Genomic DNA, 144179 nt, shown 5'->3' with positions numbered 1-144179 from the left:
CGATGTGTTGGTTAATTATAGTATATGCATAAGTGAAATGAATGGCAGCAATGTCACGAGAGACAGGAGGGAGGAATTGGGCTACCCTACTCTAAGTTACCTGCACTACACATGAAACAGAATAGTATTATTTGAATATGGACTTAAATTAGTCAAAAATGTATATTGAAAATTTTAAACCCTCTAATCATATTTTAAAGTATAATTGAGTATATAAAGCTAAGAGATCAAATGGAATCATATGAAATACTCATTTGAAACCAAAGAAGGCAGAAAAAGATTTTGACAGTGAATAGAAAACAGTAAAAACATGCTTGATATTAATCCAAATTTGTCAATAGTCACTTTAAGTGTGGGTGCTCTAAATGCACCAATTAAAAGGTTAAGTTGGTTAGAGTTGTCTAGAAGAAACCCACTTTCAATATAAAGATGCAGATAGGTTAAAAGCAAAGGGATGGAGAAAAATATGCTAACACTTTTCAGAAGAAAACTGGAGTAGTTATATCAATTACAAACAAAGCATATTTCAGAAGAAAGAAAAGTATCAGGGAAAAAGAGGGGGACAAGAAAATGATTAAAAGATCAATTATAAAAATTAAAAAACATAATTCTAAGCTTGTGCACAAAACAAAAGAATATCAAATTATGTGAGACAAACAATGCTGGAATGGAAAAGAGAAACAGACAAGACCACTGTTATGTTTGGAGGCTTTATCACCTTCCTGTCACTAACTGATACATCAAACATACAGAAAATCAATAAGGATATATTGAACCTACAAAGCCCCAATCAATCAACTTGGTCTAATTGAAATGTATAAACTACTCCACCCAACAGGAGCAGAATACCCTTTTTTCTCAAGCTCACATAGATCATTCATCAAGATAGACCACACTCTGGTCCATAAAGCACAAATTAACACACTTAAACATATAGAAATTGTACAAACTATGTCCTCAGACCTCGATTGAACTAAGCTATCAATAACAGAAAGATGGCTGGAAAACCAAAAAATACTTGGAAATTAAACAATGCACTTCTAAATAATTCATGGGTCAAACGAGAAGTCTCAAGAGCAATTTAAAATATTTTGAACTAAATAAAGATACAAGGTTTCAAAATCAGTGGGAAACATAGATAGCAGTCAACAGCATTAAAAGTAAGAAAAGAAAAATTTTAAAAAAGGAACTGGAAATCAATGAAATTGAAAACAGGTGAATAATAGAGAAAATCAATGAAGCCAAAAGCTGGTTCTTTGAAAAGATCAATAAAATTGATAAACCTCAAGTGATGTCATTAACATGGCGACATAAGGCATTCCCTGAATAAACCTCCCCAGAAACTCAGCAAATAAAAGGAAAAATCCCACTTGGTTAGAACTCTGGAGAATGGTAGACAAGGACTCCACAAATGCTGAACTGAAGAAAATAAAATTATCACATAGGAAATTTCCATCCCAGACCCACCAGTCCACTCCTTTCCCCCTCAGTCAGTCCTGCACAGCTTGGGAGTTGCTCAAAGGCAGCGATCCAGCTTCCTCCCACTGAGGACATAAACTAAAAAGCCACTCACAGAGGCAAGTTAGAACCCCATGCATATCCAGGCACAGGAAACCAAATCCAGAGACTCAGGACAGAACACAAGCTGCTCAGGAGTGCAGCATACAAAGGGGCTCCAAGTGTGTGTGTGGGGGAGGGAAAGACTACAATAGAACTACAGCTGGCAAGTGGTGCACTCACTCAATCCAGGTACTCACCTAGACAACTTAAATGCAAAAGGCATTTCCTGGGTGACCCACCTTTCTGGATTGACCCATATGGCTCCCTGCAGAAGGATTCCCTAATGGGGAAGAAACCAGAGGCAGAAAAGTTTCACAGAGAGAGAGTAAAAAAGGGAGAAGGGAGTGGATATAGCTCAAGTGGTTGAGTGCCTGCTTCCCACATGCAACGTCCTGGATTCAATCCCCAAGTACCTCCTAAAAAATAAATAAATAAATAAATAAAAGAAACAGCAAACAAACAAACAAAAAAACCAACTCAAGGGAGCTGATGTAGTTCAGTGGTTGAGCACCAGCTTCCCACATAAGAGGTCCTGAGTTTAATCCCTGGCCCTGGTACCTAAAAGAATTTTTTTAATTAACAAAGGGAGGGGGGGCTAAACTGAACTGCTGTAAGACAGGAGGGTCCCAGATCTGTCCCAGAACTGAACATTTTAAGGAAAATGGGGCATTAAATTCGGGAGAGAATTTAAACAAATCATAGAAACTGGGGAGAATATTCTCCACAAAAGCAAACAGAACAGCTCAAGATTCCAAGAGAAAGAAGAGAGAAAAGGAAGCATTTTCCTGGAGGTGAAACAATTGCACAAAATATGTATCCTAAAAATTGTACCACATATCCAGGGCAAGAATCAAATGAAGAATAGCTGAAAAAACCTTATCAGTTAAACATGGGCTATACTAAAGGACTAGAATAAGTTGGACCCAGCACAACAAAGAGCCTCAACACAAACCTATCAACATTAAAACCCTAGGCAAAAGGAAGAAACTGACCTTCAGAGTTAATTCATCAAGGTAATAGTTGCCTAGACATCAGCCACACACACACAAAATTTACAGTCCATACTAAGAAACAGGAAGATATGGCTCAGTCAAGAGAACAAATTAAAACTTGAGTGGAAATACAGAATTGGGAACAACTAGCCAAAGATTGTTCAAACAAATCTACTAAATAAATTCAGGGAGATTAAGGACAATATGGCTAAAAAGAAAACGGATATTAAGAAGACAATGAGTATACAAAAAGAAGAAACTAAAAGTATAAAAGAAACATAACAGAAATTAAATTATGGGAATTAAAGGCACAATGGTAGAGATTAAAAATACACTAAAGGCATACAACAGCATAATTGTAGAAGTTTGATATGATTGATGAATAACAAAAAAAAATATTGGATTATGCTTCTAATCTGATATGTGCCTGTGCATGACTAAGTTATATGATTAGGGCATTGAGTCCCCACCCCTTGGTGGGTGGGGTCTCACAGATAAAAGGTATGGCAAAGGACAGAGTTGTGGGCTTTTAATTTTGGAGTTTTGATTTTGGAGTTTGATGCTGAAGACTTAAACTGGAGCCCTGGGAAGTCAGCACACAAAGGAAAGAGAAGCCAGCCCCAGGAAGGGAGGAATCTTGAAGCAAGAGTAAAGCAAGCCCAGGAATGTAGGAAATCAGGAAGCCTGAACCCTCACAGACATCGGCAGCCATCTTGCTCCAAATAGACTTTGGCAAGGGAAGTAACTTTTGCTTTATGGCCTGGTATCTGTAAGCTCCTACCCCAAATAAATACTCTTTATAAAAACCAACCAATTCCTGGTAGTTTGCATCAGCACCCCTTTGGCTGACTAATACAATATTTGAGCAGGCAGAAGAAAGAATCTGTGAACTAGAAGACAGGACAATCAAAATCATAGAGTCAGAAGAACAGATAGAGAGAAAAATGGAAAAACTTGAGCAGTGTCTCAGGTATTTGAGTGATGGCACTAAGTGCACAAACATACTTGTCAAGGGTATCCCAGAGGTAGAAGAGAAAATGGGCAAAAAGAATATTTGAAGAAATAATGGCCAAAATTTTTCCAACTCTTATGAAAGACATTAGTATACATGTTTAAGAGGTGGAACGCATTCCAAAAAGAATAAATCCTAAAAGACCTATTCCAAGAAAATACGCATTAGGATGTTAAATGCCAAAGATAAAGAATTTGGAAAGCAGTAAGAAAAAAACAGTTCCTCTCATACAAGAGATCCTCAAATTTATCTGGAAGGACAAGATGTCCCAAAAGCTGAACACATTTAGAAAAAGAAGAACAAAGTTGGAGGACTCACACTTCCTAACTTTAAAGCATATTACAAAGCTACAATGGTCAAAATAGCATGATACTGGTCCAATGACAGATATATAGACCAATGGAACCAAATTGAGAGTTCAGAAATAGATCCTCACACCTATGGCCAATTGATTTTTGACAAGTCTTCCAGGTCCACTCAATTCAGAAAAAATAGTCTCTTCAATAATTACTGGTAAGAAAATTGGAGATCCATATGCAAAGGAATGAAAGAGGACCCCTATCTCACACTGGATACAAAAATTAAAACTCAAGATAAAAACAGATCAAAGACATAAATATAAGAACCAGGATTAGGAGAAAATATAGAGAAGTATCTTAGGATCTTGTGTTAGGCAATATTTCTTAGACTTCACACCCAAATCACAAGCAATGAAAAGAAAAATAGATATATGGGACTGCCTCAAAGTTAAAAACTTTGGGGCGTCAAAGGACTTTGCTACAAAAGTAAAAAGACAGCCTACTCAATGGGAGAAAATATTTGGAAACCACATATCTAATAAGGGTTTAATATCCAGAACATATAAAGAAATCCTACACTTCAACAATAAAAAGACTACCCAATTTAAAAATGGCAAAAGGCTTGAATAGACTGTTTTCAAAGAGGATATACAAATAGGTAAGAAGCACATGGAAAGATGCTCAATATCATTACCTATTTGGGAAATGCAAATCAAAACCATAATGAGATATCATTTCACACCTACTAGAATGGCTACTATTAAAACAACAGAAATCTATAAGTGTTGGAGAGGATGTGGAGAAACAGGAACACCCATTCACTGATGGTGGGAATAAAGAAAGGTGCAGCCATTGTGGAAGACAGCCTGGCAGTTCCTCAGGAAGCTAAATATAGAATTACCATATGACCTAGTAACCCCACTACTAGGTATATTACCCGGAAGAACTGAAAGCAAGGACTAGAAGAGATATTTGCCCAAAGATAGAAGCAATCCAAGTGTTCATCAACTGATGAATGGGTAACAAAATGTGGTGCATACAAACCATGGAATATTATTCAGCTATAAAAAGGAAAGACATCCTTAAAGATGTGCCAACATGGGTGAACATTGAGGACATTACGTTGAGTGAAATAAGCCAGACACAAAAGGACAAATATTTATAATCTTACTGATATGAACTAACAGCAATAAGCAAAACTCATAGGGTTAGATTCTGGACTACAGTTTACCAGGAAATAGACTGGGGCTAAAGAATGGTGAGTGGATGGTTAATGCATATAGAATTTCTATTTAGATTTATTGTAAAAGATTGGAAGTAGATGGTAGTGATGGGAGCACATTATTGTGAGTGTAATTAACAGAACTGAATTATATAGGCAAATGTCATCAAAAAGGGAAATTTTAGGTCATATATATTATACTAGAATAAAAATGAAAAGATAAAACATAGTACTATATAACACAGTGAACCCTAAATTTGGAATTATTTCAAAATAAATTATATGGAGAAAAACAAAATTTTTAAGCTAGATGGTATCTCATTAAAAAATTAATAAACCCCTAACCACATTACCCAAGGAAGAAAAAATAATTTTATACATACTAGTTTATTGAATCCCCACAATAATCTTATAAAATGAATTCTACTATTATTTTCACTTCACTGATCAGGAAAGAGATACTGAAAGGTTAAGTAATTTGTCCAAAGTCACAGGACTTGGAAGTGGCAGAAGCTGGGATGGTACAAAAAATGACTAGAATACTCAAAGCCAGATTGAGAATTAATCCCAGACCAAGAGCAAAATATTTGGCAATATTCCAAGCTCTTTTTGGCCCATAAATGAGGTTGTTCTAGAATCCAAACTCTCTGGATCACTGACTTCATTCTGCAGTACCCCTAAATTGTCTTTTCAGTTCCCTCTGTCCTCTGCAGAATGCCACAGCAGGCCTTAATTATACAAACCAACATGAACCTAAGAAATTACTTCACTGTGGCAATTTTATAGCCGTTGAGTTGACTCGAGATACTCTGGATAGTGGACAACCATCTCTGGGTCTTTGTAGAAGCTTTGGTGATGTTGCCCACAGCCAACACTTTTCTTCAACTCCTAAAACCTCTGTCCTGGAGGATGCACATTTGCTTCTGCGCTCTTCCTTGGTAGTTCTCCTGTTTAAGCCTGGAAGTGGACATGCCAGGCAGAGGCCACTGCTGGGTACAAAAGGAACCCTGGGAAATGGCACAACTCAGTCCCCAGAAGCACACGGCCAGGCGTCTTCCTGTTTGGCCTTGGTAGACCCTGCTGGGAGGTGAGGCAGTCTTTGGGGAAAAGTGGGAGGAGGGGAGAATTGCTGGGCCCCATCCTCAGAAACAACACCAGAGAAAACTAAACTGTACACCCCAGTTAAGATGTTCTTAATTGCACCCTACCGCCCTGCAGTGGGAACCCATTGTTAGTAGGACCTTCTGAAATGTTATTTTTAACTCAGGTATGGGGAACTGAGACTGAGTGGATTATGGAAGGCCTTGTAAGTAGACCACAGGAGAAGCAGGGAGTCAGCCCAAACCTAGAAGGAGAGGACAAAAGCTAGGGAATCCCAAGGATGGCCTGCAGCCGGCCCAAGAAGAACACGCCTTTAGGGAGAAAGCATGAACCTGCTGACGCCTAGATTTTGAATTCCTCCTAGCCTCAAAACCACATGCCAATCGATTCCCATTGTTTAAGCCAACCCATGGTGTGTTATTGGTTACAGCAGTTTTGGAAAACTAAGACACCAACTGTGCTTCCAGCTGCCATCACGTGGGATGTGAGGGCCCACAAACCAGGGATATCTCTGCCAGGATCTGGATGCTCTGGGATCCATGGCAACTGCCCTTAGTCCCTGCAAGGATCAAAGAGAAACTTGCCCCGGGTTCATCTGCAAAGCATCAGGAAGTGGGAAAACTGGGGTGCAGGTATTGTCCATGGCCATACCGAGGAAGGGGTTCTGAGAAAGGAAGTGGGAGGCAGTGCCAAGGTGGCGGAAAAGCAGTGGGTTCCCCAGGGTCAGGGCAGGGGCCAGAGAGGAGGGCATGGGAGCCAATCTCCAGGAGAGGGGCTGAGCAAAGGCAGGCCCCTGGGTTCCCCATGCCCTTGAGGGTCCTGGGCATGCTGTCCTATTCCCTCCTGAAATCCCACTTTAAGTTAACACTCAGTGGGGGGCAATAAGGATAAACCTTCCATGACAAAAGAGACTGGAGAGGAGCTGATAGGAGTCAAATTTTGGATGCTGCAAAGCAGCTGGATGAGTGGTAAGGATGGAGCAACTCTGAGAAAACTGTGATCTAAGCAGGGAGATACCTGGAAGGAGACAGATTATCCCCCAGAGCCCCAGGAAGGGACAGGAACTGAAAGCACCAGGTACTTCTCTAGAGCTGACAGCAGAAGGGAGGCTTGGTTAACATTCAGTTTGTGTAAGAATAATTTGGCCCCTGTGGCAGTTTGATATTATTTATGAGTTCCAAAAAGAGATACTGATTGTTTGTAAATGGGTCTGTTTCTCTGGGGGTGATACCCCTTTGATTGTATTAAACTCAGAGGTTTCATTTTCACTTTATTAAATCAAGATGAGGGCTTCAATTCAACTACATCATTCGAGTGCAACTCAGCCTTGAGTCCCAGCCCCCTTGGTGGGCTGATAAAACACTCTCACACAGAAATAGATACATGGAGAAGAATAGAGAGGAATGAATTTGATCCTGTGGCCCTGGGGAGAGAGATGAGCATTCGCCTGATAGTTTACAGCTGACCTTGTGAAGCGACCAGAAAAAGCTGATCCCAGAAAGAAATAAGCCCCAGGAAGAGAGACAAGCCCTGTGCCAGCCTACAGCTGAGATGGGGAAAAGCGGGACCCACGGAGCCTCAAGAGGAAGAGGAGGGCTGAACCCTAGCAGATATCAGCAGCCATCTTGCTTCAACATGTGGCAACAGGCTTGGGTGAGAAAGTACCTCTTACAGTGCCTTGAGTTGGACTCTTTAGAGCCTTGTGGCTGTAAGTTTCTACCCCAAATAAATACCCTTATAAAAGCCTACAGATTTCTGGTACTTGGCATCAGCACCCCATTTGGTGGGCCACTGCAGTCCCTAAGCCCTTGCCCGAACCTGTACAGGTGAGAAGCTGCCTCTTGTCACCCTGTCAGGAGATGGGGCTCTATTCCCTGGCAAGATGGAACCAGAGGGATTATGAACACAGATGCAGGTGAGGGCACCAGGCTGAAAATGGGGTGTTAGTGAAAGCATACTGAATGCTGGACCCCAGCCCCTGACCTCCCTCACCCTGAGAACCAGGGACCAAGCTTATCATACTTAGGTAGGAGTCTGGGTGATTCTTCTTCTCTGGGGATATTGACCAGCCCGATGGAATCTATACAGACACTGAAAGTTGGGAGTCTCCCAATAAAATGGTCCAGCAGTCATCGTACAGTGTTTTAGTGTGCTAACGGCTGCCAAGCCAATATATCAGAAATGGGTTGGCTTTTCCAATGGGGGTTTCTTAATGTATAAGCTTACAGTTCCTAGGCTGAGAAAAATGCCCCAAACAGGCATCAGGAAAAGCTCTCTTTCTGAAGAAATATATCTTTCTGAAAACTCCTGTCACATGTCAGGGCACAACAGCAGGTCTGCCACTCAATGCCTTCTCCCCTGGGCTCCATTGCTTTCAGCTTCTGGCTGCTTCTCCTGTAGCTTTCTCTCTCCCGGATTCCATTGATTTCAGCTTCTTTCTCTTTTGGCTTCTGCGGGTTTCTGCCTGCGCTCCTTGGTCTTTTCTCTCTGCTCTGTCTCTCCATATCCATTCCATTTATAAAGGACTCCAGTAAGAAGATTCATATCCAGCTTGGGTCATGCCTTACAGAAGTAATCTAATCAAAGGCATGTACCTGAAGTGATTCAATCAAAAGTTCCCACCTACAGTAGGTTCACACCCACAGGAATGGATTAGCTCTGAGGACATGATCTCCTGGAATCCACCCAGCTTTAAACTGTCACATACAACAGATCTTGCTGTTGACAAACCACCCCTTCAACACACACACAGAGCTAAATATTTGTGTTTCAAAGACTTACTCTTCACTCAAAAGTTGGAAATGAAAATTACCAAAAATTTAGGAAACTCAAAGAGACCTGGAGGAAACACAGACAATACAAGGAGCAGAAAGAAATGGAAAAAAAAAAAAAAGAGTAATATTTCCAGGAAATAGAGATCACATCCATGACATGAGTTCTGGTTGCTTAAAAAATAATAGAATAAAGTTTTAAAAGATATAGAGAGAATTTCTGAATTACTCTTGGAAATTAAAATGGCAATAAAAAACAACAGTAATAAAATAAAACTCAACAGAAAGGCTGAGCGAAATCTTCCAAAAGTTAGGACACCAATGAAGAGATAAACTGTAGAATGGAAGAGCTATAAATATATCCTGCCATAACCCACTGGATGGACTGGGGGAGAGTGTGAACTACAATGTACACTATGGTCCATGTGGTGCGGCAGGGCTCCAAAATGTATTCACCAAATACAATGAATGTGATGAAAGGGGATGTTGATGTGGGAGGAGTGGGAGGTGGGAAGTGAGGTATATGGGAACCTCTTATGTTTTGTAATGTAACATTTTGTGTGATCTATTTATCTTTTAAAAAAAGACAATATTAAAAAATAAATTAATTTAGGAAGAAAAGCTATGAAACTGTAAAGAGCCTTTCCAGGAAGTTTGCATTAGTTCCTCTTGCTGCTGTAACATATTACCGAAACTTAGTGGTTTAAAACAATGCAAATTTATTTTCATTCAGTTCTGAGAATCAGAAGTCCAAAATTAGTTTCACTGTGCAAAAGTCAAGATGTTGGTTGGACTGGCTCCTTCTAGGGCTCTGTGGGGAGAATTCATACCCTTGCCTTTTTCAGCTTGTAGTGGCTGCCTGCAATCCTTGGCCTTTGGGCCTTTCTCTATCATCAGGACACATAACTTCAATCTCTGCTTCCATCATCACATTGTCTTCTCTTCTGACTCCTAAGATCCCTCTTATAAACACTGTTATGATTTCACTGGGCCCACATAGATGACTCAGCATTATTTTGCCATCTCAATATCCTTAACTTAATCACATCTGCAAAGTCCCTTTTACCACTTAAGTTAACATTCCCAGGTTCCAGAATTAAAATATGTGGACATATTTGGGGAACTATCATTTGCCTGTGATAAGGTTCATTATAGAATACCAGAATTTTTTAAAAGAACATAGAAAATATAGGAGAAAAAAGTATTCATGAAAATAGTGAAAGAAAATGTCATCAGACTTAACAACAGCTCTGTTCAAAGTCTGGGGGGGGGTCAAGAATCTCCAGCTAAACTGTCAATAAAATTTGAGGATGAAATAGCTACTTTTTACATATACAAACTCTCACAACAGTTTCCTACAAAGACCCTTTCTCAGAAAAATACTGGAGGAGGTGTTCCAATAAAACAAGGGAGAAAACTAAGAAAGAATCCTTGGAGTCAGCAATCAGAAAACCAAGACAGAAAAGACAAAGGGTTCTCCCAGAACCCTGAGCTTCAGATGGGCAGCATTATAGAGAGAGCCATCCCAGCACAGGGAGGTTTCAGGAGGAAAGTCAATGGGAAGGGCAAGGCCGAGTGATCAGAGTTTGCATCTGCATATACTGCAGGGAGAGCTCTCTTCTGGTCCCAAGTTTGGGAATGGTTTGTGATGGGAACATAAAATAGTAAACAAATGAAAAATGTGGCAACTATATAGTCTAAGTAAAACAAAAAGCTTTACAGAATAGGAAATGTATACCACAGGGTTTAGCTGTGTATAATGGAAACATAGTTATAACTATGCACATACTGAATACTGATTTAGCCAAAAGTTACAATATAATTTTCACGAAGGGAGCTGAGGGGGCCATAGATAACATACACATGCACACAGTGAGGGTGGTTTAAATGAGTTAAATCCTCATCTTCCATAGTAGGAATTCATTAAGAAATATTTACACTGGAAAATCAAGAATTGGCATTATAAGCATGTTATTTCAAAGCAAGGAGGAAAGCACCAGAATAAACAGCAAGAAGAATTTAAAGTGGTTGCCCCTGGGAAGTGGGACTCAGAAGCAGGAAGGGGAATACTGTTTTTCATTATAAGTCTTGCAGAACCATCTAACTTTTAAAACTGTGTACACATATGACTTTGATAAACATAAATGTAAAAAAAAAAAAACTCCCAAGTAATAACAAGAAAAAGATTAAATGGGCAAAGTCAGCACATTTCAAACCCTGTAACCAAAATATCTCCAATGAGTGAATAAGTCATTTGGGGCATTTCGGGAATAGACCAAAAAGTGGCAGCAATCCAGAAATATCTTTGAAATCTTGTTTATTGTCTTTAAAATTCATGCAGAAGCTTTGGTTCTTCCTCATCATACATCCCTGTTTGTTTTTACAGTATGAGGCAAAAGGTTTTGTGTTGTTTTATTTTTGCCTCTCCTCTTCCTCCACCCTTGGGCGCTGGCCTGGTCCCACTAAGCAGGAGCTGGGGGATGGGAAGGAGGGCAGGGCCCCTTTTGGGGAAGGGAAAGGAGAGTGGAGCTCCAGGAGGAATAGACAGCTCAGTCTCAGCACACGGGAGACCAAAGCTGCTCTGCACTGGGGGAAACCGGGGACAGCGGACAGAGAGGAGCGGCCCACGCCAAATCTCCAGCATGTCTCGTGGATGCTGAAATTCAGGCTATGGAGCAACTCCGAGCAGTCAGATCATTTGGGTCTCCCTTCACCCAAAGGGGTTTGGAATGAACAATGTTTTCACTTAGTGACCTTCATTGGTAAATGATAGGACAGTATTTGTCCTGCAGCTCAGTAAACCCTCGAATTCTCCCAAAGACGGCAGTTCCTCTGTTCAAGAAGCATGGAGATCATAACCAGGCAAGCGATTAAAGAGTGAGACAGACAAACGGATGTTTGTTGAGATGTGCTTTTGTGTTTGTTCTCCCTGTTTCCACCCCCTCGCCCTACGTATGAGGACAGCCCTTGAGCTGCCACCCTTCTGAGATGGTGATGGAGGATGGCAGAAAACTGACTGCCCCAGAGAGCCCTCATTCATTCCAGGCTTTTGATCTTCAGAATCCTGAAGGCGTGATGACAGGGAGAAAGGATTCAGCTGCAGGAGGCGAGCACTTCAAGTTCTTGCCCCTGCACTGCCGCTCTCCCTCTCCAGCCCTCACGCCCTTCCATGGTAACTGAGGAAAACAGTCTCATTTGTAACTGAGCATCATTCGGGGTGGTTGAGGGTGAGCCCCTTTTTCCAGGCTTTATGCCTCACAGGGGGGAGGGACACCCCTGCCCCCTGCCCCACACTGTGGGTGCTGGTGACAGCTTTGGGGGCAGCTGGCCATTGGGGAGGACTGAGGCATGGATGGGGGCCCCCACGACAGACTCACTCCCGCGCTGCCCTCCCTCCCTGCCCTGGGCAGGTCTCTCTGCCTTGGCCACCCAAACCTTCCCTGAGCTGGCCGTCCCCAGGTGTGACCGGGGCAGAGTGGGTGGGTGCAGAGAAGACACACCCTGTGCTGACCGCCACGCTAACGCCTGCTCCCCGCGGGCTGGAACCCCGTCCTCCACTCACCTGCCGCCTGCGTCCCATTCCTCTGGGATCTGAGTGGGGAGGGGACGTGTGGGGGTTATCTGAGTCCCTTGACGCCTCTGCCACCCATTTGTCAGGCTGGCTACTTGGAGCTTTCTAAAGGCACCATGACTCTCCACCCCACAACGTGCGGGGTTACGGGGATGGGCCCGTGGGCTTGCACCCTGGTCTCGGTGGTTCCCAGCCCTGCCCTCTCCTCTGGGCTGCTGTTGACCGAAGCGTGCTCCCCTCCTAGGGTGCCGTGAGGAAGCACCAAGCCAGCATGCCATCGAAGGCTGTGTCACCTGGAGAGCGAGGAGAGGTCCCGGTGCGCTGTGTCCTGAGGTCAGCGGGGTCCCAGCGGGGCCTGCTGGGCCTGTCTGAGCGCGGGCAACCGCAGCCGGTCCCTGCTGGGCTGCACCTCACGTCCTTCCCGGCTGATTTCACCCACCGCCTGCTTTCCATTACCGTCGCTGTGCTCAGATCGATGTCCCTGGCCAGACTTGTGCGCGGAGCGCAGACGCTCACCTCCCACGGCCGTGTCACATCTGCTCTTGGCTGCCCCCGAGCCTCCAAACTTCAGCACGTTCGAAGCAACCTCGGTGCCTTCTTTCCCAAGACATGCTCCTCCAGAACCTTGCAGCTCCATTGGCATTGCGGAGGTCAAGCCAGGTGCCCGAGCCGGACATGTGCCATGGGCCAAGCCCACACCTGGCTGGGAGGCCCCAGCCACCCACCCACCAGCACCCGGGGATCCACCTGTGTGCAAGTCCATGTGGTTTCTTGCCTGGGTTACTGGGGCAGCCCCTCTCTTGACCCATCCACTTCGTTCTGCGTACTGGCCTGTGTAAGCATTTTTAAGGCTAATCTGATCATGGCCCTCCTTTGCTGAAAACCCTTCCACATCTTTCTGAAGCTTTGGGGAGAATTCCAGATGTCCCCCCTGGGCCCACAGGCACAGCCCCCTCCTCAGAGCCCCTGGAACAATCTCTCCCTTGCACTTGAGCTCTGGCCCGGGAGTCTTCCTGTGGTCCCTCGAGCCGCCTGCTCCTTCTCCCTCTGAGTTTCACATGTGGCCCTTCTTCCTCTCCACCTTCAGCTCTCACCTCAGTGTCCCTTCTTGGGAAGACCCTCACCCCTTGCTTCTATGGAAAATGAGATGCCTGAGAAAACTTTTCTTGCAATGACATTTTTTACTTCTTACTTGTGCTTGTCTCCAAAATGACCATCTTCCCTGGGGGCCTCTAGTGTCGTGCAGACAGCACCCTCTGCCCAGTGCCTTGCATAGGTCTAGCATTTAGCTGGTGGAAATACTGATGGAATGATTATTTGGACGTGGCTATTAAAGTAAGATACAGAATGAATTCATTTTTTAAGATAAGCAAAAAGCTGTTTCAATAAGTTTTTAATGTACATAAGGTATATTCCAGAACTTTCTTCTAACTCTACAGTCATGCTTGAGTAGGTGCCTGAATTATTACGGTACTCCAGAGAAACAGAACTGTGTATTATATATATGTAAATACATATGCATATTTGTAAATATTGTGAGTCATTATATGATTTGGCTCACATGACCGTGGGAAATTTGGCATTCCATGAAGCGGACAGCAAGTTAGGAATGCCAAGGAAGGTTTCTATGAATTCCCCAGGAAAAGCTGGCTAAATGATGTAGAAAGAAATTCTTTCTGGAAATCCTCAGTTCTCCTTGAAGGCCGTCAGCTGATTGTCGGGGACGTCTCTCATTGCTGAAGGCCATCTCCTTTGTTGATTGTAGATGTCATGAGCCAAAGACGCAGTTCGCTGAAAACAGATGCAAATCCATCTAAGAAACACCCTCACAGCAGCAATCAGGCCAGTGCGTGCTTGACCAAACAACCAGACAGCATCCCCTGGCCAAGTGGACACAGGCACTTCCCCACCAGGGAGTTAGAGTGCTGTCTCTTAGTGGCCTGACTGGGCTGCTGAGCACATGTTACCCAGCCCAGGACACACAGCGTAGCTGCCAAACCACAGCCCCTCGCACATCGCACCAGGGCGCAGGGGAATGGCTCGGAATAAAAAGGTAAAAAAACCTTTGGAGAGAGATTCCATGTAGCAGGCGGTGGCTCCCTAAGAGGAGAGGGTTCCTCGTCTCAGTCGCCCTAACAAGGGGCCGAGGCCAGGGCAGGAAATGAGGCCAGTGACGGGGCAAGCAGGCACGGGGCTTGCTCGGGGCATTGCTGGGGAGGGGGAACCACCCTGCAGGCGATGGGCCACCTCTTCCTCCAGACTCCAGGGAGCTTCCCATCCCAGATGTGCAGCTCCGAGGCTGCACGGCCAAGCGCCTTTAATGCAGAGAGTGGAAAGTGGGCACCGTGTTTCGGACAAGGCCGTTTGTTCTGCGCTTTTGTCCTTTGACATGGTGACTGACCTCGGGCAGCCCATGGATTTTCACTGACCAGTGCCCATGATGGAGACCCTGCAGGAAGCCTAGCATCCTAAGGCAGCTCTCCTTTCCACTGTGACTGCCCCTCTTCATCTCCCTGACCCCTACTGACCTTCCAGCAATTTGGGGGATCCAGCTAAGAAGTTAAGTAGGGAATATGTGGTTTGAACAGTAGTGCAGATTCCTGGCTATCTTAGCTCCCAGGTGATTCCTTTCCATCACTCCAATCCTTCCAGCAACAAGGCTTGCAGGGGTGTAGCTCATGGAATGCAGCTCCCCAGCAGTCCCAGTTCATGTCTCATTGGGGGAGGACTTCTCTGGTCCCGAGTTCCTTTCTTAGCCGCTGCCCAGGGTTTTTATGGAGGAACGAAGCTGGCGGGTCCTGCATGAGGTTTCTGCTTTGGACAGATACTGGGGCCTTTGCATCCAGCCAGCTGGTGCCCAGGAACTTGTAAATCTGATTTGGGGTTTGCTGGCCACACAGTGAAGGTGTGGGCTGCATTGCTGCACGTGGCCTTCAGGACCGTGTGTCCATTCTTCAGGACAAAGTTATCTCCAGGACTGGGGAGTGGAGGCCCCCCTCCCCGAGTGCTGATGCTCCTAAAGGCAGCAAGGCACCATGAAAACCAGGCTTCTGGGAGAAACCAGCGACCTCAGTGAGCATACACCGGAATGAGTGCTTCTCATTCAAGGTCGGCCAAAGTCAAAGTGGGAAATAAGCAAAGTTCCAAAGTAGGGGGAAATGTTGTAAATTGTATTTTAAAGTACTGGGAACAATTTGACTATAAGCCAATAATTGAAATGGATGAAATTCTTCTACAAAACTACATGGTCACATTGCAGATTAATTAGAAATAGCCTTCAAAGAAATCTTTTAAATGTTATTTTACAGTTAAACTTATTTTGTAAAAGAATGACAGTTAAAGAAAACAAAAAACAAGAAATAACAGTAGTTTGGAAAGATAAGCCACCATGTTTCCATAAAGCAAGTGAGAAGGTACAGGCTTCCAGTTTGGGCAAAACTATATTTTTTCAGATTTAGATTTTTTTAATTAAAGAATTAAAAGAAAATTCAGATAAAATGAATGGAATATAAGACAAAAGTCATGAAGATCAACAATGGAATTAACAGAAGTTATTAATCAAGTAAAAATTTTTTTATTGACTTTGTAATAATATTACATTAAAAATATATATGTGAGGTCCCATTCAACCCCACCCCCCACCCCCCTTCTCCCCCCCCCAACAACACTCGTTCCCATCATCATGACACATCCATTGGATTTGGTAAGTACATCTTTGGGCACCTCTGCACCTCATAGACAATGGTCCACATCATGGCCCATACTCTCCTCCATTCCATCCAGTGGGCCCTGTGAGGATTTACAATGTCTGGTGATTACCTCTGAAGCACCATCCAGGGCAGCTCCATGTCCCAAAGACACCTCTACCTCTCATCTCTTCCTGCCTTTCCCCATACCCATCGTCCACCATGTCCACTTTTCCCAATCCAATGCCACCTCTTCTATGTGGACATTGGATTGGTTGTGTCCATTGCACCTCTATGTCAAGAGGAGGCTCAGATTCCACATGGATGCTGGATGCAATCCTCCCATTTTCAGTTGTAATCACTCTAGGCTCCATGGTGTGGTGGTTGTCCTTCTTCAACTCCATCTTAGCTGAGTGTGGTAAGTCCAATAGATCAGATTGTAGGTGCTGGGGTCTGTTGAGGCTCAGGACCTGGCTATCACATTATCAGTCCAGAGATTCAAATCCCCTAAATATATCTTAAACCCCAACATTAACTGCACCTCCAGCACATTAGCATGAAAGTCTTATGAAGGGAGATCCCATTTGAGTCCAGATTCATCACACATAAACACCATTTCCAAAGAGGGACCATCTGCCCTGGTGGTTAACCCCATCAGCCATGACCATAACTCCCATGGGTCTCTTTAGCCCTCAAAGGAACCAATATCTGGGGGTTGTATCTGCTTTATCTGTCTCTCTGACTCTGCTCAGTTGTGCATGAGGGCAATCCTTCTGCCAGCCTCCAGACTCTTTTTTAGAAACTCATAGCCATATAAACTCATTTCTCCTTTCCATTTCCCCCTTACTTTAGGTCAAACAGCATTTTAAAGTCATGGTATTTTATGTAGACATGGATATTCTGCTGATCCGCATTGAACCTTCCATATAAGGTCATTTTCCAGTTGCATCATCAGTTGGTAGTTGATAGTGGTCCCTCGTTGCCATGGAGGCTCATCCCCAGGTGTCATGTCCCACGCTGGGGGGAAGGCATTGCATTTACATGCTGAGTTTGGCTTTGAGACTGGCCACATTTGAGTAACATGAAGGCTGACAGGAGGAAATTCCCAGGCACAATGTTGCTCTAGGCCTTGTTCTTATTTTAGGTTTATCAGCTCACAAGCATAGTCATTAGCATCAGGGGCTCACTGTTGAACCCTCACTCCCTCCCGGTCCCCGCCACTGTACCTGGGAGACTGTCGCTGCTCCCCTAGGGACCACGACAGAGCACCACTGGCCAGGAACCCAGTACCCCCCCTGCTGTGGTTTTTAATTGTTGCCACTATGAGTATATCCAAACATTACCATGCACCCTGGACATATGTTCTGTACAGCTCCCTGTCAGCCATATATCACCTGTCATTGGTATCCCATACCAGTATCCCTCCATTGCCATTGTTGAAACACTCTGTGATCCAGAACTCCCCGAAATTTGAAGCCCAATATAATGTCATGGTCCCTTACTAGAGAATGGCATATAGCGATGGGTTTAAAGGATAGATAAAGAACTTGGATAAAGTTAGATAAAGAGCTTAAAGAATGTTGACTTGAAAAAATTCCACATCCTATCTTTTTCTTTTCCCCCCCCCCCCTAATTATTCAGCTTTTCTTCACAGGAGTCCTAGACCACAGCAATGTATATATATAATATACAGCACTCCCACACATCCACCAGAAAACCTTTTCCCTTCCACAGTGATACTCTTACACCCTATTCATATCATATTTACTTAAAGTGATGTACAGAGTCTGAGACATTAGCTTTCTAACAAGGTGACATCTATGCTTACATTATGGTGCATACTTTAGGATACACAGTTCTTTACATTTTTAGTTATCCTATGTTTTACATTATGGTTTACATTATCAGTCTGTCATCTCCTATATGTTATGGTGTAATATTGCATGTTTTATATCCATCCTTGTGTACTCTCAAGAAACTCCTCTCTTACCCCCCATTTACTTTGGTTCCACACATTTAACGTCCATTTTCCCTTCCACCTTGGTGCCCACAGTGACAGCCAACCTCCATTTCCTGAGGAGCCACTTCCAGAGATAGATGGAATAGTGTTCAGGGCCTAACTTGCTCAACTGCCCCAATGCCCTGGGAGCCACCCTTTCTCTCGAGGGATACAGTTCCCTCTATTTGATGGTATTAGTCCTCCCCAGGATGTGGGTCCACCCCCACTCTCCCTACTTGGGTTTCTACCCCATGGTGTCACCCACTCTGGCAGAATGAGCATTTAGACATTCCCCAGGAGCCCGTCCTGCATCAGACCCTCCCCTCCGAGCATTCTAAACAGGTAACCCTCTTTATTATATTTTGATATGATTCTCTCGGCATTTTACTCTCCACCAACACCTGACCCTCTCCTGTGTTCGTATGCTACCCCTCCCTCCCCCCACTTTTGGGCAACGTTACCCATCCGTCCCTCCCCAGCCACCCTCAAACCCGCAAAGCCCCAACCAAAGGCACCCCCTTGCCCCCCTTTTATCTCTTCTTTGTGTTCATACTTACCACCATCTCGTCTTAAATTCCACCCCTGCAGACATCGGCTCATATCCTTCCTCCACCCTCCGATTTCCTGTAAGCCTATCGTTCAGTCTCTTGCTATCTAGGGCAGCTTGTTTATTTCATATCATTGAGGTCATGTAGTATTTGTCCTTCAATGTCTGGGTTGCTTCACTCAACATAAGGTTCTCAAGATTCATCCATGTTATCACATGTGTTTGTAGTGTGTTTGTTCTTACAGCCGAGTAGTATTCCATTGTGTGTATATACCACATTTTATTGATCCACTCATCTGTTGATGGGCATTTGGGTTGATTCCAACTTTTGGCAATAGTGAACAATGCTGCTATGAACATTGGTGTACATATATCGGTTTGTGTCCTTGTTTTCAGTTCTGCTGGGTATATACCCAGCAGTGGTATTGCTGGGTCATATGGCAAATCTATGGCTAGTTTTTTGAGAAACCGCCATACTGTCCTCCAGAATGGTTGGATCCTTCTGCATTCCCACCAGCAGTGGATGAGTGTTCCCCTTCCTTCACATCCTCTCCAGCACTTGTATTCTTCTGTTTTTTTCATAGCTGCCAATCTTATGGGTGTAAGATGGTATCTCATTGTAGTTTTGATTTGCATTTCCCTGATAGCTAGAGATTTGGAACATTTTTTCACGTGCTTTCTTGCCATTTGTATTTCTTCTTCGGAGAAGTGTCTGTTTAAGTCTTTTTCCCATTTTTTAAATGGGTTGTTTATCTTTTTATTTTCAAGATATAGGAGTTCTTTATATATGCAAGTTATAAGTTTCTTATCAGATATATGATTGCCAAATATTTTCTCCCACTGTGTGGGCTCCCTTTTTACTTTCTTGACAAACTCCTTTGAGGTGCAGAAGGCTTTAATTTTGAGGAAGTCCCATTTATCTATTAGTTCTTTTGCTGCTCGTGCTTTTGGTGAGATATTCATAAATCCATTTCCTATTACAAGGTCCTGTAGATGTTTCCCTACACTGCTTTCTAAGGTTTTTATGGTCTTGGCTCTTATATTTAGGTCTTTGATCCATCTTGAGTTGATCTTTGTATAAGGTGTGAGATGGTAATCCTCTTTCATTCTTCTACGTATGGCTATCCAGTTCTCCAGACACCATTTGTTGAATAGGCCACTCTCTCCCAGTTGAGAGGGTTTGGTGGCTTTATCGAATATTATGTGGTTGTATATGTGAGGTTCTATATCAGAGCTTTCAATTCGATTCCATTGGTCTATGTGTCTCTCCTTATGCCAATACCATGCTGTTTTCACCACCGTAGCTTTATAGTATGTTTTGAAGTCAGGTAGTGTGATTCCTCCAATTTCGTTTTTCTTTTTCAGTATGTCTTTGGCTATTTGGGGTCTCTGTCCTTTCCAAATAAATTTCATAGTTAGTTTTTCTAGTTCCTTAAAGAAGGCTGTGTTGATTTTTATTGGGATTGCATTGAATGTGTAGATCAGTTTTGGTAGGATAGACATCTTAATAATGTTCAGTCTTCCTATCCATGAACAAGGAATAGTCTTCCATTTATTTAGGTCTTCTTTGATTTCCTTGAACAATCTTGTATAGTTCTCGTTGTATAAGTTCTTTACCTCTTTAGTTAAATTTATTCCTAAGTATTTGATTTTTTTATTTACTATTGTGAATGGTATTTGTTTCTTGATTTCCTCCTTTTTAAAAGTTCAGACTTTGCCATCAAGAGACAGAAGCAGATCTCTAACAAAAATGAAAAATAGGTATGGATTGCTTGGTCATTTAATTCATTAAGAGAAGTTATATCTATGAAGACACTGGGAAAATATTTGCATTTCCTGCTGAATTGACCAAAATTGACAATCACAAAGAAAACACAAATCTCACAAACGTCATTACAACATAGTCATTGGTGGTGACCTCAGAGAAAATCTTACATTAAATACCATGCAGGAAAACTTGAAATGCTCCAAAGTCTTACAGCTCATGCATGAATTGAAATTGGATACCACATTCTTCAAATCTGATGACAACACTAAAATACACACGAGGTTGCCAGTGAGTTATGAAGTTGGAAGGAACTTTTCTAAATGATCAAAAAATCAAAATACAGAAATCAAAATTTGATCAGCCCTGCCAGAGGAAAGTCAGAATGATCTTTCTGTTGTAACTATAGAAAATCATTATCACATGAAGGGAGAACAAAAAGTGTGCAGCCAAAGATGTAGGAGGGGAAGTATTTCAAAAGTTTATTAAAAATCATATTTTTGAGCATTTTCCTATGTTTATGGTGTTTGTCCACTTTTTAGAAATTTGTAATTTATTGTGCTTCTTGCCTCATTTTAAATGACAATTCACTTTTATAGAAAAATTTTTTTTCCTGCTATTGTAGGTTTTTTCTTAAGGAAGTTCCCCAACTTGAATAAGGAATAATAGACCTAAGATGGAAAAAGCCCTCAGCACCCACAGACAGTCTCATGCCCGAAAACCACCTCGTGGTCTGGGGACGCCAAGGGAAAAAACCTTGGCATCAACAACAGCAGTGTCTTGTGGGGAGGTAGTGAGCTCTCCATCCCTGGAAGCATTCAACAGAGGGCTCCATCTTCAAGCTCTGCCTCTGTTTAAAGGCCAGTGATGGGCCTGCCACTGGAGGGCAAACGCAGTGACTTGAAGCTCCTGGAGGTCAAGTTGGCAAGAAACAGTCACAGCGCTTCAGCCCAGTGACTCTCCTCCTGGGCATCTACCAAGACAAATGATCCAAAATCCAGACAGATATGCCAGCAAGGGGAAGTCCCCACAGCCTTGCATATCATAATGACAGGATCACAGCAGTGTTTAAACGCACACACCCTCATCTGTTCTTTAGTCCTGTCAATTGAGTACCTAAGTTAATAAAAGATGTCTGAGTGGTAAAACTGAAAATTTTGGGGTGATTGTTACTTTTTTCTTCTTTATGCATACCTGCATAGCTACAAATAGATGATAGATGATGATAGATGATGATGATGATGATAGATAAATGATAGATACATAGATATATAGATAAATGGTAGATATCATAGATCATAGATGATAGATGAGACAGAGATAGATAGATAGATAGATAGATAGATAGATAGATAGATAGATAGATAGATAGATAGATAGATAGATAGATAGAATAAACACAGTTGACTCAGATAATCAGGAACAAGTGCACTTTTCAAGCAAACCTGGTAGGGAACGGAAAGTTGGACGCCTAAGCTCATGGTGACACACCTGCCGCACACCAAGGTCCGAGTGCCACATGAATGGCTTCTGCAGAAGGAAGGAAGCCCCATCTCCTTTCTCCCAGCACCTGTACTCGGCGGTGCCTGTGGACCTGGCGCAGCCTGTTGTGAGCCTCCCTGCATTAGGCGAGGGGCAGCCTTCCCTGGGTGGGGCTAGGCAGGTGGTCTACCTCCACGGGGGCCACAGCAAAGCCTGGGAGGTCCTGGGTGGGTGGGCCTGGAGAAGCTCTTCCTTGCTGACCCAGCTCCTTCGGACCTGGAAGCCTCCAGGGAGAGAAAAAGCACAGAGGCCCCCAAAAGTGGACTTGCCTGGCCCTCGGGGGAGCTTTCCTCTGCTGTGGTTCCCACCGGCCCTCCTGCCAGCCGACCTCTTCTGCAGGGGGAGCTGGTGGGGGCCGACAGCGTTGGAACTGCATGGGGCCACGACAGGCTTGGCCCTCTCTGGTTGTTCCATTTCAGGCTGGACGTGTCCACACCACTCATTCCCAAATAAAACCTCTTTTCCTAAGCCACCTCAAGGCACTTTTGAAGCAAGCCTGGGACTGTGTGACTAGGTGGGCCAGCAGGTATGAAGCAGGCAGGTGCGATGTTGTTAGCAGGTGGGAAGGGGCGGCGCCACCGTGCTGCTCCGGCGGTGCCGGGGCTTCAGGCACAGCTTGGTGGGATGGGTGGTCCAAAGAGGGGGGCAGGCCTGGGCCTCGGCCACCGCCTCCCTGAGCCCAGAGGTGGGGCAGCGAACACCGGGCCTCAGCGCACGCACAGGCCACTGCCTCGCCAGCCAGCCCCGCACCATGGAGAGAGGCAGGGGCTGGACCAGGCACAGGTTTGCCCCCTGGAGCTCCAGTGGGACTCGGCATCGCGGGGAGTCCCCGTGGGAGCCCTGGGGGAAAGGGGTGAGGAGGCGTCAGATGAGAGAGGTACCCTGGGCAAGGAGCTGCTCAGGTTGCCAACAGGGAAGGAAGCTCCCGGGGTGCAGCCTGTGGGCCCCAGATGGCCAGAGGCTCTGCCCCTACAGCCCCTTCCACCTCACTCCCCCTACTTTCAGAACAAGGGGCTTCCCGAGCATCACTGGGGCTTTTGCAAGAGTCGTGGACAGCCACGGCCGTGACGCGGGCAGCCCCAACCCGCGCACCCAGCCGGTCCATGCACCTGCTCCCCCCAGGGAGGGCCACCGGACACGGCGCCTTTGTCTGGCAGGAGGCGGCAGATTTTCAGAGTCAAAGAAGAACGGCCACCACCTCGGGGGAGCTGGGGAAACTGAGGCCCTGCGGGGAGGGGCCACTCACTCAGGGGCCCCAGCTGCTGAAGGCAGGCTTGGAAGCAGCTAGAAAACCACGCTGTGGGTAGACATGGTTCAGCTTGGCCTGCCACCTCAAGAGGGTCATTCCCCCCACACTGCCTGTTCATGGCAGTGTCCCCAGCTTCTCACGAAACCCACTCGGCGCGCCCCAACCCCATCACCACCTTCCTAAGTCCCGGCGGGCCTGGGCCCATCCCCACACCCTGGGGGCACCCACCCCAGCTGCGCAAGGCCACCCTCCCCTGCAGATGCCGGGAAATGGCTTGCAAAGCCCTGATAGTTATTACTTTCCAAATTTGTCATGGCTAGTTCTTCCAACATGGAAAAATGCGGTTTTGATTTTATTGTCAGTGCGTCCCACACCCCAGACGGGGTCGTGCAGTAGCTGGCCTGGGTCCTGCTGGGGGGGGGGCTCTCCCAGAGCCCTGAGCCTGGGCGCAGAGACGTGATGCTGCCGTGTGACCCGGGCCAGGGGTCCGAGGCTGGGGAGCTGCCGAGGGGACCCCGCCTCTGCCCTCACCCTCAAGGCCCCCTCCCCTCCAGCCCCTCCCAGCCTTTGTTGTTGGGGGTCCCGTCCCAGGCTGGCGACGGCCTTCCCGTCCTCCACTCCAGGGAGGCAGAGCGGCTGCCACGGGGGCAGGGTGCCCGTGAGCACCTGGCCTGTGGGTGCCATGCAGGCCTGGGGACAGATGACAACCGACACCCAGCCCTGCCCAGGGGGAGGTGCCAGACAGGGAGGGACAACCAGGCAGCCCCATCCTGTACGGCTGTGGGCGCTCAGCTGGGTCCCAGGTCAGGCTAGAGCCGGAGGCACCCTAATTTCCCAGAGCAGCCGAAACACCCGCCCCGGGTGGCTTGCGACAGCGGGCACCGGCTCTCACGGCTTGGAGGCAGGGCCCAGGCACCGGCAGGGCCCCGGGGAGGATGCCTCCTGCCCCTCCCAGCTACTGGCTGCCCCCGGCGCTCCGGGGCTTGTGGCTGGTCCTTCCGCTCCCTGCCTCCGACGTCCCTCTGTTTCGGGGTCCCCATGTCCAAACCTCCCTCTCCCACTAAGGACACAGGGCACATGGGTTTACGGTCCGCCCTGACGCAGCCTGAATCACATTCACGAGACCCCAGTTCCAAATAAGTTTCCTGTGGACCGGAATTTGGGGTCGGATTTTCCAACCCAGTCTGGGAGGCCAGTGACGGGCTGTCCCTGTCACCGCTGTCCCACCTCTCTGTGCCTGCCCCGTGCTTCCACCTGTCGCCTCCACCCTCAGCTCCCAGCAGCCTGGCACCGCCCAGCTGGACAGCGCTGTACCCCGTCTTGCTCCAGCCACGCTGACCCCTGCCCCACCCCACCTCGAGGCGGGGTCCTGACCCGGGGAGCTGCGAGCCCTCCCCCGCATTCCTGCCCACCCCAGCTTTGGGTTCAGAACAGGTGCCCAGGGTCAGTCTGGGGGGCCTGTGGACCACCGGGGCCCTCTCTTGCCATCCCCCATCCCCTCCCTTCATGGAGGAAGGAGGCCGCCTCCCTGCTGGGGCGAGGGGGCCATCAGCTCTGGCCATCTCTGTCCCAGGCATAGGGGGAGCCAAGCCGCTGGCCCGTGGACACGCTGCTCCCGCCAGATCGCCCGCCCAGTCCCTCTGAATCGCCCACTCTTTGGGCAGGGGGCCTCCCTCCCTGGTCCACGCCCTCAGTCCTGCTCCCGCACTTCGGGCCCAGCAACCCTGGTTGTCTCGTGTCCCCGTGCCCTCCCTCTAGCCAGATCGAGGCATGAAGGGCAAGGCATGAAGGGTTGGTGGACGGCATCCATCAGTGTTCAGGGCCACATTCAGGGGCTGTTAGTGGAGCCCCCTTGGGGGTCCAGGCAGGGAACTTAAGCAGGGAGGGAGGCACTATAGGGCATCGTGGGGTCTGTGGTAACTCTTGCACCAACTCAACTGGGCAACTGCTTTCCTTTCCCACAATGTTGCCTTATCATCCCATTTTTCAATAGAAACTGGAAATCTGGAATTGTATATGAAATAACCCAAGCTTTAAATGTGGGGACAGGTTCCAAAGTTTCTTAGGAATCACTCTGCAAGCCAAATCAAACTCACCGGCATGACTAGTGTACCCTGACCCCCACCCACCTGGGCCTGCCCTTCCCAGAGCCCCCATGGCACTCAGGCGACACGACCCCCCGACCCTGCAAAGCTCACTGCAGTCTGGGCCTCTCTGGGCTGGGCAGCCTGTTCTCGGCCTGCGGACCCCTGGGAGCCGCTCGGCCCACCCCTCACCCACACAGCTGACCACAAAGAGGCAGCGGCAGGAAGGTGGCCCAAACCACAAGGAAGCGCCATGGGGGCCTGGCTGCAGAAGGGCGCACGGCTGCTTGCTTGGGTTTCTTTCCCCTTTTTTCCTGATGCTGAAGGTGATGTTTAAACAAAGCTACTTCTTTGTGCCTGACTCAAGCAGGGGGCACAGGCGGCCAAGGCACACGGCGGCCACGGCCACGGAAAACGCTCTCGGCCGCCAAGCTGGCTCTTGCCTGCACTTGGCCGGCCCCGACAAGGCCAGAAGAACACGGGGCATCCCGCACTGGCCCCCCGGGCTGCTGAGTGGCCTGGGCAAGCGTCTCAAGCTCAGCAAACCTCGGTTTCCTCGTCTGTGAAGTGGGAACACTAACTTCCTTAGGATAGATGAAAGGGGATGAAATGAGATCAATCTTGCCCAGCTTCCCCACCTGCAGAAGTCCTGCGATAATGACGACAGTTATTCAAACATGTTTGAACCCAACTAAGTGCACAGCCCACAGGGGCTGGTCTGCCTTGACCCTTGATGTGAAACCGCAGGTCTCCCAAGGCGGTCCCCCGCCCACCCGGCTCCCACTTTCTGTTCTGGAACATTGGCCTGCCTGACCGCATGCTGACCTCACCCTGCTGCTGCTGCAGGCAGCCTGCCAGAGCCACCCTTGTTTCAGAAGGACCCTGAACTGCCCCCCACCCCATTCCCTTGACCCCTCTGCCCAGCCAACTCCTGTTCATCCTTCAGAACCCGGTCCAGGTTACCTTCAACTGGAAGCTGTTCCAATCCCCTTCTCTGGGTCCCTCTGGCTCCCATCTGGCCTCTAGTATGTTCACAACACCACACAACTCAGAGTATATGGGTTTCCACCCAGCCTCCTAGCCCAGGACAGGGCATCTCCTTCTGTCCCCCTGCCTAGAGCCAGGCCCGGCGTCCAGCCAGGGCCACCTTGACCCCGGATCCCAGCAGCTCTATCAGGCTGGACCCCATTCTGTGCCTCCGGTGGCCCCCACCCCCAGCACAGCACACGCTGCTGGAGGCGCTCTCCTGGCCACGGTGGGTGTGTGGCGGCCCGCCGGGCGCCCCAGGCCACCGTGTTCCTCCTCACCCCAGCCGCGTGGACTTGGGATGCCCCCCTTTTCTCCCCATGCCCCTTCTCGTCAGGACAGTAAATGCTCTTCTCCTGGGGGGAGTGCGGCTGAGGAGCCTGGGACCCCCAGTCTGCCCCCAGCATGACTTCCTGCGGGCTGATTAGCATGGCGGTGATGAGGTGAAGACGATTTGTCAGCGGGGAGTGGGGTTAGATCATCCTCTACGTGTTGCCAGAAATGGGCACCCACTCAAAAATGTGCAACAGGCTTTCCAGTGGCAGGGCCGGTGCCCGGTGGCTTGGCGGCTCAGCGCCCCCTGCTGGCTGCAGGTGGGGCAGCTCCCCCTACAGGTCTGCTCTGTGGCCCGGACCTAAAAAGCCAGAGAAGGGACGGGGGTGGGTACAGAGTGCTGGCAGAGGCTGGGGCTTGGGGGTGCACCCGCCACTTCTTGCCCACTCTCTCTCTTTGAAAGATTTCTCCCTTGAGGATTCGCCCTGGCCACTGGTAAACCAACCAACCAGTCATTTAGTCAGTCAACAAACTCCAAAGCCCTGCAGTGTACAGACAGTGCTGCCAGCTCACCTTGTCTGTGATGCCCCAGGCCCTCACTCCCTGAGTTCGCTTCACCTCAGAGTCATCCTTGCTCCTCGCTCCTCTTCTGGGCCCTGCCCAGGCCTCCTTGCTCCCCTCTAGGACTAGTGCCTAGTGGCCGATAAACTCCCTTCCTTGGCCATCCCTCTGGACCCACCCATCTTGCCCATCTCCCTGCGCTTGTATTCTGTAATCATAATCACTTTAATGCTGTCACAGCCTGCTCCAGGAACCCTGGGGGCCTCCCCTCACCTTGAGAAAGAGCTGGAAACTCTGAGGTGGCCTTTCAAACTTGGAACCTGGGACAGTGGAGGCTGAGCCTGGAACCTGGGGGAGCAGATGCTGAGCCTGGAGTGTGGGCCAGCACAGGCTGAGCCTGGAGTGTGGCAGGCACAGGTTGAGCCTGGATCCTGGGCCAGAACATGCTGAGCCTGGATCCCGAAATGACAGATGCTGAGCCTAGATCTTGAAATGGCAGGTGCTGGAGACTCTGGGGCCTGGAATGGCAGATGCTGAACCTGGAGCCTGGAAAGGAAGATACCGAGCCTCGAACCTGGATAGCAGACTCTGGGGACTCTGGCATGGAAGGACAGAAATGGAGCCTAGAGTCTGGCTCTTGGCAGGACCTTGGGCTGGATTCTGTCCTTCTGCAGTCCTGCAAGATTCCCAATTCCTGAATCCAGAAGACACAGGGAGAATGTGCAGAGGGAGGCAGAGCTCCTCATTCCCCACAACAACAGAGCTTGCTCTAAGGGACAATCTGGCCTGATTGTTCTCCACAGTCAGGGACTGTTAGCATCAGGAGGGACCCACTATCATGCCCCTTATCTTGACTAGTAGAGGATTATCATACTGAGGACACAAGAGGCCTGAGTGGGCAGAAAGGCCCTGGGAGGAAGCCATGGGGATGGGAGGCCACTCTAACCAAAACAGAAAACAAGAGGCAACAGGGAAAAAAAGATGGCAACCATGAGATGAAGGATTTAGTAGAAAAAAGATTTTAGTAGAAAAAGTAGATTTTAGTAGAAAAAAGGATTTAGTAGTAGAAAGAGTTCTGTGATGGTTAGTTTCATGTGTCTACATGGCTGATTGTTTGGTCAAGCACAGACTTCCTTGTCTGCTTGTTACTATGAGGGCATTTCATAGATGGGAGTCGCATTGTAAGTAGCCGATTGCATCTACAGTCAGTTGATTTCAACTACAATCAACAAAGGTGATTAAATTGCTAAATTTAATTGATTAAATTCTTAGCTCTGCGTGTATGTCAGAGGCCAGAACTTAGGGTTTCAGAAATCAGAAGAATTTCTGCCTCGACTTCAGCTTTGGCTCTGCCAGAATTTCCAGCCAGACTACTTCCCCTGAGGAGTTTAGTCTAAGGGCTCCAACATCACTTTTATTGGCATTTCCAGCTTTTGGCTGCCCTACTGAAATTGGACTTGCCAGCCCCCCAGTGGCAATAGCCTCTTGGTTCTGTTTCTCTGGAGAACCCTATCTAATGCCAGCCCTGTGCCTAATGGCTCAGGTAGAAAGAGGGCTAGACACGCCACCTTCCAGGAGGTGGGAGGACAGTCCACAGGTCCTGTGGCTGGAACCACCCAGCAGGACTCTGGGAGGGCAGGGGGTGGTGGCTCCCGGCAGAAGCGCAATGGAACTCTTACTTGCTCTGAGATTCGACAGGCCCAGAGACTTCTGGGGAATCTAGGAGGCCAAAACTCGAAGCCCGAGCCCTGTGAAGGGTAAGGCCACGCCCATTCACAAGGCCCCTAGTTCTGCCAGTTTGCCCTCCAGGAGGCTGACGGGCCTGCGCAGCCCTTGCCCTCGTGCTCTCTGGGGCCTGCTGTCTGCCCGGCAGGTTCCTGATTGCCCCTCGTGCTCTCTGAACGCTGGGCCAGGGTGCCCCACCCCACCAGGCTTCCTTCCCACCCCAAAGCTTGGGAAAAAGCACACATGGGCCTGGACTATCTCTGCTCCCACTTCCTCGAGAACAGGAAGATTTCTCATGGGACCCCATTTTCCCTTCCGGGGGCCCAGGCTTCTACTCCACACAGAGAAAACACCTCTGCTCCCTGGACAGCTCCTCACAGCCGGATGCTGGCCCAGGGGGCCCAGTTCCCCATGGGGCCCCGGGATTCCAAAGCAGGAAGGGGCTCGGAGGCCATCAAAGGGGCTGAAAGGCCAACCCGGCACAAATCGCGCAGGATCGGGGGCCCATCGTGGGGCTGCGGGAGGAGGAACGGGTGGCTCAAGCTCGGGGGAGGGCAGGGCCTCCCCCATGGGGCTCCCGGCCAGGCGACACCCAGGCATCAGCTCCCGTGGAAGTGTTGGACAGGGGGGGTGCCACTAGTCGGGGTGAGCACCTGCCTTTCTGAAGTCCAGCCGGGAAGTCAGCCTCCCCGGAAGGCACGGCCCCCGGCCCCTGCACCGAGGAAGGAATAGCGTTTGGCCAATGCGCAGCTCTGTGTCCCAGGCAAGCGCGTGATCCACCGCATCCTGCCAGCTTCCAGACTGTGCCCTGCGCGGCTCCTGCCGGGAAGCGCCACCCTTTCTCCCTTCCTCTGAGGCAGGTGGTGTGGAAGGGGGATGGCCTGCCTGGAGGAGTAGGCCTCTTTCATTTAGACACTGTTTTGAGGAACAGATTCTTTTCCTGCTGTCCCATGAGATGCTGCTGCTGATTCCCAGGGTGGGGCAGTTGGGGTACACCTGCTAGACCACCGCAGGCTCGGCTGTCACAAAGCGCAGCTGGGGCTCCCCGGCATGGCATCCTGCAGGGCCACCCAGCAGCAGCGGTGCCCGGATGTCCCCAAGGTCGTGGCATGGCCAGCAGGCCCGCTGAGTGGGGTGCTCCTCCCAGGGGCCCTGGCTCTCTGGCCGAGCCTCGGGGAGCAGGCCCGGACCTGGGGTGCCCTCGAAGAGAGACCCCATGCGGGATGACGCAAGTGTCCTGGGGCAGAGCCTGTGGCCCATCTGCTTGCTGCTCCAGCCTCCCCCTGACTGTGAGCAGCTCCACGGGCCCCTGAGGCAGGCGCTCTGAGGACCCTGATTTCATAGCTGGGCAGCTGGTCACTGTGTAGGCCGGAGGCGCAGGCGTCCGGCTGGCGAGGTCAGGGCTCAGGGTCCCCCGGCGTCTGGCACCAGTGCCCTGCACTTGCCACGTGGGCCCCACTGTCATGAAGCCATGAGTCATCGGTCGGCTGGGAGCTGTGTCTGCTGAACACGCAGCCATGTCCCCAGCCCAGGAACAGTGGACCCAGTAGGGGGCTACGTACATGCTCATGCAATGAGTGGGTTTATGGCATCTCCTGGTCCTGGCCTTTGAGTGTTCGACCCCTGACACCCAAGCTGCGTCTTGAGGGACCATGGTTACTGAGGACACACCAAACCCACCAGGGGACACACCAAACCCACCAGGGGACCCCCAACAGCCATGCCAGGAGCACCGGATGCCTGGGAAAACCCACTCCCTGGATAGGCCCTCTGCCCGTCCTGGCACAGCTCTCCTGGCTCCCCAGGAACCAGCGCTCCTTACTGGAAACTTTGGAAAGGTGGGGGCGGTGGAGGGGCTAAAAGTGGCCAGAAGCCGTGTGAATCCCACCTCGCCACTCTGCAGCGGGGGTCCCGCTCCTGCACTGTGCACTGAGGGAGGTTTCTGACTGGGAAATGCGTTTCTGAGACCACAGTGCACTGGTCAGGGCGCTGGAATGTTCTCCAGCCTGTACTCAGGCCACTGGGCTAATTTCAGCCCTGAAGCAACAGTGAGGCCCCCTGCCTGGCCCTTGACTGCCCCTGAGGCCAAGGTCACCTGGCCACCACCCCCAGCCCTGTGGCTTCAGATGGGCGCCCCCACCCTTTCATCAGCACCGCCTCCTGCCTTCAGGGCTTACAATTTAATTAGACAGAAACAATCACGCAGAAAGGGTGTTTGCATACGCCTCCCCACACACGCTGCGGCTTTCCCTGTTATTAACATGCCACACTAGTGCTGTAACTGAGGAAAGAAAATTATTATATTATTAACTGTAATCCATCATTCCCACTAGGGTCACTCTGTGGGCTTGCCTTTTGTTTTAATTTTTATTCTGCAAAAATGTACCCAGCGTACACGTTCCAGTTTCCACCGCTTTGAGCACACAGTTCACTGGCACTAATGACATTCACGGTGTTGTGTCACCGTCACCACCCCACTGCCAAATCGTTGTCCATCGCCCGAACAAGAACTCTGCACCACTGAGCTCCGACTCCCCTTCCCTACCCCGCCCGACCCCTGGTAACCTGCCTGCTAGCTTCTGACTCTGTGGATTTGCTTATTCTGAGTATCTCATATCAGGGAGATCACAGCACGTTTGTCTTCACTCTTAGCCTACTTCTCCAAGTAAGGAATACTCACCCACTCTATCAGCAGTTACATTAAACCAAGGTGTTGGCAGTTCAGCCCCAAAACTGAAGATGCTTTTCAATGTAAGAACTCATGTCAGTTCTGAGTTCCTCTAGAATATCCCCCAGCCTGTGCTCAGAGGCTTTGGATTTGACTAATGGAGAGGAATCTCCTAATAAATTCAGAACTAGGTGGCATCATGATGGGAAAAAAGCTTCCAACATTCACCTTGTAAGGAAGCTGGTGCCTGGATAGGATGTCCCATGAGGAAACAAAAATATCACGATCAATAGAAAATTTTTGAGCAATCAACTTGCTGTTGCAAATTTGCTTTAGTTTTTCAAAAAGTGGAGTTCCCTAATCGGTTTCAAACTCCATGGTAAGCTTGTGTGCAAAAGAATTTAAGGTCACATCTGATCTGGGTTCCAGTGAATGCAATAGGATAAATGTTGATTCAGCTAGGGAGCTTAGATATTTTTAAAATATATGTTAAATTTAACAAGAAATCACCTTCTTCAGAAAAGCTAAATAAAATGCAAAATATAAGATGTAATGAAATACCAAGGCCCATGCATGTGGTGTCTACACGTGTTTATCAGGCGAGTTAGCAATCCTTCCAGGAACCAGCCAGCAGCCTCAGCTTCCTGCTCTGCAAATTCTCAGTGACATCTGGAGCCCCACGTCCAAACAGCCTGCCTCCCCCTTCCCCTCCCCTCCCTCCCTCCTTCCCTCTCCCTCTCCCAACGTTCCTCCCTTCTCTCTTTTCCTTCCTCCACTCACCAGTTACCCCCTGAGCATCCACTGAGCACCAGGCCAGGTCACAATGCCAGGACTTGGTGGCATGGCAGTGCTCAGGACACCTGTTCTCATGCCACTTGAGATCTAGAACAAGAAGAAATCTCTTAAACATGCACATACACACACATGCACCGTATAGTGGAAAAGAAGAAGAGCAGAATGAGGGACTGGAGAGTGGAGACCTTAGTCTTTTCAGAAGCCCTTCTCCTTGAAAGAGCCCCCTCTGCTGGGGCTTGGCGGGCACTCCCCTCCTCTCCACCCCAGCCCCACTGGACTGCACACGTCCCCCTGACTCCCTGCTGCCTCCTGCCTTCCTCTTCACGCTGGCTGAGGGCGTCCAGGGAGTTCTGGGTGTGGATCTATCGGGACCAGGGGCCCGACACCTCAGCAAACTTTTGTGGTCTCAGCTGGGGGGCCCGACGGGGCAGTGGTCCAGGGAGTGTGGTCACAGCCCCTGTCCAGAGCCCAAGCAGGTGAGTGGGCTGTCGAGTGGGCAGCACGGCAGGCAAAGGTGAGGGACTGGCCTCCCTTCTCTCCATGCGTGTGTGAGTAGCAAAGGCAGGTGTCCAGGCAGGGGCTGCTGAGGAAGGGGCTCCAAGGATGGCTGGGGGTAACTCTCGATGACTGGGAACAGCTCTGGATGGGTGGGGGCAGCTCTGACAGCCAGGGGCAGCTCTAGACAAATGGGGGCAGCTCTTGATGACTGGGGGGGGGGAGGTCTGGATGGGTGGGGGCAGCCCTGGACAGCTGGAGCAGCTCTGGACAGCCGGGGGCAGCTCTCGATGACCAGGGGAGGCTCTGGACAGCTGGGGGCAGCTCTGGATGGGTGGGGGCAGCTCTCAACCTGGGGCAGCTCTGGACAGCTGGGGGCAGCTCTGGATGGGTGGGGGCAGCTCTCGACCTGGGGCAGCTCTGGACAGCTGGGGGCAGCTCTGGATGGGTGGGGGCAGCTCTGGACAGCCAGGGGCAGCTCTGGATGGGTGGGGGCAGCTCTCGACCTGGGGCAGCTCTGGACAGCCGAGCAGCTCTCCATCACCAGGGGCAGCTCTGGATGGCTGGGGTCAGCTCTGGATGCCTGGGGCAGGCTCACACCACAGCCAGGCAAGTAGCTTGGCCACTCTGGTACCTGAGGACAGGCCTGGCTCTGCCCGGACCCCCAGGTGTGGCTCGTGTGGACAGAGCAGGAATCCAGAGTCCACCAGGCCCCCAGGAAGGGTCTTTTCCCACCACACCAGCCTGGCCAGAGCTGGCCCTGGCACCCAGGGGCAGTGGGATTGGGTGTGGGCAGCAGAGCCATCGGGAATGAAGGTAAGAGGCAGCTCTGGTGAGCCCGAACTCTTGGCTGCGATGAGCCAACACCGAGACTTAGAGCAGCCCTGGTCCCCATCTGCCCCGCAAGGCTGCATTGAGAACGAAGGAACTAATGATGGTCGACCCTCCAGCAGTGAGTGCTCAGAGACCGGCCATGGCGGGAAGTGGCCATGGTGTTGGCAGACTGTGGCCGTGCCCCCAGCTCTAGCCTCCACCCCACCAGGCCCGGCTGCAGAAGCTCCACCCCGCGGTGACGACTGGTCGTATGTTCTCCTATGATTTCGCTGTTTCGGCTTGTGTCACAGCCCTAAAGTCTTGTCACAGAGGCTGTGAGATTTCCAAAGACACTTCCGCTCCAGCCCACATTGCTCTGGCCATAATTAACGCAAGCTGCCACGAGCATCTCCATGAGGCTGGAGGCGCAGGGTTTGTTAGCGTAAGGCATCCCTGGGACATCTGCATGGCCCAGGCCTGTTCCCCTGCCCCTGGCCCCTGCCCTCTCCAGCCACCGAGCCCCTCATTAAGGGATTAGCGCCCTGCTCGTTGGTGCAATGCTTTGGCCGTGGCCGCAACAGCTGTCAAGCCCGCCTGCTGCATCCACTTGGTGCCTTATCAGCGGCCAGAGCAGTGTTTGTGCTGCGGAAACCAAAGCCGGGCTTGGGGTGGAAATGATGGGCCTCTGGCGTCCTGTGCTGATTGAAGACAGGGTGGGATCAAGCAGGGGAGAGGGGCTGTGGGATTCCTGGGCTCTGGGCTCTGCTAATGCGACATTAGCTTTGCACAGCCCAGGGCCGCGTGCAAAGCCTAAAAATATTTACCATCTGGCATTTTGCAGAAAAAGGTCATCCACAGGGGAGTGGGTAAAGCTCAGTGGTTGAGCACCTGCTTCCCATGTACGAGGTCCCAGGTTCATTTCCTGGTACCTCCTTAAGAAAAAATAGAAAGAAATGCCGACCTCTGTATCAGGAGGTTTGCAAAAGTGGTTCTGTTTTGTCCTCAAAAAGTTCCTGGGCAGAGAAGCGGACTTGGACCAGTGGTTAGGGTGTCCGTCAACCACATGGGAGGTCGGCAGTTCAAACCCCGGGCCTCCTTGACCCGTGTGGAGCTGGCCCACATGCAGTGCTGATGCGCGCAAGGAGTGCCCTGCCACGCAGGGGTGTCCCTGCATAGGGGAGCCCCACGCGCAAGGAGTGCGCCCCCTAAGGAGAGCTGCCCAGTGCAAAAGAAAGTGCAGCCTGCCCATGAGTGGTGCTGCACACACGGAGAGCTGACACAACGAGACGATGCAACAAAAAGAGACACAGAGTCCCGTGCCGCTGACAACAACAGAAGTGGACAAAGAAGAAGATGCAGCAAATAGACACAGAGAACAGACAACTGGGGTGGGGGGGGGAAGGGGAGAGAAATAAATAAATAAATCTTTAAAAAAATAAGTCCCTGGGCAATAGATTTCCATTTGAAGAGAAGACACCGCGGCTGGGCAGCTGGGAAGGAGGAGAGGTGGGCCTCGTGTGTTTAACCTAAAGACGGCGCTCGGCGTTTGGCATCGGGGTGACATGTCATCTTGATGGCGCGGCTGAGGCCCTAGAACAATTGCGGCCCCCCAGCCGGCAGGATGTCCAGTATAGACCCTAGCTCTCCTCCACAGAAATCCTGGCTGCAAGCAGAGGACAAAGGGCCTTCTCCTCACTAACACTCAGGAGCCAAAAATGACAGTAAAGCGGCCTCCTCTGCTCCTTGGGTTTGCAGCACCATCTCCCCAGCCTCTTCCTCCTCCCTCTGCTTATGTGCTAAGGGCCTGAGCCCTATATATTATATAACATAGATAGATAGTGCATATATGTTAACATATCTATTAGACAAGACATTAATTCTGATGGGCCCACTCGGCTGGACCACGTGGGTTTATCACGGGCTCTCACAGACCCTGAGGCTCGGACCGGTGGCCCCTGGTTTGCTGTCCCAGGCCCTCAGCTTCCAGCTGGGCACGAGGCGAGCGTGGACTCCTGGAAAGGTTGAGATCATCCCACCCTCCCTGGAAAATGCCTTGGGTAAGTGGGAGAGAGCAGCATGGGGGGCTGGCAGGGGGTGGCCCTGGGGTCCCCCGGGACCACCGTGTGTCTGGTGGCTTGGCAGGCGAGGGCTCCTCCCACCAGGCAGAGACTGAGCTTCAGGGAGCGACTCCAGGAGCAGAGACCCGGCCGGGACCTGCGATGCCAACCCAGCCCCGTGCCCCCCGTCAGGGTGTTCCCACTCATCCCCCGGCCCTTCCCAAGGTCCAACTCCAGGCGTTCAGCGTCACGGACACAGACATACACAGACACACAGACACACATGTACACAGAGAGGCACAGACACACATATACACAGAGACACCGACACACACACATACATATGCACAGACACACACAGAGATGCACAGACACACATACACACAGAGACACAGACACACACACATACACAGAGAGACACACAGACATGCATATACACATACACACAGTCACACATGTACACAGAGAGACACACACACACATGTACATAGACACACACATCTCCCTGGGGTGCGGTTGAACTGGGATTTGCTAAGGTGGCCTCTGATTAGGCATCACCAGCCCAGACGCTCCCTCCCTGCATTCCAGAAAAAGCCAGGCCAGGTGGGCCAGGGAGCAGCTTCCAGAAGGGAAAGGTCAGGTGGAGGGTCATTTTCCCAACATCTGATGGCGGGTGGGGCTGAGCAGGGAAGCCGAGTGGTGGGCTTCGAGGCGGGAAGACACACGTCCCGTTGTTCTGGACAAGAGAGCATGAGCCGGTCCACAAAGTGGAAGAAAACCTGTGGACCCGCCTGCTGGACCTGCTGTGGGCCGGTGTCCACTGGACCAGGCACGTGGCGGGCCCAGCACTGGCCACGGCGGGTGCCAGCTATACGGTGCCAGCCTCCGAGCAGCACGATGCCCTGGTCTCAGGGCGCTAGCCCGCCACCCACATGCCCTGGGACATTGATCGGGAAGGACAGTGATGAGCACAAATGGCTCCTCTCGGCACTCGCTGTCCCTGTTAGCTCCCCGGGCAGGCCCGGAGCTGGAGCTGTCAGGCTCCGGGGGAATGAAACACCCAGCCTGGTGAAGACGGATGAGGCCCTCCTCGGGTCGTGGGGAGCCGCACTTCCATCAGCACTGCGCTCTCCCGCCGAGCCCAGTAATTGGAGGCAGGTGCTAAGTGCAATTTTAATAAAATGTCGAGGTAGCGAGGACAGCCGACAAGGATGTCACAACTTCCCTGTCGGCATTGTCCACAGGAATTTGAAGGCAACTTGGAGGGTTGAGAGATTGTTTCTCCTCAAAAACAAGTGAAAGGAATTCTTTTCTCAAGCTTTCCCTTTTGTGGCTTAGAAATAAGAAGGAGTACAAGCTTGTCTGCCTGAGGCAATGATGATGAAACACGCAGGACAGTGCCCCCACCACCACCTTTGCTCCCCCTTCAGATCTGGAACCCTGTTGGCAGGACCCCACAGCGTTCTCTCCCTCTTCTTCTCCTGATCCACTGCCACCATTTTACCTGCACTCCTTGTCACCTTTCACCCAGACCACTGCTATGGAGCCATCTTGCTAAAATGCATATGGCACCACTTCCTGGCAGGAAGTCTTCCAAGGCTCTTGGAGACCAAGGCTGCAGGGCGCCATGCAGTCTTCCTGGTTGGCCCTTGCTCGGCCCCAGCCTGACTCCTCGCCACCCCTGGCTGCCCCTTTGGTACTGCTGAGCCTCTGGAACCCCTCATCCTGCCAAGAGGACCCATTACCTCCAAGTCTTAATGCATCCAGAAAGCCATGTGAGCCCTGCACCTGCTCTCTGTCCATCCACAGTGCAGCCCCTGCATCATTCCTTCCACAGGCTGCTGCCATGGAAACTTGTCCATCTGCCTCTCTTGGCCACTGGACCCTGGGGGACAAGTGAAACCTCGAGAGTGGGGGAGGGGTGCTTCCTCAATTGCGGTGGATAAAATCGTCCAGGGAGGAGCGGCCCTTGTGCCGCCTGCTTCCCTTACTACTCAGCACGTTCACCTCCAAGCTGAGTGAGGGTCGTTGGCGGGGCCCATGCCCACCCCTCTTTATCCCCAGGATGCCCCTCCTCCCAGTTGGTGATGCCATTTAATAAAAAGAGCCCCCAAGAGCCAGAAGCCATAACAAAAATGCAGATGAGTGGAAAGAAAACGGAGCCTGAGCCCCTCACCACACCCCCCAGGGACGGTGTCCGGAGGTTTGCTCTCAGGCTCTGCCAACAGGGAAGGGATGCCACTGATGACACAGCACAGAGCAACCGACCTGCCACACCTCAGGGCCAAGGGCATCCTGAGGCCCAGGCGAAGACCCCATCCGCATTATCCCCCGACACCCCCGGGGGAGGGGTTCCTGCGCTCAGCCCCAGCTCCAAGCCGCATGTCGCTCTCCACCCCTCGTCTCCTGGAGGACCTCTCAGCGCCTCCCCACATGCTCAGAGGAGGTGGGTGCAGCACATCTCCCTCCTGGGCTGGACTCCTGCTCAGAGACCCTACCATGTGGTCGGTGCCACCGCGAGGAGGCCCCATGCCACGGCCATCTCCATGGAGTGCGCATCCGGGGCGCACCAGGGTGGCCGCCCCCCATGGGACCCAGGCTGAGCTTGCCTTCACGACTTCCCACCACTGGGAGAAAGCCGCGCGCGTGTCTCTGATTCTTCTCGTCACTGTACCCAGAATCAGCTCAGCCAAGTAAAGTCTCTGGAGGCCTGAGATTCCAAGGCCCCCTCCCGGGCCTGTTGACTTCTTCCATCTGGGGCTCTCTCCTACCCCCGGACAGCCCCCAGCCCCAGGGCCACTTCCCCACTCTCTCTCTAGACCCATCCCTCCCCTGCAGACCAGCGCTTCCACCTCAAAGTTCTCCGGGCAGCTCAAACTCACCCTGTCCCCAGCGGAGCTTGGGGGCCCCAGCTCCGGATGTGCTTCAGAGGACAGCATCAGCCCACCGCCAGCCTGTGCCAGAGGCCTGGGAAGCAGGTCACGCGGGGAGTCATCCCCCCGTCCGCACACGCCTGCTGATGGCTTGGCGCTGTGGCTTGTGTCTGCCCCAGATGCTTCCAACCGAGCCCGTGCCCTTCCCCGCTCTTGCCTCCCCGATCCCGGCCCTCGTCGGCTTTGCTCTGGACTATTGCGCCAGTCTCCAAGCTGGATCCCTTCTAACCCACCCTCAGCACAGCTCCCAAAATGATCTTACTCAACGTCCGATGCGATGTGTCCTTCAGGCTCCAAAGCTGTCAAAGGCCCCCCATAAAGTTTCCAGGAAAACTCAGGTCCGGAGCGGAGCCGGTGAGGAAGCCGCACCTATCTGCCACTCCTCTACCTCCCTGCTTTTCCCTCTGGCACACTCGACATTTTTGATTTCTCTGGGCGAACCCTTGAATTCCATTCCCAGCCCTGAGCAGAGGGGTCCTCAAGCTGTCGCGTGCATCAGCCACAGGGTGCCCCGATTTAGTGAGCCCAGGGTGGGGCCTGAAGATCTGCATTTTCAAACAGGGTCCTTGGTGAGGCTGACTCTGCAGGTGCGGGCACATCGAGAGCCACGGCTTCCCGTGAGGACTCAGCAGGTGCCGGCTGAAAGGGTGGCTGGATGCGGGCGCCCCCACCACCCTCATTCCATCCTGCCGCTCAGGCCGCCCCTGCTGAGTCATCTCGGGGGGATTTCTGAAGACATTAAGAGACACGGAACTACCTCGTGCCCTCGCCACGGCCCTGAGGACGCACCTGCTTCCCTCTCCGTGCAGTGCTGTGTGCCTTGAGGAGCCCGTGCTCAGGTGCAGGGGTGGGAAGTGGAGGGCCCGCGGTCACCGCCTGCTTCCTCGGACGTCATCTGGTTTTCCGTAGACTGGAATGCTTACAGCAGCATCGAAGCACAGGTTGGGGCTTTCCACCAGCCCATTCCTGCTGCCTGGTGCTGTCCCAGGCCCCTGCCAGACTCGGGGGGCCCGAGCTGGAGAGCACCTGCATCCCAAGGAGGGGCTTTGGAGAATGGAAAGAGGGCAGGAAAGCTCCAGAAAAGGCCAGCGCTGGGAGGCAACCAAAGAAGGCAGGATGGCGAGAGCATGCTACACCAGCCAGGTCATCACTGTGGTGACTCCACACTGGTCCAGCACCATGCTTGGCATGCGGAAGGCCCCGGAGCCCAGCCCAGCTGTGCTTGTCCATGCCTGGGGCCCCGGCAGGGGAGGCAGCCACTTCGCCAGTGTGCAGCCTGAGCCCAGGCTCTTGCACTCTAATTTGACACAGGGGCCTTCCTGGAGTAGCAGCCTGCTGGGGACAGAATCAAGACCTCCCCAAGGTCATGTTCTAGTCCCAACGCCCAGAGCTGGGGCTGTGGACCCACCTGTAAACAGGACCTTTGACAGGGGGAGTTCAGGTGAGGCCAGACTGGATGAGGGTGTGACATAGTTTATGAATTCCAGAAATAGATACTGGATTATGTTTGTAAACTGGTCTGTTCCTCTGGGTGTGATTAAATTATGATTAGGGTGTCGGTAGGGCCACGTCAGTAGGACATTGAGTCCCTGCCCTATGGTGGGAGGGGACGGACAGAAAACTCATGGTAGAGAAGGAAGCTCAGAGTTCAGATCCCGGAGCCTGGGAAGTAAACACACAGAGAAGCAGATGTGTGAGGAAGGAGAGAGGCTTAACTGGTCTCAGCAGAGACCCCAGGGAGAGAGACGAGCCATTTGCCTGATAGTCTACAGCTGGCCTTGTGGAGAGAGCAGAGGAGCTGAGCCTGGAGAGGAACCAGCCCTGGGAAGAGAGGAGCCCAGGAAGCCTGAGCCCTGGCGGACGTCGGCAGCCATTGTGCTCCAGCACATGGCAACAGACTTTGGTGAGGGAAGTAACTTACGCTTTATGGCTTGGTAACAAAGTGTCTACCCCAAATAAGTACCCTTTATAAAAACCAGCTAATTTCTGGTATGTTGCCTCGGCACCCCTTTGGCTGACTAACCCAGTGGGCTTTGACAGAATATGGCTGGAGGCCCTCATAAGCAGAGGAAAATGGGGCACATGTAGGAGAAGCGGGAGATGGATGGATTCCTGTGATGGAGGCAGAGGTGAAGGCTTGGGAGAACACACGGCTTGCCAGGACCTTGATTTTGGATTTGCGGCCTCCAAAACTGTGAGCCAATGCACTCCTGTCATTCCAGCCAACCAGCCTATGGTATTTGTCATAGCAGCCCTGGCCAACGGAGACGGCCATTATCCTAGTCTCCGCGGCAAGCAGGGGTGGATCTGGGGAAAGCAGGGGGCACCCTGCGGTCATAGCACCTTCCCCTTTGGACCCACCTGGCTGAAAGATGGAATTCCAACCCTTCTTTAAAGGGCAAATTATCCTGAGTCCCCAAAATCCATCTCTTTTGGGACGTCCAGGAGCATTGGCTCCCCAACCACCCCTGCCCAGTGAAGGAGACTCAAGCTCCCCATGAGGGACCCCCATTCCAGTGGGCGGAGCTGAGGAGGAGCAGAGAGGTGACTAAGGAAGGATGGAAGAGGGGGCGGCTGGCAGGGAGCAGCCGTGCAGTCCCCTTTGGGGAGCGCAGCTAGAGCAGGCTGCCCTGGAGGCCCTGTTTAAGTGGAGTGGAGGCAGGAGGTGGCAGATAAAGGCCCAGGACAAAGCGTCACCAGAGCCAGCGTGACTGGCACGTCATCTGGAACACTGTCCATCAGGAAGGGGGCCAGGAGCTGAGGCTGGCAAGGAGGCCCCGGAGAGGAATTCAGAGGCCTCCCTTCCTGGAATTTGGTCATCTCCCAGCCCCTGGGAGAGCCGCAGGCTGGGCACCTCTGGGACCCCCTCCCCAGGTTTGTTCTGACACAGAGGAAGAGAGCCCCTGGCTCGCAGCTTCCTGCTCGGAGCTCCCATCAGCTAGGAGCAAGAGGGAAACCGAGTCCTGCAGATCCAATGCTGCTCATCATGTCACTTGTTGCTCATGATGAGCCCCATTTTTCAGGCAGGGAAACTGAGGCAACTGGCAGAGACAAGTCTCAACCCAGGCCTGATGGAGCCGAGCCACGTGGGGATGGGCACAGGGACCAGAGGTGGCCTTTGGGCAAGGACACCTGGCAAAATCACCTCGCTCTGGCCCCTAGGACTGCCACAGGCCCTTGCTGCCCTCTGCCCCTCCAGGAGCCAAAGCAGCAGTCCTAGAGCGGGGGCACCTCAGCACCCCAGCGGGGCTGACGGGAAACCCTATCGGGGGGCAGCAGGGTGCTCGAGGTCCTCCACCAGCCTGGAAGCCTCCTTGCGTGGTCAGTCACAGGGAATGGGCCTGGGGAGCCACAGCTCCCGGTGCAGGGCTGTCCAGGGACCGTGGCCTCAGCCAGGTGGCTGCAGTAAGGAAACGAGGTGGGGGTTCGGGGGCCTGGGCCTGAGCAGCTGCCCGTGGAGGCAGCAGCCGCCAAAGGCGCCTCCCTGGACCCGCCAGGGCCACCTCCGAGGCAGACCCTGATGTTTGGCCAGCCCCTGTTCACCCTGCTGGGGCTCACGCACCCCAAGGCCCCCTGCCCTCCAGGCAGAAGGAGTGAAGGTCCTTCCCAGCCTGGCCCCCATCCTCTCGGGGTCCATGGTCCCTGGTGTACCCCACAAGTCTCCCGTCCTATGGGGCACCTCAGCCCCCACCAAGCTTCCCACACTTCCCCTGGTGCAGGCTCAGACGGCAGGGCCAGGCCAGCAGCGGGGGCTTCCTCCACTTCCTGGCAGTGTGACCCTGGACATTTGCTTAACCTCTCCGAGCCTGTCTTTACAGCCATGAAGTGTCCCCAGCCTTGCAAGTGCACTGCCAACTCCAGGCTCCAGTAGGGGCTGGATCTGGAGCCTGTGCTTTCCAGGTGAGGTGCATCTGTTGGCCATGAACTTCGGGTTCAGCAGCCGGGAGCACGAGGGGAGGTGGGGAGTCCCAGAACCCTGCTCCCAGGACCAGCTCTGCCCACACAAAGGAGGCGGTGACACCCTGTGGGCACGGCTCTCGTGCCTTGAACCAGGAGGCTGGTTGGAAGGGGGGTTCCCGTCAGCACACAAACACACACACACACCACTGCAAACACACGCCACAAACACCAACCTGCACCCACACCCTTGCACCAACCATCCCAGCCTCCTCCCCTCCTGGGTCCCCTCTTGGGGGACCCCATCCATGAAGAATTCTGCCCCCCTAGACTCCCTTCTCCTTCCAGAAACTGATTCCATGGCTGTGCGAGGGAAGCCAAGTCACCTGAAGAGGAACACGGGTGAAATCACACTGGCTAAGTGCCTAGGGCCTGCCAGGTGTCAAGCTGCGAGGTAGGTGTCAATGCTGCACAGAGAGGTTAAGGAACTTGCCCAGGCCCACACAGCCAGTGAGCAACTGAGCAGCTCGATGCCTTGGTTCCTCCGAGGTCCACAAATTATTCCATTTTTCAAAGTGGCTTCTCTGGGTCCCTTAACGTCCCTCTGATACAGGGGTTTCATCTGAAACAAAATTAGTTTGGCCCATGATTCTATTCTTGGCCCTAACACGATTTTCTTAGTGACACCAGAGAACCCCTTTGAGCAGCTGTGGTTAAACCTAGTGTCTTGGTTTGCCCGGGCTGCTGTGACAAATGCCACACACTGGTTGGCTCAGACAAGTTGGCCTTTACTTGTCGCATGGTTTGGGAGGCCAGGAGCCCTAAATCAAGGTAGGGGCAAGGCCGCGAGTTCTCCGCAGTGTGCAGCACTCCAGCGCTGACTTGCCGCTGACCGGCTGCAGTCCTGGGCTCCCTGCTGGCCCCTCGGCCTGTCACACGCCATCTGCCTCCCTGGTCTCCCCATGGCTTTGTCAGACTTCTGGCTTCCACTTGCCAACGGCGTCTAGTTAGGACTTCAGGTGTGTGGACTAAGCCCACCTTGGTTGACCTTGGCCTCATCTGATAGGATCGTGAAAGGTCGATTTGCAAACGAGCCACACCTTGCCTGAAACACCGTCTTCAAAGGTCCTCCTGACAAACGGGGCTGCAGATGAAGATGGCACATGCCTTTTGTGGGGGACACGATTCAGGCCCAAAGTCAACCTGTCCTCTTCCTCCTCCCAGCCACGGAGTGTGTGTGTGTGTGTGTGTTGGGGTGGAGTTGTCAGCACGGATGCCACAAGCAAAGAGTGGCGGGGTCAAATCCCAGCTTGGCCGCGGTCTCCCGGGAGTGGTCCCCGCCCCCTCGGGCAGCCACACTCCTGTGTCATCCGCCCACCGCTGGACTGGGGACTGGTCCCAGTGACTTGCTCCAAGGAGTGGAATCTGGGAGAAGTGGCGGGGTGCCGCTCCCTGCAGCTCCAGCTCTCTCACCCTCTCCTGCCCTCTCGCTCTTTTCTGAGATGGACGCCAGGTCCCGTGTTGTGAGCTGCCCTGTGGTGGGTCCAGGTGGCAAAGTGCTAGGGGGGCCACAGCCAGCTGCTGCCAACCCCTTGAGAGCGCCTGGAAGCAGATCCTGCCCCCCATGGGGCCCTGAGGTGCCCACACCTAGAAGCAGCCTGTGGTGAGCCCTGCTTGGCTGCACCCAGCTTCCTGTTTGAAGCCACCAGGCGGTGGGGGTGGGAAATTTGTTAGGCAGCCATCGGTGACTGATACACTGGGCCTGTACTTTGCCTTTCTGAGCCTGTTTCCCTCCTCTAAAACAGGGCCTGGGTCATGAGGCATGCCTAACACAGTGCCCGGCATGGAACGGAGACGCCACAGTGCGGCGGCTTGCTCGGTCGGTAGAGGTGGGGTCTGGCTGCGGACGAGGGGTCGGTCCAGCTCTGGACGAGGGGTCGGTCCCGCTTGGGACGAGGGGTCGGTCCCACTTGGGACGAGGGGTCGGTCCGGCAGCAGACGAGGGATCGGTCTCACAAGGGGTTGCGCGGTTCGGCTGACGGGGTCGCCCGGTGAAGCTGGCGACGAAGGGGTCGCCCGGCGAAGCCGGCGACGAAGGGGTCGCCCGGCGAAGCCGGCGACGAAGGGGTCGCCCGGAGAAGCCGGCGACGAAGGGGTCGCCCGGAGAAGCAGGCGACGAACTGGGGACAAGGGAGGCCAGGCCCTTGTCGGGGGCTCTCAGGACTGGAGGGCGCATGGCAGAAGAACCGCGGAGACAAGGTAAACACGCAAGTCCACTTTATTGAGGGAGAGGCAACAGTTTTATAGGGGCTGGGGAAGGCTGATTGGTCGAAGCCACGCCCTGTTCTGATTGGTTGCCGGAGAAAGGTCAGTGGGCGGTACTGGATGGGGGAGGGGCGGTGATTAGGGATTGGCTGTCGCTGTTGCTGGGGGAAGGGGCAGGGTTTAGGGATTGGTGGCTGCTGTTGCTGGGGTGGAGAGCAGACTGGATTTTTCCACCCACGCCTGGCTGTTGCTGCTGTCGGGGGAAGGGAAAAGGGCGGGCTGGATTTTTCCGCCCACGCCTGGCTGTTGCTGCTGTTGGGGGAGGGGAAAAGAGCAGACTGGAATTTTCCGCCCTGCGCCTGCGCAGGGAGAAAGAAGAAGAAGGGTGCCGCCCCACAGGCATCATGTGGCGCCATCCGGGAGGAGGGGCGGCCGCGGAAGCATGGCTGCTGAGAAGGGGAGACCCGAGGGCACTCTGCGCCCATGCCGAGCTTCCTTCAGGGGTGGCGGTGAGTCCGACCAGCCACCCTATTATGGGGGCAGCGGCTTGGCCTGCCGCGGCTGCTCCCCCGCCAGACAAGCAAAGCACACTTCAGCCCGAGGGGTGACCGCACCACAGTTTTCCTTTTCCTCCCCATACGGCACGGCAGCCTTAGGTGCTGCTCTCCAAAACATCAGGGTGGGATGCAAAACCCTAAGGTGGCAGGAGGCTGAAGGAGAGGCCACCCCTTCCCAGCTCCCAGGACCAGTGCCCCGGGAGAGAGGGCGAGGGCCAGTTGCTTGTGGAGAGTCAGGGCCTGAGCAGGGGCTGGAGGGCAGGTCTGATGGTGGCCACTTGGACCTCTGGCCGTTGAAGGGGAGGTAGGACCACCCAGACCCAGAGGCTCCTTGACATCTGAGCCATGGGTGGGAACAGGCCTCCCTTGGGCGAGGCAGGGCTGACACCCCCTCCTGCCTGCCTGCTGGGCCTTCTGGGGACCAGATGCTGGCAGCCTAAGGAAACCTGACCTCTGCCTGGCTATGGTCAGCCCAGAGACGCTCCCAGCCACCACCAGCCTTGGAGGAGAACCCAGTGCCACTGGCTCCTGCTTCCCCATTGTCACCCAGGCACCCCCAAATCCCTCTTGCTATCCTCCTGGCTGAGGATGCCCAGCTCCCTCACCCCCAGCTGCCCAGGACAAGCCCCCCAGTGTGTCCAGCTGGTATATGGAGCCCGCCCTCCAGGATGGGTGGTCGAGCCGGGCTTTGGGACACCTGTGCCCAGGTGAGCTGGTTCAGCCCCTCTCCTGCTCTCCTTGGTCAGGTGCATTGAGAGTGGAGAACACTCACCTCTGCGACCCTATAAGCATCGGCCTCGAGACCACGCTCTGCTGGGATTATCTCGTCCCAGCGTCCTTATAAAAGCCCTGTGGAAAGGATGCTGCTCTTCCCACTTTTTGGCTAAGAAAGTAAAACTCTGAGGTTCAGGGTCTTTGGCAAGGCTGGATGGCAAGGGCGGCAGCTCTTCAGCGTGGCCCACAAATTCTCTGGCGCTCCTCCCACCGAGTGGGGTTTACGCCCCTCGCTTTGAACCTGGGCTCTGTGGCTGCTTGACCAACAGAACACAGCAGAAGTGACATGTGCCAGTTTTCTGGGGACGCTTGCTCTCAGACCCAAGCACCGTTCTAGGAGGAGGCCCAGGCAGCCAGGGGAGAGCCCCACAGGGGAGGAAGCCAGGCCACCAGCCCTGGGCCCCAGTGAGCCCCCAGCTGACAGCCTCACCTGCCATCGTGGAAGCAGGCCCCCAGTCCTCAGCCAGATGACCCCAGCGGACACCACATGGTCAGCAACCAGCCTTCCCTGCTGAGCCAAGGGCAAACTGCAGTTTCATGAGCTAAATAGAATGTTTTTTAAGCCATTATGTTTGGGGGGAGATTTGTTACACAACAATCAGTAGCTGATACAGCAAGAAGAGGTGAGGACTGTTCAGCTGACTCCAGTGTCCTTCTTTCTCATTCCCAGCCATGACAGCTTCCCTGTTCCCCACTACATTAGCTGGGGCACTTACTGGGGAGATGTGTGGCTGCCTGTCTTGAAAGGACCCCATCTCTCCAGGGCCAGACCCCTCTAGGAAATCCCCTTCCAGCACTTCCTCACTGCCTTCCTCCTCTAGCCCTGGGCTAGGCAAAAATTCTAAGCTGGCTGGAAACAGGGACTTCAGCCCGACACCCACAAGGAGCTGAGGACTGCTAGGACCCTGCATGAGCGGGAAGCAGTTCTCCCCAGAGCCCCCGGGTAGGAGCCATCTGTCTGACACCTTGACCTTTGTCTTTTGAGACCCTGAGCAGAGAACCCAGGTGAGTCCCCTGGACCGAGCGGTGGAAAATGAATGCTACTTAAGCTGCTAAGTTCATGTTGAGTTGTTCACCACCAGAAAAAGCTCCTACCCCAATCCTTTTGTTTCCAGATCCTTCCTTCCCCCAAAATGTCTTTCCTTCTTCCTTTGTGGGGCCTTCGAGCCCTTGGCTAGGGTGAACTCCCGCAGCCTGGGCCAGCCCTCAGGGGAAGCGGGTCTGCCTTCATCAGGTCCAAGTGCGGGCCCCGGAAGGAGGACCTTCACGCACCCTGGATTGTCCCCATCGCCCAAGGTGAGTGTCCAGGTCTCAGGTCCCAGGGAACGGCGGCCACTGATGTGCGGTTAGGGTGCCAGAGCCCAGCCTCCATCAGCTGGCCAAGGCTGCCTGCAAGCTCCCTGTGCCCTCACTTCCAGGTTGAAATAGCTCTGTTTATGCCAGGCTGTGCCCCCACAAGCCCGCCCCAGATGCCGCGTGCTGTGTGCTTAATCTGCTCCCCGTCTGACCCCAGCCCCAGTCCTGCCTCATCTCTGCCTCCTCTGACACCCAGGCAACACTCTGACCCCAACCTACCAGAAGACAGAAAAGCTAACCGACGGCACTTAATGTGTGCCAAGTCCCTTCACACCCCTCTCTTCTCCTGGGCTCTAAGCTGCCATCCAAGGAGGGAGACTTTTCCAGATGAGAATCTGGAGCGTCAGAGCAGCTGGCGCAGAATGCAGTACCTCAATACAATGCTCTAGGGTTTTGGGGCTTTTAAGGACCATATCTTTTGTCTCCTACCACCACTGAAACTGGCCCCGTCAGGAGCACACGCCAGCCTAGATGCGCCACAAACCTGGTGACAAATGGTCTGCTCGCTGCAAGGTCATATGTGTACTTCTCAGATCCAGCTTGGAAAAGTCTTGATTCTTCCTTTCTTTACCAACTGTTTCATCCATGTGAGTTGTCAGTTTCTATATAGAAATAAATGAAACTCTCCCATTAGGATTACACTTTTGGAATTTCTTATAAATCTGTCAATTTTTGCTTGATGCATGTTGAGATATTGTTTTTTGATATTCCAAGCTGTGCTAAGTGCATACAGATCATAATTGCAGACTGAACCTATTTATTATTCCACATTTTCCACAAAACATCATTTGCCTTCTATTCTGTGTGTAAACCCATTTGAAGTTTCACGAAAATAGATGATTGAAAGAGGAGATTGGCCAACAAAGATAAAAGCACAGCAAAGATTTTTTTTTTGTTCTTTCTCTTTACTTTTTCCTGCATCCCTCTGGGTTACTTGAACATTTCTTAGGATTCTATTTTGGTTTGTCTATAAAACTCTTACATATTATAATTGTATATAATTTTATCTGTAACTAACCATAGCCTACTGGTATAGACCTTTTACCAATCTGCATAAAGTGTAGAAAGCTTACCTCCCTGTTTCTACCATTTATAAAATAATTATCTTAAATATTTCCTTGTCGTATATTGGTTACCACATCACGTAATGTTTTCATTTTTATTTCAACAATCAAACAATTTAGAAAACTTAAGAGCAGAAAAAAGTCTACTGTACTTAACTCTAGCTTTACTCTCTCCATTGTTCTGTTTTCTTTCCTGACATTACAAGATTCCTTACTTCATGATTTGTTTTTTGTTTAGAGAATTTCCTTTTGCCCTTCTTTTTGGCTAGGTCTATGGAGACAAGTTCTCCTAGTTTTCCTCCATCTGAGAATGTCTGGATTTGCCCCTTCACTCCTGAAGGACACCTCCACTGGGTATAAGGTTCTGGATGGAGAGTTCTTTCCTTTCTGAGCTTAAAACATGGCCCATTTCCTTCTGGCCTCCATAGTCTTGTTACCAAAGAAGAATTCTCTGAAATTGTTTTCCCCTAGAGGTAAGGTATCATTTCAGCTTCTACTGCTTTCAAAATTTCTTTCTTTGTCTTTTGATGTCTATGATGTGTCTTTGGATTTCTTTGGGTTTACCTTGTTTTGGTTTTGCTTAGATTCTTGAAGCTGTAGGGTTATGTCCTTTCTTATTTCAGGGAAAGTTTCAGCCACTATTTCTTTGCAAGCTTTCTCAGCCCTGCCTTTGTCCTCCTCTCCCTCTGGGACTCTGATGACACACATGTGAGATATGTGATGTGACCCCACAGTTTCCTGGAGCTCTGGTGTCTTGCTTAATTTCTTCCACCTATTTTCGAGTCACGGGGTCCAGGCCCTGGTCTCCATCTTACTGCTCAGCAGCGTCTGACGTTCTCTTCTCCCTACTCCCTGTAGCGCCTTCCCCGGTGGGCACCTCTCCTGGTTTTCCTGCCACCTTCGTCGTCTTTGCCCGAGGTTCTTCCTCTTCCTGTTACATCACAAGCCTTGGTCCTCGAAGCTCTTCTTCCGTCCACTGCACATTCTTCCAGGGATCTTACTTAGTCCTGTGGCTTTAGCTACTGCTCTCTTGCTGACAATGACAAAACTGATGGCTAGCCTTGATCTCTCCCCCTCCAGAATCGTGAATGTCCTCTCAACTTCTCCACTTGGATGACAACTTCACAGCCATCTAGCAACCTTGCCCTTTCCCGGGTACATCTTAAGTATTTTAGCCCCTGATTCTCCAGTCTTCTTTCCATTTATATTCCCGTCACTGTTCTCAATCCACTTTGGGCTCTCACCATCTTTCTCCCATCTCTGTGCGCCTTAAGATAGTTAAATCCCACCACCTTTCCATCTCGCCATCTCACGTACACCATTTAATTTGAAAACAACTAACCCTATTCGTCATATTGATCTTAGCCTATCACTTACATTGGTCTCTAGGCATTGGCACTGACACCTGGAACACTCATCAAGAAAGCGCACTTTCCCTCCCATTTTAGAGCCCCCTCCCCACCATGCTACCTGCGCCCACTGCACTGCGGTGGTTTCACCACCTCATTTGAAGTCGTGCCACCCGCTGATGGAGTCACCTCCCCAGAGCCTTCCTGCCTTGCACAACACTCCTGAAGCTCCCCGCTTTCTCAGAGGATGGAGACCCCAAGCCCTCAGGTCTCCTCTGCCCTCTGCCAGGCCAGGGTGGGGACAGTTCTCCACGTTGGTGGTGCACCCAGCTCATTGCTCCCACATGTCTGCGGCCTCTGGCTCCTCTCCTTTCAGCCTCACTCACACACACCCACACCTTGCATCTCTTTGATCCTCAAGAACAGCCCCAACTCCAAGGCCACGATCTAGCATACTGCCCGTGAGGACCCCAATCTGCTTGATCGTCCACCTCTCCCTGGTCCTGCTCACCTGCTGTCCATCCCCATGGAAACCACCCTGATTCTTGGTCCTGAAACCATTTTCAACTCTGCTCACACACATCTGCATCCCTGGCCCTCCTGACACATCTCCAGTCCCACTTTGCCAAGCACCAACCTTGATCAGCCCGGCCACCTGCCTCCCGCTCCCCGCTCCTGGCCAGGCAGCCCCTTGGCCCTGGGCCAGCCGGTCCTCGCTGTCACCACCAGGGCCCCAGGGCTCCCACACAGCCCACTTTTCAGCCCTCACTGGCTTCCCAGGAGGTTTCCTCCAGCAGCTGTTCCCAATCTGCCTTCTCTTCCCAGGTCCTCCAGCCAATGCCCACTTCCTAACCTTGGAGCAGATGAATGTGCTTCATAATTTAGTGAGACTGTCAGCCGATAACGACGCGCTCGCCTCCCCCCCTTCTCCTCGGAATGTCTCTATCTTCCCCCAGCACCCCTTTATGGAGGCATATCCTTCCTCTTTTCAAAACAAACTTTCACCCCTGGGCTCTAGATCTCTTGCCTTCCTGATTCTTTCTTGACCACGTTCCATCTTTCTGTCTTATGATCATATCTTCCTCCACAAAACCCGTGAAACTATCCTCCTCAAGTGAAACCTTCCCTCAGTCCTGGGGTTTGCCGATTCCAGCCCCAGCTCCCTCCTTCCCTTCAGGATGATAAAGATGAGCAGTAAAGTCTACAGGTCCTGCCTCCGCCTTGCCCTCCAGCCGCCCTCGGCCCTGGGCCCACATTGCCGTCCAGCCACCCAGGAAACAGAGCTCCAGGAAAGCTCTCCAGCTGCGCTCTTCACCAGCTCCCCGGAATTTTATAGCTGTGGCTCCCGGCCTCAGTTTCTCCACTCTGACACGGGCAGGCTCCCTTTCTGCTTCACAGGCTCCAAGTCTCTGCGATTCTGCCCTTCACCCTCCTGCCTTGCCATTCTTCCTGTGTGACTCTCGATGGGGAGGCACAGCCCTTTGTCACTTATCCAAATTGGGATGCTTGGAAAGGGGGATGGGGTGCCGGGATCAGTACAACGAGGCGGCAGGTGTCAATGGGCTGTCCTGGGAAACTGAGAGGAACGGTCACACTACCCCAAAGCCACCAAAGGGGCTTCCCAGGAAGTCCAGCTCCACTCTCACTCCCCCCTCTACCTGCCCCAGGTAAGAATGACTGCTTTCCTGAGTCGGAGCAGCAGACAGGAGACACGTCCTGCCAGGGGGAGAAGAAAAGGAAAAAAGCCCTGGGGGTGGGGAGTAGAAAGGGAAACCTGTTAAGAACCACTGCCCTGCCCGTCCCTGGTCCCTGCCCCCATGGCTGATGCTGATGCCACACGTCCAAAACCTGGATTCCAAATCCTTCACCTCTTCCCCCTCCTCCCCTGAATAACTGAATTGGAGTTCCATTCTTCTGCTCCCATTTTCCCCCTACAGCTGGAAAGCCTTCCGCCCCAACTCCACCTTTATAAAAGCCCCAGCTTTCCTCCAAGGCCCCAGTAAAATGTCACCGTGTCCTGGAAACGCATCTCGACTCCCTCTGCTGTGTGCGGGCAGCAGCTGAGGTCCCCCCACCCCCGGCCCTCTCAGCCTTCATTCAGCACAGCCATCTCTCTGGGTCAGTGTGGGCGACCCGAGGAGTGGCTCCCAGCGAGCTCAGCCAGCAGGAGGGCGCAGCCACCCTGGTGAAAGCAGATGTGCTGAGATGGAATTACCTTGCCCTCAGCCCAGGAAGAGAAGTGCAAGTGCAGGCCGTGTGCTCAGGTGCCCATGCCTCACCCCGGCAGCAGATCTGGAGGGGAGCCTGGGGAAATGGATTGAGCCTGGGGCTCCATCCCGGGTCAGCCTGCAAGGCTCCTGGGGTGTGGGTAGGGACTGTGCAAAACAAACAAGGCTGACTCTCGATTAAACAAGGTACTGTTTTTGCTGAACTGCAGAACCTCTTGTAGCTTTAGATACCAAAGAAATCTATACAGACAAGGCTTCCAGGGGGAGGAAGGGGAGTTGAAGTATTTTGGGGGAGGGGGGAATTTGTGGCCTTTTTTTTTTCAGACTCATGGGGCTGGTGGTTTTTGAAACCTTGGCCTAAGAGAGATCCATGAGCACGTGCGGCCTGCACACGCTGCAAATCACATCCGACAGGCTGTCTCCTACTTCACTGACACGTGTCATCCTCGAGCCATCAATTAGGTCGACCTTTGCCCAGCAAAGCTAATGTGTCCCACCTGTTCCTTCTCTTGGGAAACCCCCCGGGGACCTCATCTGAGTGCCTCCTTCCCCTTGCCCTTGGCCCCAGCCATGCTAATCAGCTGGCAGTTCCCAGCAGACACCATGCTGTTTCTTGCCTCTCCAACTGTTTTCACACTCCTTGCTTCAACGGAAAACCAGTCTTTCTTTTCTCCAGCAGAGGAACTGAGGATGGCAAACGCAGAAACGTACATGTGAGGAGCAGAGGAGTTGATGTGTCAACGACCAGGGTTTAGGGGATGCAGCGCTGGCCCAGGAGACCCCTGTCCCCAAGCAGCAGGGGGCGCCCAGAGCAGGGAGGGGCTTTGGGAAGGAGCAGTGTGATATGGAGAAGACACTGTATGTGACATTGTTAGGCCGCAAGGCAGGGCCTCTATGGATAACAGGAAAGGGCATGAAGAAAACTTCAACATGAGAGTTAGGCGAACGCATTTATTACGTCTGCAGAGGTAAGGAGCCAAGGTCAGAGTAAAGCGACTCAGACCCGAACCCCCGTGCTGCAGTTTCACTCTTGCTTAAATACCCAAGTTACTCCTTAGCATTTGCTTTGATTATGCATTAGCCTTTCTGCATATTGATGAACACATATAGCTGGTTATGTAATTGCACGATTAGTATGTTCAGGAAATCATACTTGCACATGCATTGCATGATTTAAAAAGGGACGGATAACTCCACCCCTGGCTGGGAACTTGTTAACTAAGCAAGTTGAAGTGGGGACAGCAGGGGCTTCTTCTGCGCAGGCTCCAGCCAACCAGTCGAAGCCGGTTGTCATACTTCATTGCCTAAGCAGGATGTTCTTGACACCAGAAGCAGAATCTGGCACCAAGAGAGGGTTGCCTCTCATTACCTTCTAATTTACATACAATTCTGTCCTTTGCACCCTAGCAACAGGACAGAAATGAGTTACTTTAGGTATTAAGTCATCCGACATCCATCAACACGACCTCTTCCTGGAGCTCCGCGGAATGTCCGTGCACTTACAAAATTGACAAAATAGTGAGATTGGACAGCTTCAGAAAATGGGGAAAGTCTGTGCAGGGCTGAAGGGAGAGGGTGCCAAGGTCATGGGACTGGAGAAAAAGAGTTCTGAATTCGCGAAGATTGAGCAAGGAGCCTGGGCTCAGGCTATGTGCAACATTAGGCCTCTGAGCCAAGTTATCTTCCTCTTGGGGGGCCAGGTGGGCCCCAAGTGACACTTGAGCTATACAGAAAAGAGGGAAAAGAGAATGAGGGAAATGGTAGAAGAGGCACATCCCCAACCTGGGAAAAATGTGAGTTCACATTACCGCAAGTGCACGGAGTTTCTTTTCTGTGAAATGGGATGACTCGGGGGCCGAGGACCCCCTGCATCTCGCTGTGCCCTCGAGTCGGTTGCTCTTTCTCTCCAATCCGTACTTCTCGTTATACATCCTTGTCCTGCTGGACACACATTCCATCCTCACCCATCATCGAGACTCTTGCTGATACCATCAACTCCTTGCCTAGCCTTTCAGGGTGCCCTCCAGGCAACTGCCAAACCAGGAGGCCCTGCTCTCATTTCCTCCACACCTGTTCCATGCCTGCTCATGGGCCTGCTCTCGTCTCCTCCATGCCTGCTCCTTTGTCCCTCCTCTTGTCTCCTCCATGCCTGCTCATGGGCCTAGTCTCATCTCCTCCATGCCTGCTTGTGGGCCCTGCTGTCATCTCCTCCATGCCTGCTCCTTTGTCCCTGCTCTCCTCTCCTCCACACCTGCTTGTGGGCCCTGCTCTTGTCTCCTCCACGCCTGCTCATGGGCCCTGCTCTCATCACCTCCACATCTGCTCACGGGCCTGCTCTCATCTCCTCCACATCTGCTCCTTTGTCCCTGCTCTCTTCTCCACGCCTGCTCATGGGCCCTGCTCTCATCTCAACCACTCCTGCTCCTTTGTCCCTGCTCTCATATCCACGATGCCTACATTGTGGACACTGCTCTCATCTCTTCCATGACTGCTCCTTTGTCTCTGCTCTTATCTCCTCCATGGCTGCTCATGGGCCCTGCTCTCATCACCTCCACACCTGCTCCTTTGTCCCTACTCATCTCCTCCATGCCTCCTCCTTTGTCCCTGCTTATCTCCTCCTCATGGCTGTACTGCAGACCCCCTCTCTGCCATACACAATAATAGGGCGGGGCCCAAGGGCTCCACACTGAGCCCTACTTTCCAACCACTTCAAACACCTTGCATTTCACACCTGCCCCGCTCTTCTCGCCAACTTGCTCTCCAGCCTCCAAAATGACTAATCTGAATCTTCTCCATCCTACCTAAAATCTCCCATAACCCATGTTCCCCAACTTGGAGCACATGGCCTCACCTCTTACTTTCCACGAGGGACACATTGTCCATCATGGTTGGAAGTGGCTGCAGGAGCCAGTGGCCCCAGCCCGCCTGACCTCCCCCTCCCAGAGGCAGGGGTCCACCTGTAGGTCCTCCTGCTAGGCAGGTGCTGCCCCTGACTTCCCACATCAAAGCAACCCCAATTCTGCCTGCTGCTCAACTCCTACACCACATCCTTCCCAACTCTTGCCCCAAGGCCAGCTCCAATCCCTGCCGTGTCTTCCCCTGGCCTCCTCTTCCTTCCAGACCCCTCATCTGGAGTCAACTTGTAGTGATGAAATTTTAAAGACATTTTAAGCTTCCTGCTTTGAAAGTAGCATGTGAACAAGTTCTTATCTACTTCTCCCTCATTAGGTCGCCCTTGATATATAGGAAATGTTTAAAATATTTATTAAATGAGAGAAAGAGTGAAATTGAACAAGGATGTGAATGAATGAAAGCAGAGCCAATTACACCCATGTGGGAGAATCTTGATATGAAAAATAGAAGCCGTGGCTATAAACGGGGACTCACACAGAGCCCCATCTGTGTCCCACGGGCTTCCCTGGACAAGCCATCAAGCCTTCCAGGGCTTCGTTTCCATTTGTGAAGTGGACACGGTGCCCACTCTGAAACATGAGGAAGGGCTCTTGTAATAGACCGAAAGGCAATTCTCACAGTGGGATGCAAGCCGCCACTAACAGCCTGATGGGTGTGAAGGTGAGGTTCACTGGTCAACCTGGCTGGACAAGCACTGGCTTGATTGTTCTCGTGAGGGCATTTGCATCTATAGTCAATTGATTGCATCTACTGCTGACTGCATCTACAGTCAACAAAGGGGATGGCCCTCAGTGAGAAGTCTCTCCAATCAGCTGAAGGCCTTAAAGGAAAAGTGCTGATTTCAACAGTCAGAAAGAAGAATTTCCATCTCTGCTTCAGCCAGCTAGCTGTTCCTGGGGAATTCATCCACTCATTGGGGCTCTCAACTTGCAGCCTGCCCTACAGAATTGGGGCCGCCTGTGGGATCTCATGAGCCAGTTCTTCTGATAAATCTCATAATGTTGGCATACGTATAGATCCACCTCCTGCTGGTTCTGATTGCCTGGAGAACCCTAATACCAGGGGCCTTTCCTGGGCAAGGCCACCCCGAGATTGGAAGAGATGCGTCCACCATGCTGGAAGCACAGCTAGGTCCACACAGCCCCCGGGGGGTATGCTCTCCATCCACGTCCACCCTCGTGGCCCTGGGTTCCAGAACCAAAGGTGACTTCTCCAGAACCAGATGGGCAGGGACGTGGGAGGAAGCAGGAACAGAGCACAGCTTCAGCGGCCGCACGTGCTCGGCCCGCGCTGAGCACACCATCAGTGGGGGCTCAGCAGCCTTGCCGGGGCTCTCCCTACGTGATGCCCTCACTGTTTCCCAGCTTCCCCGAGGAAGCAGAAGCCTTCAGAACTGGCCAAGGCACATCGTGTTGGCTGCTTTCCCCTGTTCACGCAAACCCAGCCCCGATAGATCGAGGGGGCAGGGAAACGCATTCCACTCCCAAGGGGCAGAGCAGCGCGCATGTGGCGCGGGCTACACAGCGCCAGCTTTGGGACCTGCCTATCGCCGCCCTGGGGGTGGTGCTGCCCAAGAGGGAGGGGCTGGGCAGGGAGCAGAGGCCTGCAGGGTCATGGGCAGTAGGCGGGTTAGGAACCCCGGGCCAGGTGCAGGTGCTGGCGGACTCAGCCCCAAGTCCAAGGAAAACCCGCGCATGCCTTCTGGGCAGCCCTTGTGCCCTGGGTCCCAGGTGGCCCTGGAGAGGGACCCAGGGCCTCTTTCTGCCCCATGTCTGGCAAGCGCTGGTCGGCAGCACAAGGCCCGGAGGGGCCTCGGGAGAGATGGGGAGCGGCGCCTGGGCGCAGCTGGGCCGGCTGGGGCATGCGGTGTCCCGGGGCACACGGCCCACCTTCCGGTCTTCCCAGGGCACGGCCTTGCAGGCTGAAACCCTCCTGGTTGTTCTCGTCCCTGAACGGCTGTGTTTTATGATGTGCTAAGTTTGGAAAAAAAGAGAGAACTCTCCAGCTGTGGAGCTCTCGCGGCCACTAGGGTTCCGGGGACAAGGATTTATGACGTGCTGAGTGCCCGCGGCGTGCCCGGCTCCCGGAAGGCCTGCGAGGGCCAGCCTGCTGTGTGCCCCCGGCGCCACTGATGCCCCCGTGCGTGGCCTTCAGGGGGCAGCGCTCCCAGGTTTTCTCCCTACCCGAGACCAATCCACCTGGACATCCCGCAGGGTGGCGGGGCCGATGCCCCGGGGCAGCAAGTCCCGACTGCAGGACCCCTGGAGCGAAGCCACCTGAGGGTCTGGGCCCGGGGGCAGCCCTGTCTGCCCGGGCTTGGCGTGAGCTACGGGGCCTTTGCTGGGAGCCAGGCGGGGCCTGTTGGCAGAGGCCCCTGCTCCTGCGTGCCCCGTGGGACCTCCGTCCAGGAGGGCACGCCCCTGACTGGCATGTCCTGTCACTTGTGTGGCCGCTTAGAAGCAGCTAAAACGGACCCAGCCAAGGCCAGATGGGAAAGCAGCCCCTGTCCTTCTGGGATGGCATCAGTGCCCCTCTTGGAAGCCCACCAGGAATGCCTGCGAGCTAGGCTGGGGATGCGGGGAAGAGCGTGGAGGGGCGAGAGCAAGTCGGGTTCCTGGGACAGCCTGAGACTTTGGCCAAGTGCAGGCTGAGGCCGGGGCCACTGCTGCTGGCAGGCAGGGTTGCAAGCCACGCGCTGCCACCAGCACTGCCCGAGCCAGGCTCGTTCCAGCCACCTGCAGGCAGAACGTGACTCCAGGGAAATGGCTTTCATTCCCGGACACAGCCTGCTCCCCGGAGAGCAGCAGCCAGGTGGAGGACAGAGAGGCCCGGCCAGGCCGGCAGGGCCTGCAGCTCCCACACGGGGCCCTCGGGCCTTGCTCTTGCCGCACCCTTCCCTGGGAAGGCGGACGGGCCACCTGGCTGGGTGCTGACGTCCCGTCCCAGCATGGGGGCCGCCGCCTCTGGCATGGACCGCTGTTTAGAGGGACGGTGACTGTGCCTGCCGCCTGTTCTCCCAGTGTGTACCTGGCCATCATGTCACAGTGACTGAAAGCATGAGGCACCGACAGCAAGGAGGGAGCCTGAGGAGCTGTGCTCAAGGTTCACTCCGGAGGGCGGTGTTGAGAACAGGGGCCTGGCAGTGAACCTCTGGAAGGGTCCCGATGTTGCTTTTTTGGGGGGGAGTGGGCAGGGGGATACTTTATTAGAGAAAATCCTGCATGGATGAAAGGAGAGCAGCTCTGGAAGGAGCGGTGCCTGCTGGGACCCCGGCCACAGGCTGACCTGGTGTGGAGGGACCATGGCTGGAAGAAGTGAGCAAATGCTGGAGGAGGAAAGCAGAAAGTGGGTCACAGCCAGCCATGCCCTCTGCCTTCTCGACAGCTGCTGGGGGCCAAGGCTTTGCCGCCCCAGCCTGACACACCAGGATGATGTGTTCTGGAAGATCCAGACGTGCTTGGCCTTTAAAAGGTGCTTGGCTAAATGGGTCTCAGGTTCTGAACAATGTCTGAAAGGACAAACTGCTGCCTCCATGAAGGAAAGGCCCAAGACCCTCCCTGGCACTACCACAGGGACACAGAACGCCACACACGAGCCCCACGCACCGAGGGAGGCCTGCGTCCAGGGCTGGTGGGAGACCAGAGCGGGCCAAGCCCGGCCGTGTGGAGCGCAACATGCCCGCAGCGGCCTTGTGCAGGGGCCGCGTGCACTGCTTTGGCTCGGGGCCGGCATTACCATTATTTTATTTTAACGGGGAAACTTTGGTGTCTCTGTCATCAGCAGAAGCTGCTCAGTTAAACCGGCACTGCAGATTCAGAAGGGTTAGCCACAGGGCCCTCCCGAACGTCTTTTACAAACAGCAACATGCATCAGAATGTGAGCGCGCCGTGAATAACACACGCTCAGACCACGCGCTGGCCTCTTTGGAGCAACGGCCTGAGAGCGAACGGGGCTGGGGCCATAGCGCCTTCCATCTCCCACCCGGCGTCTGGGGAGCCACCCCAGTGAAAATTCACGTGGGTCTCTTCACCACCCGGGAAACCGCCTAAGTGGGCCCTCTCTGGTAGGACTCAAAAGACTCGCTCTCGGTCCCCGGGTGTTTGTTTGTTTTCTGCAAGTCCAAAAGTGCACTCGTGGAGGCCTGCTGCATCCAAAGATGAGGAAAAGGGCCCTGTGAAGGTAAGGCCTTGGTGTCCACCCGCATGTTCAGACATGTGCAGCAGGGGCCCACCCCGAGGTCAGCGACAGCAAGAATGAGCTTAAGAGACCACGGAGCAGAACCCAGCTGCCTGCCGGCCAGCCCTCTCCCCAGCCCAGCCCGCACCCAGCCTCAGCATTAGCTGGTGGAACAGACTCCTTTCTAGAGGTGGTGTCCTCAGAAAGGAGTCATCTCCTCAAACACACCAGAAGAAAAGCATGAGAGAATGGAACAGGGCCCGAGAAGAGCTGAAAATGATGGCTCAAGAACTAACGCTGGGGGTGTGTGTGGGAAGGGGTCCCACATCTACAGAAGGCGTTGAAGAGAGAGCTGGCGAACTCGGGGGAAAGCAATTGCTGCTCCGTATTCCTGCCGGTGCCCTCTTTAAAGGGGGAAACGAAGCAGTGAGCCGTGGTCACCCTCAGTTTGTACGAGAATGATGTTTGTTTGAACACAGTAAGTTTCTTCATAACAACACTCAGTGTCGGGGCAAAGTAAGTAAAACTGTGTCTGTCAAACCTTCCAAGGAGACAAGGAGACACGTGCATTTTGTAGAGAGCCACAGTATCTCGCATGTAGGAAGAGACTTTCATGTATGCCAGACACCGAGGAATATACAACTCACGGTTCATCGTGAAAAGCCTAGTGGAGGATAAACTCTAACCATTCAAGTTAAGTTATGCTCAATGGAATTTTTACATGCCAGTTGAAGAGACAAAATCAAGGTTGTCACTTGTTACATTCTTTGGATATTTCATTCACTCATCCTTCCGTATTCATAATCCCGTGCCAGAGGCTGAGAGAATAATAAGACCTTTTCCTCCAGGTCCCCTCAGATTTTAATATGCCAGTGGGCACTGTGGAATGCCAAGAGGGACCCATGGGTGCTGGTCCCCAAACTTCTTTGATGGAGAAACCCTTCTCTCATTGAATTTTCCCATGCGGCGGGAAGGAGTGCTCTGGTCAAAGAACAGTGCATGTGGCACGAATACCGCAAAACTACCCCAAACGTTCGATGATGGAAGTAATTACAATTTCTCCACTAGTCACCCCTCCACTCATGTGGCACCAATTTGTCGAGGATCTACTTGATTTGGGCATCGTGCTTAGTGAGCGAAAGCTGGATGACACAGAGGGAAGAAGCTTGGGGAAAGGCACCAACCAAAAGTCATAATACGACATACGCTCTAAGGGCAGTACAAACCCATCACGGAAAGGGTCCAGGGCCAAAAGTGACAAAAACATCTAATGCTTCACAAATCTGTGCCTATTTCATAGATACGGCATGACTTTGGAAGGAAAGGGTTCTGATTGGAAGAGGACTTTGCAGCCCACCCTCCTCAGGGGGGCTTGTCACAGGGAAAGGGGGTCACACCTGTGCAAACAGCCACATTCCTGGGTGCAGGCAACCAGAGGGCACAAGGGGGAGTAACAGGAGAGGGCACCAGCAGTGCTGACTGTGCTGGAACTTTCTGTACAGTCGTACTGCTCTACTCGCCTTGCTCTGACAGCTTATCTCCCACCGACGCACCCTCAACCTGACGTCCATTTCCTGAAGGTCCCTGAGCTGCCCTGTGCCATGCTGGGCCTCCCTTACAGATGCCTTATTTGTGGTCCTTGGAGCTGCCAGGAGCCCTGGCAGGCACTTTACAGCCTGGGCAACTGCCCCCCACAGAACCTGACCGGAGCAGTTAGAGGATGGCCATTGAGCCCAGTGTCAGGGCAGGTGGGGTGCCACTTAGCTTGGGGGGCAGCAGTCAGTGCCAGTAGGCCTGGCCATCACCTTTCTAGAGAGGTCATGAGAACTCAAAAGCTAAGCTGCGTCCACGGGTGGGCCTGCCCAGGCAGGCCAGGGCAGGCCCTGACACTCCAAGCTCCCGATGGCAATACCCCGTGGGCCATCACCGGGGGAACTGCACCCCATTTGTTTTGTAAGGCCAGTTGAAGCTCAGAACAAAGAACCCTGTGCCCCTTTGGTTTGGTTCTTTTTTGCAAATCACTTTAATGTCCTGCTCCTTTTCTGCTTCATGAAGGCAGAATTCCCTGTAAATAAGCAAATACGCACTCTAACGCAGTAGAGCACTGTGCCCTCCAGAGGAGCTGTCCTTGGAGAGTGAAGTACTGCTAACGGTTGCATTTGTCTGGCCTGTAAAATACCTTTATATGTTGGAGTTTTGAAAAGTGTGGTTCTGGATTGCTAACACCTCACTGGTCATCCTGAGCAGAAACGATACTTGGGGAAAATTTTAAAGGTGCTTTATGGGATATAATTAACCAAATCACCTCTTCCAAACTTAGAATTTCAGAATCATCTGCAGCAAAGAAGAGATGATCTTTTGCCTGAGGGACACTTAGTTGGCTCATTTGGCATACTTAGTTTCCCCAGGTCTACTCCTGCCCATATATCAGAAGACAAATCCAAGGCCCAACCTGATTATGTAGAACAGTGTTTTACTATTAAATGTGATGTCTCCTGTAGGTTTTCTGTAGAGATCCTCTAGCAGATTAAGATTGCTAAAATTATATAGAGAAAACCCTGGGAACCCCTCAGAGTCCCCCCCCAAAACCACAAAAACCCAAGCATTACTTCCTCTTTGAACTCTCTTATTACCTTGTGAAATTTGAAATCCCTGAAAAAGCAGCCGACCGAGGTAATCAGTCAAACCCCTAGTTCTTTATATTTGTCTCAATACAAAATAAAGCCCACCTACCCTAAACTTGCCCCTAAAAGATGGACAAACCTTCATCCAATCAGTAGGAGTCAAGCTAACTTCCTTTTTACAGCCAAAAAAAACCATTTGCCTCTCCTAAAACCTTAAAGCTATGCCCAATCTAACAAGTCATGTGGGTTCTTTGCTACAACACAACTCGGGTCTCCAAGGAAAGTGCAATAGTCTGCAAACTCAACTCCAATTTGTCTTTCAACAAGATAATTCCCTTCAAATCCTAGTTGGCTAAGAATGTTCTTTGTCTTTTTAAAACCAAGAAGGGAAAATCAAATTTGATGATTGTTTTATTTCTGCACCCATTGGCAGTCCTAGAATATCCCCAAGTTGGGCATGATATATTATCATTTCTATATTGCCTGGAAGAATTATGAAAGGATTTGAAATGGACCAAAAGATTCCTGGTGTCCTTAATGGAAAACGAAGTATTTTCTAATTCTAGGTTTCCTGCTTTTATGGAGTCTGCACCTTTCTTTGTCTTTGGACTATTTTAAAACTAAGTAAATTTTAGTTAAGTGATAGAAATGCAAATTAATTCTTCCAGTGCAGGGAAAACTTATTCCTCCCCCTATTCCCTATGGTAAGATAGTTGAGCATCTATTTGTAAATTTCTTTCAGCATTCCTTATTTGCCTAGATACGTGTGGTTCTTTGCATTGTCCTTTGAACCATCCTAAGGACTCCCTTATTAATTGATGGGTTAGATAAAATCTGACTCATGTTCATTTTATATTGCATCATAATTATACCATCTTTAAAAATTATCCTGTAACTGTTTATTTCTGGATTCAGTTTGCTACTATTTTGTTTAACATATCTACATATATGTTCATGAGTGAAATTGTCATGTCAGTCTCCTTTGTGGGTTCTGGTAGCAACATTATGCTCACCTTTCTTTTCTCTCAGAGAATTGTATGGAGTAATGCCTAATTATTTTGTGGAACTTGGCAGTGAAGTCCTCTGGACTTGAAGTTTCATTGTGGAATGGTTTTAATTATGAATTAGTTTTCTTAAGTTTTACAAGTGGATGGTTTTCTATTTTTATTGTGTTCAGTTTAGCATTTCCTAGGAATTCATCCATTTCATATTTATTGGCATGCACTTGTTCATGATAATCTCTCCTTTTAAGTCTGCAAATTCTGTAATGAAATCACCTTTTTCATTCCTGTTACTGGTATTTGTGCTTCCTTTCTTTTTGGGGGGTCATTCTTACTAGAATCAGCATTGCTAAAGCTATGTTGATCCTATTTTATATCTGTTTCCTATATGATTAATTGCTAGTCTTAACTCTATACTTTCTTCTACTTTACTTTGGTTTATTTTACTGTTCTTTAACTTTTTGAGACTAGATCTTACTTAGCTTACTAATTTTTGTCTGTTCTTTTCTAAAATAAGTATTTAAGGCTATAAATTTCCCTCTAAGTACAGTTTTAGCTGCCTCACACTAATTTTAAAATATATTTTTATTTTCATTCAGTTCAAAACAGTTTAATTTTCATTATAATTTTTTCTTTGTCTATTTATTTAGAATATATCTAAGTTCTACATATGTGGGGTTTTTCCAGTTATCATTCTATTACTAGTTTCTAGCATAATTGCACTAGATTTAGGAAACATACCACATATGATTTCAATATTTTGAAATAAACTGAAATTTGCTTTATGAACCAAGGTATGGTCATTTCAAATTTTTGGGGGTGTATTTGTCATGAGAGCATGAAAAAAATTGTATTCTGCAATAACTGGGGTTGTGTTCTATAAATTCTTTTTAGGTCAATTGCTTAATCCACAATAAAAATCTTCTCTAGTCTCACAGATTTTTTTGTCTGCTTGTTCTATAAATTTCTACTAAGAGAGACAGGTTAAAATACCCAACTACTGGTTAGTAGTTGTCTCTCTCTTCTGTCAGTTTTCAGATTTTACATATGTGCCTTGCTTATTTTGCATATATGCTTTATATATTTTAAAGTCATGTTATTAGGTGCATGCAAATTTAGGATCATCTATTTCCAGTGAAGCTCTCTCATAATGCTTTTTGCCTTAATTCTATTCTTTCTATTCTGTCTGATAGTGATTTAGCTTCACCAGTTTTCTTTGGGCTAGTGGTTACATGGTTGGTTGGTTTTTACATCCTTCTCTTTTCAGCCTTTTTGCATCATTATGTTTTAGATTTCTCTTGATAATCTTCATTTATCACATTGTAATTACTGATATATTTGGCTTCAATCTAATTTTTATTATGTCCTTTCTTTTTTGTCTCATTTTTTTTTTTTCCTTTCATATCTTGTCCACATTTTACCTTCCCTTAGTTTGGAAACTATAAACTCTTTTCCTATTCTTGTAGAAATTATAACAGAACTTAAGTTATCAAATCTAATATTAACTGATAACTCTTCTCTTGAACTGTGTGAGGACCTAAGAACATTTTAAATCTACTTACATTCCTCTTGATGGATATGCCATTGTTGTAACATATTTTAATTAAAAATGTATAGTTGAAATCCAACAAGTAGTTTAACCCAGTGCTGGGCTCTAAATTGCTACCTTTAGTTCAGGTTTTACTTTGCTTCTGGGATCATTTTCTGTCATTTTCACTTTTTAGAATTTCTTTTAGAGTAGTCTGAAGGTGAACTTTTTCAGCTTCGGTGTATCCTGAAAATATTTTTATGTCACTTTCATTCTTGCAAGATTCAGAAACCAAATTGTGGGCATTTGAGATGCTTATTGTTACTGAGTTGGTTACTGTTTCTGGATCATTTAAGTTTATCTATCTATCCTCTATCCTCTATCATCTATCATCTAGCTAGCTAGCTATCTCTTCCCTCTATTTATCATCTATCTCTATCCTCTATCATCTCTCACACATGCTCTCTCTCCCCTCTGTCATCTTTCTACCTATCTATACTCTATCATCTCTCTATCTACCTACCTACCTACCATCGATCTACATAGTTCCTGGGCTATAGTGGTATTTCCACTATAGGCCTGTTGGGTTTTTACTGACCGTCTGTATTCTACATGTACCTTCCCCACCAAGAACCCTCATTCACAAGAATACAAGGGATGACTGAAGGAGACACGCCCATCATTGCTTTACTCCACAGCACAATACTCTCAGAATAATAATCCAGGGCTCCGCCTCTGGCTGTTACCATCATAAACACAAACATATTTTTGCCTATGCTATACTCATTCTCTCCCATTTATAAAAATGGTTTCTTGGCATTGGCTGTTGTAGTTTGATATTCCTGGGTACATAATGTGTCATTTCAATTTGCAGTTTGAAATCCTTTAATTTCAGGAAAATTTTATTGTTCTGTACCCTTGCTTTGGTTCACTTCCTTAGAAATTTCTATTATCTATCTATATGCTGGTCTTTTTTGCCTATTGTCAACATTTGTAATGCTCTTAAATCCTGTTTTATGTTTTTCATTTTATTTTGAAACTATCCTTTCTCTTCAGCCCTTTATTTCTAAGACATGACTTATTGTGTTGCTTCTTGTGTTCTTTCTAGTTTAATCTTCATTTTTAAAATGGATTTATGCCATCCCCTGGCCTTTTATTTTTAATTTTTTAAATTAATTTTTTATTAGAGAAGTTGTAGGTTTACAGAACAATCATGCATTAAATGCAGGATCCCACCTACCACCCTATTTTTAACCCCTTGCACTGGTGTGATACATTTGTTACAGCTCATGAAAGCACATTTTTATAATTCTATCGACTCTACTCCACAGTTTAACTTAGGGTTTACTGCTTATGGTGTGCAGATTCCATTTTGAAGTTTCCTAATTCTGTTATTCCGTCATGTCTCATGTGATCTTCTGAATGTCCTTAAGCTCCCTTTGGAATCTTACGAGACAGTTTCCATCTGTTCTGGGAGCACCTGCATCCAGAGCTCCTTCCGTGGAGGGACACCGTTCATTCCGTGGTCCTTTGCTTTCCTGTGGTAACGTTTCTGACCTGCATCATGGTCTTTCCTGTTGCCCTTTCTCACACGAGCTTCTTCTGAGCTTTTAGTGGCTTGTCCAGCTAGCTCTTTTAAATCTGAGGTTCTCTGGCTCCCTTCCCTCACGCCCTTTCACATAGACTTCTCTCTTCTTCTGCCCAGCTGGCCCTTGGTTTCTCCTCAGCATGGGACTGTTGAGAGGGGCTCTTGGCTGGTCAGCCAGGAAGGCTAGCCCCTGCTAGCCCCTTTTGTCCTTCCCCTGTGCCCTTACACCTGCCCAGTGTGCAGCAGGCCATGCCCATCCCGGGACAGCAGCTGCCCCAAGGTAGCGCACCAGCCCTTATACATGAAACTTTATACATGAAACTTCTCAGGGATCCGAAAAGCTGCTAAAGGAGGCAGAGGAGGGAGCAAGGAGCATTAGGGGCTGCTTGGGAGAGGTGGCTCCAGGCTGGGTCCTGGAGGCAGGGGGGAGGAAAGCTGAGGTTCCCAGGCTCTGCCCCAGGCCCCACCCATGTCCCCTGGGGAGCTCGTCCATTCCCAACTTTAAGGCCAACCCTCTTCCCTGCCCCCCGACACAGCACTTCATCTCAGGAGTCTCTCAGAACGTCACCCATGGAGGTCCAAGGCAGGGCACACCCAGCACATCCCAAAACAAGCATGTGACTTTCCCCCAAAACTGTCACTGAAACTCCCAGGACACATTTTCACTTATCCAGAATCTTTTCTAATGTCTCCCGTGGTATTTTTCTCTGACTCATGATTTACTTAGAAGTTCATTGTTTGATATTGAAATAGCTGGGGATTTTTTTCAAATATCTTTCCACTATTCATTTCTAGTTAGTTCCATGGATATATTTTATATAGTTCCAGCCCTTTGAATTATACTAAGACTTATTATGCAGCCTAGAATATCGTCTCTCTTGGTGAATGTCCCACGTACACATGAAAAGCATGTGCATCCTGCTGTGGTTTGTGGCAGGGTGCCATGAGTGTCTATACATGGTTGAAAGCATTGTTCAAGTCTCTTACCTGCTCACGGATTTTCTGTTCACTTGTTCTATCAATTACTGAGGAAAGAATGTTGACGACAACTGTCATTGCAGATTTCTCTATTTCTCTTCCCAGTTTTATTAGTTCTATAGGTTTTGCTTAGTGTATTTGGAAGCTCTGGATTTGAAATGTTCTCTTTAGTATATAATAAATTCACAAATATCTATGAGGCCGTTTCACCTGATTTCTGACTCTGTCTGGATCCACTGATCCACTTATGTAACTTGGCGTCAGAATTGCATTGCCCTATTGCTGTGATTTTAGACAATACTTGAATTAGGGCAAACTTTCCCCTCTACCCAGTGGAATTTTCTTTTTCAAAAAATCTTGGCTCTTTTCATGCATTTATAGCTCGTTTAGAATGTGAATGCCAACTGCTCAAGTTCTTGTTCATTTAATCCTGTTCATTTTACATGTTTGTTGTGCAGGGATATCTTTCCTGTTGAAGACATGGGGCAAAGATTAACAAAGCTTTCTTTAAATGGCCAGAGAGTAACTACTGTAAGTGCTACAGGCCACATTCTTTCGCTATCATTCATTTTCCACCATTAACTCCTCCACTGCTGTCAGGGCACAGAAGCTGCCGTGGACAATGCGAACAAATGGGCATAAAGCTTTATTTACCACAACAGCCAACAGGGTGGATTTGGCCGGTGGCCCTGACTTTCCCGTCAATAATATAAAGATTAACTTTTACGTAGCTTTCTTGTATCCAGACTTCTTATTGAAAATTTTTAAATAATATTACTGTTTTTCAGTTGAGTCCACTATTTCTTTGTGCATAAATATTGAAACAAATATTCTTTTTTGTAGTCTCACTGCATTGGCTCTATGACTTGAGAGCAATACTCAACTCTAGTGCTAACGGGAGGTATAGTCTTGCTAATGCGAAGGTTCTATCTTTTCACCTTTAAATACAATGCTGTTGGTTTCTAACAAATGTTCTTTTTTATGTCCAAGTTTCAGATATGATGGTTGTGTTGGACTTCTTCTAATTCGAGTTAGAATTAGGTCTATTTAGATCCCTTCTAATTCAAATTGTTTGATTATTGGATCATACTAATGGCCCTTTGATTATGGCAGTAGAAAAACTGAGAAGTGCTCTGAATAATCCATGACCCAATCCCATGGAACACCACTGAACTGTTTTTACTTAATGGAGACTCCAAATCATCTGGTTCAATTGCTTGAGCCTCAAGACAACCCAGAAGAAAAGTAATTCTTCCCAGGGGTTAACAAAGTAAGTAGGAAATTAAAACCTTTTTTGTTTTAAAGATTTTCAAGGTGTCTTCCTCTGAGATTTTAAAATAAAAACAAATCACTGAAATGGCTTCTGGGTAGTAAGCATAAACTTAATTGAAAATTCTAAAATGTTTGGGAAAGACTGCAGGAAGGGAGAGAAGGAAGGTCCAAAGCAATATAAATTTCTAAGACTTACATGAACATAAAATCTACAATGTTTATTTCTGAAAAGCTTTGGTCCAACATGTACACATCAAGTACAAACAACTCTAAAAATATGTATTAAAAGTTGAAAATTAATAAATATACATATGCTTATATTTACATATTATAAAAGTTCTAAACTGGCTTTCAAGTGCTCATAAAGGTATCAATGGGAGTTTCATATTGGTATCCTAGGTAGAGACAGATTCATTATTGGTATAAAAGTTAGTATTTCAATAAGTCTAATGTTTTCAATTTGGAATTCACCTTCTAAGAATGAAATGAAAACAAATGCTGTCAGTATTTCTAAACTTACTTATTTAATTTCTCTGGGAAACTAAAAATTGGTTCAGCTGTAAAAACATGAGACACACATTAAAGAAGGGACATGTTTAACATCACGAATTATGGAATTTTTCCTCACAATAACATTTCAGTGTCCAGATAAATAAAGATACTTCAGGGAATACATTGTAAATATTTTCATTTAAATAATAGCATTGAATCCTTCTCAGGGAGATTGTTGTACATTAGGTCTACTATTTTACAGTAACAGTGGAAATATAATTAGGGATACACATATTAAAGGCCAATCATCAAAAGAAAATTAATGTCTAGCATAGACTCTTATTGATACTAATAATGTAAATAGCTAGAATCATCAACTTGACTTAATACAAGATGCATTTTAGGCATATAATTTTTTTAAATGAGAATTAATTTGAATTCAACCAACTCAAGTATTCACTCAGACAAGGGAAAAAAAGAACCTTAAAAATTCAGGTTTTACAGATTAGTGTTAGAAATGTTCTCAATATAATACAAATACTATTCTGATCTCCACTGAATTACACCTGTATGAAAACATTTATCAATGTCTTTGTAGCTTATAATAAAATATAACTGGTCACTAAACCTCTTGGACAAGAATATCAGGATAATTTTCCAAGGCAAAGTCCTAAAACAAGATGAAAATAACAGTGGCTATAATCTTTTCAAAAACAGAGCATGGAAGTTTCCCTTTCCACAACTATGAATTTGGTTTTCCAAAATCTGGTTCTCAAATCCAAAGTCTATATATTTCAATAGCTGTGGGGCTGTGATGGAGAGAAGTGATTTTAGAGGAACTCTGAAGAACAAAATAGCTATCATAGATCTTAGTTTGAAAACTTTATCAAATGACTCAGGAATACTCAACTAATGCTTCTATCAAAGTTTATTGATTAGCTCAAGGGCAGAGTAAGAGGCAGGTGAAATGGAGTATTTTCTTCTAACAAAGCAGACTGAGTGCTATGCTAAGTGCTAGGGTGGAGTGGGAAGGGCCTCACACTGGGCAAGTTTCCCCTTGGACTTTCTGTGTAAACATCTCTTTAGCTTTGGCCTCCTCCCGTGTGTGCTCAGGTGATGGAAAGGAGAGACTCTGCCCTCCCATGAAATGCTTCTCAGAGCAGCAGGGCTTGTCTCCGGGGTCTAAGGAAGCGGGAGACAATATGAAGATGGAATCCAACTGGCTTTGAAAGCTAATCCATTCTAATTGGGCTTTTTTGGTAAATTGAGCTATTTGAATGCCAGCTAGAAGTGCAGGCTCTTTTGCTAAACAACATGGACACACATCTGTCTTGAAAGTGCCTGTAAGACACCATGATGTAATCCTGTAGTTTATTGGCCCTACGTTCTCCCAGAATCAGGACTTTATAAGGTCTTGGAAATCCTCGGCTCCCTCTCGCTGCTTTCCAAATAAAATCTTAATGAATATAGTTGGAGCCCTTTATTAGGCTCTGTAATCCCTTCTTACCAAAATAGCCAGGCTAAAGGTGTTCCATGTAATTTTTGTTCCACTGGAAAGAGAAGGAGATTATTTTGACATTGTCCAGTAAGTTCAATGGGTAAATACTGTTCACCCCAAACCAAATTATGCAGCCTTCAGGGAGTTTTGAGAAAGCAAATCAACTGAACAGACCAAGAAAGAACTCTGTATACACAGCAAAGCTCTTTGGCAGTCAGAACCTGTTCTTCATGAGAAGGGGCCAAGCCACTTGGAAATTTCAAGTGAGAGAACAGAAGTCATCCTTACTCCAAGGTCAGAATTTTCTGAAGAACTTCAAGCACAATTTTATAGCAGAAGTGATACTGCTCCTATATGCATATATATGAAAATCAATAGAAAGTTAAGCAATTGAATAGCAATATCCACTCTTGAAAAATACATCTGTAATTGTCACCATAAAGTAATGTTCCTAAAAGTAGCATACTTAACCAAACTTCTTGATGCCCATAAAGTTTATAGAATATGAGCAGGATAAATGATCATAATATAATTCTTGGTCTAGAACTAGTTAACCTAAGGCTTAACTGAGCAGAGGGGAAACTGACTATCTCACTTTCCTGTATCTTCCCAGCTAAATCAAATTAAAATGTCTCTTGCATGAACTTTGACCATCTGTTATTTTTAAGATCTAATCTCATGTCTCCCCAGCAGTCCTAGTTCAAATGAAATACTTGCTCTCATTTGGACACTAAAATTTGGCCAACTTAAAGATTTAGGGGTACAATAGTAATCATAATAGTATGATTCATAATTAATCTGTGACAAACAAAATATATTTTAATGACATGCCAATAGCTTTGCTATTCTAGTGGTTACTGAGTATCCTAAATTGCTATCTAGAAATTTATTTAAAATAACTTAAGGTATGTGACTTAAGTAATATGACATTTTATGGAAAAAAAAAACATGTAATTAGCCACTGGGATGCTTGGGGTTCAGCCTTGGCACCTCCAAGAACTACCTGAGTGATTTTATGGAATGGATGCTCTTTTTGTGACTATGAAGTACTTCATCAGAGATATTAGAACAAAACAAATGTTCACCTCCAAGAGTGAGAATTAAATGAGATCATGTAGGCAAGAGAGCCTTATAAATTGGAATGCCTGCACAGTCTAATCCTCATTCTCACGGTTCTTACTAGAAGGTACAAGGAGAGCGCTTACCTTTGTCTGAACCATGCCAGAATGCTGTTCCCGCATTTGGGCCCCTATGGTCCTGATGTCAAACTGTGGACAGGATGACAGCAATTTTGTGTTATCCACGTGGGGCAAAAACACAAACCTGGAGACTGCCAATGAGTACTGCCAACCTCTTCCCAGTAAAGAGATTTAATGGGAGATTTAACAGGAGAGCCTCATCTTTAGCCAGAAGAAAATGTACTATTAATATTTTTAGCCCAGTCTATCAGATGAGGAAGCCTTGTTTAAATAGGAAAGGGGAGGATGCATTCAAGGCCTGGTGTCCACAAGCAGCAACAAGGCATTTATTTGCCCTTAGTACTCCTTTCTATTCTCTCAAGAGCACAAGGAAAGCAGTCTTGCCATCTGGGAAACGCCTGCAGTGCAGAAGCCTTTCTCTTTCCAGGACAGTGACCCGGTTGTTTCTTACATGAAGTGCCCTAACAGCCTAAACTGGGACCTTGAGCAACCCTGCACCTGCGCCACAGAGCGAGGAGGGTGAGCTGTTGCAGTGTGCCAAGGTCTGCTTCTAGTCCATGGCAAGGTGAGGGCAGAGCCTGCGAGGAAGGGCTCAGAAGCACCATGGCCAACTTGACATCGCACGGCGTCAGAGTCTCTAGACCAGCGCAGCCGCTGCCACGTCATCTGGAGCCTCGCGGGTGCTGCAACCTCAGTGCCAGTCTGGTACAGCAAGATGGTGTGGAGGTGTGATATTTTAAGATTGGTTCATCAATTGTAACACAAAAGCATGCAAAAATCTGAGAAAATGTAAGCATTTTATTTATTTGTGTAAGTTGTGTAAGTTGTGTAAGTTGTCATTTTGGTAATGATTTAAAGTATTAGTGATGCCTTTAAAATTTTATTTCAAAATACTCATACACAGGACGTTGAAAAAAAATGCACAGAGGAGTCCTGTCCATCCATCACCCAGTTTCCCCAGTGATATCATCTTGCATTGCCACAATATAAAAACCAGAAAAGTGACATATTGGTGTAATCCACAGAACACATGCAGGTGTGTGTGCATAGAGTTCTCTGCAGTTTTTTCACATAAGCACAGCCACAATCCTGATGCTGACCCATTCTATTCCTACAGCCCCCTCACCCCCCAACCCCCACCCTGCACTCTCCCTTTAGAACTACGTCCGAGGAAACCACTAAGCTGTACTCCATCTCTATCATTTTGGTATTTCAAAGGTACATGAGGGAAGCAGATGTGGCTCAAGTGATTGAGCTTCCGCCTACCACATGGGAGGTCCTGGGTTTGGATTTCAGTGCCTCCTAAAGAAGATGCATAAGACAGCAAGCTGACATGATGAGCAGGTACAGCGAGCTGACGCAACAAGATGACACAAGAGACACAAGGAGGAAACATAATGAAAGACACAACAAAAGCAGGGAGCAGAGGTGGCTCAAGCAATTAAGTACCTCCTTCCCACACAGCAGGTCCTGGGTTCAGCTTCCAGGGCCTCCTAAGAAAAGGAAGACAGGCATCCAACAGGCAGCAAATGCAAACAATGAGGGGGTGGGGAGAAATAAATCTTTAAAAAAAAAAAAGGTATATGAATGCAATTATACAATATCTAACCTTTTGAGATTGGCTTTTCCCCCACTCAGAATGATTGCCTTGGGGTCCAGCCAAGTTGCTGCCTGGAATGACAGTTCATTCCTTATTATTGTTAAATACTGTTCCATAGTAAGTGTTGTTTCCAGTTTGTGGCTATTATGAATAAAGCTTCTATGAATATTTGTGTAGAGGTTTTGTGTGGGCAGGAGTTTCCATTTTCCTGGGATAAATGCCCAAGAGTGCTATTGCTAGGTCATAGGGTAAGCTTAGTTTAGTTTAGTTTAGTTTTTAAGAAACTGCCAAACTATTCTCCAGAGTGGTTATACCATTTTATGTTGCTACCAACAATTTATGAATTATCCAGTTTCTCCAAATCTTTCCCATCATTTGGTGTTGTCACTATTTTTTTATACTAGCTACTCTGATAGGTACATAGTGATATCTCATTGTGGTTTTAATTTGTATTTCCCTAAATGCTATTGAAGTCAAATAGCTTTTCATGTGCTTATTTCTCATCTGTATATCCTCTTTGGTGAAATGTCTGTTCATATCTCTTGCCCGTATTCTAATGGGATTTTTTTTTTACTGTTGAGTTTTGAAGGTCCTTTATATATTCTAGTTGCGAGAGCTTTATTGGGTATGTGGTTTACAAATATTTCTCCCAGTCTGCAGCTTACCTTTCCAACTTCTTCAGAAAGCCTTTCATAGAACAAATATTTTAAATTTGCTTTTCTCTTTAATTTGCTGTCCCCTTAAGAAACAAGGCAAAGTTGTCTGCTCTAATCACTCTTATTCTGCCAGGATAATAAAGCAAGCAAAAGAAATAAAGGGCATATAGCCTGGAGAGAAGAAATAAATCTGCCCCTATTTGCAGATGGCATAGCTATCTCTAGAAAAGCCCAAGAAATCTATAAAAAGAAAAACACACATAAAACAGACTTTTGGAACTAATAGTGATTTTCAGCAAAGTCAAAAGTACAAGATCAACATGCAAAAATCAATCTTGTTTTTACATACTAAAAACAATTGTGGGAAAAAAATGTGAAAACAATGCCACTTACAATTACTCCAAAGAGAATGTAATGCTTAGGTATAAATACAGTAAAATACAAATAGGATCTCTATGCAGGAAATGACAAAATGCAGAAGAAATCAAAGACCTAAATAAATGGAAAGATATACTTTGTTCATGGATTGGAAAATTCTAATTTAACAACAGATTTAACATAATTCCCATAAAATTCAAGCACGTTTTTGTAGATATAGACAAGCTTATTCTAAACTTTATAAATGGAAAAGCACAGGCCCTAGAACAGCTAATAGCTTAAAGCAATTTTGTAAAAGGAGGATAAAGTAGAAGGAATTGCTCTACCCAATTTTAGGCTTATTAGATAACTCAGTAGTCGACAGAGTGGAAATGGTAGAAGGAGAGACACAGAGGTCAATGGAACAGAATGGAGAACCTGAAACAGGAACTGAAATATGAAGGCTCAAAAGAAATTCAATGGAGGAAAAATAGACTATTCTGTGCTGCTGGAGCCATGGGACATCCATAGGCCAAAAAATAATAATAATAATAATAATAATAATAATAATAATAATCTCGACCCCAACTTCACATCATATTTAAAATTAACTCAAAATGGATCATGGACTTAATATAAAATGTAAAACTACCAAATTTTCAGGTAAAAAAATCTTTAGAACCCAGGCTAGGCAATGAGCTCTTAGACTTGATATCAAAAGTTTAATCTATAAAGGATATTTAATAAACTTAGATTTCATCAAAATTAAAACCTGCTGCATCTGGAAAAGCCTTTTTCTTCCCACTCCCCACCCCCCCAAGATGGCTCCCTTATCTGTTTAGCTCATTCTTTTGCTCGTTGTTTGTGCTCATTACCTGCTCACTTTTTTTGCTTGGTGTTTTTACTCATTGCCTGCTTGCTTTTTCTTTAGGAGGCACCAGGAACTGAACACAGGACCTCCCACGTGGGAGGTGGGTGCTCAACTGCTTGAGCCACCTCTGCTCCCTTATTTTGTTTTTGCTCATCTGCTCACTGATTTTGCTTGCTGTCTGCTCATTGATTTTTGTCTTCTTTAGGAAGCACCAGGAACCAAACCCAGAACCTCCCATATGGGAGGTGGGTACTCAACTGCTCAAACCACATCCATGCCATAAAAAGCCTGTTTTTTCAATTTTATAATTTAACATGGTTAGTTGAAATATGTAAATAAATTTATATTATTAACTTTTTAAAAAAGATTTATTTTCCCCCGCTCACTCCCCTGCCCCTGCCCTGCTGTTTTAGCTGTCTGTGTCCATTTGCTATGTGATCTTCTGTCTCTATTTCTCTTTTTTGTCTTCTTGTCTTTCTCCTCTGGGATTCAGAGGGATTTGAGCCTGGGAACCTGTGATGTGGAAAGAGGCTCCTTGTCATTTGTGCCACCTCAGTTCCTGGTCTCTGCTGCACTGCACTTTGACTCTCCCCTCCATCTCTCTTTGGTTGTGTCACTATCTTGCTGTGTGGCTCTCTTGCGTGAGCACTGGCTCACTACATGGGCACTCACATGGGCAGTTGGCTCACCATGCGGGCATTCACACAGGCACTCAGCTCACCGTCGTGGGCACTGGCTCACTACACGGGCACTCACGTGGGCAGGTGGCTCACCATGCGGGCACTCACACAGGCACTCAGCTCACCGTCGTGGGCACTGGCTCACTACACGGGCACTCACGTGGGCAGGTGGCTCACCATGCGGGCATTCACACAGGCACTCAGCTCACCATCGTGGGCACTGGCTCACTACACGGGCACTCACATGGGCAGGTGGCTCACCATGCGGGCATTCACACAGGCACTCAGCTCACCGTCGTGGGCACTGGCTCACTACACGGGCACTCACGTGGGCAGTTGGCTCACCATGCAGGCATTCACACAGGCACTCAGCTCACCGTCGTGGGCACTGGCTCACTACACGGGCACTCACGTGGGCAGTTGGCTCACCATGCGGGCATTCACACAGGCACTCAGCTCACCGTCATGGGCACTGGCTCACTACACGGGCACTCACGTGGGCAGTTGGCTCACCATGCGGGCATTCACACAGGCACTCAGCTCACCGTCGTGGGCACTGGCTCACTACACGGGCACTCACGTGGGCAGTTGGCTCACCATGCAGGCATTCACACAGGCACTCAGCTCACCGTCGTGGGCACTGGCTCACTGCACAGGCTTTCTCTTTTTCTTTTTCACCAGGAATTCCCAGGGATTGAACCTGGGTCCTCCTACATGGTAGGTGGGGGCCTCATCACTTGAGCCACATCCGCTTGCCTGTATTATTAACTTTTAACCTTGATTTACTGAAGGCAAAACAAGCTTCACTGGACTATTTTGTGCAGAAAAGGCACAACTTTCTGAACACGACTTTAGTGGTAAACCAAACAATGAAAATGAAAGTGACTACAATGAAATGAAGACCAAAAGAATTCATGATGATTTGACCTGAAATTATGATTCCTCCTATATTGAGTGTTATAGCCAAAATTGGTTGTGAAGTGCTAAAAATCACAGTGTGCTTTTTATAAACACATACTGGCTAACAAAACAAAGGAAACACAAAACTTACATGTCACATAAAAAATTTTTTAAAGTTTGAAGCCAAGTCATTTTTAAGAATATTATATTAAAAAGCTAATATTCAATCTTCCAAATGTAAGATTAATGCTCTACAGACTTATAAAGTAGCACTTTGAATCACTAAGACTAAAAAACCATATAATATTACCCAGGCAACAGTGAAAGACTGTACCAAAGATGTGTTCTTGGAAATGTCTAAGTATGTGGAAAAGAAGGAAGTTAAAGTGCCATTCTCTAACTTCTGTGGCATCTGGACATGTTCAGGAGCTGGCTAGTGACACAGAAGTGGTGCTAACTCATAGGAAGAGCAAAAGCAGCGGAGTACTTGCCATTGCGTCTTCATGAACAAAAGACAGCCTGAACATCAGGACACTTCCAGTACATCTGGCCTGTGAACCTGTGATAGGAGGGAATAATTCTTCCTTTTGCAGCTTGATTACTGATAAACAGTAGTCCTAATCTCCATAAAAAATGGGAAGTACTACATTGCCAAAAATTGCCATTTGCAGCTTAAGTTATGTGTAGGATTATGTTCTGATAGTATAGACGCAATGACGAGAAACACTGTGAGGTAGCTGCACAAAGTAAGAGATTTATGTCAGAAGAACTCAATAACTGTTACAAAAGATCTGTCAGGTGCACTAAACAGCATGTTTGGTGATTTGCTAATGTTTTATTTTATTTTATTTTATTATTTTATTTTATTTTATTTTATTTTTTCTTTCTCCCCACCCTCTCATTGTTTACACTTGCTGTGTCTGTCTGTCTTCCTTGTTTCTTTAGGAGGCACTAGGAACTAAACCTGGGACCTTTGACATGGGAGGGAGGCACTTAATCACTTGAGCCATGTCCATTCCCTGCTTTGTTGTGTCTCTCATTATGTTTTTCCTTCTTGTGTGTCTTGTTGCATCAGCTTACCATGCCTGACCATTGTGCCAGCTCGCTGTCTTGCTCATCTTCTTTAGGAGGCACTGGGAATTGAACTAGGGACCTCCCATGTGATAGGCAGGAGCTCAATTGCTTGAGCCACATCTGCTTCCCACTAACATTTTTAATTATGTAAAGGCAACGTACTACATTTTGGATTTTTTCTCTTCATTGTATAATAATATTGTAACTGATAATTAACAACTGTTATTGCATGCTAAAATAAGAGGGTTATAGTTCTTTCAAGAATGAATTATATAACCATCTTGGTGTTTCTGGACAACAGGATCTAGTTTTCTACAACATTTAAGGATTTTTAAATAGGCTGGATTTGAAAATTTAAGTGGTTACAAATAAATGGTTACATTTTCTCAGATTTTTTACATGCTTCAAGGTTATCATTGATGACCTAACCTTAAAAAGCCCCAGGTCCCAACGTGGCCCACCGGGCATGTGGCTTGCCCATAGCACTCAGTAGCCACACTCTGTTCACAGGGTGACCCCTGCGATCCTACTGGGGCGTCAGGGCAACAGCAAACTGCTGTCAGCGCTTCTAGACAGCAGTTTCCACCTACTCATCTTGCTGCAGGTAACAAACGTTCACAGGTGGGTGCTGTCCCAGCCCCCATGTGAGAAGCTCTGGAAACAGCAAGGAGCGCCGGGAAGGGCTTTCACGCTGGTGCCTCGCAGCTCAGGGCCAGGGGAAGCAGCGAAGGAACAGGCGGCTTCCCACTCTGCACCACTGCGCTTCATCTCGTCTGCGAAGCATCCTCAAGGCAAGAGGCGCCAGTACGCCATGTATCACTGAGAAAGAAAGCTTCTGCCAAGCTGTGCAAGCTACTGATTATAAAACACATCCTGATTTTAAAGAAGGTGCAAGGTAAAAAAAAAGTGCAACTTTAGAATCAATGAAATTTAATATTTAGAGTTTTACAGTTTCTGCAAGGAATATAAAATAAGGAAAATCATAAACTATTTAAGAAATGAGGATGGAGAATGCATATCTCAAGAAATATTACAGTAATGCATTTTTTGCTAAAAGGATAAAACAATAGTTATGAGGTTAAAGTAACATAATTGCACATTACTTAAATTTTCAGCATTGTTGAGGACATCTCTCACTTTGGCCACCTAGTTTATATTCCTTTTTCTTAATGATACCCTGAGTTTACTTTGGAAAACCATTCTGCTCTCATTCCCAACCATATGGCCTAGGGTAACCCTGACCGGCCTAAATGGACCAGCACATCCCACAGTGACTAGTTCAGGAAAATTGCTCCAACACAAGCAGCAAGAGTGAAATGCTAGGAGGTGCCTGCTCAAGCTGCTGTGAAGGAAAAGCTTCTGTCTCCCAAGGAGGTTCCTGGAATGCCCTACATAAGCCTGCGGTGTTGGCATCAGGACGTGAGTGCGGGCACTGCAGGAGCCATTGTGATGCTACAAGGGAAGAGCCTGCTGTTGGAACACAACTGTGTAAGGCCTGGGAATCAGAGCAGAGATTTAACACTTGTCCAGACATCAGGTCCCTGCAGGATTTGCCCACTAAGGCAAAAGCCACTGTGCTGCTTTTTATGACTTAGGTATGGATTTCCACGTTCCTTGCAGTCACGGTAACAGCTACTTTCCCCTAACTCCTGCTAAGTAAACAGATGTCTTCCCCTCCTCACTTCTACGGCACAGGAAAAGAGTTGAGTACTGCCCAGCTAGGGCTCCAGCTGCAGCACACACAGTGCATGCTGATACCAGGGGAGACGAGGGAGGCAGAGGGGACGGAGAGAAGGGACGGGAACGATGTTGCCTGATGACTTACTGAATGTGAGGCACTCCTCCAATAACTCTGGGAAGTACTGGTTATCATTCCACATTCACAGACCAGGAACCTGAGGCTAAATAGCACAGTCAACTGAGTGACAACCAGAAGTGGCCGGGTGGGCTTTCAAATCAGCTCCATGGCCTCTGCTCTCTTTCCCCAGGCCACTGGGGCCTGGGCAATGTCAGAGACCACTTCCAGATGAGGACACATGCCTTTCCACTACGTCAGATGAGGTTTGAGGTCAGTTCCCATTTAGCTCACCCCGGAAGTGGTTCAGAAAGCTCAGGGGGAAATAATTGTTCACATGAAAGCAGCAGCAGTGACAGGCTGTTTTCTCTGCCTTCCTCCGGCTGGAAAACCACCTAGATCATAGATTTCTGTTGCCCATTCTGATGCTGGATCACAGTTTGGGGAATACCTGAAGGCAAGGTAAAAATCCTCTGCCCAGCACTGCCTAGCCCAGCATGGGCACAGTGTGGGAGAGAGGAAGGTGGTGGAAGGAGGAGGAGGCCCCATGCCGCAGCAGACAATCTCTTCCCGTGCACACCATGGACTCGCAGTCACGCGCTCCCTGAAGCAGTCCTCGGCTAATTGTTCGATGAGCAGCATGACGGCAGGGGCTGGCCCAGGTCTCGTCCCCTCCGCAGACCTCAGAGGGCTCAGCAGGTGGGCTGGATGGAGCAATGAACTGCTCCAGAGTTCCCTGCCTGTCACCACACGACTGTGAGCTCTCCAGGGTTCTTGATTGTGGCTTTTATAAAAATACCTGCACCCCCAGGTACATAATAGATGCTCAGTATTTGAGGAATGAATGAATGGAAGCAGTGTCTAGAGAGAATAATTCCCGTTGGGTTGTTTTTGGTTTTTGAGGTATCTGAGCAGGGGATTGCACCCAATGCCCAGGACCTCATGGCTGGGAAGCCGGGACTCAAACACTGAGCCACGATGGTTCCCCTGAGCTGACTTTTTGTTTTGCTTGTTGTTTGTTTGTTTTTAGGAGGCACCGAGAATAGAACTGGGGACTTCCCATGTGGGAAGCTGGCGCTCAACTGCTTGAACCACATCGGCTCCCCTCATATTGCTTTTAAGGTTAAAATTCTTAATTTCTTCATCACTTTAACAACTGCAGTTAAACGGCCTCAGGCCCAGAAGGACACAGGAAAAGGACGACATGTCCTCTTCAGTCCACGTGTTTCCACAAAGAGCAGCACCCTGGCCCCTCCTGCCCAGCCCTCTGAGGAGAAATGGAGCACTTCCTGCCCGCCCCCTTGGCACCCTCCACCTGGAGCCAGCTGGCGCCCCTCACGTGGGTGCCCAGGTCGGTCTGGGCCTGGGGTGGGAGCAGGCTGCCTGAGGGAGGGCCAGGGAGCCTCCTTGGTCCCCGTCCAAAGCGCCACTGCCCGAGCAGTTCAGTCAGTCCTAGCTGCTTCCACGTTGGAGGGGAAGTGAAGATTGTTAGTGACTGCCTCCCCCAGGCCCAGCAACGTTGCTAGCCCTATTTTACACACGGAAAGCTGGGTTTGAGGGAATGAGCAATTTGCACAGTCACCAGAATCTGAAGTTTGTGGCATAACCGGAGGTCCAACCCAGGGCCCTCTCCTTAACTCCAGAGTCCACATTTTTCCCAGCGTGCTAACATGACTGTATTTCTGCTCATTAAACACAGGCATCTTTCAGCAACACTCTCCAACAAGATTTTGAAAAATGTGCATGTGGGGTAATGGGCAGGAAAGGGGAAATGAACTCCCACTTACTGTGCTCCAGACTCTCCCACGAGTCATTTACTTGCCATTTAATTCTCACAACCCCGCCCCCGGGAATCTGAGGTTAGTAGCGATTAGGTAACTTGCAACGAGATTGAGAACCAGGTAGCCAAAGCTCACGTGCACGGCTTTAAGCAGGGGCGACGAAGGCCTGCTGCCAGGCTTCCACAGGAGACGCAAAGGCTCGCGTCCCGCGGCCCGGGCGTCGGCTGGGATCGGGCACTTACGCAGGAGTTCTCCACGGCCCAGAACACCACGTCCGCGCACAGCAGCACCCCCGTGCGGCCGATGCTGGCGCTGCAGTGCGCGATGATGGGTCCCCTCTGGTGGCTTTTCCGGACATAGGGAACGAACTTGATAAAGTCATCTGCCGAGGCAGGAGTGCCATGGTCTGGCCAGTTGACGAACTGCATCTGTTTTACAAGGTGACTAGTGTCCATCTGCTGGGGGTGGGGAGGAATCGATCAATCGCTTCTATCTAAGATCTCATTTCAACTTATAACAATAAAAATGGCTATATAACATTATCATGGCTTTCAAATGAATACTGAAACTTCATTTTGATGTTTATATGAATTCTGGAAGTTGCCAGGAATAGAGGGATTTCCTCAATTTACCAAAGAGAACGTAATAAAATAACAATATTGGCAGGTGCCACAAATTGAGCACTTGGCTGCGTGCTGGGTGCTGGCCCGGCACCCACGCGCACGGGCCCACTTCATCCTCCTGCGGCCCTGATGAGGCTCACACTGTTTCATCCTCTTTGGCTTCTGAAGAAACCAAGTAGCAGAGGACTTGAGAGACAGGGGCTACCAGGTTTGGAGCTGGGACTGCGGCGCGGGCAGCCTGAATCCTCCACTGCCTTCTTCTGCAACATGAGGACACAGAAAATCCAAGATTCCAAAGTATTTAGGGTAGAAGATGAGACAGAAGGGCGATGCCCCTGAGCTTCAAAATTATCCTCCTGAGCGTAGGTGCAGCAGGCAGGGGCTGCCAACCCCCTGGTGGGGGTGCCCCTCTCTGCAGTGAGGACAGAAGGCCCCAATGACCTTAACCGAAGACTACAACCCCCAAGTCTGACGCCGAGCCCTCCTGATGGGCAGGGACATGACCCCTCCAGGGCCTCCGGCATGACGGAGCACTTGGAGGATGCCCACGAAACCTCCCTGGGGAGTGTGGGGCCACCACTGCCCTCGCGGGGGACCCTCATGGGGAGGCTCAGGGTGGGCTTCTCACCCCCCCACTTCTCCCTAACAGACCAATTTTTTTGAAGTTCCTTTAAAAAGCTGCTGATGTTGAGAGATCCCTTTCTAATTTGAAGTATCTACTGGAATCCTCGACTGACTTTTTAATACAGTTTTCTACCTGGAATCATAAGTCTAGAAAACCCTCCCAACTCACTGGTCACTGATGTTTTCAATATCATTAATCACTTGATAAAGACACAAACATCTTCAGATCTATAAAAAGCACCAAATAGAGAACCAGAGTTTGAGCCATTGGCACCGACACTGCAGGGTGGAATCAGCCCCTGGACACCCTCGCAGGCACCAGGCAGGGGCAAGCTGCCCGCAGCGCGTGTCAGGGCTGGCTGGCCCTGCTATTCGGACCTGGCGGGTCAGGAAGGAGGGCCCGCGGGTTTCCTGGCACCCAGCAGGAAGCCTCAAACTCCCCCATGACTGAGGCGGTGGCGTGGCTGAAGGCCGCCGCTCCTGCCACCTCGTCAGGGCCCTGCGAGGTCTGCCCTATGGGAACCACACTCGACCTGGCCTGCTGTGTCCTCCGTGCTCCCGCCCCCCTGTCTCCTCCAGCGCTGCCTCACCTTCCCAGCAGGGGCCACGGGGTGGGAAGTGCCTCCCTGCTCCACGGGGCCCGGTGCTCTTCTGTCCCCAGCACGGCACGGGCCCTGGCGAACAGCCGGCTCTCGGCGGGCAGGAGGGGAGACCCCTGGCGCCTGGCGATGGCCCTGGCTCCATCCTCGCACTCCTCGGCCATCTCTTCCCTCCCCCGCCCCCTGCCCGGGCACCTCAACTAGCGAGTGCGAGGAGCCGCAGCCTCCTGCCTTTGCACTCAGGCCCCATCCCGCTTAACATCCCAGACACCCTCACTGCCTCACCTCTGCGCCCTCCGTGCCCTCGCCCCTCCTCGCCCCTCCTGGCATGGGGCAGCCTCCCTGCAGAGCGCCCTCCCCCTCTCCCAGCCGCAGGTGCCACAGCGAGCACCCCTTGGCCCACTCAGGTGCCACGGCAAGGGAGGGCCACACCCCTCGGCCCTCTCGGTTGCCAGGCCATTCTTCCTTCCAGCTGTCCAGAAGCCCCCACGCATTTGCACGTCCCACCTCTGACCCTCGTCTTCTCACTGCTCCACCAGTGGCTAAACGTCCTCGTCCTCCACACCCGGTGAGCCCCATTCCACCCAGGGCAAGCCCGGCACCCCGCAGGCCCCAGGCTCTCGAGTCTTGCAAGACTCGATTCTTCTCTGGCAGGGCAATCACTGCCTTGCTTCTCATCCCCACAAGGGTGGCCTGGGTCCCTGCTTTCCCTCCCAGTGCCACCTGCCCTGGGCAATCATTTCACTCTCCCATTAAAGCCCTCCATCTTCACGATGAAGTCCTTCTCCTCAGCTGTATCCACGACAGACCATGTCCCACCTGGGCCTGCTGGATTCCTCTAGCCTCTTCTCACCCCTCCTTACCTCTTCAGTGAACGTTTACATTCCAGCAACTACTTCCACTCCTCTGTACACACCCCATGTTGTTTTATATTTAGGTTATGGCTTTCCACTGCTTACCTTTCTATTCAGGTAGTTCCCAATCCAGATGTCACCGCCTCCAGCAAACATTCCCCCAAACTCTAAGTAAAGCTTTGAAACTCTCTTCTAAGTCCCCTAGACTTATATATTGCCACTGACCACAGCAACCAGAAGGCTGGGGGAGTGGACCCATCTTCCCACGCTCAGCATGGGCTGTGAGTGCCTGGCACAGAGACTGGCACTCAGTAGGAGCTTAGTACGTGCCTGTCCCACCTAGAAGTAGGCAAAGTACATCCCAGCATCATACAGTTTCTAATATTCACCCCCTGGCCCCAACTCCCTTTCTCAGTTTTTTCTTCCCTGCAGTCAGAATTTGGTTAAACAGAAGGAGCAATGGTGCTGGCTTTGTTTTTGGTACCAGGGAGAAGTAAAACTGAGTCACCTAATTAAAAAGCATCCCAAGTCTATATCCCAGCCTACTCCTTACTTCTAGTCTGGCTGTACCTTCTTATGCAGTGAAATATATCTAACACTGATTTTTAAAGACTTACGGACTTCTTCACAACTTTGAACATTCAAATGATGAAACATTGAAGTGTCTGGTAGCTCTCCAGGGAGACGTAGAAGTGTTTCAATTCCAAAGGCTTATTCAGAGAAACTGGCCAGTAATGGTGGCATTTGACCACTCCATTTTCCATCTCTCTGGTTATCATGGCAATAACATTGGAATTATTTTCCCAAACCATTTGCCAAAAGTCCTCTATGGTGGTGGGCAGCGGTCCATGGGTAGCGATATAAAAATACTCTTCTCCTGAATTGACAATTCTAATGTAACTAGCACTGATGTAGTCCTTGCTTTCTCCAAGAGGAACACATGTTGAGTCATCTATTAAAGAAACAGAAACACCTGGTAGAGGAAGGAAAGCTGGATATGCACGAACCCAGGCTTCTGGGGAGCATTTCACCAAGGGAAGCCTGAATGCCACGACGCTAACAAAGAGTAATGTGACTTATGAGTTTATAAGTTCACCCCCACACGCTGTTCTGACAGGACCTAAGAAAGAGCTGATAAGGAGAACATTCTGTACTGGTGCTTACAAACCAGGGAAGGGTGCTGTTAGCTTCCCAGGAGCTTTGAAAGATTTATGTCAGAGATGACAGGGAGGATTAGGCAAGGGCGCTATCCCCTGCTCTACAATCCAGCGCAGCAGAGGAAGAGCCTCTGAGGGAGTAAGTGAATGGCATTCCCCACAGATCCCAGGAAAGCTTTAGCCCAGAGCAGCGGGGGCCAGGGCTGCAGGGGACTGTGGGAGCTGATGGGAATCCAGTCTTAGGACCCTCCAGACACCATTGCTGCCACATGAGGCACCAGGGTGGATGGCCATCCCCACCTTCTCCAGGTGCCATGGCCTAGTCAAAGCCAAGGCACTGTGGCAAAAGGATGCTTCCAAGGGAATCTGCTCCAAGCAAAGTGGGGCTCATCAGACACAGACTGCTACAACAAATACAAGAACAGAGAAGTCGTTGCTTGGCCTCCAGTAAACTTCACTTCCCCAGGAGCTCGTTCTTCACTCCTCATAGACTTCTGGGATGCTGGCTGCCCCGCTGCTCCCACCGAGAGAACAAACACCCAGCAAAGCAGTCCCCTCTCGCCGTGCCTGTCTTCCCCATGACCTGCCCTTTCCCACATCTCACGGCCAAGCATACCTACCAAGTATGCTCATGACAAACCTAACTGAAAGGGGATTTACACAGTTTTTCACAAAGCACTTCTCACATTCCAACAGAGTAAGCATAAACCTCCCTCTGTAAATGTGAATAAATGGGAAAATTAATGACTAGATATAAGAAAACATCTAGTACTTCAAAAAAGGAAGCCATTCCAAGAAATTATAGTGAGTGTTTTTTTTCCTTTCCTTAAAAGGAGAGAGCACTTTAAAAACTACCATCTGTATTTTAAATGAGATTTCAGAGAACATGATTTTATCCTTTAAAAGGATAATATATACTATGTTTATTGACATAAATATGTTACTCTATTTCATTATAAAGGGGGTAACAGCAGAATTATAATGAGATCTTTCATTATATGTGTTGCATGTATATATATTTCATTTTATACATACACCTATATGTATATATGTATGTATGTATACCTGTATGTCTGTCTGTCTTAGTTAGCCAGGGTTGCTATAATAAATACCACAGACTCATTGGCTTAAACAACATCAATTTACCGTCTCACGGTTTTGGACACAAAAAGGCCAAAGTCAAGGTGTCGGCAGGACCCTGCTTTCTCTGGAGTCAGCAGCGTTCCAGTGGTGGCCTGACATCACCCACGACTCAGTCGCTGCCTCCATCACATCTGTTCCTCTGCCTCCCACTCTCTCCTAGCCACTGAGTCCACCTTTCCTCTGCCAATAAGGCCTCCAGGTATACTAGAGGAAGGCTCCCCCTGATTCACTTTGGCCTCTCCTTAATCGATAGGATCTTCACAGACCCTAGTCACAAACCAGCTGAGGTCCACAGGACCAGGGATTAGGACTGAATATGCATTTGTGGAGGACATGATGCCATCCATAACTACATATATACACAACTATATAACTGTGTATATGTAACTATATAACTATGTATATAGCTATATATATGTAACTATATATATATATACATATATATATATATATATTTGTGTGTATATGTATATAAGCATATAACAAAAATAACCTGGCACAATATTCACAAAATGTTACAGAACCTATTTCATCATCTAAATTTTTAGAGTGGGTTTGTATTACTTTTAGAGTAAAAAAAGCATTTTGTGATTGTGGAAAAGGAGATTACATGTGAGAAAATTAAGCACTCTAAATCAACAAAAGCTTGCTTTCAGAAGAAAACCACAATTAATTAAAACCCCTAAAGTGGAAAGTGATTAGAAAAACAAATTAATGATTTAGAAAACTGACTAAAGGAATTTCCACAGAATTCAGAGAAAAAAAGACAATAATGGTTAAAATGCTAAAGAATTCAGAGGATATAAAAAAGAATATTAAAAGGAATTTCAAAAGGAACTATACACAGTGGAAAAGAAATAATCTAAGTGGTCATAAAAGAAAACATTCTGGAAACTGGAAGCCAGGGTACCCTACACATCTGATCTAAGCCGGACATGAGCTACATCCTCCACTTGGAGGATCCTGTCTGAACCTCAACAGTCCTCCCAGGGCTGTTCTTGTCATTCACACTTTGCATATGAGGAACCTTATTCTAAGTGGCCAAGTCTGCAGACTCCATGCAGCAATTCTTCTAGGCCAGAGCCCAAGACACAGCAAGCTCTGCTCCTCTCAAGGTCATCTCAAGCTGGCTGAAGGAGAGATCCTATCAGAGGTGGGCAACATTAATGAAGAGAGCCCTGCATCTAACATTACCTAGTGAAAGGTTAATTTAAGGATAAAGTAAAGAGGAATCTGGTCATTAAGGCAGGGGAACAGTTGGCCCATAAAGAAAGCTGCCTCATTTTGTCTTCAGACATCTCTCAAGCAACCTTGAATGCTGGAAGTCAACAAAGTAATGTCTATGGAGACCTGAAAAGAAAAGATTTGGACCAAAGAACTGAATATTCAGAAAATTTATCATTATGAGTGAAGGCAAGAAAAATACATTTTCAAACATGCAAAAGATTCAGAAAGTATACAGCTCAGTCCTGAAAAAAGTACTCAGAGCAGTACTCCAACTCAGGAAAACTAATCAAAGCAAAGTATTCAGATAAGAGAAAGATATGAAATAAAAGGACAGGGAAGCAGATGTGGCTCAAGCAGTTGGGAACCTGCCTCACAAGGGAGCTTCCAGGTTTGGTTCCCAGTGCCTCCTAAAGAAGATGAGTAAAACAGCGAGCTGACATGATCGGCTGGTGTAGCAAGCTGATGCAACAAGATGACTCAACAAGATGATGCAATGAGGAGACACAAGGAGGAAACACAATATGAGACACAACAAGCAGGGAGTAGAGGTGGTTCAAGGAATTGGGAGCCTCCCTCCCACATGGGAGGTCCCAGATTTGGTTCCTGGTACCTCCTAAAAAAAAAGAAGAGCATAGAGAGCACACAACAAACAGAAACAGAGAGCAGACAACAGGCACAACAAGGGGGGTAGAAATAAATAAATCTTATTTTTAAAAGTAAGGGCAGTGATAATGAAAGAAGAAATCATTATTGGAATTACAAAAACAGGTGAAATGACAAAAATAATCTTGAAAAAGTTGGGTTACTTGAAAAAGTGTGGACAAAGGAAGTTAACTCATAATGGGTCATTTCTCCTAATGGATACAAATAGAGGCTCAATTAGGTTTCTTCAGAATATACGGGTACTGCTGTTTGAATAAAACTTAATATAACATTGCTCAAAAGAGAGTGGGGTGGGGAAGCACCTTTACCTTTCTATCTAAAGTAGGGAAAAATCAAAGGAAATAATTAGAAAGCATAATAAAAGAAAAACATAAAAAGATGAGAGAAATAAGGACACACATTTAACTGATCATAATCCATGATGACTAAATTAAAAAACAATGAAACAGACCTAAAAGACATCAACATACAGACACACAAATAAAACCAATAAAGAAACTTATAGCCTGGTCTTTGAAAGCACAAAAAGTTTAGGAATACACATTTAAAATAAATGAAAAGGCAAACATCTAATTAGGCTAATCAAAGAAAATAAATAAACACATTAGTAACACAGAAGAAAACAAAGGATTAGAAGAAAATTCTATATTTAAAATTAGGATAATAAATCCAAAAATCACAAAATGAAAAGCTTTATAGAAAAATATCAATTACCAAAGTAAATCAATAATAGAGAACCTGAATAGGCCAGTAATGGTAAAAGAAATTGTTATATTTATGGGTCTATTGTTCATAAAAAGGAAAATCAAGGTAAAGAACAAGAAACCTAAGGGGAACTTCAGCCAGACAGAGTAAGAATGATCAGCAAACAGAAAACAAGTGTGTAATAAATTCAAATGGCTGAAGGATGAGATGGCTTCCACAATATCAACACAGCTGAAAGAACACATTAAGAAACTCAAGGGTATGCTTTTCTGGAAATGAAAGAATATAATTTGCAAGCTAAAAACTTTAATAGATGACTGAAAGGAAGAAGGTCATTCATGAAACAAATTAGTTTACTGGATGATCCAGTTTTTTAAAAAAAGAAATGAAATTTAAAAGAGAGAGAATGTGTGCACAACCACAAAGAGGTGGAAATAAAGAAGGAATGAGAGTGGGAATGTGGGTAGGTGGTATTGTACTAAGTTCATTTCTCTCACAGAAGCAATAGAGAAAGAGCCAAAGCTGCCTGAAGGCAGTGCTACGCAACTCCCAGGAGGTGAGGGGTAGAGATGGAAAGAGAGAGCTGAGTTCCCAGGCCCCGCCGGGCTCCCCCACCCCCAAGATGTGAAGCTGGGGTAAAACCCCGGCTCACAGCAGTGACTGAGAGGGGAGGAGACACCTTCCTCCCTGTCAGCTGTTTAAAGGAAAAGGGAGGGTGAGTGAGGGGCCTTTTCTTCAATGAATTCAGCTAGTAGAGGCTGCTTGGAATCTCTAATCTGGAGACTGAACACAGGAACACAGGAAAGCCCAGACTGAAACACCTCGGTGGAAGAGTGTGCTGACTAGTGCCATCTTCTGGCTGGTCTGGAAATTGCATGGACAAAAACTGTTTTCTGTTTTATCTGTATCCAACCCCTCGGAGAATATCTGCATTCCACCGGTGAGGCCCTGGCTGGATTTGATAACTTAAGCTGGGTAATTTTAAAGACTTAGAATAAGTTGAACCAAATATCAAAGAAGACCTGTGAAAAACTAATAGGCAAGAGAGAGAAATTGGCCATCAGAATAAATTCACCAACATATTCAGGTGCCTAGATATCAGCAAAAAATTACAAACCATACGAGGAAATAGGAACAGATGGCCCAGCCAAAGGAACAAACCAAATATTCTGAAGAGATACAGGGAAGAGACTTGGCTCAGTGGTGAGGTCATCTGCCTACCACATGGGAGGTCTGCCATTCAAATCCCGGGCCTCCTTGACCCATGTGGAGCTGGCCCATGTGCAGTGCTGATACGCACAAGGAGTGCCATGCCATCCAGGGGTGTCCCCCGCATAGGGGAGCCCCATATGCAAGGTGTGCCCTGTAAGGAGAGCCTCCCAGTGTGAAAGAAAGTGCAGCCTGCCCAGGAATGGCGCCGCACACACGGAGAGCTGACACAACAGGATGCACAACAGAAAAGAAACACAGATTCCCATGCCACTGACAACAGAAGAAGTGGACAAAGAAGAACACGCAGCAAAATGGACACAGAGAACAGACAGCTGGGGGGAAGGGGGGAAGGGGAGAGAAATAAATAAAAATAAATCTTTAAAAAAAAAGAGATAGATACAGTATTTAAGATGATCAGTGATAATCACACAGCTCAGCCTGAGTCACATTAAAGAATTTAAAGGAAACATCTCTAAATAAATAAAAGATATTAAGAAGACACTAGGTGAACATAAAGAACAATTTGAAAGCCTACAAAGGAAAGCAACACCTTATGAGAATGAAAAGCACAACAGATGAGATTAAAAATATGTTAGAGGCACATAAGAGCAGAGTTGAAATGCTCAAAGACAGAATTAGTGATTTTGAAGGCAGAACATCTGAACTGGAAAAGACAGGAGAACAGAAAGAGAAAAGAATTTAAAAAAGGGAACAGGCTCAGGGAACTGAATGACAATGCAAAACATATAAACATTCATGTTATCAGTGTCCCAGAAGGAGAAGGAAATTGAAAAGGGGCAGAAAGAATATTTGAGGAAATAATGACCAAAAACTCCCCCACCCTTATGAAAGACATAAATATCAATATCCAAGAAGGATGATTCACCTCAAACAGAATAAATATACATAGAGCTACCCTGAGACTCCTACTATTCAGAACATCAAATATTAGAGATAAAGAGAGGAACCGAAAGCACCAAGAGAAAAGCAAAACATCACATACAAGGGAAACTTGGTAAGATTAAGTGCCGACCTCTCATCAGAAACCAGGAAGGTGAGAAGTGGTATGATATACTTAAGGTCCTGAAAGAGAAAAACTGCCAGCCTAGAATTCTGATTCCAACAAAACAGTCCTTCACAAATAAGGGTGAGTTCAAAGTCTTCACAAACAAACAAAAACTGATAGGAGATGTTACCAAAAGACCAAAATTACAAGATACTAAAGTGAGTGCTGCAGCCTGAAAGGAAAAAACAAGGGCAAGAGATTTGGAGATGAGTTTAGAAATGAAGATTATTAGGGAGGGTAAACTAAAGGGTAAGAAGATGGGCAATAGAATGATATGACAACAATCGAAAGATAAAATGGATAAGGTAAGTAATGCACGTTGAATGTACATGGATTGAACTCCCCAATCAAAAGACATAGACTGAGAGAATGGATAAAACACTATGAGCCAAGTGAGGGCTTAGATTCCACATGGGTACTGGATGCACTCTTCCCACTTCTAGTTGTAGACACTCTAGGCTCCATGTTGTGGTGGTTGACCTTCTTCAACTCCATGTTAGCTGAGTGGAGTAAGCCCAATAAGTCAAAGTGTAGGAGCTGAAGTCTGTTGAGGCTCTGGGCCTGGGTGTCATATTATCAGTCCAGAGATTCAACTCCCCTACATATATCTTAAACTCAGCACCAACTACAATTCCAATAAAGTAGCATGCAAGTCTTGTGAAAAGAGATCCCCTCTGAGTCCATTTCCATCACGCAGAAACACCAGCTCCAAAGAAGGGCCATCTGTCATGGTGTGCAATGGACACAACCAATCCAATGTCCACAGAGGAAATGTGAAATGGGTGTGGGAACGGTAACCATGGGGGCTGCTGGGTGTGGGGAACGGGAGGAAGAGATGAGATGTGGAGGCGTTTTCGGGACGTGGAGTTGTCCTGGATAGTGCTTCACGGACAATTACGGGACACTGTAGATCCCCCCAGGGCCCACTGGATGGAATGTGAGAGAGTCTGGGCTATGATGTGGACCATTGACTATGGGGTGCAGTGATGCTCAGAGATGAACTTACCAGGTGCAATGGATGTATCACGATGATGGGAGAGAGTGTTGCTGTGGGGGGAGTGGGGGGCGGGGGCGGTGGGGTTGAATGGGACCTCATATATTTTTTTAATGTAATTAAAAATAATAATAAATAAATATTAAAAAAAAAAACACTATGAGCCCTCTCTATGTTGTCCACAAGAGACCCACCTCAGATGTAAGGACATGTATTAGTCAGCCAAAGGAGTGCTGATGCTAAATACCAGAAGCCTGTTGGCTTTCATAAAGGATATTTATTTGGGGTAGGAGCTTACAGATACCAGGCCATAAGGAATAAGTTACTTCCCTCACCAAAGTCTATTTGGAGCAAGATGGCTGCCAACTTCTGTGAGGGTTCAGGCTTCCTGGGTTCCTACATTCCTGGGGCTTGCTTTTCTCTGGGTTCAAAGTTCCTTCCTTCCTGGTGCTGGCTTCTCCTTCCTCTGTATGCTGACTTCCCATGACTCCAGCTTAAGTCTTCAGCATCAAACTCCAATATCAAAAAAACCCTCAACTCTGTTCTTTGCCATGCCTTTTATCCACCAACGGGTGGGGACTCAATGCCCTAATCATAACTCAATCATGCCCAGGTACAGATCAGTTTACAAGCATAATACAATATTTCTTTTTGGAATTCATCAATAATATCAAACTGCTACACTCCACCTTCTGAATTCCAAAAAGACATAACGGTATTTAAAAAAATCAAAAACCTTAAATTAGTTACAGTACAAGTATTAAATCATATCACAATCAATTTAAAGAAATACTGTTTGTCTTGGGGCAAAGTCCTGTCTGCTATAGACCTCTGAAACTTACAAAACAATTTGTCTGTTTCCAATGCACAAATGGACAGACATAGGATAAATATTTTCACTACAATAAGGAAAAAATTGGGAGGGAAACATGAGTCATGGGTCCTCTATAGTTTAGTAAACCTGCAGGACATTCTCCATTCAATTTCAAAGTCTGAGAGTCATTCTTAAGAAGATGGTGTCTTCTCCTTGGGCCCATATGGGGATCCACCCTTTCCACAGTCTTGACCAATGGCCATTTTCTTCTTCCACCCTCATCAAGCATTTGGGTGTTGACCAAGCTCCAGACCTCTCCCTCCAAGAGTGTTGAGGTGATTGCCACACCTTACCTAATATTTGTGTTAGAGTCTTAACCCCCCTAGTACAGTGAAGTGAAGATAACATTCCTTCTAACCTTGGCATATAGGCTCAACCCTCTCAGAGCAATGAGTTGACCACCTGGCTTTCCCTAACCTTTGGCAAACAAGTTCAACCCTCTCAGAGCAACAAGTTGACCACCTGGCCTTCCCCCTCTCAGACCTGTGGGGTGCTGACCTTAACAGCCCTAATCCTTGGGGAATGTGCCCCACCCTCTCTGTACCCTGGGGCAGCAAAACTCTCCCAGAACATTGGACAGGAACATCCACCCTCTTCAACTGTTGGGGCAAATTCACCCTCTGCACACATGAGTGGGTTTCCTCTCTTGACCCAAGGTGATGTCAAAATTCCAGATCTCAGCTTCCATGGTTTTCCTTTTAAAGCTGTTTCTTATTCAGTCTCTCCTTTTTGTGTCCTTCTTATTCCAGGCTGACAGTGGTTTTGTTCATACAGCTCTCATACAAACTTTGTTAGTTTAGCATGCAGGAAGCAGGGGTCCAAGCCATCTCACAGTAAGACTTTCCACAAGTCTTTCCTACATAACTGTATCTTCCCTCCTGATTTACAAGTTCCAAGGTTAGTTAAGACCTCCAATTGGACACTTTCATCTGGAAGCCTGATTTCCAGAGGCTTGGAATTTCCAGAATCAGTTTCTGTTTTCTTTGTGCCCAACAATTTGGTTCTCAGCTTATCTTGTTTGTCTAGCATTTTGCTATAAGCTGTGAGCAGAATCCAAGCCACATTCTCTGGGTTTACTTTGGAAATTTCTTCAGCTAAATGCCCAGTGCCCAGGCTCACCATTTTCCAAATCTGCCTTCCATAAAACACCAGGAGTGGCGGCGGACTTGGCCCAGTGGTTAGGGCATCCATCTACCACATGGGAGGTCTGCAGTTCAAACCCTGGGCCTCCTTGACCCATGTGGAGCTGGCCCATGTGCAGTGCTGATATGCGCAAGGAGTGCCCTGCCACTCAGGGGTATCCCCAATGTAGGGGAGCTCCACGGGCAAGGAGTGTGCCCCATAAGGAGAGTCGGCCAGTGCAAAAGAAAGTGCAGCCTGCCCAGGAATGGTGCCACACACATGGAGAGCTGACACAGCAAGACGACGCAACAAAAAGAAACACAGATTCCCATGCCTCTGACAACAACAGAAGCGGACAAAGAAGACACAGCAAATAGACACAAAGAACAGACAACTGGAGTCGGGGGAGGGGGGAAGGGCAGAGAAATAAATAAATCTTGAAAAAAAAAAAAACCACCAGGAGGTAATCTTGCTAAGTTCTTTGCAACTTAGGTTGTCTTTCCTCCAGTTTCCAATAGTAGTTTCATCATTTACTTTTAAGGCATCATAAAAATCTCTTTAGCATCCATATTGCTATCAACAGTCTCTTTAAAGTGTTCTAGGCCTTTTCCATCAAGCACCTCACAATTCCTCCCCAAAAATACCCCATACCCATTTATAAAACCGTTCCAGCATTTAGGTAATTGCAAAAGCACTTCCCCACTCCTCAGTACCAAATTCTGTATTAGTCAGCCAAAGGGGCACTGATGTAAAGTAACAGAAATTGGTTGGTTTTTATAAAGGGTATTTATTTGGGGTAGGAGCTTACAGATACCAGGCCATAAGGAATAAGTTACTTCCCTCACCAAAGTCTATTTGGAGCAAGATGGCTGCCAACTTCTGTGAGGGTTCAGGCGTCCTGGGTTCCTATATTCCTGGAGCTTGCTTTTCTCTGGGTTCAAGGTTCCTTCTTTTCTGGTGCTGCCTTCTCTTTCCTCTGCATGCTGACCTCCCCGGACTCCAGGTTAAGTGTTCAGCATCAAACTCCAACATCAAAAAACCCTCGACTCTGTTCTTTGCCATGCCTTTTATCTGTGAGTCCCCACCCACCAAGGGATGGGGACTCAATGCCCTAATCATAACTCAATCATGCCCAGGTACAGATTAGATTACAAGCATAATCTAATATTTCTTTTTGGAACTCATCAATAATATTAAACTGCAACAAGACACAACCAGGTTAAAAGTGAAACATTGGAAAAAGGTATTCTATGCAAATAATAACCAAAAAAGAGCTGGAGTAGCAAACTAATACCAGACAAAATAGATTTCAAATGAAAAATTGTTATAATGAGTGAAGAAGTTCATTTTATATTAATAAAAGGGGCAATTCAACAAGAAGAAATAACTATACTAAATATTTACGCACCTAACTTGAGTGTCCCACGATACATGAGGCACTGGTAAAACTGAAGAGAGAATAGATGTCTCTACAAAATAGTTGGTGACTTCAATACACCACACTCAGTACTGTGTAGAACATTCAGACAGAGGATAAATAAACAGAGAGCCTGAATAATATAATAAGTGAACTAGACCTAACAGGCATTTATAGAGCATTGTACCCAAAACAGCAGGATATAATTTCTTCTCAAGTGCTCATGGATCCTTCTCCAAGATAGGCCATATGTTGGGCCACAAAACAAGTCTCAATCAATTTAAAAGATTGAAATTATACAAAACATTTTCTCTGATTACAATGGAATGAAGCTGGAAAACAATAATGGATGAAAAAAGAGAAAATTCTTAAATATATGGAGAGTAAACAGTACTCTCTTAAATAATTAGTGGGTCAAAGAAGAAATTGCCAGAGAATTCAGCTAATATCTTGAGATGGATTAAATTGAGAACACAACATATCAAAACCTATGGGATACCACAAAGGTAGTGCTGAGAGGGAAATTTATAGCCCTCAATGCTTACATTAAAAAAGAAGAAAGAGCTATAATTGAATATCTAACTGCACACCTGGAGAAACTAGAAAAAGAACAGTAAGCTAATCCCAAATGATGCCAAAGGAAAGAAATAGTAAAGATCAGAGCAGAAATAAATGAATTCAAGAACAAAAAAGCAATAGAGAGAATCTATCTTCTCAAAGAGAAGATTGATTTGAGAATCAACAAAATGGACAAACCATTCTCTAGCCTGACTAAGAAAAAGAGAAGATGCAAATAAATAAAATCAAAATGAGAGGGGGGGCATTACCACTGACATAGCAGAAATACGAGTGCTCATAAGAGAATTCAATGAACAACTGGATGCAAAAACTAGACAATGTAGAGAAGATGGACAAATTCCTAGAAACACACAAACCACCTACACTGGCCCTAGAAGAAACAGAAGATCTCAACAAACCAATCACAAGTGAAGAGGTTGAAACAGTCACCAAAAAACTCCCAAAGATGAAAAGCCTGGGACCATCAGAATGCTTGACAGTCGAATTCTACCAATCATTCAAAGATGATCTAATATCATTCTTGCTCAAGCTCTTTTAAAAAATTTAACAGAAAGAACATTACCAAAGCCATTCTATGAAACTAACATCACCCTAATACTAAAACCAGATAAAAGATATTACAAAAAAAGAAAATTACAGACCAACATATCTAATGAATAAAGATGCAAAAATCCTCAACAAAACACTTGCAAACAGAATCCAAAAGCACATTAAAAGGATTATATATATGGGGGCATTTTCAGGACATTGGATTTTCCTGTATGACATTGCAAAAATTGCACAGGATAGAGTGTCAATTATAATCCATGGTTAGTGGCAATGCTTCATTATGTGTTCATCAATTGTAACAAATGTACCACACTAATGAAGGATGTTAATGTGGGAAAGTGTGGGAGTAGGAGGGAATTGGACATATGGGAATCCCTGTATTTTTTATGCAATATTTGTGTTACCTAAAGTTTCTTTAAAATAAAATTTTTTTAAAAGAAAGGATTATACATCACAATCAAGTGGGTTTTATCAGAGGTATGCAAGGGTGGTTCACCACAAGAAAATCTATTAGTGTTATAAACCACATTGATAAATTGAAGAAGAAAAATCACATGATCCTCTCAGTGCAAAAAAAAAAAGGGATTTGACAAAATACGGCACCCTTTCTTGATAAAAAACACTCCAAAAGACAGAAATAGAAGGAACCTTTCTTGATATGGTAAGTGCACATATAAAAATCCTACAGCTAGCATTGTACTCATTGGTAAAAGACTGAAAGCTTTCCCTCTGAGATCAGAAACAAGACAAAGATGCCCATTATCACCATTGTTTTTCAATATTGTGCTATATGTTCTAGCTAGAGCAATTTGGCTAGATAAAGAAAGAAACGGTACCCAAATAGGAAAGGAAGAAGTAAAACTTCCATATTTGCTAATGATATCAAGAATCTCCTGAAAAACACACAACAAAGCTACTAGAACTAATAGACGAGTTCAGCAAAGTAGGAGGATACAAGATTAATTAGCAAAATTCAAGTGTTTCTATACACTACTGACATGCAATCCGAGGGGGAAATCAGAAAAAAAATTCCATTTATACTAGCAACTAAAACTATCAAATATTTAGGAATAAACTTAACTTAGGACAGAAAGGACCTGTATTCAGAAAACTACAAAACATTCCTAAAAGAAACTGAAGAAGACTTAAATAAATGGAAAGCCATTCCATATTTATGGCTTGGAAGACCAAATATTGTTAACATGTCAATTGTGCCCAACCTTATTTACAGATTCAATGCCATCCCAATAAAATTCACAAGAGCCTTTCTTGCAGAAGTGGAAAAAATCAATTATCAAATTTATTTGGAAGATTAAGGGGCCCCAAATAGCCAAAAAGGTCTTTCAAAAGAAGAATTAACTTGGAGGACTTTCACTTCTGGAGTTTAAAGCATATTACTTAGCTATAGTGGTAAAAAACATCATGGTACTGGAATAAAGACAGACACACATTGACCAATGGAGCCAAGTCAAGAAACAGACCCTCATTTCTACAGGCAAGTGATTTTGACAAAGCTGTCAAGCCCTCCCAGCTGGGCCAGAACATTCTATTCAACAAATGATGCTAGGAAAACAGGATATCCATATCCAGAAAGAGAAAGAAGTCCCCCTATCTCAGACACATGTACAAAATTTAACTCAAAATGGATCAAGAACCTAAATATAAAAGCAACAACCATAAAACTTCTGGAAGAAAATGTAGGAAAACATCTTCATGATCTTGTAGTAGGCTGTTTCTTAAAGCTTACACCCAAAGCACAAGCAATGAAAGAAAAAATAGAAAAGTGGGACTTGCTCAAAATTTAACACTTTTGTAACTCAAAGGACTTTGTCAAAAGGGTGAAAAGGCAGTTGACTCAATGGGAGAAAATATTTGGCAATTATATTTCTGATAAAGATTTAATATCCATGATATACAAAGAGATCATACAACTCAACAATAAAAAGACAAACAACCTGATTAAATAATGGGCAAAAGACTTGAATAGACAATTGTCCAAAGAAGAGATACAAAAAATGCAGAAACACATGAAAAACTATCAACATCAGTAGTGACTGGGGAAATGCAAATTAAAACTACAGTGAGGATGGCGGACTTGGACAGTGGTTAGGATGTCCATCTACCACATGGGAGGTCCGTGGTTCAAACCCCGGGCCTCATTGACCCACGTGGAGCTGGCCCATGCACAGAGCTGATGTGCGCAAGGAGTGCCATGCCACGCAGGGGTGTCCCCCGTGTAGGGGAGCCCCACGCACAAGAAGTGCACCCTGTAAGGAGAGCCACCCAGCGTGAAAGAAAGTGCAGCCTGCCTAGGAATGGCACCACACACATGGAGAGCTGACACAGCAAGATGATGCAACAAAAAGAAACATAGATTCCCATGCCACTGACAACAACAGAAGCGGACAAAGAAGACGCAGCAAATAAACACAGAGAACAGACAATTGGGGTGGGGGGAGGGGAGAGAATTAAATAAATAAATCTTAAAAAAAAAAACTGAGATATCATTTCACACCTATTAGACTGGCCACTACTAAAAAGTTGGAAAACTAAATGTTAGAGAGGATGTGGAAAGATAAGAACACTTATACACTGTTGGTGGGAATGTGTAATAGAATGGTACAGCCACTGTGGAGGACGGTTTGGCAGTTCCCAAGTAAGTTGAATATAGACTTGCCATGTGACCCAGCAATACCATTACTAGGTATATGCCCAAAAGAACTGAGAGCAGAGACATGAACAGACATCTGCACATTGATGTTCACAGCCTCATTATTCATGATTGCCAAAGGTTGGAAACAACTCAGGTGTCCATCAACTGATGAATGGATAAGCAAACTGGTTTATTCACACAATGGGATATTATGCAGTCTTAAGGAGAAATGAAGTTGTGAAGCACATGACAACATGGATGAGCCTGGCGGACATTATGTTGAGTGAAGCAAGCTGGACACAAAAGGACAAATACTATATGACTGCATTATTATTAACTAAATACATTGTGTAAACTCAAGGAGTAAATAATTAGAATATTGGTTACCAGAAAATAGAATGAGGTTAGCGAATGGAGAGCTGAGGTTTAATCTGTGCAGAATTGGTAAAAATGTTATTTACAAATCTTTAGAAATGAATAGAAATGGTGAAAGCATATCATGGTGTTTATAACTAGCAGTGCTATGTATGGATATATAGTGGTTGAAAGGGAAAGTCTAAGGTCATGTATATTACTAGAAGGAAAGCTAAAAACTATAACATGGGACTATATATGACAGTAAAACCTCATGTAAAACATGAATATGGGAATGCATGTATAAGACTGTTTTATACTGGAAAGAAGAAAGAAGAATAGCAACTATGTATGGCAGGGGAAGCATAGATTGAGAGATGATGAGTTTTGTTTGTTTCTGGTTTATTATTATTTTTGGAATAAAGAAAGTACTCTAAGAATGACTGAAGTGATGACACACTACTATTTGATTACATCAAAGACCACTGATTGTACATGTTGGATGGATTTATCCTTTATTAATATGTACCAATAAAATTCATCTATTAAAAAAAAGGAAAAGTAATGAGAGGAAAGATGAAAATCCAAGAAAGCAAACCTCAAATCATAGATGCTTCAGAAAAAAACAGAGCAGATGGAGGAGGAGCAATTACTTAGCAACTGAAGGCACTTTCCTAGAGCTAGACAAAGATGTAGTCTGCAGATTAAAATGTTCTACAAGTTCTAGGTAAGACTGATGAAAAGGAAACACCTGGTAAAGTTACTGAATCCCAGGGGAAAAAAATAACGTTCTAAGACTTCAAATGAAAGAATATCTTTTTTACCAGAGAAGGAGATTCAGAGGCCCATCCACTTCTTATCTACCACACTGGAAGCTAGAGGCATATGAAGTAATACCAGGGAAACTGGGAGAAAAAGGCTGAAAGGACAGGACCCTCAAATCCACAAAGATACTTTATCAAAATAAAAGAAGAGGGAGAGAAAGAGCTAACTACGGATGGGCAGAGATTGAGACAAGGTCAACTACTTAACCCACTGCTAGCCAAACAACTAAGAATTCAGAACAGGGACCTTATATTAAGGGAAGATGGAGAGAAAAGGAAGCTGTAGAGGGCAACAAGCCTTACAAAACAGTTTTATACACACACACACACACAAGTTATGACTGGGAATCTATAATTTAGGTGCTAAAAAATGGTTGCTTGAAATAGTAACTGACATTCTGCAAAGGAAAACCTACTAATAGTCAGGAAAGAGACGTAAATTAGAGGAGCACACCAACAAAGTGGTTAAGGCTGCGGTGGACCCCAGACCCTGTATTTGCATGTGACTGTGGAGAATTTACTTCATCTCTCTTAGCCTCTCTGGAAAATGAGGACACCAAGAGTACCAACATCAAAGGTGGTTGTGAGGATTACAAGAGCTAGTATCTCTCAGGTGGTAATGCGTAGGCACCCAATAACACTGGACTAAGTTCCAATTTTAAAAGTAAAGGTTCTTAAGAGCAGTCATCACTGTCAAGGGCCCACCAATGGTCCATCCTCCTTCTGTAGTCACTGCCCCTGTGCTGGGGGATCCTTGCTGTCCCATTAGAGAATGTGGAGGAGCTCCCCAGGATGGGTTATTGTGTGGATCTCTCCCAGTGTGACAATGCCCCATGAACACTCGAGCACATTCATATGCCTTGTAGGTATGTTCCAGGAGCACTTCCTCCCATGCAGCCCCCTCTCTGACACCCTGCACCAATGGTCCTCCCTCTGTGATCCAAAACTTGTTCATAATTGAAGTCAACAAAATAATGGAATATAAGTAAAAGGAAAATGATTTAATAATGATAATTTTAGAAATAACAAATAAAATACAAAAAAATTAAGTTTAAAATAATTTTAAAATTTTAAATTTAAAAAGAGTTTGACATCATGTCCTTCATCACTGTAAGATCTGTTGTCTTATATGTACAGTGACGTTTGTTCCATTTATTCCCCCAGTGACTTATTCTTTTCATTTTGTCTTCAGAGAAGCTTTAGGTCATAGAGAAATCACATACAGGATATAGGTGATTCCTGTATACTGAACATTTTCCCCCTTTCCCCCTTTCCCCCATCAACAACACTTTATACATGGATGGTACATTTGTTTCAATTGACATACAAATATTGAAACACTGCTCCTAACCATCGTCAATAATTTACATTATGGTTTACATTTTCAACCATACACTTTTGTAAATTTTGATGAACTTTGACATAGTCTGTATCCATCACTATAAGATCACGTAGAACAATTTCATCACCCCAAAAATGTCCCAATGTTCCATCTACTCTATTCCTTTCTCCCCTTCTCCTTGGGACCCACAGCAAACACCAAGATTACTTATTGGGAAAGCAGATGTGGCTCAAGCAATTGGTCTACCATATAGGAGGTCCAGGGCTCAATTCCCAGGGCCCCTGGTGAGGCTAGCTGTCCTGTGTGGTGGGCTGGCCTGAGCAGAGAACTGGCCCATGTGGAATGCTGGCCCACACAGCATGGTGGCCCACACAGGGGTGCTGGTGCAGCAAGATGATGTAATAAAAAGAGGAAAAGAGGAGAGACAACAGGAGACACAGTGGACCAGGGAGCTGAGGTGGCGCAAAAGATTGAGTGCCTCTCTCCCACTCCAGAAGTCCTCAGGATTAGTTCCCGGTGCTGCCTAAAAGAAAAGACAAGTGGACACAGAAGAACATACAGTGAATGGACACAGAAAGCAGACAGCGAGCACAAAACCACAGTGGGGGGTGGTGGCAGGGAGGAGAAACAAATCCTTAAAAAAAAAGATTAACTCATTGAAGGACAAGATTCAGTTGCTCGCAACAACACTGAGGGTTTGACATATTGGCTTGTCCTCCCCTAGTAGGCATTGCCTATTTTCTCAAGAAACTCCTGCCCTTCTATCTGAGATCACAGCAGGACTCCCAGGATAAGCGTCCAACACCTCCCCACTTATTATGTGGGTCTCCAGCCACTGATACAGCACACTATGACAAGATGAAGGCTAACACTACCTAGAAGCCTTCCCCAGATTTGCCCTGTCCTGCATATGCCCCACCTTCATCACCTTAAACCAGTAATCCTCTCCTGCCATATTTGCCAAAAGAACAATCCCAGCTCTCAATGAGAGGCAGAGTGGGCACCACCATCCCAGAATCCGCAGGTTTAGGGAATAAGCAATGGACTAGAGTAGATTTACTGTTAATCTACTATAGACTTATTGTGAGTCTAGCAATGGAAAAACCCTTATCATTGATGTGGAGGCAGTGGCCACTGGAGATTCTGAGGGGAAGGAGAAGTATAATCTGGGGCATTTTCAGGGCTTGGGAATTGTCCTGAATTACACTGCAATGACAGATACAGGCCCTTGTATATCTTCTAATAACTTAAAAAAAGTGTGGGGGGGGGAGTTAAAGTATAATGTAAACTATAATTCACACTTGTGGCAATGCTCCAAGATGTGCAATTGTGGCAAATGTACCAAACTAATGAGGGATGTTGTTGATGTGGGAAAAGGTGGCAGGGCTAGGGACTGTGGCATATGGGAATCCCCTATATTTTTTATGTAACATTTATATAAACTAAGTTTCTTTTTAAAAAAATTAAAAAGCATATTTTTAAGAAAAGCTAGTATCTATAAAGGACTAGATAAGGCCCAAGCAAATATAAGTGTATTACTATTATTATTATTACTGATCATAAGACTAGTACTATTATTTTACTATTTACCATTAATAGTAGCAGTAATGACTATGGTAACTACTACTATGTGATGGTAGGTGCGGCGGCTTGCTCAGTCGGTGGCAGTGGGGTTGCTCTGCCCCACGTTGGGTGCCAGCTGCGGCGGCTTGCTCGGTCGGTAGAGGTGGGGTCTGGCTGCGGACGAGGGGTCGGTCCAGCTCTGGACGAGGGGTCGGTCCCGCTTGGGACGAGGGGTTGGTCCAGCAGCAGACGAGGGATCGGTCTCACAAGGGGTTGCGCAGTTCGGCTGACGGGGTCGCCCGGCGAAGCCAGCAATGAAGGGGTCGCCCGGAGAAGCAGGCGACGAACTGGGGACAAGGGAGGCCAGGCCCTTGTCGGGGGCTCTCATGACTGGAGGGCGCATGGCAGAAGAACTACCGCGGAGACAAGGTAAACACGCAAGTCCACTTTATTGAGGGAGAGGCAACAGTTTTGTAGGGGCTGGGGAAGGCTGATTGGTCAAAGCCACGCCCTGTTCTGATTGGTTGCCGGTGAAAGGTCAGTGGGTGGTACTGGACGGGGGAGGAGTGGTGGTTAGGGATTGGCTGTCGCTGTTGCTGGGGGAAGGGGCAAGGTTTAGGGATTGGTGGCTGCTGTTGCTGGGGTGGAGGGCAGACTTGAGTTTCCCGCCCACGCCTGGCTGTTGCTACTGTCGGAGGGAGGGAAAAGGGCAGACTGGATTTTTCCACCCACGCCTGGCTGTTGCTGCTGTCGGGGGAGGGGAAAAGGGCAGACTGGATTTTTCCGCCCTGCGCCTGCGCAGGGAGAAAGAAGAAGAAGGGTGCCATCCCACAGGCATCATGTGGTGCCATCCAGGAGGAGGGGCGGCCAGGGAAGCATGGCTGCCGAGAAGGGGAGACCCGAGGGCACTCTGCGCCCATGCCGAGCTTCCTTCAGGGGTGGCGGTGAGTCCGACCAGCCACCCTATTATGGGGGCAGTGGCTTGGCCTACCGCGGCTGCTCCCCCGCCAGGCCAGCAAACCACACTTCAGCCCGAGGGGTGACCGCAGGTAGGAATAGAAACAAACAGTGACCACTAAAGTACGAATGCTTTTTGAAACTCTACCTTAAAAAGCTGGGATTTTTCTAGCAATCTGTATTAGAGTGGTTACAAAAATTGTAAAAATGGAATTTAACTTGTCCACTCAAAAACTTAATTTTAACAAGTTTATTGAAGTCAAATTGATACACATGTGCACCCCTGAACCCAACAGCACTGAGAAGCTCACGGACATATCCATCACGCACGCCACTCTAATCCATCTTTCTTGCTCTATGCTTGCCCCAAGGCAACTGCTCATCTACTTTATGCCAATAGAGATTACTTTGAAATTTCTGGGATTCTACATAACTGGAATTCCATAGTCTGTACTCCTTTGACCGGTTTATTTTATGCAGCATAATCATCCTGATATTTGTCATTGCTATGAACGGGTCATTTGTTTGGATGTTTACTACTGCTGAGGAGTACTCCACTACATGGGCATACCATCACTGGTCGATCCACTCTTCTGCTGATGAGCATTAGGCTTGTGCCCAGTTTGGGCTATTGCAAATAAAGCTGACATCAACATTCATGCATACATCTTTTTGCAGACGCCTGTTTTATTTTCACTTAGGTAAATATCTAGTAGTTGAGTAGCGGAACCACACAGTAGGTATACATATAATTTAATCAGAAACTCCCTTCCATTTTAGTGGGTGTGAAGTGGTATCTCACTATGGTTTTAATCTGCATTTTCTTGATGATTAATGATGTTAGTATCTTTTCATTTATTTAAATGCCATCTGTATATTTTCTCTGGCGAAGTGTTTCCTCAAATCTTTTGTTCATTTACTATTAAGTTGTTTGTTCTCTTAGGACAGAGATATAGGAATGCTTTACATATTACAATTAAGGTCTTTTATTGGATGTTTTGCATGTGCTTGCATGTATTTTCTCCCAGTCTGTTGCTAGCCTGAAGAAGAAAAGGTTTTAATTTTGATGAAAACCAATATATTTCTTTCTTCTATAGCTTGTGGTTTTTGTGTCCTATTTAGGAAAATTTTGTCAAACCCACAGACATTAAAATCATAAGCTTTCTTTCAGAAGTTGTATAAAGGTTTTAATTTTAATATTTAGGTCTATGATCTGTTTTGAATTACTTTCTGTGAAGGTGTGAGGTAAGGGTCCAAGCTCATTTTTCATTATATGAATACGTAATTGTTCCACAAGCCTTTCCTTATTGAGTTGCACCTTTAAATGCAGATATCATCTGCTTTGCCTTCCTCAAGTGACTGTAGAGAACATTCAATGTAATATATATATATATATATATGCATACTATGAAAAGTGGAAAACTAATAGAAATCAACATAATCACTGTTATTAGTTCTTAATAAATCCTGACCCATAGATAGGAAATACAAAAAATATTAAACCACTAGTCAGAGAAGCTGACATGTAGTACAGCCCCACTCCTATATTAACCTTTAAAATGCCTTTTAACCTCTGAGCTTATTCATATATATTTGAAATGAGAACTATAATATTTGACTACTCTACGTTAGGGAGATTTTATGTAGATTGTATAAGATCACACAAAGTATACCGTCACTGTCATTGTGTGGGTCTCCACCAATGATATAACCCACTATGACAAAATGAGCACTCACACATCCCTAGAAGCCTGCCCTGTGTCAGATGCCCCCATTTAAGCATCTTAAACAGGTAACCTTCCTTATTGTTTTCCAAAGAGTTTTCTCAACATTATAGTTTCAATCACATCCCTGACAATCTCCTATATTCAAATGTTCCCCCCACAATCCCCCCAATTTCTTGGGCCATCTGACCCATCCTCCCATCCCTAGCACCCCTCAATTCCACAAAGCCCCACCCAAAGGTATCCCGATGCCCCCATTTTATCCCTTCCCTGTACAAATACTTGTCATAGACTTCACCCATGTAGGTGTCAGCTCTCAACCTTCCTCTACCCCCTAACTTCCTTTAAGCCTATCATCCAGTCTCTAGCTCTCTGAGACAGCTTGGTTTACTTATTTCATATCACTGAGGTCATGTAATATTTGTTCTTCAATGCCTGGGTTGCTTCACTCAACATAAGGTCCTCAAGATTCATCCATGTTATCACATGTGCTTGTACTGTATTCATTCTTATAGCTGAGTAGTATTCCATTGTATGTATATATCACATTTTATTTATCTATTTGTCTGTTGATGGGCATTGGGGTTGATTCCAATGTTTGGCAATAGTGAATAGTGCTGCTATGAACATTGGTGTGCATATATTGGTTTGTGTCCTTGTTTTCAGATCTACTTGGTATACATCCAGCAGTGGAATTGCTGGGTCATATGGCAAATCTATAGGTAGTTTTTTGCGAAACTGCCAAACTGTACTTCAGAATGGCTGGATCCTTCTGCATTCCCACCAGCAGTGGGTGAGTGTTTCCATTCCTCCACATCCTCCCCAGCACTTGTAGTCTTCTGTTTTTTTGATAGCCTCCAGTCTTATGGGAGTAAGATGGTTATCTCATTGTAGTTTTGATTTGCATTTCCCTAATAACTAGTGATTTTGAGCACTTTTTCACGTGCTTTTTAGCCATTTGTGTTTCTTCTTTGGAGAAGCATCTGTTCAAATTTCTTGCCCATTTTTCAAAGGGGTTGTCTTTTTATTTTTGAGATGTAGGAGTTCTTTTTATATGCAGGATATAAGTCTCCTATCAGATATATGGTTACTAAATATTTTCTCCATTGTGTAGGCTCTCTTTTCACTTTCTTGACAAACTCCTTTGAGGGGCAGAAGGTTGGTGTATACTCAGGAGACCCGAATTTCTGGACTGTCCATGTGATAGCCAGGCCCTGAGCCTCAGCATACTTGCAACTCCTACCCTCTGGTTTATTGGACTTACCCCAGCCAGCTAACAGGGAGGTGAAGAAAGTCAACCACCACACCAGAGAGCCAAGAGTGCCTACAACTGCAAGCAGGAGGATTGCATCCATCATCCATGTGGAATCTAAGTCCCCTCTCCATATAGAGGTTGAGTGGACATAACCATCCCAGGGTCCACAGGATGGAGGAAGAGAGTATGGATTAGAGTGGACTTAATGGTGTTCTAATATGGAACTATTGTGATTAGTAATGGAAGAAATTGTAGCATTGATGTGGGAAAGTGGCCATGGTAGCTGCTGAGGATAGGGAGAGGGAAGAAGAGATATGATGTGGGGGCATTTTCAGGACTTGGAATTGTCCTGGGTGGTACTGCAGGGACAGATGCTGGACATTGTATGTCCTGCCATGGCCCACTGGGTGGACTGGGGGAGAGTGTAAACTACAATGCAAACCATTATGCATGTGGGGCAGCAGTGATCCAAAATGTATTCACCAAATGCAAGGAATGTTCTATGATGATGAAAGAGGTTGTTGATGTGGGAGGAGTGGGGTGAGGGGGGTGGGGGTGGGGTATATAGGGACCTCATATTTTTTAATGTAACATTAAAAAAATAGATAAAAAAAGATCGTACAAAGCATTTCAAAATGTTTTGTAATTTGTATAATGCTATAGTAATGCAACCTATTGTTTGTATACCTTTTATACCTTTAATGCCTAAAAATCCCTGAACTACATAAGGCTCTTCTTGTTCACATGGTAGTACAGAACCATTTCAGTGCAAGCTAAAATCATACAAAGTGATTTTATTAAGCAAAAGGAAATATTTTCCATGACCTTTAAAATTTTTTTTCAATAGAAATTTTTGTAACATTTTAAAAGCTCCCATACTACTGGTTATAAATATACAGGAAAATTTAAAAGAGCATAACTAATATTTATTTAGAAAGCTATAATTTAAAGCATCAGAAACATTGAGAGCCAAATTGTTTTATTTTGTGAAACCTTATAAAAACTAGTTTGAGCAGTGCTTGTCTTTTCTTTTCATTGTATAACTTACGATCTAGAGCAAGTATCTTTGCTATGCCTTGGAAAATTATCATGCTCCATTCTAAATTTGAACCAGTTTACAACACTTTATCCTTTGCATTTTCAAGGTCTAGAGTTCCTTTAATGTCAAGTTTTCTGCTGGCATCACTTCTTCCAGGACATCTTCATTTTTCATCACCACTACTTTCTCTGGGACATCTTCATCCTTTCCTTACGATCACTTAGCTCATTTATATGATTAAATTCACCTTCACAAGGTCCATCTGGCTGCAGTTCTAGAGTCTCTTGAATGGTGGCAGAGTCAACACTCCCACAGTCAGCTATTTCTCCCATAATTCCATTTACATTCCATTCAAATTTCACTTTCAGCTTTATCACTTTTCCTTTCATTTCTGTTCTTTCATTTTTGGTCGCCAGTTCCTTCTTGTGATTATCCATTTTTGTAAACATCATATTAGCTTACCACTGGGAGACAAGGAGACAACATAACTGTACATTTTGCTGTTTGTGCATGAATTGAATAACAGATATTCAGCAACCAATAAGCAACAGACTCTGAAAGACGTGACATGACTGGGGTCACCGATCATGAAGTGCATTCCTATTTACATAGTGGTTTGTGTACTGAAAGCAGTGAAGTTGGTACTTTATGCAATGTACACAGTTAATATATCATAATAACTGAAATTTTAAATGTATTTTTAATAGACTGGTGTTATTTAATTAAACATGGTAACTGATATTCGTATATATTGGAACCACACAGAGAGGCCTAAATGAATTATTTCCCTGGCTTTCTTGATGTGAGTCTTCAGTGCCTTTTCTATAATTTCAAGAAATGTATGGAGAAGAAATCAAAGAAGCTTCCTATGACTACTGTCACTTAAGAAATATGTTGATTTTCAGATAAGATTGTGTTCTGTTATGAGATACATATATATACACATGGGTCTTAAATAGAACTTGGTTGAATTAGAGCCTATTTTCTATTAAAAGAAAAGAAAAATATTCTATATGATTTCTCTTAGTTCTAATCTCTAAATTTTCTTATTTACCTTTAATATCTTTGCATCTCTTTAGTTGTCATGGTTTTACCACACAGAATGAACAGTTTATGTCAGATCATCCTAAATCAAATTTCCTACAATCCTGAGAGGCTCACTTTAAAGATCTGTTGCCCTCAATGTTCTAGAGGGCTAACTGCACATGGAGGGAAGGATATACCTAATTGGGACCTTTGGCCTGTTGGAGAAGCACCCCATTGTTGGCATTACATATCAAAACATCTAATTGATTTCATAAGTGTTCAATGTACTTCTCTACACTCTGCTTCCAAAGATTAGCAGAACAAATTATTTTAACCACCTGTGGAAGATACTTACTATTTTCATAATTATAGTTATTTTATATCTTCATGACCCAACTAAACACAAAGGTATTGATTCAATAGGGTCAACCACTGATTCATTCAAAATTTATGATGACAACTACCTCGAGTCTAGTGGGAAAATCAGGATAATAAATAGATAATGAATGAAAATATAGTTTGGGACTTTCAGTTTAAAGCCTGGAGTCATTACTCACATCCTCACAACAAGTGAAAAGTTGGAAGATTGAAAAACATCAAATCTTCTTTGATCCTTCAGAAAACTGAGGTCACAAGCAAACCATCCCCCTGAAAACTGGAGAGATTGGCAGTTACAGAAACTCACAGATTAAAAGAAGCAGAAATGGCTGCTGGAGTCAGCACCAAGTTAGAACACTTAAAGGGTAATTGATTACTTGATGGAGGTTAAGTGTGGACTAGCTTGACAGATAAAAATCCTTGGAGGCTCAGCATTAGAGAGGCTCTGAGTCTTTTAGGAGTTTTAGCTCTAAAAGTCCCACAAGGTTCTCTCTGTAAAGATGAGAAAAAAATCAGCACATGCTTTCAGCAGGGGGAGGGGAAAATCAGTGTTCTGGTCTCCTTAACAACATGAGTTTTTCCATAGTCTAACAGCTCCCTCTGGCTCACCTAAAGTGTGTGTGGGGGGTGGGAGGGGAGACGGAGAAGCACTTGAGAAGATGAGAAGCCCAGGGCCACAGGCTCAGTAACCCACTAAGACCTAATCATAAGATTATAGAATGTTCCCCATCCTCTACCTCTTACACCTTTGGTAGAGCTCCTACATAATAACAGGGGATTACAACTGACAGATTACAAGGATCACACTCTATTTAAGAAGGAATCTTTAGGGAAACCCAAAGACAATAGGGGAGAGAAAAACAAGGATACAAGAAGATATTGTATCTTCTGACAGATGACGCAAACAGTAAAAACAGGCTAACACCTAGACAGATAAACATTAGCTTTATACTAAATGCCCATTTGCTGCAGTTCCTTGTACCTGACACATCACATCCAACTCTGAGCAGAAAATTATAAGGCATGATAAAAAGCAAAAAAAAAAAAAAAACTATGAAGATAGTGGGCAATCAGACTTAAGTAGACTTTAAACAGAGATTTGGGGATTATCAGACCAAGAAATTAAAATAACCATGATTGATATGCTAAAGACTCTAATGGAAAAGTGGAACAACATGCAAGAACTGATGGTTAATGTAATTAAAGAGATGGGGACTCTAAAAAAGAATCAAAAGGAAATGTGAAACATGAAAGAAAATGCTGTAACAGAAATGAAGGACCACTTTGAAGGGCTCATTAGTAAGACTGGACATGGCTGAGGAAAGAATCAGTAACCCTGAAGCTGTGTCAATAGAAATTTCCCAAACTGAACAGCAAAGAGGCACAGTAAAAATAAAGAATATAGAGGGGGAGTGGACATAACCATCCCAGGGTCCACAGGATGGAGGAATAGAGTTTGGATTAGAGTGGACTTACTGATATTCTACTATGGAACTATTGTGACTAGTAATGGAAGAAATTGTAGCATTGATGTGGAGAAAGCAGCCACAGTAGCTGCTGAGGGTAGGGAGAGGGAAGAAGAGATATGATGCAGGGGCATTTTCAAGGACTTGGAGTTGTCCTGGGAGGTACTGCAGGGACAGATGCTGGACATTGTATGTCCTGCCACAGCCCACCGGGTGGACTGGGGGAGAGAGTAAACTACAATGCAAACCATTATCCATGTGGTGCAGCAGTGCTCCAAAATGTATTTACCAAATACAATGAATGTGCCACAATGATGAAAGAGGTTATTGATGTGGGAGGAGTGGGGTGAGGGGGTGGGAGGTATATAAGGGCCTCATATTTTTTTAATGTAACATTTAAAAAATAATAAAGTAGGAAGGAATAAAAGAAAAGATCCAAAACTGTGGGATAATGCCAAAAGGTGTAACATACCCATAATTAGAATACCAGAGGAAAAGAAAGAAAGGAGATGAAGAAATATTTGAAATAATAATAACAGAGTTTTCTAAAAGTTCTGACAGACACCAAACCAAAGACCCAAGAAGCTCAAAGAACAAAGTCAGAGGACTGACACTACCTGAATTCAACACTTACTAAAAAGCCACTTTGATCAAGACAGTATGGTATTGGTGAAAGAAGAGATAAATAAATCAGTGGAACAGAATAGAAAGCCTGGAAATAGAACCACGCAATATATCCAAGTGATCTTTGACTAGGAAGCAAAGGTGATTCATTGGAGAAAGGATAGTCTTTTCAACTAACGGTGCTCTACATCCACATGCGAAAAATTAATTTAGACATAGACCTTACATCATTCACAAAGTATTAACTCAAAATATATCAGAGACCTAAATGTAAAATGAAAAACTATAAAATTTCTAGAAGATAACACAGGAGAAAATCTAAGTGACCTTGGGTTTGGCAAATGCCTTTTATTTTATTTTATTTTTTAAAAGATTTATTTATTTATTTAATTCCCCTCCCTCCCCTGGTTGTCTGTTCTCTGTGTCTATTTGCTGCGTCTTGTTTCTTTGTCCACTTCTGTTGTCATCAGCGGTGTGCACGGGAATTGTGGGTGGTGCCATTCCTCGGCAGGCTGTACTGTCTTTTGCACTGGGCAGCTCTCCTTACGGGGTGCACTCCTTGTGCATGGGGCTCCCCTACATGGGGGACACCCCTGCGTGACAGGGCACTCCTTGCACGCATCAGCACTGCACATGGGCCAACTCCACATGGGTCAAGGAGGCCCGGGGTTTGAACCGCGGACTTCCCATGTGGTAGATGGACGCCCTTACCACTGGGCCAAGTCCGTTTCTGGCAAATGCCTTTTAGATACAACACCAGAACACCAAAACACAATCTGGGAAAGAAAACTATAAGTTGGACTTTATTTAAATAAAAAACTTCTGCTCTGTGAAAGACACTGTTAAAAGAATGAAAAAATTGGGAGAAAATATTTGCCAAAACACATATCCAATCATGGACTTGTATCAAAAAAATATACAAAGAATTCTTAAAACTCAACAAGAAAAAAAAGAAAATTACACGCAGGCAAAAGATCTGAACAAACACCTTACTGAAGAAGATATATAGATGACAAAAATACATAAAAAGATGCTCAATATTGTATTAAAATCTAAAACATCAATGAGACACAGCTACATACCTATTAAAATGACTAAAATAAAAAACACTAAGAATACCAACTATTGTCAAGGATGCGGAGCAAGAGGAATTCTCATTGTTGGTGGGAATGCAAAATGGACCAGCCACTTTAGAAAAGAGTTAAGCAGATTCTTATAAAGCTTACACAGTCTTACCATATGAACCAGCAATCAGGCTTCTAGGCAAATTACACAAAGAGTTGAAATCCTATGTTCTACACAAAAAAACCCTGCACACTAATGCTTAGAGTAGCTTTCTCCTTAATTGAAAAAGGCAAATGAAGAGAAGAATGGTAACTCCCAGAAATCAAAAGTTCTACACGAAAGCTGATGCTAGAAAGGCAAACAGAGGTGAAATCCTATGCCAGGCTAATGGACTTACCCATGATAATAATAGTAACAGAGAGCTAAGGAATCATTTTAAAAGGAAAGTAGCACTTTCCTATTTGCATTTTAGGAAGGTTCTGTAGCTGCTGTGAATAGGACACAGTGAAGAGGGCAGAGACCAGGTGAGAGATGGAAGGGGCTGCCACCAAGTTCATATAGTAAGAGCAGAGAGATGAAGAACCTAGACATAGGAAGGTGATAGAATCAAAAATACTTTGTGACCACTTTTGGATGCTGTAGGTGACTCAAAGCTTTCTGGTTGGACAACTGGGTAGTTACATTAAATGAGCTATAGACTAAAGCAGGAGGGTCAAGTTTGAGGAAGAAGTATGGTCAATTAATTTGGAAAAACTGAGTTTGAATGGAATGTGAGTCGAAGAATGGGATTGCCTACTTGATATTAAAACTGTGTTGCTGTGATCTGTTTCTGTTTTATGGTTAGCTTGAGACAGGTGAACAGCCAAAAGCAGCCATGTGTGGGCCTGGGGCAATACCCTTGTCCCACTGCCAATGGCAAGGCAGCATGTAGGCCCCTCCTGTAGATGGACAGTTCTGTTCCCTGTTGTATCTGTAAAAAATTACCAATGAATGTGGCCAGAGCTTGAGGTCTCCAAAGCAGCAGATGTTTCAGCCTATTGGATATGTTTTTGAGGCTTTGTGGCCTGAGAAGCAGCAGTGCCTAAGAACAAAGTGAACGGATCGCTGCAAATAGCCTAGTGGCAGTGGCTGCAAGAACTAGCTGGCCTGGGGGACCCACATCCGAGAACATGCGTAAGGCCCCAGTGCTAGCTACCAGAGCTCATCATCATGTCACAGCTCAAACCCCTGACAACAAAAGTCACACCACTCTTCACCTTTCCCCCGATGTAGACAGGAAAATAATCAGAACCATTTTGAGCTTACATGGAAGGATATCTCGATATCTGTTTTTGTCTCTGTTGCTTGGTTCATTCCCACAGTTGCACTCATCAGTCGAATTCTCAAGTTCTAATTCCTTAAAGAGGTAAGAAATATAAATCGTGTATTTACTATAACCACCCCCCAAATTACCTTTTTTCAGTGTGGCAATCCTTAAACCCCCATATGTCATGGCCTGCTTTAAATGTGTTGTAAAGTAAAAGTAGAAAAAGTTAGAAGCCCCATTAAAAGAGAATTATGTAAAATATCTCAGGATTGAGATGCCAATCAACAACTTGTTTAACAGAAAATGTTAAAACATTTACAGATAATTTTCCCCCTATGAAACTTCATTTTTTTTTTCTTTTTCATAAGAAAAAGGCCTTGTAGAATATTTACTCCTTAGGACCCCCTCTGCCTACCCATCAGTTTATGGATATCTAGTACTTTTCCAGATATTGAAGTACAAAGATGAATCGAAAGTGGCCTTACTCTGAGGAGTTAGAGTAGTTAAGGAGAAGGGTTGCTGCCAAATAACGGGATCAAATTCAGAGAGAGGAGTATGGCAGAGCCTTAGGCTGTGCCCAGAACATGAGGCAGCAGCCCTTGAACTTGGCCTTAGTGAATCATCGGCAGTCGCCAGGTGAAAGTGAGTATGTGTGGGAAGGAAAGAAGTGGTAAGATGAAGGCACAACTTTCTAGGTGGAGGATGTGAGTAGGCCAGGGAACAGCGTGCTAACAAGAGCACCAAGCACAAGAGCTGGCCCAAGGCAGGCTGGAGCGCCGCTGGAGGCCTAACTCACAAAAGAAAGGAAGAGGTATCCTGTCCTATGTACTCGAATATCTGTGGGGCAAGCCTGAGAATCTGCATTTTAATAAGCACTCCAGGAACTCTTGGGTAGCAATCTTGGCACCACCAGTCATTAAATAAGCATTGGCTTCCGGCACCATGGGGAAGGAGGAACCAATGATGAATTTAAGAAGGAGGCTAATGTGATCAGATCTGTACCCTTTTAATCTTTGTGAAAGCTGAATCTAAAATAAACCTGGAAAGAATCTGTGAGAAGAACCAGAAAAATTTTATAAAAGAAGAATAATGAGGGGCGACTACTCTCAACAGATGGTGCAAGATAATACAAAGTGAGGCTAACAAAAGAGTTTGGCACCACCACATGAATGAGCATATCAATAGGAGAAGTCCAAAAATTAAAAAAATATGTATGTGGGGCTTCAGGATATGATAAAAGTGGTATTTTCTATCACTGAAGAGAAGTTTCAAAAGGATCTTGGGAAAATTGGATCACTACCAAACACCTTAGACCAAATTAAATTCTAGCTAGATTGTTTTAAACATTAAAAATATCATAAAATCACTAAGGAAAAAGCACAGAATAATTATGGTCCTAAAATAAAAGAGGCATTCCAAAAGAACAAAGAATACTTTGAGCCATAAAAGAAAAGCTTGACAGAATTGACCACTACAAATAAGCTGTTTCTTCATTATAAATATATGTGTGTATGTGTTCATTGCACATGTGTGAGACACAACAAAGTAGAAAAATACCATATATAAAGCATACAAAGGGGATAGTTTCCTCATAATATGAGTCATTATTTATAAGAAAGAGAATAGAAAATTGGACCAAGAATAGGAACCAGCAGTTCCCTGAAAATAAATATGAAAGACATAAAAACATATGGAAAGAGACTCCTTGTCCTTACATTTAAAAAAAATGCCAAGTAGAACATTAACAAGAAATAACTTATCATTTAAAAGATGAACAAAAATCCACATATCTGAGAGTACAAAATACTGGTGATGGTGTGAGCAAACAAACACTCAGATTCATTATTTTTATGAAGACGTAAACTGATGTAACCTTTTTGAAGAGCAATTTAGCAAAGTCAAAATAGAAAATATCTGCACCTTTGACCTGGAAATTCCATAGGACTTCGTCCTGAGGCATCCTCCCCTCCTGCCCAGCCGTGGGAAAAGGGATGGTTGCTGTTCAGATCAGCCTCCACGCCCACCACAGAGGCCTACTCACATACACCCAGGTACATGCCCATGCGGTTAACTACCGTGCAAGACCTGAAATTATGAGATAGAGGTAAATGTGCGGATAATATATTTGGAAATTGTATCTTATGTGGAAAAAAATAAATTATAGAACAGTGAATGAAGTACATGCCAACAATTTTTCTCGAAGTTTACATGAAAAATTTAATAGTGGAAAGGGACCCTCGGAAGTCTAAAGTTAGAGAAACACTTACTACCCATTTTCCCCTGTTTAATGCTCTGTGACTATTTTACCATGTATATTTGTTACTTTAAAAACTAATTTAACATTTAAAAGAAGATCACTGCTCCCAATTAAAAAAGAGAGAGAAGCAAATGAAATGAAACCCTCTGGTAGTGTAAAAAAGAAATCACATAGATATACAGATAGATAATTTTTCACTATCTAAATATTTACCACAAATTCCTGGAGAATTTCAGAGTTTGCTACTTTTTCTTCAAGCTTTTCAAAACAAGCCTTGATGGATGATTGCACTGAAACACTGAGTATCAATGGTCGAATCTGAGCTAAATCAGCTACCTCTGTTTCAGAAACAATTTGTATACTTAAGAAATGAAAAAACCACATTTGGAAATTACTTGTATGTTACAGTGTTTAAGGGCAATTTTATTTTTGTGTTGTTTTCTCTTAAGTATAGGTACAGCCATTTAAGAGTGAATGGCTTTCTACTGTTTAAGAGGTGAACAGTATATTACTTTGAAAGAGACTGCCTTTGTTTTAGAAAAATCATGACTATGCATATTTTAATTACACAAAACCTACTGTTCTTGGAAGAACTGTGAAGTATTGACAATTGTGTGAATAATTAAATGAATAACTGACAATTATACCATGGCAGGAATAAATGAGACTTGCATTAGGAAAAAGCGAGACTCTGCTGCCCTCCTGGGGCTGAGTGCCCCCAAGTCCCAGGCCCTAGCTGAAAGACTGCAGAGACCCAACACGTTCTCCTCCTCTACAGCAGACCAGGCAGGCAGGCCTGCACCCTCCCTCCAAGGGCAGGGAAGAGCTGTGCACCATAAGTACAAGAATGAATCACAGACAGCTCCATCTGTACGGAAACATGTCACCAGTAACAAAAGAAAAGAATTACTTCTACTTAACAGCATGCAGGGAGTCACTGTTTTTAAAATGATATTTTAAGACACATTGACAGATCAAATTCCAAATATCTGAAATTGTACAGAACATGTCCTCTCATCCAGATGCTATCAACCTAGAAATCAAAAGAAAAAAAATATTTTTTAAAATTTCAGAATTTTGAGGTAAAAATGTTGAAGTGAAACCAATTTAAAAAATCTCCCTTCCCAAATGGCAAGTAATACAAATAAAAATCTAATTAATGTCAGGAAAAAATATACAAGAAGCAGTTAAGCAAAAGAATGGCTACCTCACACAAAGCAGAAGTTTCTAAGACTCTGCACAGCCCTGGGCAGCTCATCTTGTTTTGGAACCCCAAAGGGATAGACAGTTATGCAACCTAAAGAACAAGTCAGAAATAAAACAATCTGTAGGCATGATGCAGAATAAAATGAGGCATGCAATAAACTATGTTTGTTAGGGTTTTCCAGAGAAAAAAAGAACCAACAGGATACATGCCTAAATTAATCAAGTGATTCATTTTGTGGACTTGGTTCACATGATGTGTGGGCTGGCAAGTCTAAGATCTTGGCACAGGTTAGCAGACTGGAAATCCCAGCAAGCACTGATGTTAAAGTCTTTAGCCTGTGATCTGCAGAGGAAAGCAGCAGGCTAGAAATTCAGAAAGAAGTAGATGGTGTGGTCTTGAGAAAGAATTTCTGTCTGTCTGTCTCCCTGCCTTTCAACCTCAGTTCTTAGTATTCAAGGCTTTCAGCTGACTAGATTAGGGCCACCCATGTCATCAAGGGTAGTATCCTTAAAGTCAACTGACTAGATGCTCATCCCATCTACAAAAGACCTTCCCAACATCTGGGCCAGTGTTTGATCAAATGACTAGATACCATAACCTGGCCAAATTGATACATACAATTAACCATCACAGTATGCCAATTGAGTTTTTACATCCTGAAATGGAATATAACCTAAAAAAGAAAATTTACTGAGAATAAGTCATCTGTAGAAAGAAATAAGAATATGATTTATTTAAGTAAACATTTAAAATTATATCATAAAACAATAGAATGATATGAAAAAGAAGATACAGGTATAAAGAAATAAATTAATATTCCAAAGTTCATGATTATTGTATTAGTCAGCCAAAGGGGTGCTGATGCAAAATACCAGAAATTGATTGGTTTTTATAAAGGGTATTTCTTTGGGGTAGGAGCTCACGGATACCAGGCCATAAAGCATAAGCTACTTCCCTCACCAAAGTCTATTTTCACGTGTGGGAAAAAGGTGGCTGCCAATGTCTGCCAGGGTTCAGGCTTCCTGGGTTCTCTCTTCCAGGGTCTTCCTTCTCTCTGGGTTCAGGGTTCCTCTCTTTCTCAGGCTTCAGCTTAAGGCTTTAGCATCAAACTCCAACATCAAAACTTCAACATCAAAAGCCCCCAGCTCTGTCCTTTGTCTTGCCTTTTATCAGTGAGTCCCCAGCCACCAAAGGGTGAGGACTCAATGCTCTACTGGCACAAGAGGTTTACATGATTACTTAATCAAGCAAACCTCTGAATCCAATAGAATCTAAAATGCCCAGAGGAAAAGATCAGTTTACAAACATAATCCAATATTTTCTTTTTGGAATTCATCAATAATATCAAACTGCTACAATTATAGAATAATAACTAAATTTTTCAAAATGGGAAGAAACAAAGCTACAGTTGAAAATTAAGTGATTGACACAGGAGAGAAATATGTATCCTTAAAGGTAATGAAGAGGGAAAAAGGCAAAACAAAATACACAAAAATCATGATAATGCATATGTGCATCTCATCAGAGTTTCAGGAGAAAACAGCAGAGAAAGGATGAGGAACTGGGAAAACCCTCTCTCATGGTCCAGGCTTTGGGAAAGGAGCAGTAGCTTCTGCAGGAAAGGCATGACATCCCACCCAGATCCTTTCCCCCTATCTCCTTTATGAATCAAAAGCCTAAGAAGGTGAGGAGAGGACAGCAAACCCTGTTGTCTTTAAGGCCCAAAATAAGCCCCATAACCTTTGGGGACAAGGAGGGGGACCTTAGGGGATCCTCTATCCTGAAGAAAGGCAAGATAACTAAGCAGGTACCACACCTGAGGCTGAGGAGGCTGCACTGGGCTGCCTAAGAGTAAGGCTGAACAAGAACAACAGAGAATGCCACCACCCCCTCCACACCCCATCCAAACAGGCAAGCAAAGGACTGGGTTACAGATAAGGGAACAAGCATACTCTACTTCTGAGGTATGGACAAAAACATGCAGAGGGACTTTCTCCAAGGTCCAGGCACAATGGGAATTTCTAAAGCAGACAGTGGAGTAAACATTGAGAAAAACCATTTGGCAGGGAAGGGATGTGGTTCAAGCAGTTGGGCACCCACCTCCCATATGGGAGGCCCAGGTGCAGTTCCCAGAGTCTCCTAAAGAAGACAAGCAGACAAGGAACTGGCACAACGACCTGATGCAAGGACTTGATGCACTGAGGAGACACAATGAGCAGGGAGTGGATGTGTCTCAAGTGATGGGGTGCCCACCTCCACCATGGGAGGTTTTGGGTTCAGTTGCTAGTGCCTCCTAAAAATAACAAGTAGACACAGCAAGCGGACATAGTGAGAGGACACAGTGAGCACACAGCAAGCAGACACAGAGAGCAAACAGCAAGCGCCAACAACGACAGATGAAGGAATCATCTTGGGCAGTGGGGGGGGGGGATAAATAAATAAAAATAACTAAATCTTAAAAAAAATTTCTGGCAAACCAGTCCCTATTCTAAGCATAAGGCAGGAAGTACAACAATTTGAACCTGAGGGTAGCCATAGCAACATCAAAACCCAAACCCAGTTCAATTCCTGACTAAATGAACTCAACTCCCCACACTAAGACTTACCAAAGAAGAAACAAGGCTTTTCATAATTATCTCAGTCCCTGAACATAAGATATCCCTCTTTCGACAACAGCCACCAAAAAACCATGACATATATATCAGCAAAAAGGGGGAAAAAACTGTCATGAGACACAGCAATCAGCAGAAGGAGATGCAACACAGATGTTAAAACTATTAGACAATTAATTTATAATAACTATGATCAGTATGTTATTGGCAAAGTAGACAACATGCATAAACAATGGGAAATTTCATCAGAGAGATGGAAACTATAAGAAAGAATTAAGTGGAAATGCTAAAGAAAAAAATATTTTACCAATGAAAAATGCCATCAGTGGGCTCATCATATGGCTTGACAAAGAAAAGAATCAATGAACTGAAAATATGTCATTAGCATGTGAACGGTGAACAAAATGTGGAAGTACACCTGGCAGAATACTAAACAGCAGTGAAAAGGAGTGAAGTCCTGATGCACGCTGCAACGTGGATGAACCTTGAAAGCATTATGTTGAATAAAATAAACCAGATGCAAAAGGATAAATACTGCATGGTTCCACTTATATAAAATATCTAGAAATAGCAAAGTAGATTAGAGTTTATCTGGGGATGGGGGAAAGGAGGAGTTGTAGCTTAGTAAGTAAAGAGCAAGAAAGAAAGTACGGATCTCACATCAGACCTACTGAAGCTGAATCGCCAGAGGTGGTGGAACTTTAAAAAGCTGAGGATGGACTTTGGCAAGCCAGAGGAAGAGCAAGACAAGATGAGGTTAGATGTAGACAGGAAAATGAACTGACATATGCAGAGTCTTAAAGGTCTTACTAAAGAGTCTGAAATATATTCTGCTATTTTACATCTATATTGTGTTTTAATTTCTTCTTTAATAAATTATGAAGCAGGGAGATATTCCACACAAGCATCTTCCACGGGTTTCAGTGGAGATGCTCTGCTATTGGCCATTGTTTAAAAGATAAAAATTTTAAAAAGACAAGAGAAATTACCCAAACTAAAATGTAGAGGGAAAAAAAGAAAGAAGGGGGATGAGGGGAACAGAAGAGAACAACCAAGCGCTACAGACTAATATTAAACAAACTAATATGCCTGCAATAGGAATCCAAAAAAAGAGAAGAGAGAATGAAGCAGAAAAAAAATCTTTGAAACAATATTGGTTAAGAATTTTTAAAAATTAATGCAAGCTACCAAGCCTCATATCCAAAAGCTTATAAGAAATAATATAAGCCAGAAGACAGTGCAGTAATATCTTTAAAGTACTCAAAGAATTAAAAAAAAGCAACTCAGTCCAGAATCCTCTAGCAACAAATATAACTTTCAAAGAAATGAAGGAGAAATAAAGACTTTTACAAACAACCAAATACTGAGAGAATTCATTAACAGCAAATTTTTACTATAAAGAAGTTCTTTGGGCAAAAAAGAATATATGACAAAACAGGAAACTGGACCCACACAAAGAAATGAAGAATTCTAAAAATGACATAAATATAGTTAAACATAAAATTATTTTTTCTTTTTTTTTAAAGAGGTACTGAAAATTGAACCCAGGACCTCATACATGGCAAAGAGGCACTCAACCACTGAGCTACATCTGCTCCCCAATTAGAGTTGTTGTTTTTTTCACTTGTTTGTTTGTTTTGTTTTTAGGAAGTTCCAGGCATTGAACCTCATACATGGGAAGCAGGTGTTTAACCACTTGAGCTTTATCTTCTCCCCTATTTTTTCTTAATTATCATTTTTCTGGAGGATTAATGGCTACCTAAAGCAAAAAATGATAGACATGTATTATGTGTTTATTGTATATTAAAGTTAAAATTTATGACAACAATTGTACAAAGGATGGGAAGGAAAAATTAGGAAAACACTATTGTTAGGTCCTACAGAGATGTGAAGTGATATTGATGTGAGCTATGGTGGGAGGTTCTTTGTCTCTTCAGAGATAACCTAAGCTGTCTGTGATTTGTGGGTGTGGGACAGTAAGAGGCTGCAGTCCTGCCTTTGGTGACCATGGCAATGACTCCAGTCCTGGGAGGCAATTTACAATGCAGAGTCTATATACATACCAGTCAGTCCAGGGAAACTCTGATAGTGGTGATGCCAAAATTTAAGGGAACTTGGACTTGGCCTTGAATGGGAAATATAATATAGTCTGTGCATAAATTCAAAATCATCTAATTCTGTATCCAAGTATGCCTAGTCTCTAGAAGTCCAGTTAAGTGACATGGACTTTGAATGTTCAGAAAGGATGTAAGACTAAATGTGTATTCAAGGTTGCATCCAGACAGAATGTGGGCAAGATGCCAATTCTGATATAGCCTGTGCATAAATTCAAATTGTTTCCAAGTGTAACCTAGTCCCTAAAAGTCCAAATAAGTAATATAGGCCCTACAGTCTTTGAATGTTCAGAAAGGATGTAAGGCTGAAGGTGTATTCAAGGTTGCATCCAGATGGAATGTGGAAGATATGCTAAACCCAAGCTGGCCTGGAATGTGGGGAATATGCAACTCACCTGGAGGAAACAACCTATGTGACGCTCAGCTCAAACACTGAAGAAATTAACCAAAGGTCTGTTTGCATACCATCACCCTTTGTCTCCCTAATTTTAAATAACATTTCTTTTACAAGTGTATGTAGAACCATCACCAAGATAAACCATATTCTGGCCAAAAATCAAACCTTAACAAATTGGAAAGTACTAGAATAACACATAGTACGGTCCCGGGCAATATGGAATTAAGATAAAAATCAATAACTGAAAGAAAATCCTCAAGCATTCAGAAAGCAAAAACATACTTCTCAGTAACCCATGGATCAAAGAGAAAGTCACAAGAGAAATTAGACACAGATTTTTAAAATTCATACTTTATTTTTTAGAACAGTTTTACATATACAGAAAAATTAAGCAGACAGTACAGAGAGTTCCACCACATACACGCACATGGTTTCTACTATAATGAACACCTTACATTAGTATGGTATATTTGTTACAATTAGTCAACCAACACTGACATATTATTAACTAACGTCCATTCTTTATTCAGATTTCCTTAAGTTTTATACCAACTACCTTTTATCTGTCCCAGAATCCCACCCAGGATCCAACATTACATTTAGTTTTGGTGTCTCCATAGGCTCCTCTCAGTTATGACAATTTCTCAGACTTTCCTTGTTTTTGACGACCTTGACAGTTCTGATGAGTCCTGGTCAGTTTTATTGCAGGATGGCCCTCTATGGAATTTGTCTGATGATTTTCTTATGATTAGACTAGAATTATGGGTTGTGGAGAGGAAGACTGCAGAGTTAAAAAGTCCATTTCAAGACATCACATCCAGGGCATGTACTATCAGCATGATTTATGACAGTTGAGCTGACCTTGAACACCTGGCTTGAAGTACCATTTTCTTGTTTCCATCACTCCCCCATTCACACGTGCTCTGAGAGGAAGTCTTCATGCACAGCCCACCCTTAAGGGAAGGGGGTTATGCTATCTGTCCTCCCATGGTGGAGTATCTACATCATTTATTTGGAATTCTTCTGCATGGGAGATATGTCTTTTCATTTATCAATTTATTCTGTCATTTACTTAATTACTATGGATTCATGGATACTTATTATATAAATGTCCACTACTACTTTAATTTGTTGCTCACACTGTTCTGACTTTGGTCATTGCAAGTGTGAAAAGATTTTTAATTGAATGAAAATAAAACATCAACATCTGTGGGATGCTGCAGGTAAGAGTGCTTAGAGGAAGACTTATTGTATTAAATGCTTGTGTTAGTAAAGAAGAAAGAACTTGAATCAATGATCTAAGCTTTCACCTTAAGAAATTAAGAAAAGAGTAAATATAACCCAAAGTAAGAAGGAAGAAAATCATAAAAATAAGTGCAGAAATCAAAAAAGTTGAAACAATAGAAAAAAATAAATGAAGCTAAAATTGGAAAAGTTCAATAAAAGTAATAAATCTCTAGCCAAATTAATCAAGAAACAAAAGATATATTTTACCAAGTCAGGAATGAAAGAGAGAGCATGAATGCAGATCTTACAGAAATTAAAAGATTAACAAGGGAATATTATGAACAGTTCTATGCCCATAAATTTGAAAACTTTCATTAATAAGAAAATTCAAGTAAAGATGCATACTGGCAAAGCTCATTAAAGAAGAGATAACTTGAATAGTCCTATATGAATTAAAGACACTGAATCTGCAAATTTTATTTTAAAAAACATTTTATTTGTCTAAATAAATAAACTTGAAAAGTACACATAAGTGTAACATTGATGAATTTTCACCAATTCTGCACCCAGATCAAAAAACAATATATAACTTGTACCCTAAAAGCCCCTCCCCTCATAATTCCCTTGAGTTGCTACACACATCATGGTTAACCTCTGTGCTAACTTCTAACATCATGTATTACCTTGGCATATTGTGAAGAGGAATGTAATCACATAATGAATAGCCACAGTTCTCCAGAGAAACAGAACCCATAGGAGATTTTATTAATACAAGTGTATATATAAACATGCCCTTACATATATAAGTATGTATATCTATACACCCACAGGCATACATCTGAATATGTATTTCAAATTCTTCTCATAAGCAAACTCCAGACCCAGAAGTCTTCACTGGTGAATTCTACCAAACATTTAAGGGAAAAATAATTTCAATATAATACAAACTCTTCCAGAAGATAGGAGGAACACTGCCCAACTAATTTTATGAGGCAATATTACCCTGACACCAAATGCAAAGATATTAACAAAAACAAGAAGACTGCAAATCAACAGCCATTATGATCAAAAATGCAAAAATCCTCAACAAATACTAGCAAGTCAAGCCATGCAATATGTAAAAATGATAGTAATCTTTGAAGACCAAGTGGGGTATCAACATTTGAAATCAAAGTAAATCACCATATCAATATATATGATCATGTCAATAGATGCAGAAAAAAGCATTTGACAAAATTCAACAGCCACACTTTTTAAAACTTGCAGCAATGCAAAAAGGCATTCACAAAATGCCTACAGCTAACAGACAATGATGAAAATGGAATGCTTCCCCTATAAAATCAGGAATAAGGAATACTTATTCTCACCACTCCTATTCAACAGCATACTAAGTCAAGAACAAGAAATAAAAGGCATACATACTGGAAAGGAAAAAACATAAAATTTTTTCTAATCACAGACAACATGAGTGCCTACTTAGAAAATCCTAAAAATTATACAAAAATATTCCTAGAATTAATGAAAGAGTTTACAAAGTTGAAGTTACAAGAACAATATGCAATACTCTTGTAGAAGTTGAGAGATGTTCAATTATTTGCATATAGAAAGGCCAGGACTCAGGAATGATTTTAAGAAGGAAAAATGATTTATTGACTGCCGGCAGGACTCGGGACATTTCTGTTTCAAACCGGAGCCCTGAACAAGATTTTCAAGTTCCTTTTATACAGGGTGGGGAGTCAAATGGTGCTTTTATCAAAGAAAATTACTTTCTTTGTTAGTTAAGTCTTTGCCTGAGTACCAGGCAAATTAACATATCACCCACACCTCAGGTAAGCTTGAATTAGCATCTTGCCCACATTCTGTGTAGATGCAACCTTGAATAGACATTCAGTCTTACATCCTTTCTGAACATTCAAAGCCCATATCACTTAACTGGATTTCTAGAGACTAGGCACACTTGGATACAGAATTAGATGATTCTGAATTTATGCACAGGCTATATTATATTTCCCATTCGAGGCCAAGTCCAAGTTCCCTCAAGTTTTGGCATCACTGCCATCAGAGTTTCCCTGGACTGACTGGTATGTATATAGAGTTAGCATTGCTAAATGGCCTCCCAGGACTGGAGTCATTGCCATGGTTACCAAGGGCAGGATTGCAGCCTCTTACATCCCACACCCACAAGTCAGGACAGACAGCTGATCTCTGAAGAGACACAGCTTCCCACCCATAGCCCACATCAATATCAATCATGTATTTCTATACACTAGCAATGAACAATTGAAAGTTGAATTTTTTAAAGTACCATTTGCAACAGCATAAAAATCACAAAATACTTAGCTATAAATCTAACAAAATATGTATAAGAACAATATATATATATATTTTTCTCACTGAGAAGATGATTTATTCCAAATGCACAAGCAAGTTATTAAGGGATCTGCCCAAAACCAGTTCAAAGTGAGAAAGTGTCTAGGGCTTTTATAGAGGGAATAGGGGTTGAGGATCAAGCGATGATTACATGATATATGTAATGTGGGTGAAGATTCTGGAATTTTGCTTGCAGGGTCTCCTGTGTTATCTCCTATACGCAAAGCTCCTGTTTGATGCCTAGCTTGCAGCCTTTTATCCCAGGGAAGTTGTATTGTAGCAGTTGTGAGAGGTTCAATTATTTGTGTATAGAAAGGCCAGGACTCAGGAATGATTTTGAGAAGGAAAAATGACTTATTGATGGCCGGCCAGACTCAGGAGCTTTCTGTTTCAAACCCAAGCCCCAAACAAGAATTTTGAGTTCCTTTTATACAGAAGAAGGGCTAAATCATTCTTTGCTTCAGTGCTCAATAGGTTTGAATTAGCATATATATCTTCCAAATCCTAGGCAAGCTTTTAGCATGGACTTCATATATTCTAGATAAGCTTTTAGCACATTTGGTTTGCATTTTCCCTGAATATTTAAAGTTTATAGTTTGCATTGATAAACTGTTTCCTGGGACTGGAGTCATTGCCATGGTTACCAAGGGCAGGGCTGCAGCCTCTCACCATCCCACACACACAGGTCAGGACAGACAGCTCAGGTTAAGGTTATCTCAGAAGAGACAAAGAGCCTCCCACCCATAGCCCACATCAGTTGCAGATTTTATGGGCAATAAGGTGCTCCTGGTATCATTCTGTGGTTTTGGGGAGATGTTATCTTACTACTGACATTCCTGGAAGTAGAACTGGGAAGTTCTGGTTATTGTCCTTCTAAGAACTAAGACCAAAATGTAAACTACTCTGATTAGGTTAATAGAAAACTAGTTCAACTAGATCTGGAGAGGGTCTTGGAATTTTTCATAACTGCTTAAGTAAAGAAATTTTCAATAAGCACATTTTCCAGCTATCAAGTCCCGCCTTGTGATTATACTTTTCTTATTCTTAAGAAGAAATATTTGTAAGCATTCCCCATTTGAGGGGAATGGGCAAACATCTTCGGTAGTTACTCCCTGCTGAGCATGGGTGAAGAAAATATCCATATTATTTTAGAGGATGCTCTTGACATAAACCCACAAAGACAACATAGACAGCAGCAAGACAAGCACATGGCAAGCAGAATGAAGGCAGTTCTTGAAACAGCCACTCTCCATCTCGTAAGCAAGTTCATCAACCACTCAAGAAATGAATCAAGTTTTCTGAGATTTTTAACATGTTCAATATCATTTTGCATATGATCCAGTACAGGAGATATTATTATTATCATATTCACCAGGTACAGTACTTAATACTAATCAATGCACAAGCTTTTCTCTGAGTGGCAGTTAATAGATCTAAGCTCCAGGTTTGCAATACTATACATGTTGTCCCTCCATGGAAGCAGGCCATAATGCCAATTGTATTTGTTTAGGTTCTACTCCTTTACTCTGGCAATTATTGCTCCACTAGGTGTATCCTTTACACAGTCAGCACAGTGCAGCACTGTTGGTCTGCAGATCCACTGGCCTGGTACACAGCACCCTGTGGCATGATGAACAGAGCCAACCTGCAGACAAGTATCCATTGTAAGTCTAGCGATATCAAGCCATCACTGGCTGGCAGAGCCACAGAAGCCTGAGGCAGCAACATATTTCCACCTACTTCAGAGCATGACCAAATGTGGCAGATACCTTTATTGTTTGGGGGGTCTTAGTGACCAATCTAGCCAATAACTCAAACAGAGAGACACCATACATGGCACTGGGGCCTGGTTTAAATGTACAAGAGAGCCCAACAACATCCTCTTAGTGTGTGGCTTTCTGGATATGTCCCTATGTCCCCTGCTGTAAGGCACTGTTTGTGGCTGACATTGAACAGGCCTCACAATCTTGTATGATATGAACTTGTATGATATTAATAGGGAAGCCTAATGCCTTAGCCAGGCCCACCCTGTGGCAGCTCCTCTATGGTGTGCTTTTTGTATATGTACCCATGGGGCTCTTCTTTATCATTTCTAGAGCTGGTGAACTTTAACTCTGAGTTCCTGATGTCATATGGGTGCTAAAAAAATTTAGGGAGCTATTAGGTTATACATAAAAAACAAAACATCTCAGGATTTAGAAATACCAATCATAGACCAGAGCTCAAGAATAAATGTGACTGCTATAAAAGCTTACAATCTAGGCCTCAATATCCTTAAATTAAGCTATTTCTAGAGATCATAAACTACAACTTATAGTAGATGTTTTGTTTCATCTTGCTTTTACTCTTTTACCAAGATTATGTTAATCAATAGGAAAAACATAACAAACTTCTGCCTTGCTTTTTCCATTAAGGTCTTTTTGTTTATGATGGGGTGACTGCATGATCTATTCGAGAAGCATCATAGCAAAAGAGTGTAGCTGATAAGAGATTTTGGTTGTTCTCACAGCATCACATTTTTCTAAGAATAACTAAAAATATAACCAAAAATCATGTCATACAGATCAGTATTAGGATAGAACAGACAGCGTGAACTTTGAAATTCTTTAAGAATTTTTTTATATATTCCCCAAATATATAAGGAAATTACACATTTAAGTCCTTCTTCATGTTTTCTCTTTTAGAAAGATACTGTTTACCACAAAGAAACTTCAGAAGTGCTGGAAGAAATTTATTTTTGTAAGTTTATGAAAACTTAAGATTCCCTATGGAATCAAGATCATATTCTCGCTACCACCAACTTAATATATTACCGATTTTTTGGGACATTAATATCCCCACCATAAGAATATATTACTTTTTCTGTGAGCAAGAGAAGATGTACATCACCATTGCAGGGTGAGGGGAATATGGAGAAACATGGGAAAACTACAATTGGTGTGATCTACATACTGTGGTTAACAGCAATACTATAATATTCTTGCATTAATGCCAAGCTATACTGTGTTGATAACAGAGGTGTATGGAAAAAGTGTGCCAAATGTATGCTATGGACCATGATTGGTGGTAATAGTCTGATATTATCTCATAATCTGTAACAAATGTTCCACCAAGGTTTGGAGTTGTATGGGAAATCTATACATTTGTATGATTGTTTTGCAAGTTCACAATATCTGTAACAAAAGTACATTAAAAAATAGTATGGGTTGGGGGAAAAATACATCAAATGTAAGATAAGGAATATAGTTGGTAGTAATATTTTGACAATGCTCTTGCATAGTTTGTAACAAACGTTTCACACCAATGCAAGGAGTTGGTGGAGGGGTGATGTGTGAGACCCCTGTGTGAGGTTATGTATGTTTATTTTTAAGTTCACAATCTTTACTATATACTTATTGTTTATGTGTGTTCATGTATGAATGATATACTTCAATAAAATAAATTTTTTTTAAAAAAAGAATATATTACTTTTAACAATGTGGGTGATTCCCTAAACTTCAGAGTGGTAAATGTAGTATGGGTTTTTACACATTATTAAGTGTGTATATTTTAGCACCTCACTTTTTACAAGGCGAAAAACAAATTCTTCTATAACAATTTGCAATTAAAGAAGTCCTTAAGGGTTTTAGAACATTATATTCGAACAGGCCTCTACTTATCACAGTAACAAATAAGTTAATCAAATAGTAAGAAAAGACCACTTCTAAAATAGTAGTGGCTCTCTATTGTTTTAAAACCAATAAGGATATGATGAAGACATTCTGATAAGGCACCGATTCTTTGTTATATATACACTGATTGTCTCAAAAGGAGTTTTATATCCATCCACTCAAAACAGACCAGACATTTAAGAAAACTGTGTTACTTTAACAGAGAGAGAAAGTCAAATTTTAGTTTTGCATCAGTACACCACTTAGGAAACAAATCTTAGCATATATTAGAACAGACTGAGGATAGGTTTTTTGCTATAAAGTTAATTTTTGCTATCAATATCAACTCTTAGATTTCTAGTTAATAATGATTTCCTGAAATCAGTCCTTTACATTGTAATCTTTTAGTTTGGAAAATGCTTTTACAAACTTCCCATAACCATCCATAACCACATAGACTAATTAATTCAAGACAAATTTCACCTTTAAACAAGCTTATTGAATTACAGTTAGCAATAAGCAAAATTCCCTTCTGCTAACCGATCTACAACTTTCCATATGCATTTAATTCTTGTCCTACATTTTTCCATCCTGATTTTATGAACACTGGCCATCTTATCATAGGACAAAAGACACTACCTTAAAGAAGCTTTCACAAACCTTCTACTTCTTTCATATCCATTCATATCTTATATCATTCATTCTGAAGAACTACATTTTCAAACTACAAAACAAATAAGCACTGTTGAAAGAAATCAAAGCAGAACTAAGAAGAATGAAGAATGCTTCCATCAGAGGAGACAACACTGAACTGGAAGTTGAGAATATCACCAGGCCATTTTGGGCTCCTCATGCTACTAAACTGACAGGCAATGAAGGGGATTTCTGTGCTGCCTGATGTAACTGATTCTAATTATCAAGGGGAAATTAGGGTGCTGCTGCACAATGGGGAGTATGAAGGACAAGTGTGACTGGAATGCAAGTGACACTCAAGGGTGCTTCTTGGGTGATTAAAGTAGAACAGATGGGAAACAAAAACAACCCAATTTAGGGAGGACTGTTAAAGGCCCAGACCCTCCAGGAATGAACAAACAAAATATATGAAACAAAAAGTGACAGAATGCAAAGAAGAAATAGACCAATCCAAAATCGTAGCTGGAACCTCAACACTCTTCTCTTGCTGATTGAAAGAATTACATAGAACCTCATAAGGATGTAGAAGACATGAACAATTCTGTGAATTCACCTGGCCTGACAGAGAACATAGCACCCAATTACAGAAGAAGACACATTTGTTTCAAGTGCCAATGGCGCATTCACTAAGACGGACCATATTCCAGACCATAAAACAAACTTCAACAAAGTAAGAAGAATTAAAAGCATGTGAAGTATGTTCTAACCACAACAGAATTAAACTAGACATGAATAAGGAAAAGATATGAGGAAAATATGCAGATATTTGAAAATTAAGGAACAAACTTCTAAATGACACAAGTATCATAGAGGAAGTCACAAGGAAATTTAGAAAATATTTTAAATTGAATGCAAATATCAAAATTTCTCTGTGCAGCTAAAGCAATGTTCAGAGGGCATTTATAGCTTCTATTAGAGGGCTTAGAGGAAAATTATAGCACTAAATATTTACATTAGAAAAGAAGATCTTAAATCAATGATCTAAGATTTCATCTTGAAAAACTAGAAAAGGAAGAGCAAAAGCAAGCAGAAAGTAATAAAAGTTGGAAATAACAAAGAAAGCATATTAAAGGAAATAATAAAGATAGTAACAAAAGTTACTGAAATAAAAAAGGGAACAAAATCAAGGATATAAAACCTGATTCTTGAAAAGCATCAATATTTTGATGAACTTCTAACAAGATGGATTCAGAAAGAAAAGAGAAGACAACAATATTAATATCAAGAATTAAAGAAGAGGCATCACTACACATTCTACAGACATAAAAAAGACAATAGGGGAATATTATGAACAATCTTATGCCCCAAAATTCTACAACTTAGATGAAATGGACAAATTCCTAGAAAAACACTAACTACCAGAGTTCACTTTTTTAAAAGTATGTATGCATATATATATATATACAGAATGAATAAATCTATGTTTAAATGAAACATTATAGTTTATAAATTTTTCAACAGACAGAACATTGAGCCCAGATTGCCTAATAAATTCAACCAAATATTAAGAAAGACCCAATTCTCCACAAATTCTTCTGAAAATAGTAGAGAAATAAGCACATCATAATTCATTTTATGAAGGCAACATTGCTCTTACCAAAGCCACACAAAGACATTACCTTTAAAAAAAAAATGAAGACCAATAAGCCACAGGAATAGAGATATAGAAACCCTCAAAAGATTATCAATAAACCATATCCTGAAATGTAAACAGGGAATGAAAAGTCAGTTCAACATTCAAAAATCAATATAACTCAGGATATCAACACACTAAAGAAAAAAACCATATGACCATTTCAATAGATACAGAGGAAACATTTGCAAAATTCATTTTTCAATGCATGATGAAACTTTCAGCAAGCTAGGAATAGAGCTTCCTCACCATGATAGAAGACATCTCTGAAAAAACTACAGCAAACACAATACTTAGGTGATGAAAAGCTGAATGCTTTCCCCTAGGACAAAAATAAGGCATGGATGTCCTCTCTCTCCACTCCTATTCAATAACATAATGGGAGTTCAAAGCAGTGCAATAAGGCAGGGAAAAAAAAAGGAATAAAAGGCATACATATTGGACAGGAAGAAATAAAACTTTCAATTTATAGACAGCATGAACATTTACATTTAAAATCCCAAAGAAGCTACAGAAAAGCTACTTGAAGTAAAAGAGTTTAGCCAGGTTGAAGACTGAAATAACTTTGGGAAAGACAAAAGTAAAGGGAATGAAAACAGATCAGTGGCTGCCACGTGCTGGAGGTGGGGTTAGGGACTGACTACAAAGGAACACAAGAGATGTGTTGGAGATGATGGAAATGTACTAGATGGTGACTGTGGTGGCAAATATAAGACTGTATACCTTTGATAAACCTTATTGAACTGTATGCTAAAAGGGTGAATTTCACCATATGTAAATTATACCTTGACTTTTGAAATATATTTTCTGGCTAACTATTTCTGTATGAGACCTGTATTTTAATAATTGCATAATATAATAGTTTTTATTAGCATAAATGACACCAGGACTTGATGGGAAGTTACATGGATGATCTTTTAGATCCTCTAGGATCCAAAGTTTTGAGGTACATTTGTGATTCTCCAACCTCACACACAAAAATTATAGATACATATATATATATATCATATATAGGCACACATATATATTCCTATTTATAGTTATTATGTTTATCTTATATACCAATGTGTACACATACATATAATTTTTTTAAATATTCTTCAGTGTTATGATTTATTTTATTAAACATGTTCAAATTTTCTTTTTTCCCACATTAACATATGGTTATTTGTAATCCAAAAAAGTTACTATTTTAGATAAACAGTAAAAACCATGCAACAAATCAAAACTAAGTTAATGAGGAAACAGGTCAGATTACTCAAATTTATGCAAATCTATAATCCCTAGTTTAAGAAAACATCAGTAGTTTATTGTATTAAATTGGCATGTTTGATATGATTAAATACTTGAAGGAGTAAAAATTTGCCCTAGTAAATGGGGGTGTGAGGACATTTTCTTCAATTTAGAAAGAAAATCCTAGAAAACTGTTCTCCCCCATTTTAAAAACTTTCTTCTCACTTTTTCCTTCATTTGTATTAGAAATGTCTTTGTGCCCTCACTCTGAAATACATCCTCCTCAGAAATTTGCTAAAAATGATGAAATCGTACCTGCAAGCCCAAAGGATGTTTTCCATGATGACCCTTCGTCGTCTTCATCCTTACTGCACCAACTTGCTCTTGCAAAACGTCCACTGGCCTGCCACACGGTAGGCTTACTCTCATTAGAAAAGAAATTTATATAGTTATCCATGGTGTCAAATAACACATAAATTTTAAAAAGGATCTCTGATAATCTAATTATTCAGTTGACATTCATCTCCATTTTAGTTCAGCCATTCTCCTTACCATCAGGTAGAAATGGACCACTTCTGAGCTAATTTCCAAATCCCACTGTCTGATTACAAGCTCCATTATTTTACACTTCCACATGGCTTGCAAGCAAGCCCCCTTGTGTCCATCCACATATTCTTCTCCCTTAATTTACCAAGGCTGTGGGAGAGAAGTCCTGGGCTCACTGGGGTTTCTAAACCCAGCAGAACCATTTGGAAGATATTTGCTACTGTCCCTAGCCAGTTTCCTCTACCCTTCCTTCACTGCAGCTAATTCCCAACTACCACCCTCTTATAGCCCCTACCTTAATTCTTTGGCTTGTGAAAGTGTAGCCTCTTCTTAGAAGTGCAAGCCAGCAACTCATTCTCTTTGTATACTTAGATGCATCAGCATTCTTCATAACACCTTACTTTCCCCTGTTCAGAATTAATTCTTCCACATTCTCAACCCTATTTCCTTCTGCTTTCTCTGAGACTTTTTTCCATAATTTATTTTTCATCTATCTATATATATACACACACACACATATATATAATCTCTACCTATCTACAAGTTTTTACATATCATAATTCTCAATTCTCTCACCTTAAAAATAGAAATCCCTTTCAACTTTCCATCTCCATCTAGCTACTGCTTTAGCTCTAACAGATATTTCAAATACTAGTCTATACTCACTTTCTCTGTTTCCTTTCCAATGTCTCACTACTCAACTTACTCGCTTAGGCTATCTACTTGGCACTGGTTGAACTTTGGTTTGCAATTCCACTTAGCAAAAGTCTCCTAAATTGCTTTCTTGGGTCTAGTCTCCACTGTCTAGGAAAAAATTCTTCCTACAGTGCAAATCTAATTATAGCCACCCACTGACTTCAAGATAAACCATGGATTCTTGCTAGGCATATAAGTGTAGACCATTGACTACTTGGCCTTTTCCTGCCTGCTCACCGTGACCTCTACTAATTTCCTACATGTACTTTATGTTTTACCCATAGCAAAATACATGGCTTTTTCTTTTGCTTCTATGGGTAAATTCAAGTTTCTAACTCTTTTCTCCTTTTCATCTTTTCTTTTAGATTACTGTAAACATCTAAGTACTAATTTATTGTGAACATCTGTCTAGTAATTGTTTTTCACTTCTTGCCACTCCAACCTATCTTCCACCTTATCAGCAATCCACCTTCTAGACAAAGAGATGATACATAGATGGTAGGTAGACAGATAGGTAGGTAGGTAGGTAGATTACAGATAGATAGATAGATAGATAGATAGATAGATAGATAGATAGATAGATAGATAGATGTAGGTAGGTAGACGAGAAAGTAAAACAGGAAGTCTCCATCTCTGTTTCATTTTCATTCTATGGGACTGAATCAAATGCATACTCCTTGGCATCACATATAGAATTCATTTCCACTCTGGCCTAGTTTCTATTTTTGGCTCTATCTCTCTTCAGGTTTCCTAGCATTCCACCTCACCCATTCCCTACAACTCCTATTACATAAAATTTCTCACCACTAAGATCTTTTCACAACTCCTTGTCTTTGCTCCACTGTAGCCTGGTTGAGATTCTTATAACAAGTGCTTATTATTGTAGTTTACTGTGAATATAAAACTTCCAGCACTATATTTATCTTTATTTTAGTATTTATTCCATCTAATCCAATAATATTATGTACTTCTCCCCCATGAGATTTTGCTCTGCCTGAGGAAGACTTTTAGTCCACTTCGATGCATTTATAGCATCCTCTACAGTACTTGGTCCAATGGGGAATGAAACTGAATTACATTAGATGGCAGAAAAAAATCACATTAAAATAAAGATTCAGTAGTCAGTATTTTAGCCCTCGATTCTGCATCATCTACTCATTCATTCAAAAAATATTTTCTGAGGACCTCCTATGTGCAGATATTATTCTAAGTGTTTGGGATACCCAGTGAACATGACAGATGTGCTCTGCCCTTACGATTGTATATATTCTCATGAGGAGACAGATAATAAACTGGCAAACAAATAAATCATTGCCACTGGCGATAACTATTAACAAATAGAGCCTACTGATACATAACTGCCATGTGCCTAATATATGAAAAGAAGCTCAGCAAGGAGCAAAAGGAATGACAGGTTCAAAGGCCCATGGCCTTAAATTAGCTGGCCCTGCCTAATTCTCCATCCTCAGCTCATGTCACTCTATTGCTCCCATTCCTGCTCCAGCCATAATCTATACCCTTTCTTTTCATCTTCTTGGTGGTGTTTGTTTATAATTTTGAATGCATTTCTTTTTTCCTTTCTTGCTTTTTAGTGCTATTTAGTGTGGGTGTGGGTGTGGTGCTTAATTCTATTCCATGAGATGCTCTAGCCTTGGAATGACTCTTACAGACACAATTAGATATGTGATTCCAGAATAGAGGCCTGAGCACAATCATTTTTACCAATAAGCATATACATGTACACATGTAAACAACTACCTTGTATTCCTATTAAGCAATTAGTTTGGCTGAATGAGCCAAAACATATGTTTTTATGCTAACATGACTATGAATCTCCTTACAATAAATATCAGTCAACTTGTGTTTTAGCAATAACTTGATCGTTTTGGAATATATTAAGTTCTAATGGATTTCTAAAATACAGTGCCATTTTGAATTATATATAAAACAGATTTAGGAGGAGGCAAGATGGCGGCTGAGTGAACTTCCCGGTTGCTGGCTCCTGGGGGGAATCGGCTGGGAGGCGTCGGAGACTCCTTGGGACCGGGCTGTTTCAGGATTTTTCCTGGTCCCAAGGTGTTTGGACATCGATTTGGAGGGAAGGTAACAGAGAGGATCCATCCGTGAAATATACACGGAGATCCCAGCTACGTGTGGAGGATTCCCTCCTTGGGTAGGCAGAGCCGAGGCAGCTAGCACCACGCGGAGCCCCGGCGGGCGGCGGCCAGGGTAGCCTAGCTGGGCCGTGGTGGGCAGTGGGCGGGGGATTCGAGCCGCGCCGCGGTGGGCGGCGGGCGGGAGAGCCGAGCCGTGCTGCGCTGCAGCGGGCGGCGGGCAAGGGAGCCGAGCCCAGCCTAGCTGGGACACGGTGGGCGGCGGGCGGGAGAGCAGAGCCGCGCTGCGCCGCGGCGGGCGGCAGGCAAGGGAGCCGAGCCCAGCCTCGGTGGGCGGCGGGCGGGAGAGCCGAGCTGCGCTGTGCCGCGGCGGGCGGCGGTCAAGGGAGCCGAGCCCAGCCGAGCTGCGGCGGGCGGCGGGCGGCGGGCGGTGGGTGGCGGGCGGGAGAGCCGAGCCGCGCTGTGCCGCGGCGGGCGGCGGTCAAGGGAGCCGAGCCCAGCCGAGCTGCGGCGGGCGGCGGGCGGCGGGTGGCGGGTGGCGGGCGGGAGAGCCGAGCCGCGCTGTGCCGCGGCGGGCGGCAGGCGGGGAAACCGAGCCGGGCCGAGCCCAGCTGAGCCGCGGAGGGCGAGGGGGCCGAGCCCAGCCGAGCTCAGTTGAGCCCAGCCGCGCCGCGGAGGGCTGTGAGCGGGAGAGCCGAGTCGCGCTGCGCCGCGGAGGGTGGCGGGCAGGGAAGCCGAGCCCGGCCGGACCCAGCTGAGCCCAGCCAAGCCGCGGCAGGCGAGGGAGCGGAGCCCAGACGAGCTCAGCCAAGTCCAGCCGCGCCGCGCCGGGCGGGAGAGCCGAGCCGCGCTGCGCAGCGGCGGGCGGGAAAGCCGAGCCCAGCCGAGCAGCGACGGGCAGGGGATCCGAGCCCTGCCGAGCCGAGCCAAGCCCAGGAAAGCCCAGCCGAACCGCGGAGGGCAGGGGACCAGAGCCCAGCCGGGCCCAGCCGAGCCCAGCCGAGCCTGGCGGCGGGGTTTCTCTTCTTTGTTTTTTGGGGGTTTTTTTGTTTTTTTGTTTTTTTGTTTTTAATTTTATTTTATTTTTGTTGTTGTTGCTGTTGTTTTTTAATCCTCTCTTTCCTGTCCCCAATATTCTTCTTATACTATTTTATCTTAACAATACAATAGGTCCTACAGGAAATACCTCACATTTGCTGGGTTTCCTCACCCTCCACTGCCTCATTTTTCTGTGAATAGATTTAGCCTATCTACACTATCCCCTTTCCCCTACAACTTGATATCCTCCACCATCTGCTATCTCTCCTATATTCCATCTCCCTTTCTTTGATCCGCAAAGTGTCTAACTCTTAATTTCTAATACCTTTGTTTAGTTTTCCATCTGGTATTCGTCCCTGAAACTATTACCTTTCTTTTCTCTTTCCCTCTCTCATGGAAACAATAGCCTCTTAGTACGTACCACATTCCTCCCATATTCAGTCGTCTACCTCATTATAGGTACTTTCCTAATACTATAACTCTACACAATTTACATGATCTAACCTCCATCCTCCCAGAACTCATATTGTTGCTTTGTTAACATATATCACCAATACTACTTCACACTTTTTCCTCCCTTACACAATTGCCTTTCCCCAGCACTAATACTTTCCTTTAAAGTGAGATTAACTAGCAATAAGAAATTGGAATAAGAAGAACAAAGTGACAAAGAGAAGATATAACACTTACACAAAAACAACAGCTAATTAATCTCCAAGACTAGACAAAGAAGCTAAGGAACTGATTAAACCCGTCAAGAAAAAATGTTGGCAAGACAGCAACAAAAATCTACAAACCAAACCAGTAATCAGGAAAACATGGCTGAATCCAATCAGGAAGGGGGGCAGGACTTCGCACAAGCAATGAAAGATCTCAGATCATTTATCACCGACAAATTTGATGAAGTAATGAAAGAGGTTAACAGCATGAAGACAACATTTGGAGGGGAAATTGCAGACATGTGCAAAAAAATAACAGATATGATGGAAATGAACACCACAATTCAAGAAATCAAAAATACACTTGCAGCAAATATCAGCAGACTAGAAGAGGCAGAGCAGAGAATTAGTGATGTGGAAGACAGTGCATTGGAAATCAAACAGATAGTAGAAGTGGTCAATAAAAAGGTAGAAAAAATCCAGATAGGACTTAGGGACCTGAATGATAACGCAAAATGCTCAAACATACGTATTATAGGCATTCCAGAAGGAGAAGAGAAGGGAAAGGGGTCAGAAGGACTGTTGCAGGAAATAATGAATGAAAACTTCCCAAATCTACTGAAAGAGACAGATGTACATATCCAAGAAGCACAGCGCACTCCACAGGTCATAAACCCCAACAGGCCCACCCCAAGACATATACTTGTCAAATTATCCAATGCTCAAGACAAAGAAAAAATTCTAAAAGCAGCAAGAGAAAAGAAAACCATCACATACAAGGGAAACTCCATAAGATTAAGTGCTGATTTCTCATCTGAAACGATGGAGGCAAGAAGGCAGTGGTATGATATAGTCAAGGTACTAAAGGAAAAAAATTTCCAACCAAGAATACTCTATCCAGCTAAACTAGCATTCAAAAATGATGGAGAGTTCAAAATATTCACAGATAAACAGAAACTGAAAGAGTATATCAACAAGAAACCTCCCATTCAAGAAATTCTTAAGGGAATTCTGCAGGAAGAAAGGAAAAGACAGGACAGTCAGAGATGGAGGAGAGTGTAAAAGCAACAAGAAAGACAAAAATAGAAGGGGAAAATAAAATAATACAAACAAAATATAACAAACAGAAATCCAACCAAAATATGGCTACCATAAATAACTCTCTAAACGTAATAACACTGAATGTCAACGGACTAAACTCACCTATCAAAAGATTCAGACTGGGACAATGGATAAGGAAATACAACCCATCTATATGCTGTCTACAAGAGACACATCTTAGACGCAGAGACTCATGGAGGTTGAAAGTGAATGGCTGGAAAACAATCATACAAGCAAACAACAACCAAAAATAGGCAGGAGTAGCTATATTAATATCAGACAAAATAGACTTTAAATGCGAAACAATTGTGAGAGACAAAGAAGGATACTATATTTTAGTGAAAGGGACAATCTGTCAAGAAGATCGAACAATCATAAATATTTATGCTCCTAACAAGGGCGCCTCTAAATATGTGAGGCAAACGCTGGAAAAACTAAGTGAAAGAATAGATGCATCTACAATTATAGTGGGGGATTTTAATACACCACTATCAACTCTGGACAGAACATCTCAAAAGAGAATCACTAAAGAAACAAAACATTTGAACAGTATATTAGAAGAGCTGGATCTAATAGACATATATAGATCATTACACCCAAACACAGCAGGATATACATTCTTCTCAAGCGCACATGGAACATTCTCCAAGATTGACCATATGCTAGGCCACAAAGAAAGGCTTAATGAATTCAGAAAGATCGAAATCATACAAAACAATATCTCTGACCACAGTGGAGTGAAGCTGGAAATTTGCAAGGGACAGAGGCCCAGGTTTCACACCACAATTTGGAAATTAAACAGCACACTCTTAGAAAAACAGTGGGTCAAAGAGGAAATCTCAAAAGAAATCAATGACTACCTTGAAACAAATGATAATGATAACACAATATACCAAAATTTATGGGATACAGCAAAAGCACTACTGAGAGGGAAATGTATAGCCATAAATTCATATATCAAAAAAGAAGAAAGACCAAAAGTTGAAGAATTAACTGCACATTTGAAGGAATTAGAAAAACAACAAGAAAGTGACCCAACAGGAAGAAAAAGGAAGGAAATAACAAAGATAAGAGCAGAACTAAATGAAATAGAAAATAAGAAAGCACTTGAAAAGATAAACAAGACCAAGAGCTGGTTTTTTGAGAAGATCAACAAAATTGACAAACCTTTAGCGAGACTAACAAAGAAAAAAAGAAAGAAGATTCAAATACACAAAATAATAAATGAGAAAGGTGATATCACCACTGACCCCACAGAAATAAAGACTATCATAAGAGGATACTTTGAAAAACTATATTCCAACAAAAATGACAATTTAGAGGAAATGGACAAATTCCTAGAAACACATCAGCAACCCATATTGATGAAAGAAGAAATTGATGATCTTAACAAACCAATCACAAGCAGAGAGATAGAATCAGTCATTAAAAATCTCCCAAGTAAGAAGAGCCCAGGGCCAGACGGCTTCACAGCCGAATTCTACAAAACATTCCAGAAAGAACTAACACCAATCCTGCTGAAACTATTCCAAAAAATCGAAAGAGATGGAACATTGCCGAACTCCTTCTATGACGCCAACATTACCCTAGTACCAAAGCCAAACAAAGACACCACAAAAAAGGAAAATTACAGACCAATTTCTCTAATGAACCCAGATGCAAAAATACTTAACAAAATACTTGCTAATCGTATTCAACAACACATTAAATAAAATAAGCACCAAGACCAAGTGGCATTTATTCCAGGTATGCAAGGATGGTTCAACATAAGAAAATCAATCAATGTAATACACCATATAAACAGATTGAAGGAAAAAAATCACATGATTATATCTATAGATGCAGAAAAAGCATTTGACAAAATACAGCACCCTTTCTTGATATAAACACTCCAAAAGATTGGTATACAAGGAAATTTTTTGAACATGATAAAGAGTATATACAAAAAACCTACAGCCAACATTGTTTACAATGGAGAAATCCTAAAATCCTTCCCTCTAACCTCAGGAACAAGACAAGGATGCCCATTGTCTCCGCTCCTATTTAACATTGCCTTAGAAGTACTTGCTCGAGCACTGAGGCAAGAACCAGATATAAAAGGCATTCAAATTGGAAAGGAAGAAGTCAAAATTTCATTATTTGCAGATGACATGATCCTATACATAGAAAACCCTGAGAGATCTACAACAAAGCTTCTAGAACTCATAAATGAGTTTAGTAAAGTTGCAGGTTATAAGATCAATGTGCAAAAATCAGTAGCATTTCTGTACACCAATAATGAGCAAGATCAGGAGGAAATCAAGAATCAAATACCATTCACAACAGAAAATTTAAAAAATCAAATACTTAGGAATAAATTTAACTAAAGAGGTAAAAAACTTATACACCGAGAACTATACAAGACTGTTCAAGGAAACTAAAGAAGACCTAAATAAATGGAAGAATATTCCTTGTTCATGGATAGGAAGACTGCATATTATCAAGATGTCTATCTTACCAAAACTGATCTACACATTCAATGCAATCCCAATAAAAATCAACACAGCCTTCTTTAAGGAACTAGAAAAACTAACTATGAAATTTATTTGGAAAGGAAAGAGACCCCGAATAGCCAAAGACATACTGAAAAAGAAAAACGAAATTGGAGGAATCACACTACCTGACTTCAAAACATACTACAAAGCTACAGTAGTGAAAACAGCATGGTATTGGCATAAGGAGAGACACACAGACCAAGGGAATCGAATTGAAAGCTCTGATATAGAACCTCACATATATAGCCATATAATATTTGATAAAGCCACCAAACCCTCTCAACTGGGAGAGAGTGGCCTATTCAACAAATGGTGCCTGGAGAACTGGATAGCCATATGTAGAAGAATGAAAGAGGATTACCATCTCACGCCTTATACAAAGATCAACTCAAGATGGATCAAAGACCTAAATATAAGAGCCAAGACCATAAAAACCTTGGAAAGCAGTGTAGGGAAACATCTACAGGACCTTGTAATAGGAAATGGCTTCATGAATATCACACCAAAAGCATGAGCAGAAAAAGAACTAATAGATAAATGGGACTTCCTCAAAATTAAAGCCTTTTACACCTCAAAGGAGTTTGTTAAGAAAGTAAAAAGGGAGCCCACACAGTGGGAGAAAATATTTGGCAACCATATATCTGATAAGAAACTTATAACTTGCATATATAAAGAACTCATATATCTTGAAAATAAAAAGATAAACAGCCCATTTAAAAATTGGGAAAAAGATTTAAAACAGACACTTCTCCAAAGAAGAAATACAAATGGCTAAAAAGCACATGAAAAAATGCTCCAACTCTCTAGCTATCAGGGAAATGCAAATCAAAACTACAAGGAGATACCATCTTACTCCCATAAGATTGGCAGCTATAAAAAAAACAGAAGACTACAAATGCTGGAGAGGATGTGAAGAAGGGGGAACACTCATCCACTGCTGGTGGGAATGCAGAATGATCCAACCATTCTGGAGGACAGTTTGGCGGTTTCTCAAAAAGCTAACCATAGATTTGCCATATGATCCAGCAATACCACTGCTGGGTATATACCCAGCAGAACTGAAAACAAGGACACAAACCGAAATATGTACACCAATGTTCATAGCAGCATTGTTCACTATCGCCAAAAGTTGGAATCAACCCAAATGCCCATCAACAGATGAGTGGATCAATAAAATGTGGTATATACACACAATGGAATACACTACAAACACACGTGATAACATGGATGAATCTTGAGAACCTTATGTTGAGTGAAGCAACCCAGGCATTGAAGGACAAATACTACATGACCTCAATGATATGAAATAAACAAGCTGCCTCAGAGAGCTAGAGACTGAACAATAGGCTTACAGGAAATCGGGGGGTGGAGGAAAGATGTGAGCCGACGTCTGCAGGAGTGGAATTTATGATGAGCTGGCGGTAAGTATGAACACAAAGAAGAGATAAAATGGGGGCAAGGGGTTGCCTTTGGGTGGGGCTTTGTGTGTTTGAGGGGGGCTGGGGATGGGCGGATGGGTAATATTGCCCAAAAAGTGGGGGGAGGGAGGGGTAGCATACGAACACAGGAGAGTGTCAGGTGTTGGTTGAGAGTAAAATGCTGAGAAATCGTATCAAAATATAATTAAGAGGGTTACCTGTTTAGGATGCTCGGAAGGGATGGTCCGATGCGGGATGGGCTCCTGGGGAATGTCTGAATGCTCATTTTGCCAGAGTGGGTGATACCATTGGGTAGAGACCCAAGTAGTGAGAGTGGGGGTGGACCCACATCCTGGGGAGGACTAATGCCATCAAATAGAGGGAACTGTATCTCTCGAGAGAAAGAGTGGCTCCCAGGGCATTGGGGCAGCTGAGCAATTTAGGACCTGAACACTGTTGCAAGTATCTATGGACGTG

General features: G+C 45.4%; 1 pseudogene; it reads right to left on the bottom strand.

The window, feature by feature from the left end:
- Window positions 1–70590: 70590 nt before the first annotated feature.
- LOC101425913 (tyrosine-protein phosphatase non-receptor type 20-like) lies at window positions 70591–116844 on the bottom strand (annotated as a pseudogene).
- Between the last annotated feature and the right edge of the window lie 27335 nt (window positions 116845–144179).

The sequence above is a fragment of the Dasypus novemcinctus genome, chromosome 6 (genome assembly GCF_030445035.2).
Source record: "Dasypus novemcinctus isolate mDasNov1 chromosome 6, mDasNov1.1.hap2, whole genome shotgun sequence".
NCBI lineage: Eukaryota > Metazoa > Chordata > Mammalia > Cingulata > Dasypodidae > Dasypus > Dasypus novemcinctus.
Note: the sequence above shows the minus strand (reverse complement) of the source record. Positions and strands in the feature narration are given on the sequence as shown.